The sequence below is a fragment of the Dryobates pubescens genome, chromosome 15, assembly GCF_014839835.1.
Source record: "Dryobates pubescens isolate bDryPub1 chromosome 15, bDryPub1.pri, whole genome shotgun sequence".
NCBI classification, from domain to species: domain Eukaryota; kingdom Metazoa; phylum Chordata; class Aves; order Piciformes; family Picidae; genus Dryobates; species Dryobates pubescens.
Genome location: NC_071626.1, coordinates 26,963,888 through 27,103,034, shown reverse-complemented (window position 1 = coordinate 27,103,034; position 139,147 = coordinate 26,963,888). Strand labels below are relative to the sequence as shown.

Below are 139,147 nucleotides of genomic sequence, written 5' to 3'. Positions count from 1 at the left end.
ATTAGAAGGGCTGTGGTCAGTAGGTCAAGAGGGGTTCTCCTGCCCCTCTACACTGCCCTGATGAGGCCACATCTGAAATATTGTGTCCAGTTCTGGGCCCCTCAGGTCAAGAGGACCTCAGGGAACTGCTTGAGAGAGTCCAGCACAGAGCCACAAAGATGCTGAAGGCAGTGGAACATCTTCCGTATGAGGAGAGCCTGAGGGAGCTGAGGGCTCTGTAGCCTGGAGAGGAGGAGCCTGAGGGTGACCTCATTCATGTTGATAAAGCTGTGCAGGGTGAGTGCCCAGAGGCTGGAGCCAGGCTCTGCTGGGGGATATCCAGTGACAGGACAAGGGGCAAGGGGTGCAAGCTGGAGCAGAGGTGGTCCCATGGGAACATAAGGAAGAGCTTTTTCCTTGTGAGGGTGTGGTGGGTTTAGAGGCAGACCCCTTCCCCACTACAACCATCCTCTGCTACCAAGAATGTGCTGGGTTGAGGCAGCCCCCTCTCTGCCCACCACGGGCAGGAATAAAACACTCAGACAAACGGATTGCAAAAGTGATGAAAGTTTAAATAGAAAGCAGTGAATGTTACAGAGAACCCAAAGCGCAGTGACAAAGATCCCAAAGCAAACCCAGAGGCATCCCATTCCCACCTGAGGGTACACCCGAGACCCTCAGGGCTCCTTCTTCCCCCTCCCTCTGCTGGGCTAGTCTCAGCTGGCCAGGCCTGAGACTGCCCATCCCCCCGTGGCCTTGGGCCTAGCCAGGCCCAACGCCAGCAGACATCTCCCCCAGTTACCGGCTGGCGGAGGAGGAAGAAAAGAGAAGGTGCCAGACCCGCACTGGATCTTATAGTGGTGCAAAGAATCATGGTAGGAAATACACACAATGTCCTGTGTCCATCCCTCTGGGCTGGACTGCTGGACACAGGAAGTGAACACACCAGGGGGCAGCCAGCTCAAACTGCAACAGGGTGACAGAACCCTGGACCAGGTTGGAGATAGTCAAACCCCACCTGGATGTGCTCCTGTGTGATCTGCTCTAGTTGCTCTTGCTCTGGCAGGGGGGTTGGATTGGATGAGCTTTTGAGGTCCCTTCCAGCCCCTAACAGTCTGTGACTCTGTTATGCCTTTCCACAAGTAGCCAAAGACAATCTGCAGTACCCTAGTTCCAGGACTCAACTTTCCAAGCATGCCATCCTTCAGAGCCCTGGCTTTCACCTGCCACTGGGGCTGGGTAAGTGGATTGGTCCTGCACCCCAAGAGATACCAGCTGATTCCTCCCTTGCAGGAGCTGGGCTCAGCATCAGAGGGGCCAGGCTCCATTTTCTGCTTTGGGGGTCTGTAAATGAATTCCTGAAAGACTGCAAGGTGAATGGCAGCTGCTAGCTGCCCAACACGGACACTGCTGCCTCCATCCCTGCCAGTGAGGAGCAGCTCCACGGCCCAGCCTGCCACAGAGAACTGCTGTGAGCCAGTGCAGGTGGGGAGAAGGTGCAACAGAGGCTATCCAGGCATGAAAAGGGGATTGAGATCTTCTTAGGTAAGCAGAGCTGACCTAAAAGCTTGATTTACACAGCGAGGTGTTTCACAGGAGCATGGCAGGGTTTGCAAACCCAGAGCTGGGAAGTGACCTCTGGCATTAAGGTAAAACTGGGAGACAGTCAGCATCAATTAAAACTCTAAATAGCACTGTGTGAAAATTATACTCCAGCAGGAAACAAGGCTGCTAACCAGGCTGCTGCTTCTGCTCTCCAGGCCAGAAGGTACAAGAAGCTACACTCAGGCTTCAGAATTTCCCAGCAGGCAATAATTCACCACGTTTTTAAGCCCTGCTGTGGGCACAGGGCACCTTTATCTTACCATGGCAGCCTGCACGTGAGGGACTGCACAAATCTGGTGGCCCAGACTGAAAGCCTCACAGGGTTCACCTGAGCTCTCTTCTCTAGCCTGTCTGGGTCCTTCTGGATGGCATGCCACCCTTCAGTTGCGTCAGCAGCACCAGTCAGCTTGGCATCATCAGCAGACTTGCTGAGGGTGCCTCAGTCTTGATGTCTGTATCATTGATGAAGATATTGAACAGCACTGGTCCCAACACAGCTTGTCACCTGTCTCCACCTCAGAGCTCCTTAACAACCTGCCAGCTCTGTTCTGCTCCCCTGTCCCTGAGGGACATACCCCAGAGGGTCCTACTGCCTAACTCCTTGAGCAGGAAGTTTGCTTCCCTAACATTCAGATCCTGACCTTACTCCTTGCCTGTCCCATATCCTGAGGTCCCTTCCAACCCTCAAAATTCTACATGATTCTATGATCACTGCAGCCCAGTCTTAATATCACTGATGAGCTCACTTGCACTCATGACCATCAAGTCCAGTACTGCATTCCCTGACCCTATGTCTATTACCTGGCTTAAAAAGTTATTATTGAGGCACTCCAGGAGCCTCCTGGATTGCCTGCAGCTCGCAGTGACACTTTTCCAGCAGGTGCTGGGGTGCTTGATATCCCCCAGCAGGATGAGACCTGGTGAGTGCAAAGCCTCCTGGAGCTGGTGTGAGAAGGCTTCATCAGCAGATTCCCCTTGATCAGATGGTCTGTAGTAGATGCCAACCACAAAGTTCCCTTGGCTGCACATAAGCTTCCAACCTGCTCATGGCTGTTCTTCAGGGACAGCTCTTCATACTCAATCCATTTCCTGACATAGAGGACACCACCTCCACCCCTCCTTCCTCACCAACAGCCTGCAGCCATCAACAGCCACACTCCACTCATGACATTCATCCCACCAAGCTTCAGTGACGGCAATCTAGCAGCAGAGTATCTTCCAGCTCCTCCTGTTTGTTGCCCATGCTGTGTGTGTGTGCAGAGGCTGCTGGCCGTGTCACTTTCCTCGTGGAGTGCGCCTTGATTCTCTTGAGCTATTTCCCAGGGGTGTCTGTCAGAAGCCTCCACTTGGTAAGCAGAGGCCAGGTGAGGAATGCCCTGTTTCACAGCACACCTGCTGGGGGAGAGGATGAGGGGAGGGCTGACGCTTCCGGAGCCCAGTTTTGGCAATCAAAAGTGGTCAGGAGGAAGGATAAGCAATGCTGGGGAGGCATCTCTGCTCCAGCAGCCTCGAGCAGCAATGCTTGCTGTTGATCAGAGACCAAGAAAGGCTGCAGAGCAAAGGCAGGCAGAGGGCAGATGGCTCCATTCCTGCTGGCTCCTGCATTGCTTTCCTGCTTTGCTCAGGGCAACCAAGCTGGTTGCTGTGGAGCCTGTGTTGTGACAGCAAACACCACCCGTGCCCCACACACCAGGATGCAAAGGGCAAGGTCAGGCTGCAGGCACAGAGACCTGCACGCTACTGCCCAAACCGGTGTGACGGAGCAGGGCAGGTGGAGAAGAGGGAGACTGTGGCACTGGTACCTTCTAAGAAGCAATGGCTGCTCAAATCTCTCTCTGGGCTCCCCCACATATCTTCCCCTTATCAGTGCCATGCAGATCCCCATGCTGCAGGCTGCTAACCACATTAGCAGGCAAGGGCTCAGCCAAACGCCCTGCTCCAAGGGATGTGCTCATTTGCACTGGCCTGCAGAACACACTAGGCAGATTATTTGGGGAGCTCTGCTTCACAGGATTATGTATTCCAAATGTCCTCTCCATTTATTCACCCTGGCCTGTCTTCTCCCCACACAGCCACCCTTCTTGTCACCTAAAAGTGCTACTTGAGTTACACTGCACAATTCTTCAACAGCCATGGAAGATCATTGCTAGTGGCAAAGGGATAAGGAGCACCTCGGGCTGCTACCCACAGGAACAGGTGCATCTGCTCCACAGGTCTGTCCCCGAGGTCTGAAGTCTCTCCCCTGCCCTGCATGGGCATCTCCATCCAAGGAGGAGGGCAGCAGCATCAAGAATATGTCTTTGCCTGATGAGGGGGCTGAGACTCTTCTGCAAGCACCACAGTGGCTAAATTGCAGAATTTGAATGCTGAAGGTTGAAAATTTCCCCCTGACACACATTTCCTGCCCCAAGGGATAGCAGGTGTTGGGTAGGGGTGAATTACACTGACTGCAAGAGCAGCAGCACAGGGCTGCTCGTCACTGCACTCAAAATCCCTGTCACTGTGTTCCAAAACCCCCATAATCCAAATATCACCAAAATGCCCTCTGACCACGGGGTCTTCAAAGGTGGTGTGAAAAAATGTCACATCTAGAAGGTTAAAAATCCATTCATTGCAGATATTCATTCATCAAGCCTCTCAACCCCTCCAGAACATGCTTCATTCCTGTGTCAACCCAGGTGTCACAGGTTCCAACAAACACAGCCCTCAAGTCCTGCCAAAAGTAAGACATTTATTTAACATTGCCTAGCAAAACCCTTTGGGGTTTTTGCATCTCTGAGATAACTCATCCAAAGCTTCCCAGCAATTGGGTCATGTAGCAACACAGGCTTGGGAGATTTGCTGGCTCATACATAACCAGATCAATAAATCACATGCCCAACTCACTGGACATCAGGCTATTTTGAAGCAGAGCAGGTCACAAGTGCCTGTCAGGTTCCCACTCTGCCTGCATGCAGCTGAACAGAATTCCTGCAGCAGAATTCCTGCAGCAGCCATGCTTTGCAGGGAGCTGTGGGCAGCTGCTAGTTTCTGTTAGGGTGAAAGCAGTGGGCCAAACCTCTTACAGGTTTGACTGAAAAATTAAGGCACAATTCTGTTTCAGGTCAGAGTTACATGAAGGTAAATACTTGTTGCTGGGCATTCTGATATGACTCATAGAAAAAGCCCACAGACAAAAGCCTTCTGTACTGAACTCCATGTATTCATTTCTCCCAGCCAGTACCATGTCCAAGTGGCATGGCAGTGCATGGCTCCATCCTCCATCACCCTGGGGGTCTCTTCCAAAAGGGGCTTTCCCTAGACTTCCAAGATCTTTCCTACCCTCAGCTCACACATGAGCACCATGAAGCACTGCAGTGTCTGGAGAATCTGGAGCTCTGAGACTTTAAGGCCATTCACAAATAAGGTGACAGCCAGTTCAGACTTCCCACTCCACCGGCTGTATGCCTTCAGCAGCAGCAGCACCCTCCAGAAGCAGGGAGGGAGGCACACAGAAACGTAGAGGCTCAGCTTTTGCCAGAGGAGGAACAGGGCTGCCCACGGAGGGGTCACCCATGGCCGCAGGTGCAGCCTAGAGAAGAAACCTGCCAGCTTTCATATCCTTATGGAAAATGGGCTGGGAAAAGAGGCTGGAAATGAGATGAGGTTTCCACAGCACTGTGGAATAGAGCCAGTGAAGCCCCAGAAGCCCACAGATCGGTGGGCTCTGCCTCCTGGAATTTATCTGCACTCTGAGCGACTCTCCCAGAGCAAATCCTTTCAGTGCTTGTGCTCAGCAGAGTTTCACAGCCTGAGTGAAAGCTCATCAGCTCTTTCTGTCATCAGCCTGTGTCCCGTCTCAGGTCACCAGGCTCCACAGCAAAACCCAGCCAAGGCACTCGCCCCTGCCTATGTCCCTCCACACCAAACCCAGCGTTTGTCACAGCCAGGGTCCCCACTCCTAGAGGACGTAGCAGCCTGCAGAGAAAACGTCAATGGGCAACAGCGGTGGGCAGGAAATGCCCAGGTCATTGTGAGCCAGGAGAAAATCCCTCCACAGCCAGCGGACAGGCTGCCTCCGACCTGAAGAGCACCCGGAGCTCCTGAAGCCGGGGAGGTGCGGAGCAGGAGCCCTGACCCGGCTGCGGGGCACCGCTGCCGCCGCCGCCTGCCCGCAGCACCGGGCTGCGCTAGGCAGTGCCTGAGGTCCTGGCGCCCTCTGGTGGCTAACGGCGCGCACTGCTCCGACCCGCAGCTTCCCTGCCGGCATCGCCACGGCATCGCCACGGCATCGCCACGGCATCGCCACGGCATCGCCACGGCATCGCCACGGCATCGCCACGGCATCGCCACGGCATCGCCACGGCATCGCCACGGCATCGCCACGGCATCGCCACGGCATCGCGTCGCCACAGCGTGATGCCTACTGCTGTCCCTGTGTCACTCAAGGAGCCCAATGCCTCTGGCCACCGGCTCAGTTCTGCCTGGGCCCAGCTCCTCAGGGTTTCCTGGGAGCCATCCAGCTCCCGGGAGTTGTGTGTCCCCTGGCTGGGGTGCTGGGGCTGCAGCACTGCAGACACAAGCTCGTACATTTCGTTATTTTTTCAAACCCAGGCAGCCCAAGGAGGGGCTCTGTTTGCTGACACTGAGGCAGAGCCCAGTTCAGCCACACAGCCCTAATTCCATGTGCAGGAAAAGCAAAATGACCAGCTCTAGAGCACGTGGAAGGGAGGCAGCACACACAGAGACACAGACCTGCAGAGACGAGGGAGAGTTTCCCAAGGTCCTCTGCTTGCACAAAGAAGACTCAAACTCCAAAGCAGACCCCGGGAACAGCCCAGTGACTCCTCAAGCAGATGATTCTTCTAGCTGGGAGCTGACAATGCCTCCAGCAGAAGGAGACACTGCGTTCCAGGTACGTGGGACCTACCACTCACAGAGGCTCTTGAACCAGCAGTCCCTGTTTCCTTCTTGATGTAACCAAGCTTCCCCTCCTCCAGCGACACTCCCATGCCAGTGTGTCAGTGCAGCAGAGCTCCAGACCTGGTTGCCCAGCACAGCTCCACTAACACACATCTCACCTGACACCCTGTGAGGAAGGGACACTGGGGAGACAAAACTGAGACAGAGCAGACCTAGAGGGCAAAACCAAGGATTTAATGGAATGAATGGAGAAGCTCCCAAAGTCCACACTGGAGACACTTCTGATTCTCTCTGCTCCAGGATCAGTCCTTTTCTGCCCGACAGAGGGCTGGGGATCCTCAGGAGTACTAGTGACCAATGGTCCCCTCCAGAGCCCTCTCCAGAGAGAGGATTAAGGTGCATCACTAACTCCATGCAGACCATCTCCACAGCAGCCTCTTCCTCAGCCCTTCAAGTCTTTCAGAGAGGGGGGCTCAGCCCAGAAATCCCTCTCCCCTTGGCAAGTGGAGAATCATGGTGTTATCCAACAGGCAGTAAAGGCTGTACAGAAACCATCCTGGGGGGAGGAAAGGAGAGCCACACTGGTCCTAGCAGTGAGATTCAAGCTCTGTCAGCATCAGGAGGCCAGCTCTGGTGGAGGGAAGGTTCTGCCCCGTGCCTGGCCTGCAAGGCAAGTCCTCAAGTGGGCAGGTGAGTTGGCGGAGCCTCTGGAAGGTAAAGGCAGGTAATGAACACAGCTGCAAGGACAACTGCTAGCCTGGGCCACCCTCTTCCACTCACAGGTATCATTCACACAGCCACACAGGGCTGCAGGCCTGGCCCTTGCCATGATCCTGAAGTTGTGCCCACTCCTGTCTGTGCTGGACACAAGGGCCAGGGGTCCATTGCTGTCACAGCCCCATCTTGAGGAACCAGAAAACGGTTGGGCTCCTGGGTGTCACTGCTTGTGAAACCCCCTGAACCTGAGAGCTGTGGCAGGGATAGGGTGTCCCCAGCACAGCCAGGGCAGCCAGCCATGGGCCTGGGAGCTGGGAAGCCCAAGGCACTGAGGCTGTGATGGAAACTCCAAGAGCTCAGGGAGCCCACTCCACTCCGTCCCTGCAGCCTCAGCACAGGCTGCGGCACTCAGCTGACCACAGCGCTCATGGAATATGGAACTTGCTCAGTGTCCTTAAATCTTAGTCAAGGGCAGCCTCCAAGATGTCTTGAGGCACTGGAGGTCATTGTTATCCTCTCCATCTAATGAACCTTTCTTTCATGGTGCCTACCAAGTGACATAAGCAATGAACAGGGCACCAAGAGGCAGCAGCCAGCTTGAAGCAACCCTCCAGCCAGGCAGCACTTCAAGAAACCCAAGTCTGTTCCAGCAAGGGACTCCTTCAACTGATCTGTTCTAGGCTGCCTGCTGCTCAGCCTGCAACACACCAACCAGCCCCCTGCAAGGCTGCACTTCAGCAAAGGAGCACAGCCCTGGTCCCAGAGCAGCAGCTTCACCTCTCTGAGGGAGCCTTTGATGGTGGAGAGTTTGTAGACGGTCCAGAGAGGGATGCACACCATGGAGGACAGGGCCAGCAGCCAGCCCAGGGTGTCACCCCACCAGGGGTACACATACTTCTTGTTGTAGGTGAGAGGGGTGTATTTGATCAGAGAAAACAGGAAGGTTGCCTGGCAAGGGGGAAGAGATGAAGAGAAAAAGAGCAAGAACCATTAGCCAGGAGAGCTTTCCCCAGCAAGCTCACACCCACAGCCTCACGGTCACAGAGAGCTTCCCAGGACAGCAACAGAAGAGACACCAGCCAAGCAAGCTGTGCTGGGACACCCCCATGTGCAGTGCTGGGCTCCCCCCACCAGCAGACACTTCTCTCACTGATTTGTTTAGCCCCACACCTGGCCCTCAAAGCCACCGACACACAGAGCAGGCTGCTGTGGTACAGGTCACACGACCCCACACACATTCCCTGGCTGAGGGACAGCCAGCCCTGCCCATCCTGCTGCCCACAGCTCCCCGTGGGCCCTCACCATGCAGACAGCTGGGGTGATGAAGAGCCAGCAGTACTTGATGATGGGCCACGGCCGGTAGCCAATCATGTCCTCGATGTTGTCGTAGAAGCGCTCAGCACCTGTGGGAGGAGGGGAGGATGCAGGGCCACCAGGAAAGGGGGGCAGCAGGGTCTGCATGGAAGGATGCCTCCCTGCCACCAGGAAAGGGGGGCAGCAGGGTCTGCATGGAAGGATGCCTCCCTGCCACCAGGAAAGGGGGGCAGCAGGGTCTGCATGGAAGGATGCCTCCCTGCCACCAGGAAAGGGGGGCAGCAGGGTCTGCATGGAAGGATGCCTCCCTGCCACCAGGAAAGGGGGGCAGCAGGGTCTGCATGGAAGGATGCCTCCCTGCCTCCAGGAAAGGAGGGCAGCAGGGTCTGCATGGAAGGATGCCTCCCTGCCACCAGGAAAGGGGGGCAGCAGGGTCTGCATGGAAGGATGCCTCCCTGCCACCAGGAAAGGAGGGCAGCAGGGTCTGCATGGAAGGATGCCTCCCTGCCACCAGGAAAGGGGGCAGCAGGGTCTGCATGGAAGGATGCCTCCCTGCCACCAGGAAAGGGGGGCAGCAGGGTCTGCATGGAAGGATGCCTCCCTGCCACCAGGAAAGGGGGGCAGCAGGGTCTGCATGGAAGGATGCCTCCCTGCCACCAGGAAAGGGGGGCAGCAGGGTCTGCATGGAAGGATGCCTCCCTGCCACCAGGAAAGGGGGGCAGCAGGGTCTGCATGGAAGGATGCCTCCCTGCCACCAGGAAAGGGGGGCAGCAGGGTCTGCATGGAAGGATGCCTCCCTGCCACCAGGAAAGGTGGGCAGCAGGGTCTGCACAGCTAGGGGCCAGCTTCACTGCTGCTGCTCACCAGAAGGCAACGCAGTAACCTCAGCACAGCCAACAGCCCTGTCAGGGGCCTTGCCAGCCTGTCCTGAGCTTGCCCCACAACAGCCCAATGGGTCAGCACCAGTGCCTCATCATCTCCCAGGCTAAGAGCTGAACTATCCCTTGTGAATGTCAGTGCCGAGAGAGGGCTTTCTAAAACCTCTGTGGCCTCCACAGCAGTGGCTCACAGGAACATGCAGGGGGTATCTGCCAAACAGATCCTCCAGGGCACTGCTGTGAGGAAGTCTGAGACCAGGGGCATCAAAGCAAGGGTTTAGAGCTCTGCTTTGAACGGCGAAGCAACCGGCAAGATGAGCTCCAGAGCAGCACTTGGACAGAGCCCGAGAGAGCAGAGCTGGCAGCCCCCCTGGGTGATACTCACCATAGACCCAGGCGATGCAGAGCGTCTCGAAGATGGCCACAAAGAGCAGGCACATGCCACTGGCAGCATAGTAGTCAAAGAGCTGGAAGACATACATCCCACCCTGGCAGGGGCCAGGCGGGCAGCGCCGCGAGGCAGGGAGAGAGGGGACAGCAGTCAGGCACAGCCAAAGAGCTCCAGCCAGAGCAGGAAACAAACCCAGCAGCATCCTCCTCAGAGCCAGAGGCATCTTCCTCTCTCTGGGGCAGGGTTTTAGCCAACAGCAAGGGCCATGTCCCTTGTGCCTAAGGCCTGATGGAGACATACAGCCACGCTGCTCTCAGGAGTTTCTGCAACCCTTTGTTCCAGGGCAGGGCAAGTGACAGCCAGAGACTGTGGGGGTATGTTAGAAGACAAACCCAACGTAACTCTTGTGGCACTCCACTTAAGAGACACCATGCATCTGATTCACATTAGCCTCCTCCTGTGGAGAGGGAAGTAGCTGTGCATGCAGTTTTCCAAGCACCTGCCAGAGGCTGACAGCCTGCACCTTTCAGTGCCCAGTTCTGAAAGGCTGCCTGCAAGGTGGGCTTGCAGGTAAGTGCAGGCTCAAAGCAGCAGCTGCAGCACCAAAGGCAGCCTTGCCAAGACTATGGCCAAATGAAGGCAGGAGATGCAAAGAGCATCATGGCAGTATCAATGCACACACACATACTGCTTTAAACCAGAGGAGTTGAACTCCCAGGCAATCAAGCACACTGAGAGGGATACCCAGGAAATCAGTGTGGTAGATATGGGGCACAGCCAGGCCCACCACGTTTCCTTGCACCAAGTGCTGGTGTAGCTCCATCCAGGAGGAAAGAGAAGAGGAAAGGCAGCGTGCAACAGGCTACAGCTGCAAAGGTTTCAGTGATGTAAAGGTAAATCAATAACCAAAATACAGGCTGTCCAGAGCTCAAATGATCAGCCTTGGCAGGAGGAGTGTCAGGACTGTGACTGGCACAGAGGGTGATGGCTGGAAGGGACAATGTGAATGCCATAAGAAGGGAAGAGTGGCCTCTCCCAGGCACTGTTCAGCAGCATGGGTCTCACCAGCAAGCTCTTGGCCCCAGCACAAGCACTACCACCCTCCAGACCTCCCTCTACCAGAGAGGAACTCAGACCCAGCAAAGACTGTGCAGATGGTCTGAGCCCAAAATACCTCTGTGAGCATCACCAACCCAACCAGATAGGAGAGGATGGAGACCAGCAGGATGAGCATCTCCCGGCGGTTCTTCCTGCGGAAGATGGTGGGGTACATGTCCACAAGAGCTGTGACAAGGCTCTCCACGCAGACAAACTGCAAAGAGCAGAGATCTCATCTCCATCAGCCGCTCCCGACTGGCTCCTCAGTCCTGCTGCCTGTCCCAAAGGGCAGTGGGTTTTGTCCGGCATCTGCACCTGTGCCATTACCTGGCTGTCCAGTCCCAGCAAAACAACCATCAGGAAGAAGAAGCATGCCCAGAGGGGGGAGAAGGGCAGCATGACCACAGCCCGAGGGTAGGCGATGAATGCCAGGCCAGGCCCTGCAGGGAGAAGGGCTTTCAGAGCGCGCGGTGGCTGGCCCGGCAGCGGCGTGGCACTGCAGGGGCGTGGCACTGCAGGGGCGTGGCCCGGCAGGGGCGGGGCACGGCTGGTGAACACCCACCGGAGGCACCCGACCCGCCCAGGCGCAGCCTGCAGCCTTGCAGCCTCCTGCTCCAGTTACCCCACAGCTGTGCACGGAACCCAGGCTCCAGAGGGGGTGAGGACCCCAGCAGGAAGGACAAGGGGACGCAGCGAGCTCTGGCTGCACTGCCATTGCGAGGGCCACGAACCAGGGCAAACCTCTGAGCTCGGCGGAGCGCACCGCAAGCTGAGCACACACAATGCAGGCACTCAACCCACCCCCAGACACAGCAATGGCCTCCCCCTTAAAGGCAGCTCAGACCAGCTCCAGCCACAGCTGCTGCATCTTAACATCTGGTGAGCATGCAGCCATTGCTCCAGGTGTTTGGAGGCAGACAGCAGAGCTGCCCACCAGGATGGCAACCCGCAGCTGCAGCATCCCTCCTCCCGAGGTGGGTGCTCTGCAAACTTGCAGCCCTTGCTGAGGGGAGCCCAACAGCAGCACTGCCATGGCCCCATCCCACCGCAGCCCCACTCACCTGACTCTGCCACCTCGGCGATAGGCACACCCTGCTCCTCTGCCATGAAGCCCAGGATGGAGAAGATGGCAAAGCCAGCCACAAAGCTGGTCCCACTGTTCAGGAAACAGAGGGCCACACAGTCCCTGGGAGAAGTAGGCACAGCATCAGCCAGATGGGGGGCCAGGTACGATCCACACCCCATGGCACCCCCCAAGCCAGAACCTGCTCTTCCACCCCAGCTGCTCTGCCCACAGCAGGGCCTCTCTTCCAGCGCCCCCGCGGCTCAGCTCAGCGCCAGCAGCTGCAGGATGCCCCAGCGTGGGCCACACAGCAGGATCTGCCCTAAGGAAAGCCTCAGGGAGCATTCCTCACCTAAGCTCCTCACTCATGACAGAGTCTTGCTACACATCTTAATGCCTGATTTATTTTTTCCCCTTTTTTCCTCTCTCTCCCCCCAGTTTCTCCTGTGGCAGAGAATGCCAGAGACTATTTTTGTCTGAAAAGGGGACATGTTTTTCAGCTTAATAGATTTCTCAGACCAGTTCCAATCTTCTTGGTTCTCAGCACTGCTGGATAGCTCCTGGTCCTTGCATTATAGGAAAAAGAGGAACACAGCCATCCAATTTATTGTCTGTGATCTATTCTCTTTTGTCTCTGTTTCATCTCATTCACATCCATCTACTCTTCAAACTAAGCCTCTCTTCTCTTATCCAATTCCTTTTCACGCTCCAGTCTCCCCAGTCCTCTTGTGACTGCAACCCTGGGGACAACAGTAACATTAACAGCATCTTTCTGAGCTATTCTGAACCACACTGAACACATCCCTCCTGGCATTTCATGGCCTGCTTTGCCTTTATTAAATGCTACTCCACGAATCTGGTTTGTTTTTCTGGTATTGGTCGTTAGGTATCTAGCATCTGGGGGGGCACATGCTCCTCCCTGCATGTTAACCAGATCTCTTCACGGTCTGCAGCCATTTCTAGAGAGGATTTCAGTTCAGGCAGAGCCCCTGTGCCATACAAAGTCAGATTACTCCTTCCAAAGGACAGCTTTCTGCATTGTCAAGGACTGCAGAGCACCTAATGCTGTGGCACTTGGTTTCTAAGACGAGAGAACCAAAGAAGGTGCATGCCCTTCCTCTGCCAGGTCACCAAAGGTTACAACTGTCCTGGGATAAATGAATGGAGCACCACACTGGTGCCCTGTTAGAGCTTGTCCCTGTCTTCCCATGGAAACCAAAGCTACAGTGCACAGCAGCAGCTCATTAAAACTAGGTCTGTGCCTGGGAACAGGCTGCTCCTGACACCAAAACTAAGAACCATTTCCCTGGCAAAGCTAAGCAGCATAAAGGTCTTGTGTGCAAACAGACGTCTCTCCCTTTCTATAGCATCTCCCAGCTGCAGCTCCAGAAGCTGCTAAGAAGTCCCTGTTATCATCAGATGTTACACACCCAGGCTGGAGATGCAGGGGGCTCTGGCTCAAGGGCATGCAGCAAGGCCAAAGCCAAACTGGTTATCTCTTCTTTTGCCAGACCTTCTTCTCTCAAAACTACATCTGGGGGAAGGGACACAAGATGAAGGAGTCCCAGCCCAGCTGCTGTTGGAGAGGCAGGAGTGAACTTCTAAGAGGAAGAGTGAGAAAGCTGCCAAGCAAGGACTGTGCAGCCAGTGGTCTGCTTGGACCTTTCACAGCAGCAGCCACAACTCTGAGTTTAAAAGGTGTGGAGGCAGAACTCAGTGCCAGGAGCAACACAGTCAGTAGGCAAAGGGTGGGAAGGGAGGTGGTAGTTTTACCTAGAGCTGGCTCCTCCTCACACTGGCTTTTTATGCCTACAGATGCAGCTCCAGATGCTGGATATATCTACAGCAAAATGAGCTTCTTTTCACCTGACCACTTGATGGCCTGACTCTACCTGGCAGCCATCTCTGGTCAGAGGCAGTCCAGCACTGGGGGCATATGCAGAGAAGCAGAAGTTGTACCTGCAGGCATTTATGTCGACCACAGATAGCATGTAGGAACCTAGAGCACTAACAGCTGTGCAAGACACTAGGTCCAGAAGAACATAGGAAGGATCATTCACAAGGTCTGCAGCCATTAGATCTCACAGCTATGCTTCCTCCATGGCTGTTCATGTAGCCATGCAACAGGGGAGGCTGCAGTTGCAAAGGTGGTGAAAAGGATCTGACTTTGCTGGATGCAGCTGGTGTGGAGCAGGGGATTTGTCATCAACGACACAGAAAGTTCCCTCAGGTAGAAAGCACAGAGAGAGAAAGTAGCTGCAAAGCTTTTTCTTATGCTTTGAGCAGAGACAGGAAAGATGAGCCTTCAGAAGGCCAGTAGCCTGCAGAAGGCCACCAGCCCATGCATGCTGCCCTGCAGGGAGGGAAAGGCTTTAGGCAAGCAGAGCCATGCTCCAGTTACCTGTAGCAGTCGTTATGGTATTTGTTATAGCTGCCCAGAGCTGTCAGGCATCCCAGACAAATTGCATAGGAAAAGAAGATCTGAGTGCCTGCATCCATCCAGACCTGCAAGGGAGAGGCAAACACAGGTGAGAAGCCAAGGCTGGCACAGAGCACAGCCACTGCACAGATGTGAAGTGGCAGGCCCCAGGGGGCTGCCAGAGCCGGCAGGAAGGGCAGTGCCCAGGACAGGGGCAGTGCCCAGCACTCAGGCAAGCCTTTCCTGTGGGCAGGTGTGCTGGCTTACACCCATCCGGGGTGGAGGGCTGAAGGAGCTCTGCCTCCCCCGGAGAACAAAAGAAACCTGATCCAGGTGGGCAGCGAAGGACTTGGCTTCCCCCTCGCAGAAGGAGAGGTCCTGCAGGTCAGAGGGGGCCTCTTGCACTGCCCCTTCCCGTCCAGCATGCCTATCCAGGGGACTCTGGCTGCTGCTGCTCTGCTCCTGCCTCGCCTGCTGGGCAGCGCGGCTGCTGCTGGCCCCTGCACCGGCTGCGCAGCCTGGCTCTCGCCGAAGGACCCCGGGAACACCAGGCCACCCAGGCTTGGGTTTGTGTATTGTCCTGTTTCTCCTTGTCCCTTACTCTTGTGAACCCTCCCTGGTATTGCTTTAGCTATCCTTTGTTAAAACATTTACTTCTCCTACTTCCAAACCGAGTCCAAACCATTTCTTTCACCGATTCACCTCCTTCCCTTTTTCCCTACACCATCCCCCACCCCCCCTTCTTTTCCCCTTCTTTTCTCCCTTTTCTTTCCCTTTCCTTGCTAGGGAAAGGAAGGGGGGAGTAAGGGAGGAGTTCTCAAGCTGTTATCATCTGAGCTCTTAAACTCCAGTTAAGGCTCAAACCAGCACAGCAGGTTACACAGCTGGAGGAATTAGAGAGCTCACTGAGGCACCCAGGGGGTGCTGAGGGTGCCAGAGGGAAGGGATGCACTGCAACCTTGCAAACCAGCAACACTACAGCTCCCCAGCAGCATCTCTTTCTGCCTCAGACAGATCTGCAAGGGCCTGTGACTCTCTAAAGCCTCCCAGCAGGAAGGGACCAGATAAACACTTTCCACCAGGGCTGAAGAGCCCTCTGCTAGCAGAGGAGAGGGCCCTGACTTGGGCAAGCCTGGTCTCCCACTGGATGGGATGGGTACATACAGCTTCTGCTGGGGGGCCTTCTCTTCAAGACTTGATGGAATGGCTTAAAAGCTTAAAATAGAAATGAACAGAGTTGTTTATAACAGATGGCTCCCCCCCCCCCCCCGAAAACAAATAACAAATAGAAGGAAGCTGTCAGTCCCCTGAGGAGCCTTTGAACTCTGCCTCTCTCACTGTCAGTGCTCTGAGGCTGACACTTGTCAATGCCAAAGCTGATGTGAAATCCTGTGTGCAAGCACTGCCCCTGCCTCCTGCAGGGAGCAGCAAAGGCAGGAACCAGCAGTGAGGTAGGAAGCAATGACAGGATAGTTACTTAAACCCTCTGCTTTCTAAGATCCTCCTTCTAATGAGTTTATGAAACAGAGGTAAGATGAGCATCCAACCAATGCTGATGGATAGTCTAGGTACAAAAGAAAAGGTAATCAGAAAATCAAAGCAGAAGAAAAGTGTTACTGGGACAACCTGGATGAGAAAAGGCCATCTGGCTGTACCCTCCATCCTCAGAGAAGCAGCAGTGGTGAGCTCTTGCACACGCAGCAGCTTTGCCTCAGAAGTCAGTGCAAAGCACCATGGTGGTGATGACTGAGTTGCAGCTGTAGCTGTCAGCCAACACCTCCTGTTCTGAGGCAATGGGCAGTTGGGCAGCCCCTGCCCGGCTGCCCCTGTTGCTCAGGCTACCCTCCCCAAGGCATGGTTCTGCCTTTCCTCCTCCAAACTGGCCAAAGATCACTCACATGGTGAGGGAATGTTTCACATGTACCTCTTCTCCACCCTAGGCTGGTGAACCTTACAAAAGGGTGTTCCACTCCCATTAAAGGGGATTCTTTTGAGGGAATTCTAGTTTCAGCCCAAGGGACAGCTGTACAGGATGAATCCTCCTCCTGCCCACTGCTGCTAGACCCAGCCCACAGGGGGAGAAAGCAAAGCACTGCCAGGGCTAGCCTTGGTGAAGCTGCTCTCCCTGACTGTCCTGCAAGCAACTCCGCTAATGTTCGGCACCATCACCACCTCCTCAGTCTGTGGAAGCCTCACTGACGTTTTCACAGAGTCAGAGCAAATCTCTGGTTGGTAGAATGGGAAGAGACAGGTGAGGAGGTACAAATGGGACAGCTGGTTGGAGGCACTGGAACATGACAGTGATGAGTGCAGTGCAGTTGACCCTTTTGGGAGGAGCTTTATGGGGAGGAGGGTTGAGAGCACTGTATGACTTCAGTTCTGCATTTCACAATGGTTAGAAAATAATCAAAGCCCTTCTTATAACTGTGTTCTAAATCAGCTCTGTGGGCTTGGGGCACAACCTTCGATTTTCAGCTATCTTTTAGGCACAAGTCACTGAGGCAAGCTGCACCACTAACAGTTTGAGCATCCTTGCACAGACAGGGGTGACACATCTGACCTGGCTGTGGCCCCTCCCAGCTTCTTGTGAAAATTAACCTTATCCTGGCCCAAAGCAGGGCAGTTAGCTTTTTATTTCACTGTTCATAGCTAGAGCTCTGCCTTTTCCTCAGCTTTGAGCTCAGAACACTCCCTTTCCATCAGTTTTGGGGCCCTTGCCATTCAGTTTGGCAAGATCACAAGACCTTTGCCATCAAATTGCCTACCCTGCACTTGCCACAACACTGGACCCAGCTGACAGGTTTCAACCAGACAACAGTTGGGAGAAAGCTCAAGGACATCAGCTACCTAGGATTTTCCCAACAGGCAGGGGACAGGAAGGTGGCAGGAAATCAGCATTCCTACTGCAAAGCTACAGGGAGGAAGTCATTCAGTGTGAAATGACAGCTAAATCACAGAAGCAAGAGGCATGAGCAATCCCTGGGGCAGGAAAGGAGCTGGTGCTTTGCTAGCCATGCTAGAAGCCAAGCATCAAGAACACCAAGCTTCATTAGCTCTCTGGCTTATGAAGTGGCTCGTTTCTAAAACCCAGTAATGCCCTTAGCTGGGTAGCAGAGATCAGGGTGGGGGCTGTGGACTCCCTGCTCTGCTTCCTGCTCTGTTCAACAGAGCAGCCCTGGGGTGCCTGCTGGGCTGTATGGGAGCCCAGCCTCAGAGGGCTGTGCCTTTAGGGAGTGCAGGACCTGCCTCAGCATAATGCTTCCATCGAAGCAAGGCAGCCTGTGGCTGAAGCTATAAATAAGTCTAAGCCTGGCTGGCAGAGCTGATGATCCCTACTTACTCAGCATGACTGTGAGCACCACTCAGGTGCCTGCTCTCAGTTTCCCATTTCCAAAGGTTGCTGCAGCTCTTGGGCCAAAGACCAAGCCACCTTTGCAGCCCTCCAGCCCCCTGGCAGCTCCCAAATGGCTTGAGGGTCAGTGAACTGCAGGAGGACTGACAGCATGGGTGCTCCTGACCCACCAGCGACAGAACCAAGCAGCAGCAGCGGTTCCCAAGCCTGCTGATCACCGAGGTTGGAAGGCATCGCAGCCCACCTGTCATCCAGCCTCCTGCTGAAGCCCCTCACAAGGAACACCACTGCCCTGTGGGCTCACAGGGGCTACACAGATCACCCCCTTCAGAAAACACCAACCCAAACCTTCCCAACCTGCTCCTTCTGCTTCTTTCTCTCCCTGCAGTTTGGGTTTTTCTCCTGTGGCCCTTTGCCTCCTGTGGCCCTTTGCCTCCTGTGGCCCTTTGCCTCCTGTGCTGCCGACCAACAGCTTCTCCCCATTTTAATAAGGGGCTGGCTGAGCTCAGGCAGGGCTCTTTTCCCTTGCAGATAACAGTGTGCTGCTGTTCTCTGGCCTCTGCTCCCCAAGAGACTGGTGAAGTTTGCTGTGTTCAGACTCTGCTGGCACATTGGCAGCATGAGTATTTTGAGTTGATTGCTGTCTGAAGCCCTCTAAGCCATCCAGTTAATTTAACTCATAATTCAGTTTCCTTGGACGTGTTGTTTACTTCTGTTTGCAATAACCTCCTACTCTCTGGTTTTAGCCAAAGCCTTCACACCTCAGCTGCAGTTATCCAAGGTACTCCAAGATGCCCTATAAGAGGACATATTCCTTTGCCCCTTCATTTTCTCAGCAATATCTGTTTTATTACATGTACTGGAATTGAATAGCCCCCTGCACTAAAGCAGATTCTTCCTTGGGAACACCTCAAAGCACTTGCAAATAACAGCCAAGGCCATTTCTGAGCAAAATCTTACTGAAGCCCAGCACATATCATACATCAAACACAGCTGCCATGCTGGGGAGCACCACACTGGCTCTGCCAGCAGGCAGAGATGGCACAGCATGAACTGCCACTGCTAGGTGGAAGGTCAGGCTTGGTGTAATGTAGAGCAGAGAGCAAAACTCACCCAAGCCTTAAGCTGCAGTGCAGTCAGCATTTCCTTCACTGCCAGCACCACAGCTCACAGGCAGCCTGGGTGCAGCCTGGGTGCTCCCCAGCAGCCACCTGTTGCACCATGCAAACACCACTTCAGCCCAGCCTCAAAGGCACAGATCTTGACTCCTAAGATTTCGCCTCAAGGCACTCAGGGCACTGCTTCCAGGTCATTGCCTTTCCCCTTCATTCAGCACTGGTCCACAGGCCTAAAGACCCAGACCCCACAGCACTGCAGCATGCAGGGCAGTGCAGCTCTGGAGCCCTGTGGCTGCAAAGAGCCCAGCACAGAGCTGCACAGCCCAGGGCAATGCTTCCCCTGCCCTCACTGGCTGCAGGAGAGAGGCTGCAGAGCCCAGTCCTTGTCCTCACTGGCTGCAGGAGAGAGGCTGCAGAGCCCAGTCCTTGTCCTCACTGGCTGCAGGAGAGAGGCTGCAGAGCCCAGTCCTTGTCCTCACTGGCTGCAGGAGAGAGGCTGCAGAGCCCAGTCCTTGTCCTCACTGGCTGCAGGAGAGAGGCTGCAGAGCCCAGTCCTTGTCCTCACTGGCTGCAGGAGAGAGCAGGCAGGGAATGAGTCACTGCCATTTCTGTAGAGCATTCCTGGACCTTCTGTCCACCCTATGCCCAGCCAAGCATCATGTCCCAGCCCAAGGCCCCACCTGCTCAGAACATAACATCCTTGGGCTCCCTGGGAGTGGGGAACTGGGACTTTGCTCCCCAGTCAGTCTCTGTGTCAGCACTGAAAGCTCTCCAGTGTAACCTCGTGTAACCCCTACACCTCAGGGCATCTTCCAAGCCAGAAGGAGGTTTCACAGCCAAGGCCCTCTCACTGCTGGGCTTTTTGTGTTAACACCACCAGAAAACAAAGAGGTTTCTGGTTCATCCGGAGTAGCACAGCTGCCTGCCCAGGGTGCTGCAGAGGGGTGGGAGGTGCTCTGGGGCATGCTCCTGGCTGCCTGGGAAGCTGGGTCTGACGGTCCCCCCTGCCCTGCGGCTCGCAGGTGCAGCCAGCCAGCGCCAGCCCTTGCTGCTCTGTCAGCACCGAGAGCAGCCTCCGCGGGGCTGCAGCCCGCCGGCCCCTTGGCTCCCGTGCCGGCGGAGCCGACACGAGGTGCGAGAGGAGGAAGAAGCCTTCCAGAGTAAATACAGCTGTGCTTCACCCCGTGGGGATGCATTGCTCCAGCCGGGTGGAGGAGAGGATGCCAGCCCCGAGAGCCTCCCACACGCTGCAGGAGCCGCAAGCTCTTCCTCCCCGCCGCCCCGGGCAGAGTGGGCAGTGATGCCGGGGCTTGCAGAGCCTCAGCCGGGCCGGGGGGGCACAGGGCCGCGGGCCGGGGTGCAGAAGTGAGCACAGGGAGCTGTTGGCAGCCTTGCAGCACACGCGGCAGCGCAGGCACAGCAGGTCACCCTTCGGCGTGAACACAAACGTGCCTGCCTTCGGAGCGGGAAGGGAGGGAGCAGCACAGCACAGGCTGAGTGCACAGGGTCACATTAAAGGCTTGCTGGGAATAAAATAAAAGAGGAACAAATAATATTTAGCAGGCTCACAGTTGCCCTCTCCTCTTGCTGGGAAGCAGCAGCTCTTGCTGGCCGTGGAGCAACAGGAGGAGCCTGAATGTGAAGGTGATGCATGGGCTCTGACCTCTTCCCCAGTGTGGCTATGGGGGTCCAGAAGCAGTCACAGCCCTCAAAGATGCATGCACCTCCTGCCCTTCCTGTGGTGGCCCAAGAGGCTTATCCTCAGTGCAGCCTCAGCAGAAAAAGCTACGGTGCAAACCACAAGCCTGATCCCAGCAGTCTCCCTCTCCAGGCACAGCATGCAGCCCCCAGAAAAGCTGGGAGCATGTTCCTGTCTTGCCTCCCCTTGCATACAGCCCCCAGAAAGGCTGGGAGCATGTTCCTGTCTTGCCTCCCCTTGCATACAGCCCCCAGAAAGGCTGGGAGCATGTTCCTGTCTTGCCTCCCCTTGCATACAGCCCCAGAAAGGCTGGGAGCATGTTCCTGTCTTGCCTCCCCTTGCATACAGCCCCTGGAAAGGCTGGGAGCATGTTCCTGTCTTGCCTCCCCTTGCATACAGCCCCTGGAAAGGCTGGGAGCATGTTCCTGTCTTGCCTCCCCTTGCATACAGCCCCCAGAAAGGCTGGGAGCATGTTCCTGTCTTGCCTCCCCTTGCATACAGCCCCAGAAAGGCTGGGAGCATGTTCCTGTCTTGCCTCCCCTTGCATACAGCCCCCAGAAAGGCTGGGAGCATGTTCCTGTCTTGCCTCCCCTTGCATACAGCCCCCAGAAAGGCTGGGAGCATGTTCCTGTCTTGCCTCCCCTTCCTGCTACATCCATCAGGAAGCAGGAGCCTGTGGGGACTCTGCAGGGGCAAAGCCTGCTCCAAAAAGCAGCTCAGAGAAATGGGTTAAAGCAAATGGGAAGGGACAGTAGGGAGGGCTATTTGGAAAGTACTGCAGATGGAATGGGAGAGACAATGAAAAGAAGCTGGAGGGAGGTAATGCTCTGAAGTTATCTGCACAGAGCAAGCCTAGGATTGGTTGATGGGTTGGACGTGATGATCTTGAAGGTCTCTTCCAACCTGGTTTATTCTGTGTATGTATGTGTGTATTCTATGTATGTAGGTGCTGTGCAGGGTTGGTTTTCTGGTGGGGAATGCTTCCAGGGTGCCTGCAGAGGTATGGATCTTCTGCTGGTCCTTGTGACCACTCCAGTGGTGTTTCCCTGCCCCCAGGAGCAGGGGCACAGCTCCTCCCAGAGCCTTTGGCATGTCTGGGCTAGGTGGAAAGCAGCAACTCCTTTCTGTATAGGCTGGTAAAGTACAAGCACACCCATCAAGGTGGAGGGGTTTATGGACATTTCAAGAGCAAAACAAGAATGGGAGTTTTGAGAGACATCTGCTGCTTTCCCAGAGAGGGATTTGCTCAGAGACTGTTGAGTTCAACAACTCCTGCATTCTCATCCCAACAAATTCAGCTCAAACTGTTTGAGCATTGATACCAGACTGAATCAGGACCATTCCATGTCTTCTCTTTAAAGCAAACCCAAACACATAGCCCACACTCTCTCCATCAAGCCCATCAGTCCTCTCTTTAAACCTCTTAAAGCAGTGCCTGGCCATGCTATGAGCCCATCAAGCCTTGCAAAGCCTGCCAGCAACTGAGAAAAGGTCTTCTGACAACAGGTTTCCCACCCTTCACCCTTATGTCTACTCTCAGTTCCTCTCATTTCAGCTTCCTGCTTGAGGATCCCACTGTGCATCCCTCTCTTTAGTCACATCCTGAGTCCCCACCACCACCCTCGGAAACAGACAGCTGAGAGAATTGGTCCAAAGATAGCTGCAAAGGATCAAGTGACCAAAAGTGGAAAGGGTGAGCAACCCTGAGCCCCCTGCTTCAGTTAGTACCCAACCAGTGCTGTGAAGTGACAGGAACCTGCTGGAGCATACAAAATGCACTCAAGAAGGGGGAGAGGAGGAATTCTGAGTCTGTAATGGCTAGCATGCTAACATCACATCACCAATATGAAACCAAAAACAAAATCAGGGCTTCCTTTTCATGATTCTCTCATTTGGGGGCACATGGTTTAAAGCAGATGCTCTCTCTGGTGGGTCTGCTGTTACTGCTCGTGCTTGAGTAGGACCCAGTCTCGTTAGTCAAACGTTTTGCTTGGCAGTTTCTCTGCACACTCCTCATCTGCATATCAAAGGCATCTGCATATCTGCATATACAAGGATGAGCAGAGGGCTGGAGCACCTCTGCTATGAGGACAGGTTGAGAGAGTTGGGGCTGTTCAGCCTGGAAAAGAGGAAGCTCTGAGGAGACCTCCTTGTGGCCTCCCAGTATCTGAAGGGGACTAGAAGAAAGCTGGGGAGGGATTTTTAGGGTGTGAGGGAGTGATGGGAATTGGGGAGGGGAGGGGCAGGGAATAGAGCAAAACTGGAAGTGGGTAGATTCAGATTGGATGTTAGGAAGAAGTTCTTCCCCATGAGGGTGGTGAGAGCCTGGCACAGGGTGCCCAGGGAGGTGGTGGAAGCCTCATCCCTGGAGGTTTTGAAGGCCAGGCTGGATGTGGCTGTGAGCAACCTGCTGTAGTGTGAGGTGTCCCTGGCCATGGCAGGAGAGTTGGAACTGGATGGTCCTTGAGGTCCCTTCCAACCCTGCCAGTTCTGTGACATTTACTATTTTAAGTATGTCACAGATTGAGAAAATGAAGGTGCAGGAAGATTTAGGGCATTGTAGGCTTCCTGGCCAGAAGACACCTCCATCCATCAGCCTGAGCTCTCACAGGCGGGATTTCCCAGTTCTCTCCAAGGTCAGCTGGCAAGTTAAAAGCAATGATTTCCACTCAGCAGTCTGATATTCTGACACTTCATCACATCTTGGCTGCTGCTTCTCCCCTGGTAGAATCTGCTCAATAATTCATCCCCTCTTTTCACCTAGTTTTTCATATACTCTGAAGGAGTTTTAATTTTATCCCCCTGAATATTGCTTGCTCTTTGTTTAAACCTCCTCTGGAGATGCCTTATCAGAAGGCTCAGGCTGGAGAGGGTGCTTTAACTGCCTGGGTTTGGTTTGGTTTTTCCCAGGATGCCTTCCCAGGCACTCAAGAATCTTTCCTTTTCCCAGGCAGTGCAGGCTTGTGGGTAAACAATTACAGCAAATCAGCCTGGCCCTGATGGGCTGGCAGGGCTCAGGCTGGCCCTACACAGAGGGGACATGCACATGTGAGGCTTGGGGCACTAACCCTTCCCTTCCCTTCCCTCTGTGATGGGGAAAAACAACAGAAACCTCAAGTCCTGCTACCCAGCTCAGCAGGAAGGCAACCACTGCTACCAGCTCTGCTTTTCTGCCACAGAAGTGACACCTTCATAGGGAATGATGGAGTCGGGGAGACAGGAGCAAGTTTTCCTCCCTCAGCCAAGGATAAGCCTTCTTTTTACTCTGAAGGGTTACTCTGCCTTTCTACCAGGGCACTGGCATTTTCCAGGCTGGGAGGAAGCTGTGCTCAGGCTGTAATTGGAGAAGTTTGCCAGGACAGACCTAATGAGGACACAGCCAGCACCAGCAAAATCACACCATGCCTGAGGTCGTCTGTTTCAGTCCCCTGGGCAATGCAGACACAGTAACAACAGAACTTTTCCCGAGTGAATGAGCACCATTCAATAATGTGATTTCATTTCAGAAGTCTCCTTCACCTTATCAGCACAAATGGAGCCACAAGCACTGCAAGCACAGACCTACCCTCACCCTCTTCCAAGCCCTGCTGCACCTTCACACCAAGGCAGCAGCTGTCTCATACACCTCTGTCCACAGTCAACCCAAAACATCAGCCAGAGCCATCAAATCAGGCTTTTCACTCCCTGCCCAGGCACAGCATTAACCAAAGAGTGACTTTCAGAAAGCTGATCAGGAGCTCTGAGTCCTGCCCATGACAGAAACCAGACCACCTGGAGCTGGAAACCAGGCGCTTGTGTTTAGCTCCCTGGATCGGAAGCTGTAAGTCAAAAGGAGTTGCACGGAGCCACACTGCACCAGTGGCACAGGCAGGACCAAAGGATGCCCTGCATGCTGCTGCCCACACAGAGCAAGGATCATCCTTCCTCCACCAGGGAGTAGATGATCAGCCAGAGCCATTCCTTCCCCAGCACTTAGGCCCTGTTCAGAAAATTAGTAACCAAGACAGCAGTGGGGCCAGAGCAGGAAGAGTTAATGAGGTTACCAAGGGTTTTGCTGACCTATTTTCCAGGCAGGCACCCTTTAATCTCCTTTAGAAACACCTTCACACAAAGGCTGGTACAGCAGCTCAGCTGGAGCCAGGATTTAACATGGAAGAACTTGTCCCAAAGAGATTAAAAGCAGCAGTTGGGCACCGACCCTCCTGTCAGGGAGAAACTTCTCACTGGGACAGGGAGGTGAGGAGAGCAGCCAGGTCCTGGGACTGCTGCTGCAGCGTGCCAGGGCTGCTGCCATGCATGCACCCAGCATGCTGCCCAGGGAAGCTGCAGCAAGCGTGCCAGAAGCAGGGCTGCTCCCTGCCAGCTGCCAGCACGGTGCAGAGTGGAGCCACACACACTGACTGCTTCTGCAGCACAGGAGTCTCCCCAGGAAAGGGGGCTGACAGCTGGTGCCACTCATGGGAACAGTCGAATCCCACTGCCCATAGCTGCACAGCTCAGACTCACCTTGGACCAGGAAACAGCAGCACAGGTGAAGGCTGAGGACGAGAGGGCATGAGGACCACACAGCAGCATCACAGCCCTGCCCTGTGCCCACAGAGGGGATAGAGAGGAAGCAGAAAGAAGAAACTGGAAGAAAGAGAGTGAGAAAAGGAGGGAGAGAGGACAGCCACAGGCTTCCACGGCAGCACAGCTCAGCCCTTTTGCCCACCTCCAGCTTACCTGGGGGTCCCCAAGGCGACTGAGGTCTGGATAAAGGTAAAACAGGATTCCCTGGGATGCCCCGGGCAGGGAGACTCCCCTGATCAGCAGAACCAACAGCATGAGGTACGGGAACGTGGCCGTGAAATACACCACCTGGGAGGAGCAGCAAGGGAGAAGGCTGAGTGAGCAGCAGGGGCCAGAGCACACAGCGCTGGCCAGCAGCACGGCACCCACCCCCAGCCCGGGGGAGACGGCCGAGGCAGGGGCCAGGCTGCCACATCGAGTACCTTGCTGTCACCTTGCTAGAAAGAAAGGCACTGTAAAAGGTGCCCAGGAGACCTGTGACGTGCCAGGGCATGTCTGGAGCCAGGGAAAACCTTTCCAGTCCTAAGAGCAATCCAGAGCCGAGGCCAGGCTGTCACCATGCTGGACCTAGAGCAGCCCTGCTGAAGGCAGTGGTGTTATGTCTGGGCACACTGGAGGAGGAGCTGCCCCCAGTACCCCTCTGCACATTCCTGCCCTAACCAGAGGTCTGAGGCACACAGAGAGAGGATATTCCCTGCAGCAGTTAGTGGCAAGGATGATGAGGTGTGCAGATAAGAGATACAGCCTGTAACATGATTGCTACTGAAGGGCCACCAGGGTCCCCCACTCAGGGCTGGCACTGCCACCTGTCTTGTGCCCACTGCTCCCCACTGCAGTGACTCACATCCACCACCCCTGGCTAACCCCTGTTCTAGTTCCCAGCTTCAGGCAGAGCAGGGAAGCATGTCTCAGACGTGCCACCAAGGACACAGACACAAAGAAGACCTTCAGCCTGTGTCCTCTTGCTTTTCATGCCCCCAGCCCCATCAGCAGTGCAGTGGTACTCAGGTTCCTGTAGCAGAGGAGCCACAGACCTTGGGGCAATGCTGCAGGGCAGAACCAACCAATGCTTCCAGGGGCTCCACAGCTGGTACATCTAACAGTCCACTCAGGGATTAGCAGGGTACCTCCAAGGGTGTCCAAGCTGATGTCTGTAGTGTGTCACTACAACAATGTGTCATAGTCTGTGTTTCCCACACAACCAAACTGATGTCAAGGGCTCATCCCCAGAAATGCCAGCAGCATCATTGATCCTTTGACATTGCTGCTCCCACACCTTCCAGGCTTACTGATCACTTCCCAAGGAGTTGTTCAGTCTGTGTCATGCTAGGCCAGAACAGAGATGCTGCTCCCTCAGGTTTGTCCTGTGTGGATGTGCTGTGTCACACAAGCACACTGCAGCTGAATGCTGTTGCTCAGCTTTGGCAGCTGCACACCAGAGAGCTAAAGCTCATCCCAGGAGGAGCCACAAAATGCAGGATCTGGTCTCACACCTTCCCATCCACCCAGAGCCAGTTGTTTCAAAATCCACCATTCCTGAGCCCTGCCACAGCTGTGGAATTTTTTGCACTAGAGGAGGTCCTGAGAAGTGTGAGCTTATGATTTCCCTGGGCACTTTCACCCTGTCTCTGGGTACTCCTTGTGATCAGAGCAGTGATTCACAAGTATTGTCTCTGAACCCATCCCAATGGAATCCATCTGACTCAAACACCCAAAGCACCTGCTGCTGCAGTGCCAGCCCTCTTCAAAGGCAAGATGCAGCCTCTGGTGGTTTGGTTTTGTCACACAGAAGGACAGAAGGATTTGAGATATCCCAGCATTCAAAAGCCACACTGCTTGGTTATCTTTGCCTGCAGCTCCAGGTTGTCCATGCATTTATGGAGCCACAGAACCACAGAATGCTCTGGGTTGGAAGTGACCTCCAAAGCTCATCCAGACCAAACCCCTCTGCAGCCAGCAGGGACATCCTCAACTAGACCAAGTTGCCCAGAGCCCTGTCCAGCCTCACCTGGAATATCTCCAGGGATGGAGCCCCAGCCAGCTCCCTGGGCAACCTGTGCCAGTGTTCCACCACCCTCATGGTGCAGAACTTGTTCCTAACATCCAGCCTCACTCTGCTCTAGTTTGAAGTCATTGCCCCTGGTCCTGTCCCTGCAGGCCTTTGTGAACAGTCTCTCTCCATCCTTCTAGTAGCCCCCTTCAGGTCCTGGCAGGCTGCTCTTAGGTCTCCCCAGAGCCTCCTCTTCTCCAGGCTGAACACCCCCAGCTCCCTCAGCCCATTTCACTTGCCCTATTCTGCATATCACAGCAGTCTTGGGTAATGGCACAACAGTCAGTGACAAACATCTTCTGCTGGGGCATGTGATTGCCTGAGATGTGTGTGTGTGACCAAACCCATTCCTAGCTTTCTGAACCTTCCTCCTGGCCACTGAAGGAAACAAGGGGCAGCATGCTCCAACACAGGCAAGCACCATACTTATGTCATTCCTAACAATCACCCCTGGGTTTACCACACCCCCAATTCTTCCTTTAGGAAGTGACAGGATGCAAGAGTCTCAGCTGATGAACTCAAGGTTCAAACCAGAGATCACAAGAACAGCACACTGCCTTTGGTGCCTGGTGCAGGTTCCTGCCTGGGTCTCTGGATAACCTGGGTTTGAGGAGCTCAGCACACAGACTGTTCAGTTGCCTGGCATATGATCTGGATTCACAGTCTGGTACCATCCTGTGTGCCTCACAGCCTGCTCAAACCAGTGTGGTAAGTTTTCACATCTGCACTGAGACCAGAGGCTGAGGTCGAGGAATGTTTTGCTGGGTTAAGAGAGCCAAACTTCTATCTAACAACAGGAACATCTGGATACAATGAGAACTGACTCAGGGCTTGGCTCAGACCCAAGCTGTTTATTTCTTGGTGGTTGTTAGCTCTAGCTACATCAGTAGGAACCTTGCCGGGATCAGTGGGATTGTTCTGCCTCATGCTGGTCAACAACATCCAGGGTTTGATTTGAACCTGGTCCACACGCCTCAGCCTCAAAGTGGTTCCATCTGTGAGGACCTCCTGCAGCTGCAACCACTCCCCAGGGACAGGCAGCCCCAGCAGCAGAGGATGTGAGCCATCTGAGCAGGGCACTGTGAGTTGATGGGGTTTGCCCCTCCACAAGCAGGTTACCTGAGCTCAGGCACTAGCTCCTGGCCAGTGGGGCTGTATTCCCACAGCCACCGTTTCAGGTGCATTATTGAGCATGCAGAGGGCTGATAAACCTATGCACACTGCTGCTTTACTGAGAGAAAGTTTCTGTTTCCCAGAGGATAAGATCTCAATGCTAGTCCTCCCTGCTTGAACAGCACTTGATGTACCCTAGAGCTTTTATCCAGAAGGGATTGAATTTGGTGTTTGCTGAAACTCAGGATCATCTTTGCTGTTAGTGGGCTGCCTCTGCTCTCTTTTGCCAGGCCACCCCAGCAAACAATTGCTCTTTTCTTCTAATTGTGCTCCATGGAAACCAGCAAACATCATCTAAGCAAGCTGCTCCATTTTCTCCACCCTGCAAGCAGGAGAGGCTGCTCCCAGCCATGCCATCCACTTGACAGAGATGCATGCAGCTAACGTTCCCAGCCCCTCTCACGTGGGGTCTCCTTCATAGCATGCTGAGAAGCCACCATTTAGATAACGTACTAAACCTTTTCACTTCCATCTGCTTTTGCTGCCAGCAGACAGGGCTGCCTGGGAATGGGTCAGGAGGTGGTAGCAGAAGCTAAGTGATGGGGTAAATGACAGTGGCACACAGGGAGGGGAGCTGGACAGTCACAGCAACCCTTCCCAGAAGCATAAAGAAAAAGCCCTCTGTCGTGGCTAGTGCTGGAGGGGGGGAGGGACCTTTATTCCTGAGGAATATGAGCAACTGCAGGAAGAGATGGGACATGGAAGAAAAGAAGATTCCTGTGGCTGTGGGGCAGAGAGGGCTTTGACACCATCAGAGTTGACTTCAGTACTATCTAATGCAGATTTTCCATCTGTGCTTGCCAGCAGAGGAAAAACATGCTGCTCGCTCACAGTGTGGTGGGAGGGAAGGAACATGCAACCTCCCTGCACACAGGAAGACTGCAGGGTATCCTTGGCCTGTGGCTAGGGAGTGATCAGATGGAGATACTCCTCTTGGGAGCTAATGCTCTGAGATATCTCATCACTCCCATTCCTTCCTACTCCAAACACAAAGCCTGGCTGGCACTCCTGCTGCCAGCTGAGTCTGTCAAGCTCCTGCTGCCTTATTCAGAGGGTGGTTTGCAGAGGATAGGACTTCTCTGTAGAAAAGGTGAATATCTTGAGTGCTCCAGCTATGATCAAGGGAAGAGGCTTGCTCTGAACCAAGGACTCACCTTGCCTGTGGACTTGACCCCTTTCCAAATGCAGAAGTAGCAGATGATCCAGGCCAGCAAGAGACACAGAGCCAGCTCCCAGCGCAGGCTGCCCAGGTGCTGAATGCCATCAGAGATCTTCAGCACTCTCCTCCTGCATGAGGAAGGAACACCCAAGTGTCACTGACCATGGCTACATCATGCTGCTTCTCACCACATCTCCAAAGCACCTGATGACTTTGGGGAACAGAGCTTACTAACAAGAGCCAGGGCTGAGCTGCAGGCTTCAGAGGAACCAAGCTCCCCTCTTAGAAGTGCCACCAGCCTGGCAGGTCATGCATGGACACTTGCTTCTGTGCTCACTCCAGTTCTGGCCAGCTGGGCCATGACATTTCTCCTGTCCTCCTCCCACCCTCCATCTGTCTTGCCCTCTAGGGTAAGAGTCCTCTCTCTGCAGGAACATGCAGCACTTGGCACTCAGAAGCTTTGTCTGGGCTTTTTTCCTGCACATTACAAAGTTCATCATGTCTGACATGCTTCAGACCTCAAAGTGAATGATGCCTTTCATTTACCATGCAGAATCCATCAAGACCATGCAAGAGGCAATGCTGTCCACCCCCTTCTCCACAACACACTTCTGTCTTCAGGAGCAGACAAATATTTCACCTCAGAACCCAGAGCAGCATAGCATCCCATACCATGACTCACACCCAACCAAGGCCACAGTAATCCCCACTGCACAGCTGAAAGACATCACCTTGAGCATCCTGTTTCAGCCAGTGTGAAGAGAGGATCCTGGGCTAGATGGGTCACCTAAGGTTGTATGGTCTTGCCCTAACCTAGACAGGCTGGAGAGCTGGATGGAGTGCAGCCTAATGAAGTTGAATGAGGGCAAGTGCAGAGTCCTGCAGTGGTGTAGAAATAATTCCCTGCACCAGGACAGGTTAGGAAACAGCTGGGAAGCAGCTCTGTGCTGAACTAGCTAAGCTGCTTTAGCAGGGAGGTTGGACTGGATGGGCTCTAGAGGTCCTGTCCAAGCCCTACTGTTCTGTGAGTCTGTGATACAGCAGCTTTCCATATGTGCCAGATCTTCCTCATCCCTCACAGAAGGACTCTGCCCCTCCATCTCCCACACCACACAACCAGACCTGAGCATAGAACACCACAGCACAGTGCCAACAGCCCAGGCAGAGAGAAGCATGCACAACCCAGCAGCTCAGCAGCTATGGCAGCCCTGCTGCAACAGAGATGAGCCCAGACTAAAGGTCATGGTCCTGGAGAACTGCATTTAAGACACACTGCCTCCTTCCCTGCCCCACAGTATTGTGGGAGATTGAGACAATGAGAGAAGGGCTGGCAAAACCACTCTGCTCTTGGCCTGCTTCTAAGGGCATGGACTCTGTAACCAGTGGGTAAGCGATGCCCATGGACCGTAACTAACTGGGCACTGTCCTGCAGCCAGAGGCAGCCTCAGAAGCCCACTCAAGGAAGCTGGGGCCTCCTGTGTGCCCACCCAGGGAGGGCAGCAACAGAGGCCCCATTGGAAGCAATGGGCAGTGGAAATTTCCAGTGCCATGGTGGGTGCTGTGGTGGGTTAAGGAACTGCTGTCTAACCAGAGAGAGGTCCTCCTGGGGGACTGGGCAGTGCCAAGGGGGACAGCACCAGAAATTGTGTTATTCCATCCCATAATATAGCATCTTTATTTTCTAAATGAACTGGCTGCAGAGTCAGTTTCTGCCCTTTTCTCCCTCTCTCTGCTCCCAGCTGGACCTTGTCTCTTGTGGGGGAGGTTTGTAGCCTGACTTCAGCCTTGGCAGAGCTAATTTGTACTACATCATTCGGGCCTGGGTAGGGAGCTACTGGGGGGGGTTTGAGGCCTGGGGTATTGACCTGGTTGGGGGAAAGGTTTGGAAGGCCTAGTGAGGTTGTGGAGAAGCCCAGGCTGGAGAGCTGGGCTGAGGCTGAGTATGAACTGTTGTGTATTTTGGGGTATTTTGTATGGTTTTGTCCTGTTGTACATAGCTGTGAACAGCACTTCCATTGAAACTTCCAACCCTTGCAAGCCTGAGTGCAGCATTTTCTGTTACTCCTTTGGGGAGGGGTGAAGAGCATCAGTCTGCTCTCTAAAACTACAGTATGTGCTTACTCCCCAGTGACACAAGGAGAGCCACAGCAGGGGTGGGAACAGCAACTTTTCCAGCACCCAGCCCCAGGACAAGCAGCCTACAGCAGGTCACCATGGATCACAAGTGAGCAGCAGGCCCAGGGAGAGTGCAGGCTCAGAGAGCACACAGCAGACAGGGTCTTTAAAACATTAAACCTTTAAAACCAGCATCCCTGCATCCCTGTGCTGAGCTGAGGGGGTCCTGGAGGTGCTGTGTGCCCCATGTGCTCAAAGAAGCATCAAAGAAGGACAAAGTCAGATGGCTCTAAGGCAGTGCCAGCACTGCTCCAGACAAACACTAGAAGCCCATCCTCGACTGGGGATGCTGCCCCTGAGAGCCTTCACTCCGACCTGACCAAGCTCCTCTTGTGTCCACTTCTGGCAAGGATGGGCTAATAGCATGTGGCACTGGAAGGTGTGCTCCTTGGCCAAGGAGGGTGTGTTCCAGAGAAGAGGGAGCACAGGCTGTTGTTACTTACTCCCAGAACTCGATGACAGGGGAGGTGGCATTTTCACTGGTCACATTGAGTGTTGAGTTGGCCTTCTGCAGCTCCATGCAGGTCTCTGTGGGGGAGGCCCAGGGAGAGAGGGAGTGTAAGCAACAGCTGTTGGAGCACCTGAGCTCTGCAAAATTCCCTTCCTTCCCATCCACAATGTCAACACTCATTGACATTGACTCAGAGACAAACTTTGTGTAGTCCCCAAGAAGCACAAAAGGAGCCCCCCAGAATAAGGCTGGCAACAAATAGAGATAAGAATCCACTGAGGTGGCAGCAGTTATTTTGTCCCTCCACTGGGCACAGTAAGCAGTGCCAATCAGCACCGAGGCTGTGGCTAACACACAGCACAGGATAACTTGAAGATGCCAAGCTGGCAGGTACCCAGGGTGGCTGGAGCCCAGGGCAGGAGTCACTGGAGCCTGCCCGGTACTGGCCGAGTGCTGGGAGCGGTTGGATAGTGCCAGCACCAGTGCCCTCTGGCAAAGAACTGCATCAGCCAAGCCTCTTCCCCTAAAGTGCCAGCAGCACTGCAGGGCCCTGGCACTCCCAGCCCCGTGGCCAGCAGTCCCTGCCATGCAGGGACAAGCCACTCTCCTCAGGCTTGCCATGGGGCAGCAGCACATTCTCCTCAGCCAGGATCCAGTGGAGGCTTAGGGGAGTTCCACACCCACCTGTGTTCCACTCGTGGTCACAGCTGCCCCAGGGGAGATGGATGGTGAATGAACTGAAGAGATAAAACAAGGCCCAAGCCAGGACAATGATGTAGTAGAAGTTCAGCAGTATGACGATGACCTGTGAGGCGTAGCCAATGCCTGCAGAAAGCGAGCCCCAAAGGCAGGTGACTCCCAGGCCCGCAGAGCGGACAGGGCTGCCCTGGGCACATGCTCACCTAACCTTCTCACCTGCTGCTCTGCATTCTCACCATGCTGCTGCCTGGGGCTCTCTGCCAACCTGCCAGAGCCACCACCCCCTCCCCCACAGCCCCCTGTGCCACATCAGTGGGGGTCCAAGCAGGGGCCCCAGGGACCCGCTCTTTGTACCACCCCACTGCAGCCTTCTCTGGTGAACGGGTGGCAGTGAGAGGGAGTCTGGGCAGGTGACAGCAGGCTGTGGCTGGAAAGTCACCAAAAGGGACAGAAAAATGTGATGCTGTCTCACCTGCTGGCTGAGCTCCTCTCCTGCAACGTGCCCTGGCTGTGTTTGTTCCCTCATACCCCTGCATTACCTCCACAGACCTTCTCTGGGAGCTGCTGGAAGAGCATCTGAAGGTTTTGGTTTGTAAAGAGGAGGCAACTGGGATAAGACAGAGGCTTGAGGCTGGGTGACTGTGCTGAGCCAGTGTTAGAAGTGGATCTGATTGCTACCACTCTGTTGGGGCAGCTGATACCTCTCACCACTAAGGTTTTAAGTCCTCTGCCACATCAGGAAAATGACACAGCATTGCCTGAAAGCAACAGTGGTGTGCTTTAGGGTCCTCCTAGCTGTCAGAGGCATTTCCATCATTCAGCTTTTGGATGGCAACCTTGACTGAACACAAAGGTCCCGGCCAGAGCCACAGCCATGAAGGAAGTCAGGATGCAGCCCAGCGAGAGGAACTGTTTGGTGAGGAGGGTGATCCATTTGTCCAGCCCGACCCGGGGCTGGGGTGCCCAGCGCCGGGCAGCAGATATGTGCAGGTATGGAATGAGGCAGGCTGTGGGGGGAGGCATCACTTCCCAGCCCCAGCAGGACCCCTCCCCTCTGCACACCCTGCCGGGCTCAGGCTGCTCACCTTCAAAGAGAGGGCAGATCCGGCGCCAGGCTGTCACCCCGCCCTGGCTGGTGTACTGCCCCAGCGCCGTCTCCAGCAGGAAGACAGGGATCCCACAGGTGAAGAGGAAGATGAGGTAGGGGATGAAGAAGGCACCTGACAGATTCAAGAAACAGATAGGAGAAATAAGTCCTGCAGGGTGACTGCAGTCAGACCATCTCCTGCCTGGCACTGGGCAGGACCCTTCCAGGGGGAGGGAAGACCACAAATGGGGTACCAGGAAAAGGATCTTCATATTCCATAGCTGCATGAGAAAGTCAACATTTGGAGAAGATGGAGAGGGAAGGAAAGTTTCTAGGCCTGATTTTTGTGCAAAGAAGACTGACACAAGCTCTCAATAGCAGTGCAGAAACACAGGAGAGCTCCCTGCTGTAGAACGTTGGTGACTCCTTTCACCCGGGGTATTCTGCCTGGATAAGCTGAGAAGCCCATGGATAGCAACACCAAGGCACCCAGGAGCAAATCCAGACCAACAGCTTCAGGCTGTTGATTTGCTCAGTCGTTGGCTGGTGGATAAGCAGCAGACATGCAAAGGAACAGCAATTAGTGCAGTAAAGTATGTGCATGTACTTCACACCGGTGCCAGGGCTGCCCTCCTGGGCAAGCCCGGTTGTGAAACCAGGCAGGGAGGAGTAGAACACATCAGGCTTCTGATTACCTCAGGCTAATGTTAAATGCAATACTGGCTTTTCTCCTGGAGGGCACAGGAGACAGCCCTACAGGATGATCCCTGCTTCCTGCTGCGCTCAAGCACCACCAAAGCTGCCCAAGCCCTGCTGCAAGGGCAGAGACATGGAGCAGAGGCGGGAGCTGGCATGGAAAGGGGTAGCCCCAGGAAGAGAGGGGCAGACCCCCTGCAAGTGGGCTCTGAGGGGGCAGCCCAGCCAGGCACCAAGCACATCTCCCCTGCATTCTCCTTGTCTGTGCCAGTGCTCTGGGCTCAGGGCAGCAGGGGTGTGTGGGGAACAACAATCACGGTGCAAAAGTAAACTCAAACCCCAGGAGACTTCGTTAATAAGATTTACTAGCATGCAGGGGTGGGGGTGGGGGGTGGGGGGAGTGCAGTTTGGAGACTGGCCAGAAGTCCCACCCCACCCCCAGCTGGGTACCAAGCCACAGGCTCCCTGCAAAAAGCAAGCAGTCAAGGAAAGAGACAGCAGCTCCCTGTGAGCAGAGCAGCTGAGAGGATGGCAACACCTGGCAGTCCCAGGGCCATGACAAGTGCCTGCCCACATGCGCTCCACTCTCTGCCTGTAAAGAGAAGCTGCTGAGGGCAGGGGAAGTGTTTGTGACAACACTGTTGCCTCAACTCCCAGCTCGTGTGCAACCCTACCAGGGAAGTGGTGCCTTTCCCAGGGGAGATCATTCCTGCACAACAGGCTGTATTCAACTCAGCTCTGGCCGGGGACCCCAGGGAGGTCTCCGAGGTGGCAGGCTAAGCTTCCAGCCCAGGCTTCCCTTATTGCCAGCCTGCAATCTGACATTTACAAAGGTCTGCAGGGACAGGACCAGGGGCAATGGCTTCAAACGAGAGCAGGGCAGATTGAGATTGGATGTGAGGAACAAGTTCTGCACCATGAGGGTGGTGGAACACTGGAACAGGTTGCCCAGGGAGGTGCTTGAGGCTCCTTCCCTGGAGATATTCCAGGTGAGGCTGGACAGGGCTCTGGGCAACCTGATCTAGTTGGGGATGTCCCTGCTGAGTGCAGAGGGGGTTGGACTGGAGGAGCTTTGGGGGTCCCTCTCAGCCCAGGCCCTTCTGTGATCCTCAGGTTTAGTAGCAGGCTCCATGCTTTCAGAGCCTAATTAGAGGGTCCCAACATGCAAGCTATGAAATGGTGCAAGATTATGGTAGGGTGAAGATGGGATTTGCAGAGACATGTTTGAGCCAGGAGCTGTGATCTGCCTTGCTCCCCTCCTCCCCCAGGCTGGGGAGACAGGCAGGGTGAGACCACCATGACACCAGCCCCCCAACACACACTCATCTCCTTGCAGCTGGCAGAAGGCAGCTTCTCACCTGCACAGGCAGGGGAGGACAGTAGGCAAGATGGCCTTCAGGCCCTCGAGCTGAGAAGAGCTGCCCAGCAGAGCTGCCTTGCACAGCCACTCTGGATGGAGGGGCAGCAGGAAGGGCAGTCCACAACAGGGGCTGTGATGTGGGCACCTGAGCAGCCTCTCAGCACCGGCCGGTGTCCTGCCAGCCCAACTTCATCCACCCTGCCTGCAGGTGAACCCCACCACCCTGCTGAAGGGGAAGGGAGAGGTCCCCTCCATTATCATAGAACCACAGAAGTGTTTTGGATGGAAGAGACCTTTAAGATCACCAAGCCCAACCATTGACCCAGCACTGCCAAGTCACTACTAAACCATTTTCTAAGCACCACACCTGCAGGTCTTTTAAATCCCTCCAGGGTTGGTGGCTCCCCACTTCCCCAGGCAGCCTGCTCCAGAGCTTTACAGCCCTGTCTGGGAAGACAATTTTCCTAATAGCTAACCTAAACTTCTGTTGGCACAGCTTGAGGCTGTCTCCTCTCCTACTTGGGAGAAGAGACCAACACCCACCTACCTACAACCTTTTTTCAAGTAGTAGTAGAGAGCAATGAGTTCTCCCTCAGCCTTCTTCCTTCCAGCCTAAACAACCCCAGCTCGCTCAGCCACTCCTCCTGAGACCTGTTCTCTGGATCCTTCCCAGCTTCACTGCCCTTCTTTGGACGTGCTGCAGGACCTCAGTGTCCCTCTGTCAGCACACAACAGCACACATGGTCCCTTCTCCACCATGAGCTGTGGCAGCAGGGGGGCCCTGGAGCCGAGCAGTCTGAGGAGCAGCGGTGGGGAGCTGCGTGTGGCCCCAGCAGCATCCCAGCAGCCAGGCTCTGCGGGGGGCTCCCAGTGCCATCAGGGCCAGGCTGCCAGGGAGGGCCTCACCCTGCCACAGGAGGTGAAAGCAAGAGTGAGCAAGAAGAAAAAGAACATTATTTTCTCTTCATCCCCTCCTTCCCCCTTCACTGTGTGGTTTCAGACACTGAGCACTAAGCACACTGAGTACTCAAGGGACTTCTCTTCCTTTGGTATGTGGGAATGTCCCAAAAGAAAGGAAGAACAACTGTCTGCCCCTCTTTCACAGCTTGGATTTTGCAGATACCTTTGTTTGTGAAGGGCCTCAGTTATTTAGGGCAGCAAAGCAGTTATATGCACTGGCATCACTCAGTGGGGCAGAAAAAGTCTGCCAGTGGGGCAGAGCTCTTGCTGGCACAAATGGTTGTAGGCTGACCATGACTGGCCTGAAGCTGGAAATTGAATAAAGGTACCTCACCTTCATTGAAGGACCAGAGAAGCAAAAGCCTAGACCAGCCTTCCCAAAGGAGTAAAGGGCAAAACCTCTGGCAGCTTTCCAAACTGAGGTGTTACCAGGGATATGGTACAGCATCTGCCAGGGCAGGCGAGACTCCACAGAGCAGGAGGGAGTCGCAGGATCACAGGAAACACTCAGTTGGAAGAGACCTCCAAGCTCATCCAGTCCAACCCTTGACCCAGCACTGCAGGGTCAGCACTAAGCCATGTCCCTAAGCACCAGCTCCACACACTGCTTGAACACCTCCAGGGATGGTGACTCCAGCACTGCCCTGGGCAGACCATTCCAGTGTCTGAGAACCCTCTCTGGGAAGAAATATTTCCTAGCATCCAGCCTGAACCTCCCCTGGCAAAGCTTGCAACCATTTCCTCTGCTCCTGTCTCTTGCCACCAAGGAGCAGAGGCTGCCCCCTCCTCACTCCAACCTCCCTTCAGGGAGCTGTAGAGTCTTGCCCACCCTCACCACACTGCCCTGCCACAGAAATCATATGGGAAATGATTTTGTTCCTGCCCCGTCCTGGCTCTAATCTCATGGGAAGGCAGACAGAGATGAAGCATTTGCCTGAGACTTCAAACTCCTTCCAGTCTCTGCCATTTCACAGACCTTTGCTCCAGGCCCACTTCCTGGGTGAAAATAAGACCTTTGCATTTGGCTTCTGCTGTTCAGCTACACAGCATGGCTCTCCTTCACCAGAATCCTCCATCAGCTCTTCCCCAGCCCCACTCTAGGGGAACCCAGTGGGGGAAGCAGCAGAGAAAGGGGTGCCAGGACAGGGTGCCTGGGAAAGGTGCAGCAGTGGGAGCAGACAGGGCTCAGCAGGCAGCCAAGAAACACTTGCTGTGGAAAAGGAGACCACTATAAAATCCTCCTTTTTCAACAGGGAAGGAAACTGCCCAACCACCTGGTGAAAAGCAGCAAGTGCTGAGCAAAGCATGGCTGAAAGTAGCTCAACAGCAGCTAATCCTCTTGTATGCCCTGGGATGAAAGCAGTTTAGTGAGGCCCATGAGACTACCCCAAGCTCAAGCCAGGACATTTCAGTCCCGGGTCCCCAGCACTTAGTCCCTGCCAGCTCCAGCCAAATGCCCTTTCACCTCTCCCCTTCCCTTCCAGAGAGCCCAATTAGTGACTAATCACCAGACAGGGAGAGCAACTCCCTCTCCCCACATGCCACTGAGCCAAACCTCTGAAGAGGTCCAGGCTTTCACTTTTAAAAACAGTCTTCTCCTTTAAAAGGCAGCCAGAAGCTAAAATCAGGGGGAAACACCTGTAAAAAAGCCAGACCAAGTCTCCAACTGCAAAAGAAAGCCCAAATCCACTGCCAAGCCATGGGACAACTTGGCCTTGTGGGGGACTGGCCACTAGTCACCACCAAGGACAGCCTGAGCAGCACCAACCTGCTGGCGTCTTGCTGGTAACAGCAGTGCCCCACTCCCTGGAGCACATTCAGCTGCTCACCCCACAGACCTGCTGCATGGGTCAGAGCCAGGGGTCCCCTGCCCCACACACTTGCAGCTCCAGTGCATGCTGGAGAGGCACCATGAGGCACATGAGGCATCCTGTACTTCTTCACTGAGCTGAGAAAAATACCTTCACCCTGTCCCTACCGTCGGGCTCCAGCACCAAGGGAACATCCCTCCATGGTCCGGCACCAGACCAGGACTTGTGGCCAAGAGGCCCTTGAAAGCCTCCTGAGCCTCCAGGCGATGCTGCAGCTCCTCAAAGGGGCTGCAAAGCTGTTGGTGCCCTGTGGTGTGCAGTATGACTGTGCTGCACTGCTGGGAGCTACCTGGCACGAAGCTCTCTGGGCTCCTCAAACAGGAGCTGCCCAGAGCAAGTCACCCTGCTCCTCCTGCCTGCCCCGGCACATGGTCGCCCTCCTCACCACCACAGTCAAGGCTCTACATGGCTGCAGCTGCTCTGGGACGCTGCTGCTGTCACCCACACCACACCAGGCCAGAACAGGCCCTACTTGCAGCCCAGGTTGCTCTAGGCTGGCAGCCTGGCAGCCTCTCTTCAGACCCGGGAGCTGCTGAGATGCTGTTGAGGGCAGTGAGCAGGGCCAGAGGCAGCTGCAGCCGCAGCAGGGGGGACAGTGGTGAGCAGGTGCCCCCAGGGCTGGCCGTGGCAGGGCTGCCCGTGGCAGGGCTGCCTGTGGCAGGGCTGCACTCACCTCCACCGTTCTTGTAGCAGAGGTAGGGGAAGCGCCAGACGTTGCCCAGGCCGATGATCTCCCCGGCCACGGACAGGACGTACTCCAGCTTGTTGTTCCACTGCCCTCGCTCCAGCGTCTGCTCCTCCTCCTTCTGCTTCTCCACGCTGGGCTGTGTGGGCACCAGTTCCCCATTGCTGATGGCACCAGGGACTCTGCAATCCATCTCACCTGCAGAAGAGTTTGCTTCTTTAGGTCCTGCACCAGCCATGCAACAAGGCACAGCTCTGGGCTGTGGGAGGCAAGAGAGGGGAGAGCAGGCGTGCAGTGCTCACACAGCCCACTGCTCCTCTCCTGCTTCTCACAGCCATCCCTGCTGGCAGTAAGCTGCTTCCCATTGCTTAGTCCACAACCAGCCCTCAGAAGCCACTACCAGTTTCGTTGTTTTAACTGACTCACTTCAAAACACTCCTGCTTCTTGAAGCAGACCATCTGAGCACAACACAACACACAACACCCAGCAGCTCTGCCAGGCTCCCACCACCATCAGCAGAGCACAACACAACACCCAGCAGCTCTGCCAGGCTCCCACCACCATCACCAGAGCACAACACAACACACAACACCCAGCAGCTCAGTCAGGCTCCCACCACCATCACCAGAGCACAACACAACACCCAGCAGCTCTGCCAGGCTCCCACCACCATCACCAGAGCACAACACAACACCCAGCAGCTCAGTCAGGCTCCCACCACCATCACCAGAGCACAACACAACACCCAGCAGCTCTGCCAGGCTCCCACCACCATCACCAGAGCACAACACAACACCCAGCAGCTCTGCCAGGCTCCCACCACCATCACCAGAGCACAACACAACACCCAGCAGCTCTGCCAGGCTCCCACCACCATCACCAGAGCACAACACAACACACAACACCCAGCAGCTCAGTCAGGCTCCCACCACCATCACCAGAGCACAACACAACACCCAGCAGCTCAGTCAGGCTCCCACCACCATCACCAGAGCACAACACAACACCCAGCAGCTCTGCCAGGCTCCCACCACCATCACCAGAGCACAACACAACACAACACCCAGCAGCTCTGCCAGGCTCCCACCACCATCACCAGAGCACAACACAACACCCAGCAGCTCTGCCAGGCTCCCACCACCATCACCAGAGCACAACACAACACACAACACCCAGCAGCTCTGCCAGGCTCCCACCACCATCACCAGAGCACAACACAACACCCAGCAGCTCTGCCAGGCTGAAGCTCCCACCACAGCAGGAACAGGGGGGACAGACCTAGGGCTCTAGAAGGATCAAATACTTGACAAGATATTTGATAAGGGTTTCTCTTCTCCTCTGGGGCTGCTTACCAAGGTCTCTTTGTGCAGACCATGCAATGAAAGCCACAAAACACAAACATTTTGGGTGATGGCAACTGTTGCTGGCAATCTTCAAGGCTGAGAGAAAATGGTGCTAGTACAGTAACAGCAGGAAAGGAATACCCTTGGCCATGGCCATCTGAGATCTCCCCACTCCTACTCTAGTCCCTGTAGGGATTCCCCACACCACTGCTCTCAGGAAGTTTGGCATTGCAAGAACTTCTCCCAGCTCTAAACAGATCTCTGCTAACAGTAGTGGAAGATTGGCACAGAGTAGGTAGGCATCTTTCTTGTTGCTCCATCTTCCCCCACAAACCCCTGAGGGATCACCTCTCCTCCCAGGAAAGTCAGGGTGTGGTGTAAGGGACTGCTGGTGCACAGCTGATGCTTCAGAGCACAGCAAGGAGATAGATAAGGGCAGGATGGGGGGCACCAGCTCTGCACTGAAGCATTTAAGAGGCTCAGCAGGTGTCAAAGCCTCACGGGCAGGATGCTGAGCCTCACAGGGCAAAGGGTGAGGACTGTGGTTCCCACCAGTGCCCAGTGCAAAAGCCAGGATGGCTGAGGACCTCGTGTCAAGAAGGGCACCTTCCCTTGCAGAGTGCCAGCCCTTGTGCCTGCTGGTGCCCTGCAGAGGCAGCTCTCCCAGCCGCAGCCTAATGCCGCCTTTGATTCCCGCCTGCAGCTCCCTCACCAGGACAGCAGGAAGAGGCAGTGCCAGCAAATGACAGTCTGCCCCAGCCGGGGAGAGCAAGAAGCCGGGCAAAGCAGCACTTCTCCCCTCCGCCTCCATAGCTCCCTGTGAAACTCTGGGATGTGCAGAAGCGCAAGGAGCGCTGGCAGGCGTTTGACAGCGGCCGCGGGGAAGGGCTGTGAGGACCCCTCCGGGCTAGAGAATGATTAAACAGGCAGAAAGGGCGCCGTGGCCTCTCGTACGGAGCAGAGGCAGGCGGGTGTGGGGCACAGGGGGAGCAGGGCAGGAGAAAGCAGGAGCAGAGGTGATCCAGAGGTGTTACCTTGCGGGTGGCACTGCCGGGGCAGGGCGTGAGCCGCCGGGAGACGCGAAGGCAGGAGCGGAGGGTGCCGGCTATGGAACGGGTGAAAGGGAAAATTCAGAGGCTGGTGTAATCCTAGACTTCGCCCAACCCACATTCCTTCCCCCACCCCCCAGGGCTGGACAAAAATCTACACATGACTGATTTCATGGCCGGTGCGAAGGGGCTCATTCCCCTGCCTGCGCTCAGGGCTCACGCTGCTCTCCCCGCTGGGCCGGGAGCCGCGCAGCTCAGGCTCTCCTTCCTCTCTCTGCCCAACGCTCTTTCTGGAGGGATGGGGGAAAGGGGAGACCCACACAAAAATGCCTTCACAGGCTTGCCTGAGGGAGCCAAAGTCCTTAGACCTGCTGGGAATAGGTAAGAGATGAAATAAGAATTCATGGTGAATACCCAGGACAAGGTCTTTCCTTGGCCAGGGCAAGGTCCTGCATCACAACCCAACCAGCAGTGCCCAGGGGGCAGCCAGGCTGCGCCTTGGCCAGGAGCTGTGGCCCTCAGCAGAGCTCTGAGCTGAAAAGAACCAAACCCTCGATAGACTAGACGAGAAGAGAAGAGAAGAGAAGAGAAGAGAAGAGAAGAGAAGAGAAGAGAAGAGAAGAGAAGAGAAGAGAAGAGAAGAGAAGAGAAGAGAAGAGAAGAGAAGAGAAGAGAGAAGAGAAGAGAAGAGAAGAGAAGAGAAGAGAAGAGAAGAGAAGAGAAGAGAAGAGAAGAGAAGAGAAGAGAAGAGAAGAGAAGAGAAGAGAAGAGAAGAGAAGAGAAGAGAAGAGAAGAGAATAGACCAGGTTGGAAGAGACCTTCAGGATCATTGTGTCCAACCTATCATCCAACACCACCTCATCAACTAACCCATGGCACCAAGCACCCTATCAAGTCTCCTCCTGAACACCTCCAATGATGGTGACTCCACCACCTCCCCAGGCAGCCCATTCCAATGGGCAATCACTCTCTCAGTGTAGAACTTCCTCCTAACCTCCAGCCTAAACCTCCCCTGGCGCAGCCTGAGACTGTGTCCTCTTGTTCTGGTACTGCTTGCCTGGGAGAAGAGACCAACCTCTACCTGTCTACAACCTCCCTTAAGGTAGCTGTAGAGAGCAATAAGGTCTCCCCTGAGTCTCCTCTTCTCCAGGCTAAGCAACCCCAGCTCCCTCAGCCTCTCCTCACAGGGCTGTGCTCCAAGCCCCTCACCAACTTTGTTGCCCTTCTCTGGACACCTTCCAGCAAGTCAACCTCCTTCCTAAACTGAGGGGCCCAGAACTGGACACAGGACTCAAGGTGTGGCCTAACCAGTGCAGTGTACAGGGGCAGAATGACCTCCCTGCTCCTGCTGGCCACACTGTTCCTGAGGCAGGCCAGGATGCTATTGGCCCTCCTGGCTGCCTGGGCACAATGCAGGCTCATGTTCAGCCTACCATCGACCAGCACCCCCAGGTCCCTCTCTGCCTGGCTGCTCTCAGCCACTCTGACCCCAGCCTGTAGCTCTGCCTGGGGTTGCTGTGGCCAATGTACAGAACCTGGCACTTGGATGTGTTCAATCTCCTGCCCTTGGCCTCTGCCCATCTGCCCAGCCTGTCCAGGTCCCTCTGCAGAGCCACTCTACCCTCCAGCAGATCAACTCCTGCCCCCAGCTTGGTGTCATCAGCAAATTTACTGCTGATGGACTCAGTGCCCTCATCCAGATCATCAATAAAGATGTTAAAGAGGATGGGGCCCAGCACTGATCCCTGGGGCACTCCACTAGTGCCTGGCTGCCAGCTGGCTGTGGCACCATTCACCACCACTCTCTGGGCTCAGCCTCCAGCCAGTTCCTAACCCAGCTCAGAGCTGCTGCCCAAGCCAGGGGCTGATAGTTTGGCCAGGAGGTTGCTGTGGGGGACAGTGTCAAAGGCCTTGCTGAAGTCCAGGCAGACTACATCCACAGCCTGCCCCACATCCACCAGGCAGTCACCTGATCATAGGAGATCAGGTTGGTCAGGCAGGACCTGCCCTTCCTAAATCCATGCTGGCTGGGCCTGATCCCTTGGCCATCCTCTAAGTGCTGTGTGACTGCACTCAGGATGACTGTTCCATAACCTTGCCTGGCACTGAGGTCAGGCTGACAGGCCTGGAATTCCCTGGCTCATCCAGCCGGCCCTTCTTGTGGCTGGGCACCATGTTGGCAGCTTCCAGTCCTCTGGGACCTCTCCAGTGAGCCAGGACTGCTGAAAAATGATGGAGAGTGGCTTGGCAGCTCATCTGCCAGCTCTCTCAGCACCCTAGGATGGATCCCATCTGCTCCCATGGACTTGTGGGGCTCCAAGAGGCTGAGGAGATCTCTAACTACCTCCTTCTGGAACAGAGGGAAACTATGCAGCTCCCTGGCTCCTTCTGCCAGCTCTGCAGGCCAGCTGTCTGGAAGACATTCTGTCCTGCTAGTAAAAATTGAGGCAAAGAAGGTGTTAAGTACCTCTGCCTTTTCCTCATCTTTAGTTACAACATTCCCCTCTGTGTCCACCAAGGAGTGGAGGTTGTCCTTGCCCTCCTCTTGCTGTTAATATATTTACAGTATCACAGTATCACCAAGGTTGGAAGAGACCCCAAGGATCATCAAGTCCAACCTGTCTCCACAGACCTCATGACTAGACCATGGCACCAAGTGCCACATCCAATCCCCTCTTGAACACCTCCAGGGACGGTGACTCCACCACCTCCCTGGGCAGCACATTCCAATGACGAATGACTCGCTCGGTGAAGAACTTTCTCCTCACCTCCAGCCTAAACTTCCCCTGGCACAGCTTGAGACTGTGTCCTCTTGTTCTGGTGCTGGTTGCCTGGGAGAAGAGACCAACCCCTTCCTGGCCACAACCACCTTTCAGGTAGTTGTAGAGGGCAATGAGGTCACTCCTGAGCCTCCTCTTCTCCAGGCTAAGCAACCCCAGCTCCCTCAGCCTCTCCTCACAGGGCTGTGCTCAAGGCCTCTCCCCAGCCTTGTTGCCCTTCTCTGGACACCTTCAAGTCTCTCAATGTCCTTCTTAAACTGAGGGGCCCAGAACTGGACACAGGACTCAAGGTGTGGCCTAACCAATGCAGAGTACAGGGGCACAATGACCTCCCTGCTCCTGCTGGCCACACTATTCCTAATGCAGGCCAGGATGCCATTGGCCTTCTTGGCCTCCTGGGCACACTGCTGGCTCATGTTTAGGTGGCTGTCAATCAGCACCCCCAGGTCCCTCTCTGTTTGGCAGCTCTCAGCCACTCTGACCCCAGCCTGTAGCTCTGCATGGGGTTGTTGTAGCCAAAGTGCAGCCCCTGGCACTTGGATTTGTTGAATGCCATCCTGTTGGCCTCTGCCCATCTGTCCAGTTGGTCTAGGTCCCTTATAGAAGGATTTTTGTTGTCCTTCACAGCAGAGGCCAGTCTAAGCTCCAAATGTGCTTTTGCCTCCCTAATTTTATTCCTACAAGACCTAGCAACATCCTTAACCATTCCATGGGTTGCCTCCCCTTCCTTCCAAAGATGATACACCCTCTTTTTGCCCCTTAGTTCCTTCAGAAGCTCATCACCCATCCAGGCTGTCTGCCCCGGGGCTCATCCTCCGGCGCATTGGCACAGCCTGTTCTGAGCCTTCAAGAGTTCTTCCTTGAAGCAGGTCCAGCTCTCCTGGACCCCTTTGTTTTTAAGGGCTGTTTCCCAAGGAACCTTCTGAGTTAGTTCCTTGAGCAACCTGCAGTCTGTTCTCCAGCAGTCCAGAGTGGAGGTCTTCTTGCTGCCCCTCTTAGCTTGGCTGAGTACTGACAATTCAATTCTCTCCTGGTCCTTGCCCCCTAAACAGCCTCCAACCACCACATCCCCACCAGCCCTTCTCTGCTTGTATAAAGAAGGTCAAGCAGAGCCTTGCCCCTGGTAGGCTCATGCAGCACCTGGGATAAGAAGCTGTCCTCCATGCACTCTAAGAAGCTCCTGGACTGCCTCCTCTCTGCTGTGTTGAGATCCCAGCAGATGTCAGGCAGGTTGAAGTTGCCCATGAGGACAAGGTCAGATGATGCTGAGACAGCCTTAAGCTGCCTATAGAATGACTCATCAACATCTTCCTCCTGGTTGGGTGGTCTATAACAGACTCCAAGCAGGATGCCTGCCCTGCTGGTCTTCCCTCTAATTCTCACCCACAAATCCTCTGCTGCTTCTCACTAAGGGCCCCAAACAGCCTCATTCAGAAATCTGGCAGGTTGTAGACTTTCTTCCCTCACATGCAGAGAGTTTTGCCACTCGTCTTTCCCAGGAGCAGCACTGTGCCCTCCCAGGACATCCCAGCAGCTGCAGTGGGAGCAGTCCCTCAAGCAGCAGGTGGAGAAAAAACCAAAAAAGGTAAATAAAAGCAGAGAGCATGGATAAAAGCAGCCCCAGTGATGCCTACTGAACACTGAGCTGCAGAAGCAGCTGGAGCTGCTAGGGGAGGTCTTGGGATTACAGAAGGCAGTGACCTGATGACATCAGCTCTGGGCTTTGAGACCATAAGAGGCAAACAGAACAGGATGCTGAATGTGGTAGAGGCATTATAGTTGCAGTGGTCCAAAGATGTGAGGCAAGGTTTTAAAGTACTTTTATTATATCTGTGGTTTAATATCTGGAGTGAGAGAGAACAAATTAAAAATCTCACCTTTGAGTTCAGTGTCCTTCAACCAGAGCTGCAGAGCAGCAGCAGAACCCAAGCTGCGAACAGGTGGTTTGAGACCAACAAGAATGACACAGCAAACACTGCAGTGCCCCCACAGGCATCTGTGGTGTGCCCCCACAGCACCAGACTCCCCACAGGAGAAATGGGGAGGGGGAAGACCAACATGCAGAGGTAAGCAACAGGTTCAACCAAGGAGTGGTCATGAAAACAACCACAGTAGGATTCACCTCTGCTATGAGGACAGGCTGGGGGAGCTGGGGGTGTTCAGCCTGCAGAAGAGAAGGCTCCAAGGAGACCTAATAGCAACCTGCCAGTACCTGAAGGGGATACAGGAAGGATGGAGAGAGACTGTTTGCAAAGGCCTGCAGGGACAGGACCAGGGGCAATGGCTTCAAAATAGGGCAGAGCAGATTGAGATTGGATGTTAGGAACAAGTTCTGCACCATGAGGGTGGTGGAACACTGGAACAGGTTGCCCAGGGAGGTGGTTGGGACCCCTTCCATGGAGATATTCCAGGTGAGGCTGGACAGGGCTCTGGGCAGCCTGATCTAGTGGAGGACATTCCTGCTGAGTGCAGAGGAGGTTGAACAGGATGAGCTGTGGAGGTCCCTTCCAACCCAGCCCATTCTACAATTCTGTGAAATACAGGACAACTCCTTGTGTCAGGAAGAGATGCCTAGGATAAAAACAGGGTGAAAACAGAGGTCTGGGAAACAAGGGAAAGAGAGAGAAAATGAATATATTGTTCACTGCACCTCCTAGTCCAACAGCTAATGGCATCCAAGGTCACATTCAGATTCAAACCAAAAGGAAATCCTTTTCCCTCCCACTGTGCATAATTACTTAAACACAGTACCTGTGGCCATGGCCACAGGGTGCCAGTTACAAAGGAAAAAGACACAACCACAAAGGGCTGCTTCTCCTCCTCCTCCACAGCTAAGCATGATGGTCCAAATACAAGTAATCTCCAGCCCTCAGATTAAGTGGAAGCCAGGGGAGATGTTCCAGAGCAGTAATTATGCTTGAGAGTGAGAAATGCAGTGGGTCTCACCATGAAGAGTGCAGTTATTCAGCAGCTGGGGCAAGGATATAGGGACGAAGACAGCAACAAAGTTGAATCATGCCTCACCTTGCGCAACAAATGGGTGTGAGGAGAAGGGAGCTGGGAAGGGACTTTTGGAAAGGGCTGTAGTGATGAGAGGAAATTCATTGAAGCCTGAGAAGGGCAGATTTAGACTGGAGATTGGAAAGAATTTCTTGACAGGGAGGGTGGGGAGACATGGGAACAGGTTACCTGGGGAGGTTGTGGATGTCCCCTCCCTGGAAGATTCAAGACCAGGTTGGATGAGTGACCTGGACTAGTGGAAGGTGTCCCTAGCCAGGGTGGGCTGGCTGGAGTTAGATGATCTTTAAGGTCCCTTCCATCCCAACCCACTCTATGAATGCATTCTAGAGATTCTCAAAAGGATTGTGTGCATTAGGATCACCCCTTGATTAACCCTACAAAGCCACAGTCACTCCAGCCTGCTGATAGCAATAATCTTATCCACAAGACAATAAGCTAATTGGCAGGAAGCAATAGCCTGCGCCAGGAAACCGTGGGATCGATAACCAACCATTCAAACTCCTGCCCAGCAAGATAAGGCTGCGCTGAACACAACAGCAAGCTGGAAACTGAAACAAATGCCCAGTGCAAACATCAGCACCAAGGGGAAACATCAAATCTGCCAGTGCCAGAGCAAGCTGGAAAATCCTGAACAGAGAATGCTGAAAGTAAAACCACCCTCGAGCCATCGTCTGGGGTGAAGCAAGACAAAGGAGGGGCTGGGAGATGTGAGGAGAGGCGAGGAGAGGCTGAGGGAGCTGGGATTGTTTAGCCTGGAGAAGAGAAGGATCAGGGGTTCACCTCATTGCCCTTTACAACTACCTGGAAGGTAGTTGTAGACAGGAGGGGGTTGGTCTCTTCTCCCAGGCAACCAGCACCAGAACAAGAGGACACAGTCTCAAGCTGTGCCAGGGGAGGTTTAGACTCGAGGTGAGGAGAAAGTTCTTCACCGAGCGAGTCGTTCGTCATTGGGATGTGCTGCCCAGGGAGGTGGTGGAGTCACCGTCCCTGGAGGTGTTCAAGGGGAGATTGGATGTGGCACTTGGTGCCATGGTCTAGTCATGAGGTCTGTCGGGACAGGTTGGACTTGATGATCCTTGGGGTCTCTTCCAACCTTAGTTATACTGTGATGCTGTGATACTGTGAAGAGAGAGGGAAGAACAAGAAATAAAAATCCTTTTACTGAAGGTTAGAAAAGAACCAACAAATACCAGAAAGGATCAGTTAAGACTACAAAAATGAATGCTTTCAACATACATTTTTGCAAGTGCAGAAGGCAAGGCAATTGGGAGGGACTTCGAGTGGCCTGTCAGAGGCAGTGGAAGTCCAAGGGCTGAAACACACAGGAGGAAAACTCCCTGTCTAAGATTGAGTCTGCAACTGCAGCTCAGCCAAGTAGGAGAATGGAGACAGTCAGAAACAAAAGCTTAGAGTCAGGTTTGCAAGAAGCAAGTAAGAGAGATGGAAGAATGTAAATTGGAGTTTGAAAACAAACATGAGCCATCCCCCCCCCAACAGAACACACTGCGACAACATGTGCTGCAGCAACAGGAAAACAACTTCATCCTAAGATCTACTGAGCTGATGCCATTTAAAGCCATTTGGACACACACACAGATATAGGTATGTGCATTAGGAGGACAGCAGGGGAGGGCTTCTGCAGCAGCATGTGCCACCCAGAGCTGTGCAAGCTGGATCTCACTGGGCAGCTGCAGAGTATCTCCCTCCTAATGCTGTAAGCGTCAGCAAGCAGCAACACTGATGCTGGCACCCATGCCACGTGCATTGCTCCTTGCCACCCCTGGGATGGCACAAGGTCTTCCCCTGCTGCAGGTATGAAATGGGAGCCTGCCTCCTTAGTGAGCCCCAGGGCACAGTGCTGCAGTCAGACTCCTGCCAGCCCCACCACAGGCAGCCAGGCTGTGAGCTGCATTCACTGGGACAGCCTACACTGGAGCCAAGCCTCAATCAGCTGGTCCCAAAGCAGCTCCTAGGTCTGGCCAAGCTGCCAAGCTGCCATTGCTGGCACAGAGCAGCACAGCACTGGTGCAAGGGGCATGAGTGGTGCACGGCTGGCATTGGCACTTCTCTCCAGCACCCACTTTGAAGAGCAGCAAGAGTGCTGGACCAGAGTGGGTCTGTGTCAGTGCACCTCACACCTTGGCCAGGATGAGGGCTGCAAAATGCTGATCCTAAAGGATATTGATTCCTCTGATAGGTATGGTTCATTTTGCTCATTTTTCTCTTTACCTTACTGTTACAGGTTTAAGACTAACATCTTGACTGTACATAAGTCCTTCCAGAGAATTTGAGAGAGTCCAGGGGATGGACAGTCTTAAGAGGCTGAGGAGACCATAAGGGAGATGTTTATCCCATTGCATTGGTCTGCAGACTTTCTATATAGTCTGAAGCAGAGCTTGGTTTTGCTCTCTCGCTTGCTTCTTTGCCCTTTCTCTGCTTCTGACCTTGCTTGCTTGGCCTGCTTGTTTCTGTTTTGGTTATGGTAAGAAGCAGTGGCAGGGACGAGAGAGAGAACGTGTTAGCTGGGCTTTGCCCAGGGGGGAGCTGGGCTGGTGCCTAGCTGTATATGTATGTATGTATTTGGATGTGTTTATTACCTACTTTTGTAAATAAGAGTTTAATTTAGTCTCCAGATCCTGTGCAGCATGGTAACTTGCTCCTTGGGGTGAATTCCAAGTTGTGACGTGGTGCCAAACCAAACCACCACACTTACAACAGTTACCAAAGATTCTGTACTCACTTTGTCCCCTTCTCCCAAGAGCAGCTGAGGTGGTTCTCTTGAGGAAGCCTTCACAGCCCAGCAAAACAAGCCTGGGACAAGCCTCCTCTGGAGATAAGGCCCTTCAACACACACAGACCTACACGGGAACTAGTCCCAGCCCGTCACGTCCTGCCTGGCCTGCACGCAGGAGCGCTGGCCCCGCACGCCCTAGCACCCACCACAGGACCAGCTGCGAGATCTGAGCTTCATGTCCAGTCTAGCTGAGCAGAAAATGAGTGCTCCTTTCTCCCTTCCAAAGCACCCAGCCACCAGGAGAGGCAGTTAAGGCCTAAAAGGAGGAGGGACTGACAGGAACCCATCTGGAGGAACCACAAGGAGGGAAGAGAACAGGAGAATGGTTATTAGGACACACGTGCAGCCTCTTACTGCTCTGCAGGCACCAGCCACTTCTAAAGTGACATAGGGACCTAGCCCACCTGAGTGCCTCCAGGAGAGTGGCCAGGGTAAAACTCTGCTGCTTTGGTGTTGCCACCTTGAAGAAGCCATCAGATGACCTGTGCTGAGCCCCAAGAGAAGCTGTGCCTGTCACACCTGACAAACTGCCCCCGTGCGTTCGGGGCTGCCTAATCTTGCAAGCCAGCTCCCAGCTTCCAGGAAGCCAGTTTGCCGTTGTGCTATCTGGGAAGCCAAGGAGAGCAAACACCAGGCTTCATCTCTATCTGAGAGCCACCCTGCTGCTGGCCTTTGCAGCCAGAAAACGTTAGCCAGCACAAAGGGCTGCGGCTGTAACAAGCAAAAACCTGCACAGAAAGGCAGAGGCTGATACTGGCTGGCAGGTTACTGGAACCTGGAGACTGCTGAGCAGAGAAAGAAGTCAGAGGGAGCACAAAGGATTGACTCCTACTTGAACCGCTGAGCTCCCTCCCAGGAAGGCACATCTGGTTTGAAACTACAATTGCAGAAGCCAAAAGCCACTGCAAGAGCCTGCAGCTCCCACAGGGCAGCCCTGTGCACAGCCTCATTCAGACATAGTTTGCCCAGCAAATGCTTGCTGCCAGCAATGGCTCCAGTGACCACCATCCCCAGGCAAGGAAAACCCTGTCCCCACTGGCTGCACCAGTGCCAGAGGAGGCTGCACTGTTGTGCCCAGGCTGCTTGTGGGGCAAGACATGACTGCCTGTGGACACCATGATCTGCAAACAGGAAAGAAATGGATATCTTCCTGCCCAGGCAGAGCTCAAGGAGCAGCCTGAATGCAGGATGAGAAGCTCACAGCAAACACAGTGCTGGAGAGCCTTCACCTGCAGGTATTGCTCCTCTGGCTGCAGAGGCAAAGGGTGATGCTGGCACTGTACTCAGTGTGCAAGCTGACAGCAGGCTGCAGATCCCCTCCCTGCACATTTAATCAAGGCCACAAGTGGTGGAGCACAGGGGCACATAAGCTGGGGTCAAAATGAGAGTGCCCCTGCACCCACTTCAGCTGAACTATGAATTCCCAGCTGTGCAAGGGAGGGGCAGCGAGAGAGCTGCCAGTCCTCACTGCCACTGTGGTTGTTTCCCACCAGACCACGATGGGAACAGCAGCGCCTGGCAGGTGTGCCCTGCCTGTGGGGCACAGCATGAACAGGCACCACACACCCCCACAGACACAGGAAGAGCCAAATCCAAGTTATGATTCAGAAAAAACCTGCTCTAGGGTAAGGAGGAACCTGCACCTTTTTTGTGTTTTGTTTCATTCTGTTCCAGGATAAGCCTTACAGCTGCAGGCCCTGAGCTGTGCCACAGACTGGGCTGGGCTGCAAGGGACATCCAAAGCTCACCCAGTCCAACCCCTCTGCACTCAGCAGGGACAGTCCCAACTAGGTCAGGCTGCCCAGAGCCCTGTCCAGCCTCACCTTGAGTATCTCCAGGGATGGAGCCTCAAGCACCTTCCTGGGCAGCCTGTTCCAGTGTTCCACCACCCTCATGGTGCAGAACTTGTTCCTCACATCCAATCTCAATCTGCTCTGCTCTAGTTTGAAGCCATTGCCCCTGGTCCTGTCCCTGCAGGCCTTTGCAAAGTCTCTCTGCAGCCTTTTGTAACCCCTTTCAGGTACTGGCAGGCTGCTGTTAGGTCTCCCCAGAGCCTCCTCGTCTCCAGGCTGAACACCCCCAGCTCCCTCAGCCTGTCCTCATGGCAGAGCTGCTCCAACACCCTGATCATTTTTGTGGCCCTCCTCTGGACCTGCTCCCTCAGGTCCATGTCCTTCCTGTGTTGAAAGCTCCAGACCTGTACACAGTACTGCAGGTGAGGTCTCAGCAGAGCAAAGTGTCAGAATCACCTCTGTGGATCTGCTGGCAGCACTTGATGCAGCCCAGGCTGCCACTGGCCTTCTTTGTCACTTTTGAATACCAGACTCCAAGCTCTTGCCACCATGAGCTCAAATAGTGATGTCTACCTGAACTAAAACTTAAGGAAGCTGACCCAACCAAGAGCTCAGAACTTAAAACACCCCCAAAGTATTTCCATCACAAACATTAATTACTTCCCTTCAGCCAGACAGGCTCAGAGCATCACTGCTCTTTCTGGACAGCAAACACTTCCTTTCTGGCCACTGCAAGCTAAGGCAGAGGGGTTGGAACTGTTTGCCAATCATCAGACAAGTGCTGGAAATGTGGATTCATTAAGCCAGGCACAGCCCAGATATGAAGTTTTCACAGTGATAAGAGAGAAAAAACAGAGGCCAGCCCCTATGGTGACGTGTCCAGATGAGAGAGAGGAAAATACGGAGCCAACTCAATCTGGATGCTGCAGTGGAACTAGGATCTAGGGGGGAAATGAGGCTGGGTTTTCACAGAATCAGACAGGTTGGAAGAGACCTCCAAGATCATCAAGTCCAACCAATCACCCAGCCCTAACCCATCAACCAGCCCATGGCACTGAGTGCCTCATCCAGGCTTTGCTAAACACCTCCAGGGACATGGACCCCACCCCCTCCCTGGGCAGCACATCCCAGGGGCCAATCTCTCTGTGAAGAACTTCTTCCTAACACCCAGCCAAAACCTCCCCTGGCACAGCTTGAGACTGTGTCCTCTTGTTCTGGTGCTGCTTGCCTGGGAGAAGAGACCAACCCCCACCTGGCTACAACCTCCCTTCAGGGAGTGGTAGAGAGCAATAAGGTCTCCCCTGAGCCTCCTCTTCTCCAGGCTAAGCAACCCCAGCTCCCTCAGCCTCTCCTCACAGGGCTGTGCTCCAGACCCCTCCCCAGCTTGGTTGCCATTCTCTGGACACCTTCCAGCAGCTCAGCATCTTTCCTAACCTGAGGAGCCCAGAACTGGACACAGGACTCAAGGTGTGGCCTGAGCAGTGCTGAGCACAGGGCACAAGGACCTCCCTGCTCCTGCTGGCCACACTGTTCCTGATGCAGGCCAGGATGCCCTTGGCCATCTTTGCTGCCTGGGCACACTGCTGGCTCATGTTCAGCTGCTGTCAATTAGTCCCCCCAGGTCCCTCTCTGCCTGGCTGCTCTCAGCCACTCGGACCCCAGCCTGTAGCACTGCCTGGGGTTGCTGTGGGCCAAGGGTAGAACATGGCACTTAGATGAGAAATTGCAAACTGACTACAGCAATGCTTGGCCTGCAGAGCAGCCCCAGCACAGACACTGCTGCTGGAGCAGAAGCTGGGCATTCACACAACAACACAGCCCTAACCATGGACCTAACCATGGCAATGGGCAGGGACACAGCACTCAGCTTCCCACGGAGGGAAGAAGGACATTTCAAGAGGGAGAAGTCTAGGAGAGAGAAAATCAGGCTTTGTAAATGCATCTGCAGCAAGGAACTCAAGCAATGCCCCACAGAGTGCAGGAGCACAGCCCATGGCCATCAGCCACTGCCCAAAGCAGCCTGATGGTACAGCACAGCCCATGGCTCCCAGCCACTGCCCAAAGCAGCCTGATGGTACAGCACAGCCCATGGCTCCCAGCCACTGCCCAAAGCAGCCTGATGGTACAGCACAGCCCATGGCCATCAGCCACTGCCCAAAGCAGTCTGATGGTACAGCACAGCCCATGGCTCCCAGCCACTGCCCAAAGCAGCCTGATGGTACAGCACAGCCCATGGCCATCAGCCACTGCCCAAAGCAGCCTGATGGTACAGCACAGCCCATGGCTCCCAGCCACTGCCCAAAGCAGTCTGATGGTACAGCACAGCCCATGGCTCCCAGCCACTGCCCAAAGCAGCCTGATGGTACAGCACAGCCCATGGCTCCCAGCCACTGCCCAAAGCAGTCTGATGGTACAGCACAGCCCATGGCCATCAGCCACTGCCCAAAGCAGCCTGATGGTACAGCACAGCCCATGGCCATCAGCCACTGCCCAAAGCAGCCTGATGGTACAGCACAGCCCATGGCCATCAGCCACTGCCCAAAGCAGTCTGATGGTACAGCACAGCCCATGGCCATCAGCCACTGCCCAAAGCAGCCTAATGGTACAGCACAGCCCATGGCCATCAGCCACTGCCCAAAGCAGCCTGATGGTACAGCACAGCCCATGGCTCCCAGCCACTGCCCAAAGCAGCCTGATGGTACAGCACAGCCCATGGCTCCCAGCCACTGCCCAAAGCAGTCTGATGGTACAGCACAGCCCATGGCCATCAGCCACTGCCCAAAGCAGCCTGATGGTACAGCACAGCCCATGGCTCCCAGCCACTGCCCAAAGCAGCCTGATGGTACAGCACAGCCCATGGCTCCCAGCCACTGCCCAAAGCAGCCTGATGGTACAGCACAGCCCATGGCCATCAGCCACTGCCCAAAGCAGTCTGATGGTACAGCACAGCCCATGGCCATCAGCCACTGCCCAAAGCATCCTGATGGTACAGCACAGCCCATGGCCATCAGCCACTGCCCAAAGCAGCCTGATGGTACAGCACAGCCCATGGCCATCAGCCACTGCCCAAAGCAGTCTGATGGTACAGCACAGCCCATGGCTCCCAGCCACTGCCCAAAGCAGCCTGATGGTACAGCACAGCCCATGGCCATCAGCCACTGCCCAAAGCAGCCTGATGGTACAGCACAGCCCATGGCTCCCAGCCACTGCCCAAAGCAGCCTGATGGTACAGCACAGCCCATGGCCATCAGCCACTGCCCAAAGCAGCCTGATGGTACAGCACAGCCCATGGCCATCAGCCACTGCCCAAAGCAGCCTGATGGTACAGCACAGCCCATGGCCATCAGCCACTGCCCAAAGCAGCCTGATGGTACAGCACAGCCCATGGCTCCCAGCCACTGCCCAAAGCAGCCTGATGGTACAGCACAGCCCATGGCCATCAGCCACTGCCCAAAGCAGCCTGATGGTACAGCACAGCCCATGGCCATCAGCCACTGCCCAAAGCAGTCTGATGGTACAGCACAGCCCATGGCCATCAGCCACTGCCCAAAGCAGCCTGATGGTACAGCACAGCCCATGGCTCCCAGCCACTGCCCAAAGCAGCCTGATGGTACAGCACAGCCCATGGCTCCCAGCCACTGCCCAAAGCAGCCTGATGGTACAGCACAGCCCATGGCCATCAGCCACTGCCCAAAGCAGTCTGATGGTACAGCACAGTCATGGCCATCAGCCACTGCCCAAAGCAGTCTGTTGCACAAGGCCTTACCTGTTTCTATGCTCAGCCTGGGGCTGCCTGGATGATTGAGCTGCAGAGCTTCTCTGCTTCCAGAGAGCTGCTGGAGGGGAAGCTGGGAGCTTAACCAGGGCTGACCAGAGAACTGCATGTGCTAACCTGCACAGAGGGTGCTCCATCTTGGAGATGGGGAATGGCAGCTCTGCCCTCCCTGTGCTGGGGGCAGGGAAATGCTGAACTGCAGGCTGCAAAATGATCTAGAGGCAGGTGGTGTGATCCCTGGCAGCTTCTCTGGAAGAAGGCAGGCAGCCCTGGAAGGGTGCTGAGGAGAAGAAAAAAGAGCATGCAAAAAGAGCATGGATTTGCCCTGACTTCCTTTGGCTGCACTTCTCTTGGAGAAGGGATTTCCCAAGGTGTAATGGGAAAACTGAGGGACAGGCACATGGTCACTGCAGCCAAGCTTATCCCTGAGCCTCACATTGGTCACCAGTCCTTCCCTATTGGTGAGAACAAGGTCCAGCATGGCCTTTTCTCCTTGGTTTCTCTACCATTTGGAGGAGGAAGTTGTCATCTATGCACTCCAGGAACATCCTGGATTGCTGGTGCCTTGCTGTATTGTCCCTCCAGGAGCTGTCACAACATCAACAGACAAGGGGAGAGCAACTGACATAATTCACCTGGACCTGAGCAAAGGCTTTGACACTGTCCTGCACCACATCCTGGTCTCCAAGCTGGTGCAGGATGGGTTTGCTGGAAGAACCTTTCAGTGCCTACAGAACTGGCTTGAGGGCTGCACCCAAAGGTTGGCTGTCAATAGTCCATGGCCAAGTGGAGGCCAGGGACAAGTGGAGTCCCTCAGGGATCAGTCCTGGGACCAGTCTGGTTTAACATCTTTGTTGGTGCCATGGACAGTGGCACTGAGTGCAGCCTCAGCAGGGTTGCTGATGGCACCAAGCTGTGTGGTGCAGCAGATGGCTGGAGGGAAGGATCCATCCAGAGGGACCTGGACAGGCTGCAGAGCTGGGCCCATGACAGCCTCAGGAGGTTCAACAAGACCAAGTGCAAGGTCCTGCAGCTGGCTCAGGGCAATCCCAGGCACTGATATGGGCTGGGCAAGGATTGGCTTGAGAGCAGCCCTGAACAAAAGGCCTTGGGGATGCTGAGGGAGGAGAAGCTCAACGGGAGCCAGCAGTGAGCACTTGCAGCCCAGAGAGCCAAGCAGAGCCTGGGCTGCAGCAGCAGAAGTGTGGCCAGCAGGGCCAGGGAGGGGATTCTGCCCCTCTGCTCCACTCTGCTGAGACCACAGCTGGAGCTCTGGGGCCAGTGCTGGAGCCTCTGTGCCAGGAAGGATCTGGAGATGCTGGAACATGAGAGAAGGGTCATGAGGATGAGCACAAAGCTGGAGCTGCTCTGCTATGGGGGCAGTTTGGATGTTTTTCAGGCCAGGCTGGAGGTGGCTGTGAGCAACTTGCTGTAGTGTGAGGGGTCCCAGCCCATGGCAGGGGGTTGGAACTGGCTGATCCTTGAGGTCCCTTCCAGCCTTGACCATTCCGTGGTTCAGTGTGAGGGTGGTTAAAATCCTCCCCAAGGACCAGGGCTTGTGAAGGCAAAGCTGCTTCTATTTGCCTGTGGAGTGCCTCATCTGCTTGGTTCTGCTGGTCAGGTGGCCTGTGGCAGACCCCTACAGTAACATCACCTTCCCCTGGCTTCCCCTTAATCTTCACCCATGTGCTCTCAACCAGCTCATCGTACAGCTCCCTGAAGGGAGGTTGTAGCCAGGAGGGGGTTGGTCTGTTCTCCCAGGCACCCAGCACCAGAACAAGAGGACACAGTCTCAAGCTGTGCCAGGGGAAGTTTATGGTTGAGGTGCGGAGAAAGTTCTTCACCGAGCGAGTCGTTCGTCATTGGGATGTGCTGCCCAGGGAGGTGGTGGAGTCCCCATCCCTGGAGGGGTTCAAGAGGGGATTGGATGTGGCACTTGGTGCCATGGTCTGGCAGTCAGGAGGTGCTGGGTGAGAGGTTGGACTTGATGATCCTTGAGGTCTTTTCCAACCTTATTGATTCTATGATCCCTCCCCAGGTGGAGCTCCACTGATCACCAGAGCTGGGAGAGAAACAGGGCCTGGAGCAGCTGCTTTTTAGGCCAAAGCAACACAGGTGTGGTGGGTTTCGGCCATGCCTTTAAAATCAGCTGCAGATCTTGAGCAGAAAAGGAGAAAAAATAAACAAATCACTACTGGGTGTGAAAAGGAAAAGGAAAGATTATTCCAAAGTCATTGGATAAATGTCTGGGATCAGAGGAGCTGTACCACAGCAATTCTTCACATTTCACTTCCCTTCCCATTCCTCTTCTTTTCTCTTCTCTTCTGGTTTGCCTTGCTCAGGAGGAGATAACCTGCTTTGGCTGGCCTTGGATAAGACTAACCCCCTGCTTTCCCTCTCAACTCTTCTCCCTCTCTGGGACAAGGGGGTTTGGGGAGGCAGTGGAACAGCTTCCCTGGCCTCTGGCCAGGGGGGTTTCCTGTTGTTTGCTCGTTGTGAATATCTGTAAGTATTGTAACTCCTGGATATTTCCTACCTGTCCATTGCATGCCATCCTAGAGTGTAGTCTTGCTTGTAAGCACAGCTTCATTTGCTTCTGACTGAGTTGGTCTGGCAAAGTTAATGCTGGGGGGGGGGGGGGAACTTCAACCCAGCACAGCAGGGCTGTGGGGGTTGTGGATTTTGGTGGGGTGAGGCTTATCTTGGGGTTGGATTTTGGTTGCTTGGGGTTCTCTGTTGATGGTGGTTGGTTTTTCAGAAGGATCAGGGGCTTCCTGTGCAGTCTGCACATGCTGCAAACAGGAGCTGCAACACAAATCACATTCCCAGCAGGAACCTGACTCATCAGCTCCCCAGCAGTGCCCTGCTCAGCAAAGAGGCAAACCAGCCCCCACCTCCGAAACTGTGAACAGCTTCTGTGCTCTCTGCTATTATTTGCTGTGTGTTCAGTTCTGTGTATTCTCCAGCACCCTCAGATCCTGGGGTGTGAGCACTCTGTGTATGCTCCTAGCAGAAGCCAGGGGCACTGCTCTCGAAGCCCTGTGCATGCAGGCACCAGGGCAGGATGCTTTCAGAGCACTGCACCACATCTTTACTATCCGCTTTACGACCTGTTATCCATTGCCTTCCAACAAATGCAGCCTGCAAAGAGACTGCAAGTATGAAAAGCCTTTAAAGCATCATAAACACCATGGGGAGCACTGCTCTAAATTCCTTGATTCACAGAACCACAGAATCATCCAGGCAGGAAATGCCCTCCGAGATCATCCCTCGCAGCCAGTTCACCACTCCAAGGCTGTCACTGCACCATGTCCCCAGGCATCACATCCAGATGCCTTTTAGACACATCCAGGGGGGTAACTCCAGCTCCTCCCTGGGCAGCTGTGCCAGTGCCTTACAATGCTTCCTGTGAAAAAATTCTCCTAATGTCCAGCCTAACCCTTCCCTGGCACAGCTTGGGGCCATTCCCTCTCCTTCTGTCATTAGTTACTTGTGAGAAGAGCTCAGAGCCTACCGCTCTGCAGCCTCCTTTCAGGTAGCTGTAGAGAGTAATGAGGTCTCCCTTCAGCCTCCTTTTCTGCAGACTAAAGAGCCCCAGCTCCCTCAGCTGCTCCTCTCAGGCCTTGCTCTCCAGCCCCAGCTCAGTGCCCTTCTCTGTCCCGGCTCCAGCCCCTCGATGTCCTTCCTGTGCTGCGGTGCCCAGAGCTGAGCAGAGCGCAGGAGGTGCAGCCTCACCAGTGCTGAGTGCCGGGGGACAATCCCCTCCCTGCTCCTGCTGGACAGAATACTGCTGGCACAGCCCAGGATGCTGTTTTCCTCTGAAAGCTACTTACAATCTACTTTCTTCAGCACCTACGTTCCCTGCAGACACAGGAAGGGAGCAGCTCAGGTCCTAGGGCAGCAGTGTTGGACTACAGCATCTTCTTCACTCCTTGGAGAGCAGCACTGCAGAAACAGGCTGATGAGCAGGGGAGTCTGTCCACCGTCTGCAATGGACTCTGGTTTCCCTCTGGCAAGCTGCTCCACTGCAGCAGTGACTGGGAAAGAGAGCAGCCAGGACTGACAATTGCCAGTCTTGGTTAAAAACGACATAAGAAGCCAGGGTGTGAGGCAACATCCAAAGCAAACCACCCAGCTGTCCTTAAACATTGCCACTATGGAGACAGGCCTGGATAATGGTTTGCAGCTGCATTGGTAGACTGCCACCTTCCAGCAACAACTGCAGAACAGGAAGGCTCCAGACTCACCGAGGGATTCACCAGCAGCAGGCAGAGCTGGCTCCTCTCCTTCACCAGGAACTCTCACACACCCTGGGCATCGATTGGCTCTCCCAGGAACATTTCCAGGCAAAGCCAGAGCATCTGTCTCCTGCCTTCCACCTGCATAAGAGCAGCAGAACAGCTGGCAAGGGAGTCATAGGATGCACCCCAACAAATACACTGACGGCATTCAGCTTGCCTGCTGCTGCTGCCACTGCAGACACACAGGAGACCTGCCCGAGCCAGCCTCCAGCTGCAGAAAGGGGAGAGTTAAACCACAAACAGAATGTGGTACTCAGCTCATACCCCACTAAAATCCAAGCTGTTTCTCCAGCTCTGAAGTTGGATGTGTGTGAGCTCCACTACTGTTATCAGAGGAGCAGCAGCAACCAGCTCACTGCTCTGGAGAGCCAGGCGTGCAGTGCCTGGGCTGCGGCAGCCGGGAACGGAGACAGAGGCAGCGCTTCCATCTGCTGGCACATGCTCCAGCCAGCACAAGCAGATGCCAGGCCGGCTGCTGACAGCAACCCTCTCAGCACCTGGCTGTTCAGAGGTGGTTGCTCTCCTCCAGAGTTAACCCCCACAGCAGCCACCTCTGGCACTTGCCTTTAAATGACTTTTTCAGGGGTGATACAGGGAGCGCTAAAAATCGGCCTCTGAAAACTCTCCAGTCAAGACACAAAGTCCCATCAGGGATGAAAACTGCTCACTGCAGCAGGGCTTTTGTGCAGAGGGCACTCAGAGCCTGTCTCCTTGCAAACACTGCTGGGGAAATCCCTGTACTTTCACTGCCTTTACCCTGCCACTTAGCCTTCACTGGCAGCGAGAGCTCTCCTCACAGGAAGCTCAGTGCTCTCTGCCTTGCTCTGTGTTTGCAGCTGTCCTGTGCATTTCTCACCCCCCCAAAGCCAGTGTGACTGCAGTTTTGATAAGGGCTGCATTGATGACATCTCCTCACTGCCTTGGCTCTCCAAGCAGAGCTCCTCCTTGGTTCAGGCTGGCTGACCAGACACATTCCTAAGGACTGCAGCTGCAAAGGAACTGAAGTAGTTCCCTGCCTTTCATCTAACTGGAGGAAGCCTCAGACCTTGCTTTTACCAGACCACAGTTCCGAGCTTCTTAGAGGGGCACTGAGGGTGACTTCAGGAATGACTTTGAGAAACTTCTCCCACCCTTTAAATGCTTTTCATTTCTGACATGCAAAATGACTGCTGATGTACAGCAGCTCCCTCAGCCACTCACTGGTTAGAAGTATGCCACACATACCTAGAGCAGACAGCAAAGGCAGGTCTGACAAGCAGGGGATGAGCAGCTGAATGCTTTTGCCTTTACTGTGCTACAACTGTGTTGTGTTTCTTCTAATAACTGCTATTAAAGCAAGACAAGATGAAGGTGGCAGCTCTCCTTGGGCAGCTGCCTAGCACACAGCCTAGTGTGGAATGGCAAAGCTCTTTTGTTTCTCCTAATCAGATGCCCCTCTTGATGCTCCTTTGTGCTGTGCCTCTCTTGTAGCACAAAGTACTGTGTACAGAAGCATCATGCAGCACAGGCCCACAGGATGTTAGGGGCTGGAAGGGACCTCTGGAGAACAAGTCCAAGCCCCCTGCCAGAGCAGGACCAGAGAATCCAGCTCAGGTCACATAGAATAGAATAGAATAGAATAGAATAGAATAGAATAGAATAGAATAGAATAGAATAGAATAGAATAGAATAGACCAGGTTGGAAGAGACCTTCAAGATCATCGTGTCCACCCTATCATCCAACACCACCTAATCAACTAAACCATGGAACCAAGCATCCTGTCAAGCCTCGCCCTGAACACCCCCAGTGACGGCGACCCCACCACCTCCCCAGGCAGCCCATTCCAGTGGGCAATCACTCTCTCTGTGTAAAACTTCCTCCTAACCTCCAGCCTAAACCACCCCTGACACAGCCTGAGACTGTGTCCTCTTGTTCTGGTGCTGGTTGCCTGGGAGAAGAGACCAACCTCCGCCTCACTACAACCTCCCTTCAGGTAGTTGTAGAGAGCAATAAGGTCACCCCTGAGCCTCCTCTTCTCCAGGCTAAGCAACCCCAGCTCCCTCAGCCTCTCCTCACAGGGCTGTGTTCCAAACCCCTCACCAACTTTGTTGCCCTTCTCTGGACACCTTCCAGCAAGTCAACCTCCTTCCTAAACTGAGGGGCCCAGAACTGGACACAGGACTCAAGGTGTGGCCTAACCAGTGCAGTGTACAGGGGCAGAATGACCTCCCTGCTCCTGCTGGCCACACTGTTCCTGATGCAGGCCAGGATGCCATTGGCCCTCCTGGCTGCCTGGGCACACTGCAGGCTCATGTTCAGCCTACCATCAACCAGCACCCCCAGGTCCCTTTCTGCCTGGCTGCTCTCAGCCACTCTGACCCCAGCCTGTAGCACTGCCTGGGGTTGCTGTGGCCAATGTGCAGCACCTGGCACTTGGATGTGTTCAATCTCCTGCCCTTGGCCTCTGCCCATCTGCCCAGCCTGTCCAGGTCCCTCTGCAGAGCCTCTCCACCCTCCAGCAGATCAACTCCTGCCCCCAGCTTGGTGTCATCAGCAAATTTACTGCTGATGGACTCAATGCCCTCATCCAGATCATCAATGAAGATGTTAAAGAGCACAGGGCCCAGCACTGATCCCTGGGGCACACCACTGGTGCCTGGCTGCCAGCTGGCTGTGGCACCATTCACCACCACTCTCTGGGCTCAGCCTCCAGCCAGTTCCTAACCCATCGCAGTGTGCTCCCATCCAAGCCATGGGCTGACAGCTTGGCCAGGAGGTTGCTGTGGGGGACAGTGTCAAAGGCCTTGCTGAAGTCCAGGCAGACTCCATCCACAGCCTGCCCCACATCCACCAGGCAGTCACCTGGGCATGGAAGGACATCAGGTTGGTCAGGCAGGACCTGCCCTTCCTGAATCCATGCTGGCTGGGCCTGATCCCTTGGCCATCCTCTAAGTGCTGTGTGACTGCACTCAGGATGACTGTTCCATAACCTTGCCTGGCACTGAGGTCAGGCTGACAGGCCTGGAATTCCCTGGCTCATCCAACCAGCCCCTCTTGTGGCTGGGCACCACGTTGGCAGCTTCCAGTCCTCTGGGACCTCTCCAGTGAGCCAGGACTGCTGGAAAATGATGGAGAACAGCTTGGCAGCTCATCTGCCAGCTCTCTCAGCACCCTAGGATGGATCCCATCTGCTCCCATGGACCTGTGGGGATCCAAGCGGCTGAGGAGAGCTCCAATCTCCTGCTCATGGAACACAGTGAAACTATGCAGCTCCCTGGCTCCTTCTGCCAGCTCTGCAGCCCAGCTGTCTGGAAGACATTCTGTCCTGCTAGTAAAAATTGAGGCAAAGAAGGTGTTAAGTACCTCTGCCTTTTCCTCATCCTTTGTTACAACGTTCCCCTCCGTGTCCACCAAGGAGTGGAGGTTGTCCCTGCCCTCCTCTTGCTATTAATGTATTTATAGAAGGATTTTTGTTGTCCTTCACAGCAGAGGCCAGTCTAAGCTCCAAATGTGCTTTTGCCTCCCTAATTTTCTTCCTACAAGACCTAGCTACATCCTTAAACATTCCGTGGGTTGCCTCCCCTTCCTTCCAAAGATGATACACCCTCTTTTTGCCCCTTAGTTCCTTCAGAAGCTCATCACCCATCCAGGCTGTCTGCCCCGGGGCTCATCTTCCGGCACATTGGCACAGCCTGTTCTGAGCCTTCAAGAGTTCTTCCTTGAAGCAGGTCCAGCTCTCCTGGACCCCTTTGTTTCTAAGGGCTGTTTCCCAAGGAACCTTCTGAGTTAGTTCCTTGAGCAACCTGCAGTCTGCCCTCCGGCAGTCCAGAGTGGAGGTCTTCTTGCTGCCCCTCTTAGCTTGGCTGAGTACTGACAATTCAATTCTCTCCTGGTCCTTGCCCCCTAAACAGCCTCCAACCACCACATCCCCACCAGCCCTTCTCTGCTTGTATAAAGAAGGTCAAGCAGAGCCTTGCCCCTGGTAGGCTCACTCAGCACCTGGGATAAGAAGCTGTCCTCCATGCACTCTAAGAAGCTCCTGGACTGCCTCCTCTCTGCTGTGTTGAGATCCCAGCAGATGTCAGGCAGGTTGAAGTCACCCATGAGGACAAGGTCAGGTGATGCTGAGACAGCCTTAAGTTGCCTAAAAAATGCTTCATCCACTTTTTCTTCCTGGTTGGGTGGTCTATAACAGACTCCAAGCAGGATGCCTGCCCTGCTGGTCTTCCCTCTAATTCTCACCCATAGGCACTCAACCTGATGGTCCCTGATCTCCAGCTCAATGGCATCTAGTGCCTCCCTGATGGACAGGGCCACCCCTCCACCCCTTCTTCCCTGCCTGTCTTTTCTGAAGAGCCTGTAGCCATCAATTGCAGCACTCCAGCCATGTGAGTCATCCCACCACATCTCTGTGATGGCAACTGCATCATGACTTTCCTGCTGCAGCAAGGCTTCCAGCTCCTCTTGTTTGTTACCCATGCTTCGTGCACAGGAACACATCCAGACAGGGATGGAAAGGCTCCAGAGGAGACTCCACAACCTCTCTGGGCAGCCTGCTCCAGGGCTCTGGGACCCTCACAGTCAAGTTCTTCCTCATGCTGAGGTGGAACCTCCTGTGCTGGAGTTTCCATACATTGCCCCTTGTCCTATCACAGGGCACAGTAAGCAGAGCCTGTCCCTGTCCCTTCCTTCCTGACACCCAGCCCTCAGCTATTGATAGACATTGATCAGATCCCCTCTCAGTCTTCTCTCCAGACTAAACAGCCCCAGGGCTCTCAGCCTCTCCTCCCCAGGCAGTGCTGCAATCCCTTCAGCATCCTTGTAGCCCTCCTTTGGACTCTCTACAGCAGATCCCTGTCCCTCTGGAACTGGGGAGCCCAGAACTGGATGCAATACTCCAGGAGAGGTCTCAGCAGAGTAGAGGGGGAGGAGAACCTCCCTGGATCTGCTGGACACACTCTTCTCAATGCACCCCAGGATCCCATTGGCCCTCTTGGCCACAGGGCACATTGCTGTCCCATGCAGAACTTGTTGCCCACCAGCACTCCCAGGTCCTTCTCTTTCAACCAGAGCAGTGTGGAACTGGATCTTGCTGTGTGGGACTGCCACAGCTGCTCTACAGCCCATGTGGAGTTCAGGTGTGAGCAGCACTTGGAGCAGCTTGGTTCTGCCATTTATTTTTCCATGCACCTTGCAAACAGCAATTGCAGGAGGTTGGGTTTGTGGGGGTTGTTGGTTTTGCTTGCTTTGACTCTTGCAGACCACAAGGAGAGGCAAAGCCTAGGAAATGTCTGTGTGGAAGAGGATTTTCTCGATGGATCGTGACGAGCCCTTCTGCATGCCATGGGGTTCAATGACAGGAAGGAAACGAGGACATGAGCAAGGACAGGGCAGGCAGCCTCACTGTGGTCCCTGGGAAGATCACAAAACAAACCCTCCTCAAAGACACATCCAAGTCCCTGAGGGATAAGGTGACCACTACCATCTTAGCCCAGTCTGGTTGCCTTCTGCCATGAGCTATGGGCAAGGGGAGCACAGCAGAAACACTCTGACAGTGTGGATGGACAGCCTGCACTGGGGGTGGAAGCCAGGGGGGACTGCTGTGCTCAGACTTCAGTAGTTAACAGCTTGAGATCCAGCTGGGCAGCTGCAAGTGGAGTACCTCAGGGGCTCGGGCTGGTTTACCCACCTGGGTTGTGTGGATGGAGCTTGCTCAGGTTTGCGACCAAACTGCCAGGGAAAGTGATGGAGCAGATTATCCTGGGGGCAATAACTGCACCTGAAGGATGGCCAAGGGCTCAGGTCCAGCCAGCATGGATTTAGGAAGGGCAGGTCCTGCCTCTCCAACCTGATCTCCTTCCATGATCAGGTGACCCGTCTGGTGGATGTGGGGCAGGCTGTGGATGTGGTCTATCTGGACTTCAGCAAGGCCTTTGACACCATCCCCCACAGCAAACTCCTGGCTAAGCTGTCAGCCCCTGGCTTGGACAGCAACACTCTGTGCTGGGTTAGGAACTGGCTGGAGGCTGAGCCCAGAGAGTGGTGGTGAATGGTGCCACAGCCAGCTGGCAGCCAGGCACCAGTGGTGTGCCCCAGGGATCAGTGCTGGGCCCCATCCTCTTTAACATCTTCATTGATGATCTGGATGAGGGGGTTGAGTCAGTCATCAGCAAGTTTGCAGATGACACCAAGCTGGGAGCAGATGTTGGTCAGTTAGAGGGTAGAAAGGCTCTGCAGAGGGACCTTGACCGACTGGACAGATGGGCAGAGTCCAATGGGATGGCATTTAATAAGTCCAAGTGCCGGGTGCTGCACTTTGGCCACGGCAACCCCATGCAGAGCTACAGGCTGGGGTCAGAGTGGCTGAGAGCTGCCAGGCAGAGAGGGACCTGGGGGTGCGGATTGACAGCTGCCTAAACATGAGCCAGCAGTGTGCCCAGGTGGCCAAGAAGGCCAATGGCATCCTGGCCTGTATTAGGAATAGTGTGGCCAGCAGGAGCAGGGAGGTCATTGTGCCCCTGGACTCTGCATTGGTTAGGCCACACCTTGAGTCCTGTGTCCAGTTCTGGGCCCCTCAGTTTAGGAAGGACATCGAGACACTTGAACATGTCCAGAGAAGGGCAACAAGGCTGGGGAGAGGCCTTGAGCACAGCCCTGTGAGGAGAGGCTGAGGGAGCTGGGGTTGTTTAGCCTGGAGAAGAGGAGGCTCAGGGGCGACCTCATTGCCCTCTACAACTACCTGAAAGGTGGTTGTAGCCAGGAAGGGGTTGGTCTCTTCTCCCAGGCAACCAGCACCAGAACAAGGGGACACAGTCTCAAGCTGTGCCAGGGGAGGTTTAGACTCGAGGTGAGGAGAAAGTTCTTCACTGAGCGAGTCGTTCGTCATTGGGATGTGCTGCCCAGGGAGGTGGTGGAGTCGCCGTCCCTGGAGGTGTTCAAGGGGAGATTGGACGTGGCACTTGGTGCCATGGTCTAGTTGTGAGGTCTGTTGGAACAGGTTGGACTTGATGATCCTTGGGGTCTCTTCCAACCTTAGTTACTGTGATACTGTGATACTGTGAATGCTGGTGGAGGACAGGCGTGGGGCTACCCAAAGCATGGGAGGAGGTCTCCCATTCACAGCTGGGTCTTGACTGACTGTAGTGATGTTCTGATGGAAATTTTAAGTTCATCTGTCCTGCATCTGAGAAAAAATTAAACCAAGGGGCCTGTGGCTAACAGTTAAAGGCCAACTCTGTACCGGGCTGCACAGTACCAACGTGGTCAGCAGGCTAAGTTACTACTCTTACCCTGTGTTCAGCACTTGCAAGCTGCATCTGGAGGAACATATCCAGTTCTGGGTGCCTCAGTACAAAAACAAGCACTGGCAAACCTGCAATAAGTCCAGCTGAGAGCCACCAAGATTGTTAGGCGGCTGCAGCTCATGACATGGCTCAAAGGAGGCTAAGCTGGGTTAGTTCACCTCAAAAATGAAGGCTGTAGAACCTGCAGTTTTCAACTCCATTGGATAGCTGCAGAAAATACAGAGCCAGAGCAGCAGGCAAGCCACAGCAAGTGAATGTCTGACTCTACATGAGACAAAAGCTTGCACTGAGGATGCCACAAATCCAGAACAGGAAACCAGATGTCAAATGCCAGTGCCTGGCAATGCTCAAAGTTCATTTGGACACCACCCTGCATAACTCAGCCTGCTTTCAGAGTTAGCCCAGGTGATCCAGAGGACTTTCAGAAGTCTACCAAACCTAAATTACTCTGCAAACTGAAAACCAACCAAAAAATCCAACCCCAAAAAGCAATGCAAACTTCATCGTGTGGCTAACAAAACACACAGCATCTGCTCCTTGTGCTCTGTGGCTGCACTCCAAGCCTTCCAGGTGAGTTCCAGAGTATCATCCTCATTCCCAAGGAGTCCAGGCTGCACAGGCATTCAGCTCCAGATCAGCTGTTAAAAGCACAAACACTACAAACAATGGTTCTGGAGGTCAGGAGTGACCTTTATATCTCTGTGCAAGTAAAGCTGCCCAGGTCCAGGCCCTGTTTCGTACAAGGCATGGGTTGGGCAAGAGGCACAACTCACCTCCTGGCCACTTTTAGTTTCTCACAAGACCTCCAGGAATTTCTTTGACCTTTTTGCCAGACATAAGAAAAAAAGCAACCAGCAGGCAGGGTCCTTTGTCAAACACGGCATGAAGGCAGGCAGGCAGCTCTCTACAGACACAAATACCATCCTGCAGATTGGGAGATGGTGCTCCCAAAGCTGGAGAGCTGCTTCCTACAGCTGCAGCAGACCTTACAGGATTTCCTTAGCTGCATTTTGCTTTGCCTCCTTGTGTGAGGTTATATAAAGTGAAACCCCCAAAGATCTGGAGACAACAGCGCAGGTGCAGCTCGAGCTTTTTCAACCACTACTTACAGACTTTGCCAAAAGTTAACATTTATTCATAAGTTCATACTCTCAGCAATCCTTCAACAGGAGTTATGCTCTTAAAAAGTAAGCTTAAACAATAAGATGTAAAGCTAATAATGGTCTTCAGTTCAGGAACACCTGACCCGAGAGCAGGCGAGACTTCTGCAACTGGGAAAGGTGTGGCAGTGCCTTTCCACAGCCTCACAACATCACACAACCACTGAATGGGAGGGGCTGGAAGGAACCCCAAAGGCTTGTCCAGTCCAACCCCCTGCCAGAGCAGAAGCACCTGGAACAGATCACACAGGAACACATCCAGGAGGGTCTTGAATATCTCCAGAGAGGGAGACTCCACAACCCCCCTGGGCAGCCTGTGCCAGGGCTCTGTCACCCTCACAGGGAAAAAAATTCTTCCTCCTGTTTCCATGGAACTTCCTCTGCCTCATCTTCCACCACTGCCTCTTGTGCTGTCCTTGGGCATCCCCCAGCAGAGCCTGGCTCCAGCCTCTGGGCACTCACCCTGCACAGCTTTATCAACAGCAATGAGGTCACCCTCAGGCTCCTCCTCTCCAGGCTAAAGGAACAGCTACTATAAAGGGGACCTTCTACACACCCTTTGCCCGTTTCTTCCCGCTGATGACTCTTCTCTGTGCTTGTTCCAAGCAAATGATTGACCATGGCATCATACAGCTGGTTTGTCTCCTTCTTCTTGTAGTGCTGTTAAGGTTCTTCATCACTCCCTGCACTCACCCGGGGATGCTTGGTGCCAGTTTACTGACAGCTTTCTTTCCCAGCTGATGGCAATGACACATCATAATGACTCGATGGAGGAACGCTCAAGAGGTTCTCTCAGCGGCTGAGGCCATGCTAATGATGTTTTCCCTGCTGTCATGGGTTCTAGGAGTCAGGAAGGAACACAGCACACTGGGGTTCTTTAAGAAACCTTGTACTAGTCTACTTCCAGCAGGATGAGAACACCCGCAGTAGGCAGGGTCTACCCACGCCGCACAGGGGAACATTATGCAGTACCATCGGGTTACAGCTGGCGGGAAAGGAACATGTGTTTAAACCAGTTTGCCAGAAGTAAGCATACATCTGAGGAGGGAAATGTAGGTGGAGGCACAAGGAGGGTAGGTCCAGCTCGAGCACAGACACCTTCATAAATAAGGAAACAAATAATACTCTGAAGTTTGCTCCGGTGCCCCTTCAGCAACACGCTTAACCACAGCTTGCTTTTGACACCACACCAGTCTTCTGGGAGCAGAAACTAAAGTCTGTGCCCAATCTGCATTCAAAGCTCCCAAGACCCTTCTTCTGCCCTCCATCTCAGTTCTTTTTCTTTTGCCCCTCTTCCTCTTCCCAGGTAGCAGGCACAAACAAAGCAGATGAAGTTCAGCTACCCGAGCCGAGCGGTTTTTGGGTGGCTAATCCTGCCAGATGAATGCGCTTCCACATACTAGAGCACGAGAGAAGGGACACAGAACAGTCAAGACAGAACACTTTTGTTTTTGTCAATATTTCTTTTAAATCCCAAACCAGCTCCTAGTAAGACTGGACACTACTTACAACACTCCTAGGACTGCAGAAGAATGGAAACACAATAGGGAGCGAGTGGAGAGGGGGACGAGACAGCCCAGGGGCTGGCTTCAGACATCCACATACACAAAGCCAGCAGCCACGGGAGTCCTTAAGGCCCAGATGCCCCACTAACAGGAACAAACCTAAACACAAAGGTAGCACATGAAATGTATTTACCTATTGAAACACAGGCAGCTGGTCAAGCTAGAATGGGGAAGGTAACTGCTAATTCCTTGTACTACAAGGAAGGAATGGAGTAAAAAAACCCAAGCCCAGGGGCAGGTTTTTGCTTTGTGAACCTCTGTCTGTGCTGCTGGTTAACAGTGGTAAGTATAAAAAACTCAAAGAAAAATAATCTATTTATAGAACAAGTCAGTAGTCTGAGACATTTAGAAAAAAGTAAAAACAAGTCCTTCTTTAAAAACGGATTTACTAAAACAACTGTCACCCAGGCTGACCCCAGGCCCTCCGGGTGCCCCCGCAGAGCCGGGGGCACCCCCAGACCAGACCTGCTGCCGCGCGTGCGCAGGCACGGCTGCGGCGGAGGCGGCGGGGAGGGCGCTCGCACTGCCAACAGCAGCTCCAGACCGTCTGCCTGGTGGTATTGGGAATAGTTGTGAGTGAAGCTTTTCACAGAAGCACATGTCAGTGTAACCTCTGAGGTAAGTAGGCTGTCTTCTTTCCCTCCCATCCCCACGTACAGATCACAGAATCTGCTGCCCTGGGCGCTGTACCTCCTCGCCGGCTCCATTCTACCTGTGGGAGTGCAGAACCCTAAGCAAAGCCTAGAAGAGGAGAGAGCAGCCCTGTGGAAAGGGAAGCACTCTGCTCTTCCCCGGCTCTGGGTTAGCTGGATGTTACCAGCGTGTTCTGGCCCTCCACCTGAGGACAGGAGACCAGCTGTTCCCCACTAAGGAAAGCATTTTGCTGAGTGGAGCCGAGTGGGGTTTGTGTTTTGGTAACCGGAGCCTCTGCTGGTTGGAGACCGTGAGCTCCTCTGCCCTCTAGCTAAGAAAGAGAAATGAAAGAGAATTCATCCACTTGCTCCCATCCTTGTAAGCATAGTGTTAGCTGCCTGGACGTGGAGGCAACTTCGCTCTCCGAAGACGCCGCCCTGCTCCCTGGGCTGGCTCGGGGAGGCAGAAGAGAACTTCCCAAGTCACCTCCTCAGGTGAGCTGGCAGGCCAAGAGGCTGCAGCCTCTGCTTACCAAGCACAGGCCAGCCCGCTGCCAGCACGCACTCCTAACACCCTCAAGTGTCTAATCTAACAGTCCCCAGGAGCAGCAGCCACACTCAGGGAAGGGTGGGAAACGCCGGCTGGAGCTCCTGGCCAGGTGGTGTCTGCATAGATGAGTCGGTAACGCTGCGCCCTGGCATCTCCACCGGGTGAAGGCAGCCAGCTGCTTGGAAGGGACCAACTCTGCTGCAGGTCTGTATGTCCTTGGAAGTGAAGCTCAGTGGCTACATTAGCTTCAAACCCTCTCCTTCCATAGGGTTTCAGTGGTCCATTTCCCAACAAGTTCCAGGCACCAGCAGCTGCTAACTTGTCTCCTTCAGATCTTCCATGGGTAGTTTGTAGCTCAGTAAGAAAGGAGGGGGCGGTGCATGAGCAGGGCTGCTCTGTCCCTGCAGGGGCTTCTTTGCACAGTTTATACAGATGTAATCCTCATTCTCTGCCATTTCTGGAGAGACCCCCACACAGACCTGATGGAACCACTCATCACAGCCACCGTCACACTGCACCCAGTCCACCTGCAAGAGATGAGATGAGCAGCACAGAGCACGTTACGAGCACAGACAGGCAAAGCTTCTGGGAGAAACCCCCTAGCAAAGCCACTTGGCACCACTCACAACCAAGAGCTTGGGGTCACAGACTGATGCCCTGCAGTGCTGGTTTTAACAAGCTGCTTCAGTTTGATAAGAACCCACCACTCTTCAAACAGACCTTGCCTCTCTTGCATCCTTGGACTACAACAGTGCAAACACACACTGCTGCTGCTGAGCTCTCCTCAGATGAGGCACAGCTATGCCAGGAAGCATTTAAAACAGCAGCATGGCCAGGGACACTCCCTCAGCATAGATCAAAGTGCACTGGAACAACTTCACACACCCATAAATGAGTTAACCTGCCTCACAGAAGGGAGGGCAAAGTAATAGAGAAGAACCCTGGGGGTAGATAAAGAGAGTTGAGATAAAAAGTTTTAGTGAGCAAAATCAATGATAATACAAAGCACAACTACCTCAACTAACAATAAAATGCACAAGCACAGAGTCACAGAATGGTCTGCATTGAAAGAGACCTCCAAAGCTCCTCCAGTTCAACCCCCCCTGCAGTCAGCAGGGGCATCCTCAATTAGATCAGGCTGCCCAGAGCCCTGTCCAGCCTCCCTTTGAATGGTTCCAATCACCTCAGCTTCTCCTATTTGCAGGGAAAAAGTGCAGCACAAGGCAGAAAAGCAGTGGCATCAAGCAGAAAAAGCAGGGAACTAGCCAACCCCAACCTGTCTCACCACCCCTGCCACAGGAAAGAGCCAACACCCAAAACCTGGAAGCCAAATCCAGCAACCAGAACAGGAAGCCTCCCATGCCAACACTCTGAAACCAGGCTCCAGCCAGAACCTTCATTTTTAATCTGGCATGAGGCAGGAGAGGCTTGAAAACAGCAGCAAATTACAGTTCAAGCCAAGACATTTCAGAACCACAGAACTGTCAGGGTTGGAAGGGACCTCAAGGATCAGCCAGTTCCAACCCCCCTGCCATGGCCAGGGACACCTCACACTACAGCAGGTTGCTCACAGCCACCTCCAGCCTGGCTGCAAACACCTCCAGGGATGAGGCTTCCACCACCTCCCTGGGCAGCTTGTGCCAGGCTCTCACCACCCTCCTGGGGAACAACTTCTTCCTAACAGCCAATCTGAATCTCCCCATTTCTAGTTTTGCTCCATCCCCCCAAGTCCTATCACTCCCTGACACCTTCAAAAGTCCCTCCCCAGCTTTCTTGGAGCCCCCTTCAGATCCTGGAAGGCCACAAGGTCTGAGAGCTTTCTCTTTTCCAGACTGCACAACCCCAACTCTCTCAGTCTGTCTCCAGAGCAGCTCCAGCCCTCTCCTCATCCTTGTGGCCCTTCTCTGGATACCTTCCAGCACCTCCAGATCCTTCCTGGCACAGAGGCTTCTGAACTGGACACAAAGCTCCAGCTGTGGTCTCAGCAGAGTGGAGCAGAGGGGCAGAATCCCCTCCCTGGCCCTGCTGGCCACACTTCTGCTGCTGCAGCCCAGGCTCCGCTTGGCTCTCTGGGCTGCAAGTGCTCCCTGCTGGCTCCTGCTGAGCTTCTCCTCCCCCAGCACCCCCAAGGCCTTTTCTCCAGGGCTGCCCTCCAGCCAGTCCCTGCCCAGCCTGTACTGGTGCTGGTACAAATACACATCCTCCTTTATACACATCCCTTGGGACTGCAGTGTCCATGGGAGCTTTTGCAACTTCAGAATCACAGTGGGGAAAAGCAAGTACTTGTACTGCTTTGGGCAGGAACAGTTTTCTAACAGGTACTAAGCTGGCCACCAAATGCCAAAAAACCCCAAAAAACTCTAACCAAAACCAAAGGCAAACCACCACATGAAACTGACCCTAGACTGACAAAACATTCAAGATAAAATATTTCAAAGATATGAGTCAGTGGGCAGAACCTGAAACCTGTAGGCCAAGGAACACAGATTCTATACTGGTACAGCTATCACATTGTTACTGCTCTACTTTGCCTCTTGCATGGCAACTGGACAGGGCTCTGGGCAACCTGATCTAGTTGAGGATGTTCCTACTGACTGCAGAGGGGGTTGGACTGGAGGAGCTTTGGAGGTCACCTCCAACCCAGCCCATTCTGTGATGCCATGATTCTTTAAAACAGGAACTTAAATACACTCTCTGAAGATGAACTTCAAGGCCCTCTCCTCCTCTTGCAATTTCATCTTCCATAAGGTGGTACTAATAAAGGCTAATTGTAATCTGAGAAGTAAAGAGACTGGTGGTATAAAGACTGTCATCATTTGAGCCCCTGAGGGCAACTTCTAACCTTTGCCTAAGGCTTCAAAACTACTCTTCTGAAGTGTTCAAGCCAGCACTTGAATTGCATGTTCCTATGTGGCAGCTGCTCCTGCTCCCTCTGCAGCGAGTCAGTGCAGTACAGTGTCCATCCCACAGTACTATGCTGAGTGGTTTTATTCTTCTTTCTAAAAAGCAGGAAAAACTAAACATTCCCCACCCCCCCTTTTTGGGGATTGTCAGCAGGGCTGTGTTAAAAGCTGACAGGCAAGGCAGGCAGCACCGTGGAGTCTGTTGTGGGCTGAGTTGAACCTGCTGCTGTTATCCAACCATACTGCAGTCATGCCTGCTTCAAAAATGGAGTGCTGGCTGGAGCAAAGTGTGATGGGGCTTGAAGTTCAGATTGCAATGTGGAAGGCTTCCTGTTTTGCCTGCTGCTTCTGGGTTCTGGGGTGTGAGGTGCTGGCTCTTTTCCGCAGGCATGGTGGCAGAACGTGTGGGAGCTGGGTAGCTCTGGCTTTGGGTTTCTGTTCTGTGCTCTTTGGTTTTTCCCTGTATTTCACTGTGCTGCTTCTGCAAACAGGCTGAGGTACAGTAATCAGACATTGCATTATTAGATGAGTCGGGTTATTAGCTAGGGTAACTGTGCATTGTGCTTATGATATCCTCTCTTCTATTAAACTCTTATCTCCACATCTCACCCTTGGGCTGTGTCACTCTTCCCCTCACTTCTGTGTTGGGGGAGCAGGCAGCTTAGCCCTGGTGCTAAACCATAACAGAAGGAGGAAGTTCTGTAGTTCTATCTGCTACCTCTCTGCACCTACCCAAGTGCCACTGAGTCCTCTCATATCTAATCACACCACTTCTGTAGCTCCTGCTGCTCAACCCCGTACTGGAGGTTTTGCCCCTGCCAGAAGCAAGCAAACACTCACCTTATCCTTGCAGGGCCTCTGGCAGTTCTGCGCAGCACAGACGGCGTTCTCATCATCTGACTCCTCTGCTCCTGACCAGTCATACTTGGAGGGAATATCTAGAACCTTCTTCTCTCTTTTTTTCTCTGTGCTCTCTTTCGCTAGCTCCACCTTCGTGACGACTGCCTTCTCCCGCTTCTTCTTCCGCTCCTCCTCCTTCGCCAGTTTCTTTGCCAGCTTGTTCATCTCCTTTGTCTTATCTATGCTGAGTTTTAGCTTCTTCTTCTTGGGTTTTTCCAGTTTTTTCAGCTCCTTAGATTTTTGCTTCATGTCTCCAAAGAACTGCTCTGCTCTCTCCAGCTTTCGTTTCTTCTTCCTCTCAGAAGAGTCTCTCCCTCTCATTTTGAGTGGCTTCTCATCCATGCTGTCATCCTTCAGAGGCAAGGTGAAAAGAGATTTAGATTTTAAATGCAACCCTGTGGCTCCAGAGAGGTACTCACCTCCACCATCACCCTGACAGGGCAGGAAGAAACCTGTGCAAGTTTTCACCACACTAGACCAAAAGAAATAATCCCTAAGTGGTATCAATGTGATGAATTTCCAAGAGCCGGTGGAGAAAGTACCTCATCAGGAACCGTAAGGAGGCTGAGTAAGCAATAACTACAGCTCCTCTCTCACATTGATTTGTAATAGAAGTTGAGAAGATTAATCCTTTGTCAGATGCTGTTGCTTATTTTTCATCTCAGGTCAGTCTTGCTTGTAATTATTTCTGAGAGAAAGCAATTGCTGCTCTGGAGGTTGCCAAGGAGCAATCGGTGAGTTCTTACAATGCATCATCACCTCCAGACAGAGGAGAAAGTAACAGATCATTATCTGAACAGCTCCCCAGCTGACACATGCTGCAAGTATCTTGGCCTCATTAGTGACTCTTAAATAGCAGACTCAGATCAGAAGTGTGGCTTAACATTGGCAAACTGGCAGTGCAGGTAGCATTCACAGTAACAAGTCCCCTTCCTACAAACAGGGCTGACTCCATTCCAGTTCTCTAGCTATATACTTTAACATTAAGAATTATTAACAGATTAAGGCTCTAGTTGAGGATGCCCCTGCTTACTGAAGAGGGGGTTGGACTGGGTGACCTTTGGAGGTCCCTTCCAACCCAGCCCATTCTATGATACTATAAGCCAGCAAAGAAAGGCTCTGCTTGCTGTCCATTACCTCACATAGCTACTGCACCCAAACCAACATCCTCTCAAGAGCATTTTACAGAAGCCTACCTATTCTGCATGTAAAATACCCAGACCTAGAAAGGTGTTCAGCTGGGAATGAGTAGCTCTGGTCAAACAGGTGTCCATAGGGATTAACCAGAAAACATTCTCACACACATTCCCCACCCCCCACCTCCTTCCCCACTCCTCCAAAATACAAAGCTGTGCTCAACTATTCGTACAGCAAGCTGGCACACAGGTTAGAAACTGCTGTTTGATGGCATTGAAGCCTGCTCTTCCAGCAGTTCCATGCCAAAATCATTCACTAAAAAACCATGAAGCTTCTGAAGTGAAGTACTTGGGTCAAAACATGGTAAAGCAGTACTGCTTTGGAGGCAGGCTCTGTCCTGACTGATAGCTCTTTGGCAGCAGTTTGACTTAGCCCTTGCAAAGGTCTGGCACTCAGAAAATGAGACAGGCAAATACTTAATATGCTCATCTACCCTCAAGGTCTGCAGCATGTCACCTGCCACCTTACATTACTGTACACCACCAAAAAGAAGTCAGGAAAGAAGGCTCTTCAGGAGATGCCCTGTGCAGTTCAGCCACCCAAAAAGCAATCACGTAGTCTGTAACTACATGTGGCTGAACTGACCCCTAACTGCAGCTGACAGCTAAGAAAGGATGGGCTCCAGCACAGCTCTTCAATGCAGGAGTTCATCTGCTCTCCCAGCTGTTATGGAGCTGTGTGGTAGCTTAGCTTAGTCTCTCAGTTATAAGCAATAACAGGAACATTCTGGACATCACCCCAACCACCTCCCTGGACAACCCATTCCAGGGCTTCACCACTCTCATGGGGAAGAACTTCCTCCTCACATCCAGCCTGAATCTCTCCACCTCCAGCTTCATTCTATTCCTCCTAGTCCTATCACTACCTGATATCCTGAGAAGTCCCTCCCCAGCCTTCTTGTAGGCCCCCTTCAGATACTCGAAGGCCACAATTGGAACTAGATGATCCTTGTGGTCCCTTCCAACCTTGACTGATACTATGATCTTTGAGTAACAAGTAAATAAAGTAGGACACTGGATACAACACAATAATATAGATAGGTCTCCATCATTCCATTTGTTTGCTGACTAGGATAAAGTTTGCTGCATAACCTATTCTCTCCTCTCTTCTCTCACTGCTTCTCTCTCCAGTTCTGCTTTGCATTGCTCCCTTACCTCTTTCCTGACCTACTGGCTGAACTGACTTGTGTTCTGTCTCTGAAGGTACCATGGAAAGGAGCAGGGAGGAGGCTGCAAGCAGCACTCTGGACCATCCAAGGGGTGATTCTGTACAAGGGGATCCTTGCCTTTGTGCCTTTAGGAATTGTAAATAGATTTTGTACATATCCATTGCATTTTATACTTCTAGATTTTAGTTTGCCTTTTGTAAATCCAACTTGCATTTTGCTTTCAAAGTTCTGAGTTGTTTCCTGGGGAGGGGGGTGGGGGGTGTTTACCCTGGGGGTAAATTCCAACTAGTTGGAGGGTAATTTCAAGCCACCACAGCAGCACACTCTCCTCATTCACATGCACCACTCACCCGCTGCATGAGCGAGGCTAAGTTATTTAGTCAGCAGAGGTCATTCACTGCCTCACTGTCAGCTGTGCCATGATCAGCACACAGCATAGCAATGATAAAAAAAAGTAAAAATCAATGTCTATATAATTCTGAGGAAGAATGGGGATTTTATTACCTGCATTACCAACCCAGGTTTTGTTTGAAAAAGCCCCAAGTGTTCCTTCCCCAGCAACAACACAAGTTCTGCCGTGGAGTGAGCAACTTCTACAAGCAGAATTTTCCCCCTTGGAAATGTTTCCCCTAATTCTCTTGCAGATCACTTTTGATCCCAAGCACAATCAGGTACAGTGTTTCCTTTCCTAGTTTGTAAAATAAAGTTTGCACACAGAACTGCCCAAGAGAACTGCCCTGAACATGGTTCATTGTGGAGGACTGTCCCAGGCCAAGAACGATCTGAATTTCTCTCTCTCTCTCATTCTGTCATTTTCCTGAATCTGCTACTCCCCAGCTGACATCTAAGCACATCAAGGAACTCAGCACTCAACTACCCAAGTGTGTAACTTTTAAAAATGGTGTGGGTTTGGTTTTCCTGCCTGTGTGTTGGGCTTTTGGTGTGGTTGGTTTTATTTTGGGGGTTTCTTTTATATCAGAGTATTTCTTCAAGTTCCATACCTCCATGACATGAAGGAACCTGTCCTCAGAGGGTGGGTGAGTAGCCTGTAAAATCCTCCAGATATGCTGAGTCTCATCCAGTGACACCTCTAGCAGATCTCCTACCATCATTAGATCTTCTAGCTGAGCTTTGGCTCCAGGTGACAGCTCCAGCACAGGGGGCTCCAAACTGCGAGGTACCAGGGGACTCTTGCGAGGCTGCTTCCTTGGCGTGCCAGAGCCTTTCAGACAGGAGACAAGGTGTGGAAGGGTAAAAGGAAGGGACCAAAACCAACAGACATTACCTTCTTTTTACAACAACAATCTAAGCAGGAAGAAAACCCCAAGCAAAAGCCATTGGGAGAGGTTTATACATCAGACATGAGGACACTAGCCGCAGTGCAGCTCTACCATAGCTGCTTACAAAGCACACATTCCCTACAGCCGGCACAGGGAGCAGCGCAGCACTTCCCCTCCTTACTGACTGCTCCCCCCAGCCATCTGCTCAAGCTTATCCCCATGTATACAAAGGCAAGTACCTTGAGAGCAGCTTTTAGAAGCAGATGAATATGCATGTTCAGCACAGAATGAGGGAGCAGTCCACATGTGTGTCACCACTTCCTCTGATTTAATAGGGATCTCCTCATCACAGAACAGATTGGGCTCCAAGCTGCTCGAAGATTTCACACTGGCATTGTCCTGAAAAAGACCCAGAGAAAACATGCAACATCTGCAGGCAGAGAATACATCACACTAAATTCTGCTAAGATTGGCCACTCTGCTGATCCTGGAACCCTGCTTTGAAGCACCCTGCCACAAACACCAAGACCATATGCAAGATGTACAAGCTAGATCCCTTCTTAAAGAGCAAGTAATAGAGACAGGTCAACACATTCATAGGCAGTGCATGAGAGACACTGGACAGTTTCCTTCATTCAGAAGTTCCTCAGGTACAGGCTTCAGAAGTCAACACAATGAAAGAGGCTTACTGACCAACCTGATCTCCTTCCACGCCCAGGTGACTGTCTGGTGGATGTGGGGCAGGCTGTGGATGTAGTCTGCCTGGATTTCAGCAAGGCCTTTGACACTGTCCCCCACAGCAAACTCCTGGCCAAGCTGTCAGCCCCTGGCTTGGACAGCAGCTCTGAGCTGGGTTAGGAACTGGCTGGAGGCTGAGTCACAGCAACCCCAGGCAGTGCTACAGGCTGGGGTCAGAGCGGCTGGAGAGCAGCTAGGCAGAGAGGGACCTGGGGGTGCTGGTTGATAGTAGGCTGAACATGAGCCTGCAGTGTGCCCAGGTGGCCAAGAAGGCCAAGGGCATCCTGGCCTGGATCAGGAACAGTGTGGCCAGCAGGAGCAGGGAGGTCATTGTGCCCTGTACTTAGCACTGATTAGGCCACACCTTGAGTCCTGTGTCCAGTTCTGGGCTCCTCAATTGAAGATGTTGAGCTGCTCCAATGCATCCAGAGAAGGGCAACAAAGCTGGGGAGGGGTCTGGAGCACAGCCCTGTGAGGAGAGGCTGAGGGAGCTGGGGTTGCTTAGCCTGGAGAAGAGGAGGCTCAGGGGAGACCTTCTTGCTCTCTGCAACTCCCTGAAGGGAGGTTGTAGCCAGGTCTCTTCTCCCAGGCAAGCAGCACCAGAACAAGAGGACACAGTCTCAAGCTGTGCCTGGGGAGGTTTAGACTGGATGTTAGGAAGGAGTTATTCTCAGACAGAGAGATTGGCCATTGGAATGTGCTGCCCAGGGAGGTGGTGGAGTCACCATCTCTGGAGGTGTTTAAGAAGAGCCTGGATGAGGCACTTAGTGCCATGGTTTAGTTGATCAGATGGTGTTGGGTGATAGGTTGAACTGGCTGATCTCAAAGGTCTTTTCCAACCTGGTTAATTCTATTCTATTCAGTATATAAATCATTAAGCTCTGACCACCTGTGCTATTTCTTTTGAACTTCACAGGTTCTAGTTGAGACCTGAAGAATGTTGTTGGAAATTTGTCTGCTATTCCAATCATGTTAGTTGGCCTAACAAACACCACTTCTGCTGCCTTATCAGCCTTGGATGGATTTTTACTCTCAGGTTTTTACAAGTACATGTCATGACATACACCCAAAAGAGTGTAACTGACTGATTTGGAAACCATGACAAAGATTCATTCAACAAATGAAATTAACTCTCCTGCAAAGCCTTCACATCTTGACAAGCATATGCCCACTTTCGTGACATCTACTTTATCACAGCCACAAGAAAATGCTACATCTTTTAGAAATGTCTTATTATGACCCCTGATGCAAACAACAGTTTGGAATCACTTTAACATATATACACACACACATGCACACACACACATGCACACACACTGTGATGGGTTAGGAACTGGCTGGAGGCTGAGCCCAGAGAGTGGTGGTGAATGGTGCCACAGCCAGCTGGCAGCCAGGCACTAGTGGAGTCCCCCAGGGATCAGTGCAGGGCCCCATGCTCTTCAACATCTTTATTGATGATCTGGATGAGGACATTGAGTCCATCAGCAGTAAATTTGCTGATGACACCAAGCTGGGGGCAGGAGTTGATCTGCTGGAGGGTAGAGAGGCTCTGCAGAGGGACCTGGACAGGCTGGGCAGATGGGCAGAGTCCAAGGGCAGGAGATTGAACACATCCAAGTGCCAGGTGCTGCACTTTGGCCACAGCAACCCCAGGCAGTGCTACAGGCTGGGGTCAGAGTGGCTGAGAGCAGCCAGGCAGAGAGGGACCTGGGGGTGCTGGTCGATGGTAGGCTGAACATGAGCCTGCAGTGTGCCCAGGCAGCCAGGAGGGCCAATAGCATCCTGGCCTGCCTCAGGAACAGTGTGGCCAGCAGGAGCAGGGAGGTCATTCTGCCCCTGTACACTGCACTGGTTAGGCCACACCTTGAGTCCTGTGTCCAGTTCTGGGCCCCTCAGTTTAGGAAGGAGGTTGACTTGCTGGAACGAGTCCAGAGAAGGGCAACAAAGTTGGTGAGGGGCTTGGAGCACAGCCCTGTGAGGAGAGGCTGAGGGAGCTGGGGTTGCTTAGCCTGGAGAAGAGGAGGCTCAGGGGTGACCTTATTGCTCTCTACAACTACCTGAAGGGAGGTTGTAGCCAGGAAGGGGTTGGTCTCTTCTCCCAGGCACCCAGCCCCAGAACAAGAGGACACAGTCTCAGGCTGCGCCAGGGGAGGTTTAGGTTGGATGTGAGGAAGAAGTTCTACCCAGAGAGAGTGATTGCCCATTGGAATGGGCTGCCCAGGGAGGTGGTGGAGTCACCATCATTGGAGGTGTTCAGGAGGAGACTTGATGGGGTGCTTGGTGCCATGGGTTAGTTGTTTAGGTGGTGTTGGATTGGTTGATGGGTTGGACCCAATGATCTTGAGGGTCTCTTCCAACCTGCTTTATTCTATGTATTCTATGTATTCTATACACACACACACAGAGAAAAAAAACCCAGTTTGATGAAAAGCTGCAACATCCAACTCAAATTTGCTCTTGCTGGCATTTCACATGGGACTGTAAGATAAATGGATCTGCATGAAGTTGCTTAGAAACAATACTACAAATACGAGCCTGAGGCAAATCATACCTGGAAAATTTGTTGTTCCTTTATAAACCAGAACATCTGCTCAGAAAAAAATTACATAGAACCACAGAATGGTCTCTGTTGGAAGTGACCTCCAAAGGCCATCCAGTCCAACCCCCCGCACTCAGCAGGAATATCCTCAACTAGATCAGGATGCCCAGAGCCCTGTCCAGCCTCACCTTGAGTATCTCCAGGGATAGGGCCTCAACCACCTCCCTGGGCAACCGCTTCCAGTGCTTCACCACCCTCATGCCGCAGAGCATCCAATCTCAATCTGCTCTGCTCTAGTTTGAAGCCACTGCCCCTGGTCCTGTCCCTGCAGGCCTTTGCAAACAGTCTCTCTGCAGCCTTTTGTAGCCCCCTTCAGGTACTGGCAGGCTGCTATTAGGTCTCCCCACACTGTCTTTTAAGTTAGCCTCCTTTAGAGCAAATAGAACACAGTGGCTAAAAAGAATGCACTGCACATGAAGCAAGAGGGGCAGTGCTTTTTCCTCTACTTCTATCCAAAGGACATTTCAGAAGCTTCCAGGTGAAACATGAGATGGGAAACACTCAGCTACCTCGATGATTGCCTTTTCTCATGACAGCTCCTCTCTCATTAAAGTGCTCTAACTGCAGTCACAGTTGAGGAACTGAATGCACACAGTACTTTTACAACACAATCCAGGTATCCAGATCTGAGCATTTCCACACCCCTGAAGCTGAACAGATGTACCTACTTCCCTTGAGGTTTGAACAAAGAGAAAGGCTTGGAAACATGAAAGCAGCTCTGCTAACTTCTCACAGGGCATGCAGTTACCAGGGAAAAAGAAACTGCTGTAACAACTCTCCAAGTAGACACTTCATTGTATTTATGATTCATTAGATCTCTGAATGGGGCAGAAGGACAACATTTATCCTCCATGGCAGCATAAATACGAATACCAGCAGGGTATCATTTTCCATAGCACTAAAAAGCACCTTGTGAAAACCTGGTCACAGGACATGGGGAAGTTTTGAATATAAACACCACAAAACTGAGCTGAGATGCCAAGATAAAACCACAAGGTACTACTGCAACAGGAGCCCAAGCAGAATGCACAGAGATAGCTTGAGATATGAAAAATACTCTGAAGCAAACTGCTTAATCAAGAGGTGCTCTGGATTAATTGCACGGGCAGGAGCCACACAGACTCCTTACCTTGATGTCGTAGCCATAGGTCTCCCTGATGTCTTCGTCAGAGTCTGTCTCTTCATCATCATAATCCAAGGTCTGCTGAGGGGATGAGGACACACTGCCTATCACTCTGTTAAAGGCTGACTGCTGGAAACTCGTTAAGTGTCCCTAAAAGAAAAGTGGAATGTGGGGAAAGAAATAACAACACTTTCAGACCATTTGACTTCAAAAGCTGAGTCAGTGGCAAAGCAAAGAGGGAGGGTTTGGAAATACAGAGACCATGGACCCTTAGAGAGCCAGGGATTCAGTTACACAGTTCACAAGAAGAGCAGAACAAATTCATACAGAATCACAGAAACATTCAGGTTGGAAAAGCCCCTCAGGATCACCAAGTCCAACCCAGAACCCTACTCTATAAGGCTCACCCCTAAACCATAGCTCCAAGCACCACAGCCAAAACACCTTGAAACACAGCCAGGCTTGGGGACTCCACCACCTCCCTGGGCAGCACATTCCAAGGACTGACCACTCTTGCTGGGAACAAATTCTTCCTACTGCCCAGTCTAACCCTGCCCTGCTGCAGCTTGAGGCTGTTCCCTCTTGTTCTATCACTAATTACCTGGGAGAAGTGACCAGCACCAACCTCTCCACAACCTCCTTTCAGGCAGCTGTAGAGAGCCAGGAGGTCTCCCCTCAGCCTCCTCTGTTTCACATTAACCATCCCCAGCTCCTTCAGTCACTCTCCATCAGATTTATTCTTCACAGCTTCCTTGCCCTGCTCTGCACTCATGGTGCACACATGATGTACCATCTTTTATACCCTTGTTTCCTGAAGGCATCACTGGAAAATGCTCAGAGATTATCAGTATTCTTGGCCTGAGGACAGCTGAGTAGTGGCAGAAAAGCCTTGCTGCAGTAAGCTGTGCAGAAAAGCAGGGCAATACCCAAGTAAAAGGTTACATTTTATTTCCCTGTTTATGAATAATAGTGACTAGAAAGATCTAGATGCTGCTCTTCAGTGCTACCAAATGACAGCCTGTGGTTCTACAAACCTCTTCACTACATCCCATTACTGACCTAAATCTCAAGAGGAAGAGGTCAGCCACCACAACACCAGTGTCTGCCTGTTATCCTCACTGAAATTTACCAACCAGGAACCAAGCCACTGAGAATGACAACCCACGAGAAATATTGAGCCCTTTAAGTATGTCAAGAGGGCAATGGCATTCAGACCCCAGAGCAGCTACTGCTTCACACATCTTCAGGCCCTTAGCCGGCTGTTACACCTCTGAAGGATGGTTCTCACCAGCACCCTCAACAGTTGCTACTGACAGTGAGCACAAAGGAACAGGCCTGTTGCTGGAACAGACTGCTAATGGACTGAAGGCAACCACAGCCTGACAAGCACTGAACTAGCTCCTCTTGGAATGCCCGATGCTCAGCACTGAACCGCCCTCCCCTCTGCCCCGCAGGTCTCCAGGAAGGGTGAGGCATTCCGACCCACTGCAGGACAAGGAGCGAGGTATCCCCAGGCCGTGCCCACCTGCAGGTCTGGGTTTGCTGCTGCTTTCTGCAGCTCTGCACTGATGATCTTCTCCGTCTTCTCGCGCGCCGCCTGCTCCACCATGCGCTGGCTGAGCACGGAGAGCTTGGCCAGAGCCGAGGAGAGCTCCTCGGTGGCCAGCGCCTGCCGCGCGCGGTCCTGCCAGCTCATGGCGCGCTCGGTCAGGCACTGCAGCGCCTCCCCCTCGGGCAGCCGCACCGGCAGCTTCTGCAGGGACACCAGCAGGGACAGGATGGTCTCCAGCCGCGGCCTCCGGGACCGCATGCAAAGCGGGCACAGGAACTTCACCTCCTTGGCCTGCCAGCTGGAGCCTTTCTTCTGGGCAGTGGTCTTGGGCAGGGGCACGCAGCCGCTGTGGAACCAGTCCTTGCACAGCTCGCACTGCAGCATGAACCCGCTGGCCGTTTTGCGGCAGATACAGAACTTGACCTCCTCGATCCGATCCACCATGGTCATCTTGGCCAGGTTAGCTGCCCTGAGCGCGTGCATGGCTTCAATCTCCTTCTGTTCCCGCTCCTTGAACACAGCCACCTGCCCAGCAAAGACAAAACACGCCATGACCGTGACAAAACACTAAGAGAAACAGCATTTTATTAGCAAAACAGGAAAAGGAAAACAAGCCACCTCTACCAAGCACCTTCCCAGTTAAAGTACCCCAAAGTTTAGGAATTGTGTGAGCTAAGTAAAGCTTTAGCTAAGATACCTTGCCCACAATTACTTATTACTTATATAGTCACAGAATTGCTGAGGCTGGAACAGACCTCTGAGCTCATCAAGCCCAGCTTATGACCTAACCCCCCCACACCAACCAGACCATGGCACTGAGTGCAACATCCAGTCTTGCTTTAAACACCTCCAGGGACAGCAACTCCACCACCACTGGCAGTCCATTCCAGTCTCTAATTCCCCTTGCCATCAGGAAGTGCTTTCTAACATCCAACCTAAACCTCCCCTTGCACAGCTTGTCACAAGTTGCCTGGGAACAGAGCCTGACCCCTACCTGACCACAGCTTCCCTTCAGGTAGTTGTACTCCCCTGAGTCTTTCCAACAGAAATTCTATGTAAAGTTCTCCATGTCCACAAAGTTTCTGAAGTTCCTAAGTAAACCTGTCCTAAGGGGTTCTGATTCCAGGAAAGAAGTCAGAACTGGTTCCATCCATTTAACTACCCAGACAGCACAGCTGAGCGCTGCCTGAAAGCAGACTCAGCACAAGGAGCATCCGAGTGACCACATATCTGCTGAAGCAGCTAGCGCTGCTCAGTGCCCCACTCCATGAGCTGTAACAAGGCACACTCAAGTACAACACACTATGTATGTGCCACCTTTATGAGGATGCATTTATTTCCTGTGTCCTGGAGAAAGGGCAATCAGATGACAGCAACTGCTGATAGGCTGCATCAGTGTCCTCCCAACAACAAACATTGCCTCCAGCCCAGTTTCCATGACCAAGTACTTACAGCAGTGCCCAGAACTGATCTAACCAAACAGGTGCTGTTTAAGGTGGAGCTGCACCTCACCCCACATTATTTTGATGGGATTTCAGTAAATGTTACTAATATTAGATAAGCAGACAAAGATATTAACCCAAAACCAGTTACATCTTATACAGGGCTAAATACAAACTAAATACAGGCACTTAGACTCTACCTTCCCTGCCTTTAAAGCTGAACTATATTCCTGTGTCAAACACCCTATGATGAGACATTTGTTTCAGGGAGATGCATTTAGGAATTCTTCCATAAGATTTCTATTAGAGACAAGTTAAAGACAAGCTAAACCCACATATCACAAGACACTACCTTTCATGGGTCCTTACCACAGCTGCAGTGTCCCTGGCCTCCTCCAGCCCATCCTCCAGTTCACTTAGGGATTCCAGGTCAAGATCTTTCTCCTTTTCCTTCTCCATCAACTCCTTCACCCTCTTCCGCCTGTTCTTGCTGCTCCCATAAACACCAATGTCAGTCCGAGGGCTCAGGACCTGTAAACACCAAGAAAACACAGACAGCCAGAGCCAAGGAGAGAAAAAAGAGCTGATTGGTAACATTACACTATCAGGGACATACATGAGAGCATCTGATAAAGGAATTACAACAGAGCAACAAATAGTCAGCAATCTAGCACCTTTGACAGCTGTCAGTCACTGGAGGAAGAGGGTCAAAGAGAAAACCATGTAAGTATTTCAAGCCTGGGGGGGTTGCATGTAACCAGCACCACAGGGGTGAGAAAAGGTCAGCTTGAAAGCCAGTATTTTTCAGTATTAAATTTCAAAACCTATCCAGATGAAGCTCTCCTCCATCTACCTAACTGGAATAGTGTACAGTCCAGTGTCTGTAATTTGAGGATTCACTTCAAGTGCCTTCACCAACTGTAAGCCTGAATGATCTGCCATCATTTCCTATCTACAACAGCAATTTCACAGCATCACCCCAGCTCCCTCAGCCTCTCCTCACAGGGCTGTGCTCAAGGCCTCTCCCCAGCCTTGTTGCCCTTCTCTGGACACCTTCAAGTGTCTCAATGTCCTTCTTAAACTGAGGGGCCCAGAACTGGACACAGGACTCAAGGTGTGGCCTAACCAGTGCAGAGTACAGGGGCACAATGGCACAATGACTTCCCTGCTCCTGCTGGCCACACTGTTCCTAATGCAGGCCAGGATGCCATTGGCCTTCTTGGCCACCTGGGCACATTGCTGGCTCATGTTTAGGTGGCTGTCAATCAGCACCCCCAGGTCCCTCTCTGCCTGGCTGCTCTCCAGCCACTCTGACCCCAGCCTGTAGCTCTGCATGGGGTTGCTGTGGCCAAAGTGCAGCCCCTGGCACTTGGATTTGTTAAATGCCATCCTGTTGGCCTCTGCCCATCTGTCCAGTTGGTCTAGGTCCCTCTGCAGAGCCCTTCTGCCCTCTAACTGACCAACATCTGCTCCGAGCTTGGTGTCATCTGCAAATTTGCTGATGACTGACTCAATCCCCTCATCCAGATCATCAATGAAGATGTTAAAGAGGATGGGGCCCAGCACTGATCCCTGGGGGACACCACTGGTGCCTGGCCTCCAGCTGGATGTGGCACCATTCACCACCACTCTCTGGGCTTGGCCTCCAGCCAGTTCCTAACCCAGCTCAGAGAGCTGCTGTCCAAGCCATGAGCTGACAGCTTAGACAGCAGTTTGCTGTGGGGGACGGTGTCAAAGGTCTTGCTGAAGTCCAGGCAGACCACATCCACAGGCCTCCCCATGGCCAGCAGACAGTCACCTGATCATGGAAGGAGATCAGGTTGGAGAGGCAGGACCTGCCCTTCCTAAATCCATGTTGGCTGGACCTGAGCCCTTGGCCATCCTTCAGGGGCACAGTTATTGCCCCCAGGATAATCTGCTCCATCACTTTCCCTGGCACTGAGGTCAGGCTGCCAGGCCTGGAGTTTCCAGGTTCCTCCATCCAACCCTTCTTGTGGATGGGGACCACATTGGCCAGTTTCAGTCATCTGGGACCTCTCCAGTGAGCCAGGGCTGGAGGAAAATGATGGAGAGCGGCTTGGCAGCTCATCTGCCAGCTCTCTCAGCACCCTAGGATGGATCCCATCCGGTCCCATGGACTTGTGAGTGTCCAAGTGGCTCAGCAGGTCCCCAACTAATTCCTCATGGATTTCTGGGGCATCACACTGCTCCCTGACCCCATCACCCAGCTCAGGAGGCCACTTGTCCTGAACTCCTCCTGCCTTGCTGTTAAACATTGAGGCAAAGAAGGTTTCGGGACCTCAGCCTTTGCCTCATCTTTAGTCACAGTGTTCCCCTCCAGGTCCAATAAGGAGTTTCTTAAAGAGGCTGCAGTTTGCCCTCCTGCAGTCCAAGGTGAAGGTTCTGTTGGTGCTCCTCCCTATCTCCCTACATATTGAAAACTTCACTATCTCGTGGTCACTGCACCCTGGGCAGCCTCCCACGGTCACCTCTCCCCCCAGCCCTTCCCTATTGGAGAGCAGCAGGTCAAGCAGAGCCTGGCCCCTGCTAGGCTCACTTAACAGCTGCAGCAGGAAGCTGTCCTCTATTCGCTCCAGGAACCTCCTGGACTGCCTCCTCTCTGCTGAATTAAGTTCCCAGCAGATATCTGGCAGGTTGAAGTCACCCACAAGGACAAGATCTGATGATCTTGAGACAGCCTCCAATTGCTTATAGAATATTTTGTCAGCCTCCTCATCCTGGTTGGGTGGTCTGTAACAGACTCCAACCAGGATGTCAGATTCGTTAGGCCTCCCTCTGATTTGCTGGCTGAAACACAACTAAAGAAAATATGCTCTGAGTCTTTTAATATGGGAGGCTGCAAAGCACTTTCCAGCACAAAAAATAAGTTCTAAGCAAAGTTGAAAGCCATTCTTCAGTTTAAAAAATTAATCTATTCCTCTTCTGAATTTAATTGTAAACTCAAACTGACTGCTGCCCTGAAGGTATCAAATGCAAAACCAGAACAGCAAGTTCTGCATGGGACAGCAATGTGCCCTTGCAGCCAAGAGAGCCAATGGGATCCTGGGGGGCAGCAAGAAAAGTGTGGCCAGCAGGGCTGGGGAGGTTCTTCTCCCCCTCTACTCTGCCCTGCTGACACCACACCTGCAATACTGAGTTCAGTTTGGGGCTCCCCAGTTCAAGAGACAGAGACCTGCTGGAGAGAGTCCAACAGAGAGCCAGGAGGATGCTTAGGGGTCTTGAGCATCTCCCCTGTGAAGAGAGACTGAGAGCCCTGGGGCTGTTTAGGCTGGAGAAGAGAAGGCTGAGAGGGGATCTGATCAATGCCTATCAATAGCTGAGGGGTGGGTGTCAAGTGGAGGGGGCCAAGCTCTTTTGGGTGGTGCACAGCAATGAGACAAGGACCAATGGATACAAACTTGAACAGAGAAGGTTTCAGCTCAACATGAGGAGAAATCTCTTTGGTGTGAGGGTGCCAGAGCCCTGGAACAGGCTGCCCAGAGAGGTTGTGGAGTCTCTTCTGGAGACTTTCCAACCCCACCTGGATGCATTCCTGTGCAGGCTACCCTGGGTGATGCTGCTTTTGGCAGGGGGGTTGCACTGGATGATCTCTGGAGGTCCTTTCCAACCTCTAACATTCTGTGATTAATGACTAGTTGGGAGTGAAAATACAATGACAAATATTTGGAGATGCTGTGCATCATAAACTGAACAGACACCAGTGCAATGCTGCTGCAATAGGGGCACATCCCATTGGGAAACATTAAACAACAGCATCCCCTGGGAGAGACAGATACAGTGATTGCACTTCACAAGGCACTGGGGAAGCCACAGGGAGAGGATTCTGCCTGGCTTTGGGGGTCACACTAAAAGCAAAGATGAGCCACAAAGAATAGCAATGAGACTATGGAAAAGGCAGCCTGGGGAGAGCTGGCATTGCTTGCCCTACAAAAGCAAAGCTTGGCAAGTACTGTGGGGATCCTGTCCTGAACATGAAAACCACCTTGTGAACCTGAGGGTTACATAAGGAATGTGAGAAGCGTCCCAACAAAGATAAGATCCTCCTGAAGGACTGTCCTCATGTGCCAGCTCTGCCACCACTGCCCAGGGGGTGTGGGGTGCTGGACAGCCAAGAGAGGCAGAGGTCACTCGCTGCTGAGCCCTGGAAGCCCACTGGGAGGCACCTGGAAGTCACACATGCATTGTAATGTGACACAGGTGTGGGCTGGGTGGAGCTACACTGAATGAACCAGGAATAGTACAAAAGCCCTGAGCTATGCCAGTGAGGGGGAATGTCACCTGGGACATCACAAGCTGGAAGAATGGAAGAAATTCTTCCCCATAAGGGTGGTGGTGAAACACTGGCACAGGTTGCCCAGGGAGGTGGTAGAAGCCTCATCCCTGGAGGTTTTTAAGGCCAGGCTGGATGTGGCTCTGAGCAACCTGATCCAGTGAGGTGTCCCTGGCCCTGTAATGCCATCCAGGAAGGACATCACAAGCTGGAGGAACATCAGCCAGAGTGACAGCAGAACACTATCTTCAGCAGCTCAGGAACATGTTCCCCTAGCCCTGATGCCAAAGAAGGACCTTGGGGTGGTAATTATCTCTCCATCTTTCCCACTCTGTCTTTTCCTCCACTCTCTCTCTCTCCCCCCTCTCTCTCCCTCCCCTTTTTCTTTTCCTTCTTCCTCTATTTTATTTGTAAGTAATAAATATTCCCATTTTGATACCTGGCTTTGCTCACAGGACTGTTCCAAAGCACCACATCTCCCTCCTGCCTTCCAGACAGAAACAGGGAGCTATGATAAATCTTCACACAAATTGGTTTTGTGATGCCAATGACTATATCCATCCAAGTGAAATAAGCAGCAGCTGACGTAGAAGCTGTTCAACTACAAGCAAAATCATCTCTTTTCTTACAATTTAAGAAGTGGAACAAGGTGAACATCCATCAGTTGAAGCCAGCATCTACTCAGGCCTACAGTTCTACACTTACACACACAAAAATATCTTTTTTCTTTCCCAAAAAGGAGAGTTTCCATCTGCTTCTTCAACAGTAACAGCTGAAGTTAGTCTCTCCCTAAGCCAAGACTAACCAAACTGACTGGAGGGAAAGTCCCATGAGGAGAGGCTGAGGGAGCTGGGGGTGTTTAGCCTGAAGAGACTCAGGGGGGACCTTATCACACTCTACAACTACCTGAAGGGAAGGTTTAGTAAGGTGGGAGTCAGGCTCTTCTCCCAGGCACCTTGTGACAAGAGGAGAGGGCACGGCCTGAAGCTGTGCCAGGGGAGGTTTAGGTTAGATGTTAGGAAGAACTTCCTCATGGCAAGGGGAATTAGAGACTGGAATGGAGGTGGTGGAGTCACCATCCCTGGAGGTGTTTAAGGCAAGATTGGATGTGGCACTCAGTGCCATGGTCTGGTTGATGTGGTGGTGTCAGATTATAGGCTGGGCTTGATGAGCTCAGAGGTCTGTTCCAGCTGAAGTGCTGTGGGATTTTTCCTGACATTCTCTTATCAAAAGGAGCTGTAATCTGCCAGACTGCAGAGGGCCATCGAGAGCCACAGGAGTCCTGGCTGCTCACCTGCAGCAGACTGTAACTGGAGTTCTTCTTCAGGAAGGTCCTTCCTGTGCGCTCCCTCCAGGCACGTGCAGCAGCCACCTGGGACTCCAGCTGGGGCAGGGCGTCCAGGCGCACCGGGATGGGCCGGCCCTTGGCAGACAAGCTCTCCAGCTGCTCCAGGTAGGCATAGTTGTTCCCATTCTGGGGAAAGAAATTTCAACAAGGCACTGATTTCACCCTGCTGTCAGTGGCCACCTCTATTTTAAGCTATACACAATTCTGTCACTGACTGAACCAGAGGTGCACAGGAAATGGCAGGAGAGCGATGCTTCAGTCTTAACAGTTTTATGATGTACCTCATGCAGTGTTTGTTGTAACAATCATTCTGGCAGGGCCAGCTGGCTCAGGTAACATGACAACATCCCATTTCTAGTCAGTTGTCTAAAGTCCTGTCTGCTTGAACAGCAAGCTACTGTATCTGAGAGCTGTACAAGGGCTGATGTGAAACCAGCTGGGATTCTCACTTCAATTCCCAGCAAATGCCTGATATAAGAACACCAGCTGCAGCACAGGTGATGACTGAACCAATGTTCTAACTTCAGCTACTTCAGACAGACAACTCTGGCCATCAGTGCCATTAAATATTACACCACTTGGGGGAAAACCAAACCAAACCCAAACCAGCAAACAAAACCCAAACACCCAAAAAGAATCATTTCCATAGCCAGTTCCAAAACTGAAATCCCGTGAGCAAAACATCCTCTGCTGCAGCTAAGTATTTCCACTGACAGTGGAATACAGCAGAACAGTCTCAATACCAAAACCCCTCTGAGATGTATCATGATGAATCTGTCAGATCTTACATTCCCCATGAAATGCCTAAGGAGGAAGGGAAATGGAAATCGAATAGCCAACAGGGAAACAGCAGCACAAGAGGAACATGGAACTGAAGCAGGTGAGCTTTGGTAAGCACACCTAACAGCTACAGCACAGCTTCCCTTCAGGTCACCTCTGGAAGCAGAGGAGCTAGGAATGAAGAACATGTCTGAATAAAATGATGCAAGCAGAAGACTCCAGCCCCTGCTACATCCCCTACCTGGATGGCCTCCACTTTGGCAGTCCAGTCTCTAGCCCGCTGCAGGGCTTCTTTCAGCGCCAGCACATTGGGCAGGTAAGCAGGGATGTTCTTGGCTTCACTGACGATGCCCTCCAGAGCCATCATACTTTGGCGAGGTCTAGAGTAAGAAAAACCCAGTTCCAGCCTCCTCTCAAAATGGCACTCAGCTGAAGGCATACATTTGACAGCCTGCTGATGCACCTTTATCACTACACCGCAGTGCAGCGTACCAGGGCTCCATTCGTGGAGGGTGCTACTGGCTACCCGAGGTAACAAATCTGAAGGACTTTGCACAACCAAGTTCAAAAGGGCACAGCTTCTGAACCCCTCAATATCAAAGGAGCTGTCTTGTGTAAGACATTTGGTGGTTTTTGTGGAGGGGGAAGAACAGCAAAGGCAGCAGCAACACTCACAGCCTGCTGCCACTGTGCAGCATTAGAAGGAATCAACTCTTCTGCATCAATAAGCTCAAACCCAGCTCTCAAGCAGTCAGACTGCTGGGAGGTAAAACACAACCAAACCAGAATGCACTACAGCCTCCAATTCCCTACTTTTTCACCATGGTCCTCAAAAGAAGCCAAGGATCCCAGAAGGTTGACCTAGAAGAACAGTTTGGAAAGGAACACTCACCTGGCCTGCAGGCAGACCTTGGCCTTCTCCTCCCACCTCTCCGAGACTGTTAGCAGCTCCTGCAGCTCAGCCATGGCTTTCTCTACAGCGTGGTGTGGTGCCAAGCCCACACCAGAGTCAATCAGCTTCTTCATCACATCCAGGGTGACCCTCTGGGGATCCAAGAGGGTAGACCTCACCTCATCCAGCCACCTTGCCTGCTGCAGTTCCTGCTTCAGCCTTGGCAGTTCAGGAAGCTCTACATAAAGGCCAGAGCCCATGTCTATCAGCTCCTGCAGCTTGGAGGAGTCTGGGATCTCGTCCATCATCGCTTCTTGAGCACGCTCATGAAATTCTTCCACGTCATCAAGCAGATTCTGCAGCAACATACAGCACAAAGCAATTAAGAAAAATCCTTCAGACCATCCAAAGGGAAAAGTGACTGAGGGCTCAGCTAGCTGTGAATTTTTATGTGATCATCAAATAATCAGTCAGAGCCTCCACAGGTGATGCCAGCCAACTGGCACACGCCATCAAGTCTGACACAGAGTATCTAAACTCAACTGGTGGCCTAATGTTTCATAGACTGGGCACATTACTTACATCAGACTCTACACTTGAAATATTACAGCTGAAACTGACTCCAACAAAACAGAGTATTAAGCACTTCCCAGTCAACATTAATTATAAGATAGCATGGGGAGACTTCTGCAAAGAGATGATCCTTTCAATCCAGTGTCAGAGGCATTAGAGCAGTGCTGGTAAAACCCAGCACAACATGCTGAGAAGAAAGAAGGAGCCAGAGTTGTATGAGGACACAGAGTACAAAAGACCACCACAATAATGATGCTGGAGCAGGCCCATTGCTGAGACACAAAAGGGTTTTGCTGCACAAAGGGAAGAAATGGAAATGCCAAACCCTCTAATGAAAGAAGGCAATGTCAGAGAAATCCAACTGCACTGCTGCAGTTGTCCTTACCCTCATGTTTTGGCTCTGTAAGGACAAATAAAAATCCAAGACAGCAAACAGTCAGGAAGGAATCTCTGCAGGAGATCCATTCAAGGACATTCAACCAGAATACTTCACTGATTCACTCATGAGCCTCTTACAAGGATTTGTGCTAGCTAGACCATGACACAAGGAGGAGCAAAACACGCACTTCCTAACCCTCAGCTGACTGCTCTGTTTGTCTGATGCTGCTTGCCCTGACGGATGGGAAACCAGCAGCATTTACAAAGAAGAACAGATCCACATCATAAATAATTTGATTTAGGGAACATGCAGCATGCTGCAGACAGGCAGCAGGGATATATTACAGTTTATTAACAACAACAACAACAAATCATGCCTTTTGTGTTGGAAAGCACTCATCACCCCACCTGACAACTATTGCGCTGCTCATGATGATGGATAACTGCATTCAAACCCTGGGCGTGCTTAGGCATGAATGACCATTAGCTAACTGCATTCACAAACTGGACCACTGCAGTCTGCAACCAGCCCAATGATAACGTTCACTTCCTTGGCTAGTGATTAGGGTCAAGCTGCAAGAACATGCACAGCTTAACAAAACCATTCTCCTAAGCCTGGGAGCTGAGGGAAGGAGAGTTGGGCTAGGCGAGAGACAGCACCCGTGCGCCCAGCTAGGCGAGACAGAGTGCCTGGCTAGGCCAGAGACAGCACCCGTGCGCCCAGCTAGGCGAGACAGAGTGCCTGGCTAGGCCAGAGACAGCACCTGTGCGCCCAGCTAGGCGAGAGAGAGCGCCCCTGCGCCCGGCTAGGCGAGAGAGAGCGCCCCTGCGCCGGGCTAGGCGAGACAGAGCGCCCCTGCACTGGGCTAGGGGAGAGAGCGCCGGGCTAGGCGAGAGAGAGCGCCCCTGCGCCGGGCTAGGCGAGAGAGAGCGCCCCTGCGCCGGGCTAGGCGAGACAGAGCGCCCCTGCGCCCGGCTAGGCGAGACAGAGCGCCCCTGCGCCGGGCTAGGCGAGACAGAGCGCCGGGCTAGGCGAGACAGAGCGCCCCTGCGCCCGGCTAGGTGAGACAGAGCGCCCCTGCGCCGGGCTAGGCGAGACAGAGCGCCCCTGCGCCGGGCTAGGCGAGACAGAGCGCCGGGCTAGGCGAGACAGAGCGCCCCTGCGCCCGGCTAGGTGAGACAGAGCGCCCCTGCGCCGGGCTAGGCGAGACAGAGCGCCGGGCTAGGCGAGACAGTGCCCGTGTGCCGGGCTAGGCGAGACAGAGCGCCCGGCTAGGCGAGACAGAGCGCCCCTGCGCCGGGCTAGGCGAGACAGAGCGCCCCTGCGCCCGGCTAGGCGAGACAGAGCGCCTGGCTAGGCGAGACAGAGCGCCCCTGCACCCAGCTAGGCGAGACAGAGCGCCCCTGCACCCAGCTAGGCGAGACAGAGCGCCCCTGCGCCCAGCTAGGCGAGACAGAGCGCCCCTGCGCCCGGCTAGGCGAGACAGAGAGGCGCTGCGCCCGGCTAGGCGAGACAGAGCGCCCCTGCGCCGGGCTAGGCGAGACAGAGCGCCGGGCTAGGCGAGACAGAGCGCCCCTGCGCCCGGCTAGGCGAGACAGAGCGCCCCTGCGCCCGGCTAGGCGAGACAGAGCGCCCGGCTAGGCGAGACAGAGCGCCCGGCTAGGCGAGACAGAGCGCCCCTGCGCCCAGCTAGGCAAGACAGAGCGCCCAGCTAGGCGAGACAGAGCGCCCCTGCGCCCGGCTAGGCAAGACAGAGCGCCCAGCTAGGAGATACAGAGCGCCCCTGCGCCCAGCTAGGCGAGACAGAGCGCCCCTGCGCCCAGCTAGGCGAGACAGAGTGCCCGGCTAGGCGAGACAGAGCGCCCCTGCGCCCGGCTAGGCAAGACAGAGTGCCCGTGTGCTGGGCTAGGCGAGAGACAGCGCCCAGCTAGGCGATACTATTTAGTTGAAAATACCACTGCAGACTTCTCGGAGTTTCTTGTCTGCCTGCAGTTCTGTCATTTACAAATTATGTCTTAATTAGAGTCACGTTTAAATAAACAGAAACAAAAACTCCCTTGAGAACACTCCTACAGGCCTATCAACAGACAGAAACAGAGAAGGATCGAGCACCATGAATCAGTAAATGTTCAGTTTGCATGTGAGCAAAATGAAGGAAATCCCCCTGCCATCCAAGGCCAGTAGCACATTTTTCAGTATTAGCTGCTGGGAAACACAAGGAAGGAGAACTGTGAAGGATAAAGGTTAGCATCAACAGATCTGGAAAAATCTGCATTATGGAGTCTTACTCTAGTTCTCTGAAGGTTCTTTTCTCCAGCCAAAATATGCCAGTATCATAAAGGCAAGAAGGAAGTGCAATGCGAAGTCTCTGTGCTACCAATGCTGAAGCACCACAGTAGAGTTAATACAGAATTGATGATGGCAGAAGGACTTAACTGAGACTAGTAAACACTGAGGGAAAAGAGGCCTTCTCAAACCAAACTATGTTTGGTTATCACAGTATTGCCAAGGTTGGAAGAGACCTCAAAGATCATTGAGTCCAACCTGGCACCACAGACCTCATGACTAGACCATGGCACCAAGTGCCACATCCAATCCCCTCTTGAACACCTCCAGGGACGGCGACTCCACCACCTCCCTGGGCAGCACATTCCAATGACGAACGACTCGCTCGGTGAAGAACTTTCTCCTCACCTCCAGCCTAAACTTCCCTTGGCACAGCTGGAGACTGTGTCTCCTTGTTCTGATGCTGGTTGCCTGGGAGAAGAGACCAACCCCTTCCTGGCTACAACCACCTTTCAGGTAGTTGTAGAGTTCGATGAGGTCACCCCTGAGCCTCTTCTTCTCCAGGCTAAGCAACCCCAGCTCCCTCAGCCTCTCCTCACAGGGCTGTGCTCAAGGCCTCTCCCCAGCCTTGTTGCCCTTCTCTGGACACCTTCAAGTCTCTCAATGTCCTTCCTAAACTGAGAGGCCCAGAACTGGACACAGGACTCAAGGTGTGGCCTAACCAATGCAGAGTACAGGGCACAATGACCTCCCTGCTCCTGCTGGCCACACTGTTCCTGATGCAGGCCAGGATACCACTGGCCTTCTTGGCCACCTGGGCACACTGCTGGCTCATGTTTAGGTGGCTGTCAATCAGCACCCCCAGGTCCCTCTCTGTTTGGCAGCTCTCAGCCACTCTGACCCCAGCCTGTAGCTCTGCATGGGGTTGCTGTGGCCAAAGTGCAGCACTTGGACTTGTTAAATGCCATGCCATTAGACTCTGCCCATCTGTCCAGTTGGTCAAGGTCCCTCTGCAGAGCCTTTCTACCCTCTAACTGACCAACATCTGCTCCGAGCTTGGTGTCATCTGCAAACTTGCTGATGACTGACTCAATCCCCTCATCCAGATCATCAATGAAGCTATTAAAGAGGATGGGGCCCAGCACTGATCCCTGGGGGACGCCACTGGTGACTGGCCGCCAGCTGGATGTGGTTATGTAGCCAAAGATGTACCCAAGGGAGCATTTAGAACTTTGGGTCCTCAGTCTAGCACTCCAGAACATTCTGTACCAACAGAGAACACCTGTGTTAAGAAATGGTTAACATACACCTCAAGAACCATTTCTCCAGGTGAAAAATCCTTATTAAGGATGCTTCTTGAATGAGTTTTCCAGAAGCTGATTAATAGGCAAAGCAGTCTTTAACATTTCATCACCAGTGACAGAGAAAGAAATTGAAGATTGCTGCTCAGAACCCTTGCTGTGAGACAGGCTGCCAGAGTGACAAATGGTAACAGCAGCCAGGGCAATCACTATCATCTTCATTACTGCTTAGTCTAGATTTATTCAAAGACAGGTGCAAAGAACTCTATAAAGGACAAGATACGCTGGCCAGGAATACAGATGAAGAGGGCTGGACCCTAGAAAGCAGGGCTGAGAAGTATTCACAGCACAAGTGCCAATGTGGCACTGCTTTCCTTCTCCTCTACAGAAGCACACCAATATACCCTTCAGAAGTTCCTGTGAAAACACCTAAAGGCTAGGATTTAACCAGAAATTCCACCACTATAGACAGCATTAATCATGCTGGAGTAACAGTAATGAGCCAGCAGTGTGCCCAGGTGGCCAAGAAGGCCAATGGCATCCTGGCCTGCATCAGGAATAGTGTGGCCAGCAGGAGCAGGGAGGTCATTCTGCCCTACACTCAGCACTGCTTAGGCCACACCTTGAGTCCTGTGTCCAGTTCTGGGATCCTCAGTTTAAGAAAGATGTTGAGATGATGGAATGTGTCCAGAGAAGGGCAACAAGGCTGGCGGAGCTGGGGTTGCTTAGCCTGGAGAAGAGGAGGCTCAGGGGTGACCTTCTTGCTCTCTACTACTCCCTGAAAGGTGGTTGTAGCCAGGTGGGGGTTGGTCTCTTCTCCCAGGCAACCAGCACCAGAACAAGAGGACAGTCTTGAGCTGCACCATTTAGTTGATTAGATGGTGCTGGGTGATAGGTTGGCCTTGATAATCTCTGAGATCTTTTCCAACCTGGCTGATTCTGTGATTGGCTCAGAGAGGTAAAACTTGGCCAGCTGGACAGTGATGGTGAGTAGGATCTTGTTTTAGCTACAGTGAGAGCAGCACATCTGACAATGCCCATTACATCAAGCACCTGAAGAAGTGTACACATAACCATGTGGAGTGCTCTCCTCATTCGCCTAAATGCAGCCTGCCACTGCCTGACTGCTGCACAAGGGCTACCAAATCCTCTTGACATGGAGACATGCCAGAGGGAACACTACAGAACATCTGGGAAAGCAGCAGATATCCATAATGAAGCTCTACACGTTCAGCACAGGAGCACAAAGACCACTGTTTCCCACCCCAGAGATGTACTTGCAAAGGAGCAGGGATTATATGCAACCATTCCATCATGGCCAGAGAGCAACACAGCATCAGCAAAACTTTCATAGCAGCAACATTATCCAGTGGGATGGATCAGGGGGACACTGAGCTGGATCCATCCAAAGTCCTCTATTTCCTTTCTTGAGGCCACAGACACCATTGCAAACCAGCCCTACGCTGCATACTGGAAGCTCCAAACGAAGCATCCCCTTCAATCCATCTCAGCCAGTGCAGGACTGATTCTTAAAGGAAAACGCCTTTCATCCTTTACACCAGCTAACTTTATCTGCTAAAAACACCCACACAAACAAAACCCAACCAACCCTATGTAAGGAGAATGGCAATAGCCAAAGAGCTGATGCAAACTTACCTTTACTTGTCGGGCCTGGCTGATAATGCAGGGCAAGCTGAACAGCTGCTGCACAAAGGCTTTAAGCTCCTCCATTGTCAGCTTGGTGCGTGTCCTTCCGCTATCTTGGCTCTGTCTGCTGTGGGAATGGACATAATTACCAGTATTAGCTGAGATGATGGTCCCTAGACTTACTCTCAGTGACAGAAAGCTATCAAGGTGTATGAGAAGTTACCAACAAAAATAACAATTTATCACTTGAGCAATCAAAAATCCCTCAACCTCTCCAACAATTCCAAAACCTTGAACACTAAATTTGGTGTCATTCCTCCAGGCATCTTCAAGAGAATTTACCCCACTCCTCAAAAGTGGGAGTGTCTGGATGACTTTCATGTAGTTTCTTCCAAAAGAACACAGCCCCAAAAAGCCTGCTTTAGGCAGCTCAAGAACTTGATGGCTGTGACAGGCACTGGCCAGGAGTCTGAGATACATAACAGCAACAAGCTCTAAAAAGAAGTCTTTTTTAGAGCACCCTCTCTTGTAGCCAGAGATCTTCCAAAACCAGCCTTCTAACAGAGGACTGATAGTGAGTAAGGCCCATTCTGCAAAGGCACTTCCATTAAATATCACTCAAACCCAGTCACACATGCCTACTGAATGCAGTAAAGCACTTCAGTGACACACTGCACAGGCTCAAAGAGGGGTTGGAAGTGACCTCTGGAGATCTTCGAGTCCAGCCCCCTGCCAGAGCAGGACCAGCACAGGTGGCACTTGAACACATCCAGGCAGGGCTGGAACATCTCCAGAGAAGGAGATTCCACAACCTTTCTGGGCAGCCTGCTCCAGTACTCTGGAACACTTACAGTAAAGAAGTTCTTGCTCATGCTGAGTTGGAACCTCCTGTGCTGTAGTTTCTATCCACTGCCCCTTGTCCTATCAGAGGGTGCAGGCCGTGACTTGCCACGCAGAGAGGAGCAGCGGCTGGGCCTGCTGTGCCTCCAGTGCTGCTGAGCAGAGTGCTGGTGTTCCAAAGGATACCACTGCTGAAGGGCTCACTGAAACATCTCACTGCAGCTCTGTCCCTCATCCAACAGCAGAAGATGCTGCACAAAAATGACAGAACTATCCCTGCCCTATGGAAACTCACACTATTCAACAGTGGGGAACAGCAGCAGACTGGAACAGCTACATTATGCCTATTTTTCTGGTCTACCTATAATCAGATGCATAAGGAATAGAGACTCTTTTGCTTCATTTGACCAGGAGTTTACTGCTGCTTTAATCTCTCACACTTTGTTCTGTTTGAGCACCCATTTTTAATTTGCCTTTTTAATAACCTTTTCCCCTGTGTAAATGTGATCCTTCTCAATGTATTCACTGTGAAATGGGAAAGCAGCAGCTCAGCATGACCTCTCTCTTTACATTTCCTAAGCTTGTTCACCAAAGAGGTTTCAAAAAACCCAAAACCCTTCTCAAAGCTCAGTTTTGTAACCCTGCTCTTCAGCACACAACAGCTCTCAGATGTATACACAGGTCACGGGTTTCACCCCAGGGAATTCTCTCAGCTTTAGATCAGATGCACCACTGAAAGCCATCAAATGTTTCTACCCTTTCTGCTGCTGGGGCTAATGCTGGAAACCCACCAAATAATTAACTGAAGGCAAGTCTGTTTTGAGAAGGTTGACACTCCAACAGCAGGAGAAGGAAGCTGCAACAGACCACAAATGTCTGGGAGCTACTAATAAAACTAAGCTTCACTAGGAATAAGGCAATGCAACCCCTGTAGCACTGCTTCCTCCAGACCAGTTTGAAGTGACCATGCCTCTGGCAGTGGGATGCTATGAGCAATGAAAATCAAACAGGAGAGCCTTCTTTTCCCTTCAAATACAGTCAAAATGCTCCTCTATTTTATAATAGCTTCTCAATTCCACCAGGCATTACACATGCAGCTGTGGTGTAATTCTAACATTTTAGTGCTCAAATTAAGCAGCTATGAGCTGTGTTATGCTCTGGATACCCAAGCAGCAGATTACAATTAACAAGGTATTTACTTCTACCCCCTGAAGGTTACACACAAAAAACTACACCTGGGGGGAGAACAACCAAACAAAAGACCCAAACCACACAACTCAAAAACCAACAAAGCACCACCACACCAACTACAAAACCAAATCACAGCAGAAATGCAAGCTATGAAGTTTGAAGTTTGCCGTACAACCATTGGCAGATGAATTATGGTCAAATTAGCACAGAATCACAGAATGTTTTCAGCTGGAAAAGACTTCCCAGCTCAGAGTCCAACCATCAACACCGCTGTGACCATTAAACCGTATCCAAAGTGCCGTGTCTACGCATTTCCTGAACACCTCCAGGGACGGTGACTCCACCTGGGCAGCCTGTTCCAATCCCTGACCACTCTTTTGGTAAAGACTTTTATCCTAACACCAATCTGAGCTCTCTCTCATTTCCTCTCATTCTGTCACTTGATACTAGAGAGAAGCGACCACTGCAACCTCATTTCCAGTAGTTGTGGAGAGCAGCAAGGCCTACCCTCCTCAGCCTCCTCTTTTCCAGACTCTTTCAGACTTTCCCTCAGCCCCTCCTCAGAAGACTTACTCTGCAGCTCCTTCACCAACTTCATTGCCCTTATTTCCTATGGAACTTTTGTCCAGTTCCCAGAATGCACAGGCAAGAAGGAAGCACACGTTGCTGAAGGCTCCTAACAGCAAACCAGGGGACACCAGCAGCAGACTGCTGGCAACACAGAGAACCATGGCAGGCTGAGCTGCCAGAAACCTCTGAGGCAGGCCACTACTTTTCAACCACACATCACTGCCTCCCATGGACCTTTCTCAAGAAGTGAAAGACTGCCTCAAACTATGCTCTGATCCCCAAGATCCTTTTGTCCCAGTCAAGGATGGCAACATGCATTTCCTCTGCATGTCCCACTAACTCCACCAGCACCACAACACATTCTGCAGCTTGAGAACAGCTGGCAAAAGTATTTCTGAGAAATGCTGTACCAGAAGATAAAACTGCACTTGCCTCACCAGCCTTAAATAGGAATTTCCTATTTTTCAAGCAACTTGCTTTGCAATCCAATCTTGTCAGAGATTTTCTCTCCATAGCTTTAAGCCATGTTATGTAAAATAACAAACATTTATATTAAGGCTTACTTTTACTACATTTTTTCCTACAGCTGTCTTTCTTGAACAGCAACCAAAAACTTCTCCAAAGGATTTCACACTGAATTACATAAGAGTCAGCTGACAATAGCATGCTTAACACATTTCACCCAAGCCTTCGTGCCACTGTGACCCCCTCATCTCTCAGTGAGTCCCAGCACTAAGGACAGGGAACACTGGAAACGTTAGCAGACATGGAGACTTCAGCATTCTAACGTCATGGCCCAATCAAATAACAAAACAGACCAGGAGCAGCTGTGGGAAAAATGCCTGTCCTACCTGTGCTTCTGCTTCTTGCTCAGAAGCAGCTGTGCTACCGAAGCGCAGGTCTCTGCTTCTTTCACAGCATCCCTGAGCCTGCGGAACAGATCATTCTCCGGATACTTCCTGTCTTCAGCATCCTCCAACATCACTCTCAGCTCAATCACATCTGTAATAACAGTACAAAAATCATTTGTATGCAAAACCAAAAAAGATTTTAGACTGCTTCAAAAGCATTCAATCTAGCTTCCAACAACCTAGTTCCATTTGAAAATCACAAGGATGAGTTGCATTATATTCTCAGATCAGCTAACTTCTTTTTCCCTCCATGCAGCCCAGGGTGTCTCTCCAGCTAACTTCTTTTTCCCTCCATGCAGCCCATGGTGTCTCTCCAGCTAACTTCTTTTTCCCTCCATGCAGCCCATGGTGTCTCTCCAGCTAACTTCTTTTTCCCTCCATGCAGCCCATGGTGTCTCTCCAGCTAACTTCTTTTTCCCTCCATGCAGCCCATGGTGTCTCTCCAGCTAACTTCTTTTTCCCTCCATGCAGCCCATGGTGTCTCTCCAGCTAACTTCTTTTTCCCTCCATGCAGCCCATGGTGTTTCTCTAATGAACTGAGAACACAGAACACATGCAGGTGTTTCAGAACATCCTACTATGAAGTGATAGAAGTCTGACCTTTCTTGTGGTTGAGGTTGGCAGACAGAGCCTCTGTAACCCTACTGACCCAAGTGTCGTAAGACTGTGCTCTAACTTTCACTCCATACAGCAAAGAAGGAAGATCTTCCAGTGGATAGCGGTACCTGGAGACAGGGAAAGAAAACACAAAGGGTATTAAAGCCCAGACAAAAGCCAGAATATTGCTTAGACTGGTTTTTTCTAGCTCCAACCAAAGACAGACAGAACATGTGTAATACCTGCTGCCTTGGAAGCAAAAAACAAGCAAAGAGGATGAAAAGACTCCTTAAGAGTGAACTGTGGCCAAATGCTGCATTTGGTCACTGGTTTTCAGCAAACTATTGGATACAGAAGAAAAGTGAGAGGGAGGGGTTAAAATTCTGTGTACCTTAGACACTTCTTCTGCATGGGACATGGACATAAATCAGATGGATGGTACAAGCATACCAGACGCTCAGGATTACAGGAGCATGTAAGAGCTGACAAGAAGCACGTGGTTCTGCACGCTGTGCACTGCCGCTCATCGTCTGGGACCAGCTCAAACACCTCTTCTTCAGACATCAACACTCCCTAACAACAACAACAAACAATCAGGCTTGCTAAGTAACTCTAGTTCAGGTGAGGGCAGGGTGAGGCAAAAGCTCTTTGGAGAGCCAAGTAAGAGTTGTCTCACCATCTGTACCACAGACTCCCTCAGCCGTGTTTCTTCCTCTATCATTAGAGTCATCTCCTTGCAGACCATGGCAGCCAGCCCAACATCCAGGCACTCTGGATCTGCAGCCATCTTGAAGATCAGCTCTTCATGGGAGAACACACAGTGACGGCCCAGCCTTCGGTAGTGACTCACACACTGACGTCCAATGGGGAGCTACAAAACACACACAGCTTTCACTCTGGGAAGGGTTCATACCTCCCTTCCTGTGACAAGGCTGGGAAAAGACCAAGAGTAAGAGAGTTGCATCTTAGGGGACAGTGCCAATTATAACAACCTTCAGTCATAAGCTTAAGTTTGGTCCGAAGCTCTTTTTAATTCAAGTGGAAAGAAGCTGACACCGGAAAGAAGTGATCTGGTCTATGCTAAGGTGAATGCATTGTCCTCTGGATATTAGCATCACAGAATCACAGAAACACTCAGGTTGGAAAAGACTCTCAAGTTAGAGAACCCTGCTCTGCAAGGTTCACCCCTAAACCATAGACCCAAGCACCACAGCCAAACCACCTTTAAAAGCATCCAGGCTTGGGCACTCCACCACCTCCCTGGGCAGTACATTCCAATCCCTGACCACTCTTGCTGGGAATAAATTCTTCCTACTGCCCAGTCTAACCCTGCCCTGCTGCAGCTTGAGGCTGTTCCCTCTTGTTCTATCACTAATTACCTGTGAGAAGAGACCTTGCAGGCAGCTGTAGAGAGCCAGGGGGTCTCTCCTCAGCCTCCTCTTTTTGAAACTAACCATCCCCAGCTCCTTCAGTCACTCTCCATCAGATTTATTCTCTAGGCCCTTCCCCAGCTTCTTTGCCCTGCACTGTACTGGCTCCAGCACCTCCACATCTCTCTTGCATTGAGGTGCTGCAGTGCTCACAGAAAGCCATTTGCCTCAGTTTAGTTCCATGGCAATTTGTGGACTACTTTGAGTTTCTGGTAGCTTCTTCCTGGCTCACAAACCCAGGAGGAGTTCTCCCCACTCACAGCAGCATTTCTGTGTGTAGGTTCAGCTCTTTCGGCCTTACTTGCCTGAGCTGCCTGGGACTCAGCTGGCCATGTGTAAGTGAGGAAAAGCTGTCATGTGGGCTTATCCTTCCCAGTTTTTCTGCATGTGCTAGATTAAGCTCAGCCCAGGAGGAATGCACTGGGCAAAAAACCCTAGCCCCACGTGGGCAAAGAAACCTGCCCGCTCTGGGAGGGGTCCCTGGGTCAAATTTTATTCCACTCCTACTTCCTGTCCACAACCCTATTTAAGGGGAGCCATTTCCTGCCTCTCTCTCTCCTGCCCTGGGCTCTCCAACCCCCTGCTGCTGCTGCTGGGAGCTGTTAACCACATGGTCATGCCTGTTCCATGCAGTCCCAGACACTTAAGGAGACTGCATCCAAAAAGAATCCATCCTACATCCAGAGAATCCTTTGCCAGCTATGTCTGGTTTTGGATACATCTTTATTCATCCCTTTCCCTCATACCTTTGTAACCTTCCTTTTTACTTAAATACCTTTTACTTTTTGTTAAACTCGTCTTTTCACTTCCAAAACAATGCAGGACTGTTCTTTTGTCATTTTCCCTCTCTCTTCTCCTGCTAATATTTTTTCCCCCCTCCCAGGAAAAGAGGAGAGGAGAGGCAACCTAAATCTGTTTCATTGGGCTTTTGGGCTCCAGGATGAGCTTAACCCACCACACTGCAGTTTCTGAATTGTTTGTAGTTGTTAATAATCCCTTATTGTGATAGCATCTCCCTACTGAACATCCCCACCCGTAGCAGGGAGAATTAATTGGAGTTTGATTAGCAATAGCCAGCTGCCATGGGCTGCCTGGTGTTTGTGCCCAGCTGCCCAGGGGTGTCTGGGAATGCTTAGTGGGAGCCCAGAAGCTCCCAGATGTGCATGGTAAGGGCAAGGCTAACATGTGTCTGTAGGCCTCTTTGTTTAGGAATCTGAGGGGGGACAGGAATGTGTTCATATCCTGGGATGACTGTGAAAGACCTTCAAGCTCTCGCTTGACCGCTAACAGACCTGAGGGAGATGAAGATGAGGAAGGCTATTGCTGGGCAGGGGGCATGCAACCCCCCGAGCGGGCTGTGCGCATGAGCAGTAGGGCGAGGAGTTACATAACACGATTGGGAAATACAGTGGGGCTTTTGCTCCAAGCCCCAGCCTGCTGCAACGGCCTGGCCTCACAGGACCCTTACAGAACCTGACAATGGCTACCGGGGGCTGCTGCTTCTCCCACCCCACAGGACCGGGCTCGGACTGGCAGGCGGGCAGCTCCGCCGCTGCACACCTTCCGTACTGCCGCGCTGCTTAGGGCAAGGCAGCTGCGCTGTGCTGGGACCGGGCCCTGCTTTCCGGTTGGCTGGGTAGCCTGTGGGGTTGTGCCACACTTTACTCTGCTTTTGGGTTTCATGGGTAACTCCTGGGGTTGTGCCAGGCTCTGAGGTTCCTGGGCAGCTCCTGGGGTTGCGCCTTGCGGCACTCTGGCACAGCCTTTTCATAGAATCAATAAGGTTGGAAATGACCTCAAGGATCAAGTCCAACCTGTCACCCAGGGCCTCATGACTACTAAACCATGGCTTCAAGTGCCACATCCAGCCCCCTCTTGAACACCTCCAGGGATGGTGAGTCCACCACCTCCCTGGGCAGCACATTCCAATGGCTAACAACTCTCTCTGGGAAGAACTTTCTCCTCACCTCCAGCCTAAACTTCCCCTGGCACAGCTTGAGACTCTGTCCTCTTGTTCTGGTGCTGGGTGCCTGGGAGAAGAGACCAGCCCCCTCCTGGCTACAACCTCCCTTCAGGGAGTTTTAGAGAGCAATGAGGTCACCCCTGAGCCTCCTCTTCTCCAGGCTAAGCAACCCCAGCTCCCTCAGCCTCTCCTCACAGGGCTGTGCTCAAGGCCTCTCCCCAGCCTCGTTGCCCTTCTCTGGACACCTTCAAGTGTCTCAGTGTCCTTCTTAAATTGAGGGGCCCAGACCTGGAGACTACTCAAGGTGTGGCCTAACCAGTGCTGAATGCAGGGGCACAATGACTTCCCTGCTCCTTTGTATCAAATAAAGCTGTACCCATGAGCACCTGTGGTAGGTGTGATTGAGTCATTCCTCATCGAAACGGGCTCACTGGAACACAACCTGTAAATAAACCTCTAAATTTGGTATCTATTTTGGGTGAGATCTTTCCCTGCCTAATCAATAATTATATTTTTATAATCCCATCTCAGATATTGATCACTAATAACCACAACACAGCCTTGCACTGTGGTGCCAACGTGAAACACGCCGTGTACCTGACGAGACTGTCCTTCAGCTTAAGTTACTAAGGCCCTCCTTTACAAAGGCCACCTAGCAGCTGTAGCAAACATGCAAAGGAACAGACCCAGTCGGCAGTGCAGAAGTTCACAGCTTCAGCAAAGTTGTATCCCTGGTTAAATCCTGAGTGATAGGCACGAGGGAAGGTCACAACGAACTCGCCGGCACACTGATTGGTCCTGTACACCTAATGCAAGCAAGGACACAGGGGGGCAGGGAAAACAAGGTGGGGGAAAGAAAAAAGAGAGCTCAAGACACACAATTACCAGATGTTTGAACACCATTTTCTCTACCTATAGAACACCACAGGCAACGCAGCTACCCCAAAAGTGGTAGGCGTCGGTTCTAAGCGAAGCCTGTTGATAGCCTCACTCAAAAAAGCTGAATATATGTAATCCAACAGTTTACAAATCCCCAAAGGGATGTTTCTCTATCATCATTTAATCCATAGCACCACAAAGTGCAAAAGCTTCTGGAAACAGTTTGTTGTTTGCTTTGCTGGGCTGCTTGCCAAGGAAGCAATTTATCCTAAGACAAAAGCAAACGACAGCCAGCTGCTTAAAGGTCTGCAGTCAATTATGCTTGGTCAAAAAAGCATTTTGTAATGCTGAGATTTCTACTGAATGTCAGACAAGTATTTTACTGTGAAAAGATATTAAAGGCATTTTACGGACAAGCTTGCTGCCCTGGCAGGGTGGTTTGTTTATTTTGAATCAGAAATGCAATGTAACACAGAATGTGAACTTGTACTATACAATCCTTTCGGTAAGAAGCCTGGCACCTTCGCTTCTGACAGAAGGTAAATGTCATGGCCAGTCTGGGGAAGAGTCTAGAAAGCAGCTTTTAAAAACTGCCCCCAAACCAAGAGAGTGTCTATCTAAATGTCCACTGCAGAAATTCTTCAGAGCTCTGCCCAGGCAATGTTACACAATCCGGCGCAGAGCGAAGCAAGGGACCATAGAAGTCACTCTCCAAAGAACGCTGATGGGCTACTCACTGGGACACCGTGTTCCATCAGCACGTTGGGGTTCATAATAGTGACCAGCTGATGCAGGAGATCAGGCTGGGATTCAAACAGCTCAGGAGCCAACTCCTTCATCACGTCTTCCAGCTGCTCCGCGGCATGGGACGGCACGCCGTACCACGTCTTTGGCTCTCCCCTGCCAAAACACAGCCACAACACACAATTGGAGAACCACAGCATTGCCTCAGGTGGAAAAGACCTCTCAGACCATAGAGTCCAGCTGGGAACCTAACACCACCATGGCCATTAAACCATATCCCAAAGCATCGTGTCTACATGTGTTCTGAACACCTCCAGGGATGGCGACTCCACCACCTCCCTGCGCAGCCTGTTCCAATCCCTGACCACCCTTTCAGTAAAGGATTTTTCCCTAATATCCAATCTAAACCTCCCCTGGCACAACTTGAGGCCATTTCCTCTTGTTCTCTCAGTTGATACTAGGGAGAAGAGACCAACACCCACCTCAGTGCAACCTTTCAGGTAGTTGTAGACTAGACTTTTCCAGACCAAGCCATCCCAGTTCCCTCAGCCACTCCTCACAAGACATTTTCCTCTAGACATGTTGTTCTTGTAGTGAAGAGCCCAGAAGCAACAGACACAACACTTAAAGGAAACTAATAGCACCACTCATCTGCAAAATACCCCTCTTATCTAGCACCACTGTCCACAACAGCTGACTGCTTTGAATACAGACACAATAAATGTCTTCCAGCAACAACTGCCATCTTCAGGATCTGTAATGCTCACCTGAAAAATTAATTACACTGTGACACAATGCTCCACACACCTGGCAGCTGATTTGCCATCACAAGCCTAACGTGGAGACAGCTGTCATCTACCATGCTCTACAGGGATAAAATGGGCAATCATTTGCCTTTAGGAAAAACAAAGTAAGTTTAACAAAAGAAACCCTGGCTGCCACAGCTAATACTTAACAGTTCACAATGGTACTCCACTCAGGCTTGGAGCAGTCATAGTCCTGAAGCACATCAGCTAAACAGAAGGGGAAAGAATAAAACAGTACAACATAATGTGTGTAATCCTGATGCACAGAATGACAGAATGTTAGGGGCTGGAAGGGACCTTGAGAGACCATCCAGTCCAATGCCTCTGCCAGAGCAGATCACACAGGAACACATCCAGGTAAGTTTTGAATATCTCCAGAAAGAGAGACTCTACAACCCCCCTGGGCAGCCTGCTCCAGGCTTCTGTCACCCTCACAGGGAGAAAAAAAATTCCTGATGTTTCCATGGAACTACTTCTGCCTCAGCTTCCACCACTGCCTCTTGTGCTGGCATTGGGCATCCCCCAGCAGAGCCTGGCTCCAGCCTCTGGGCACTCACCCTGCACAGCTTTATCAACGTGAATGAGGTCACCCTCAGGCTCCTCCTCTCCAAGCTACACAGCCCTCAGCTCCCTCAGGCTCTCTTCATAAGATGTTCCACTCCCTGAATCATTTTCCTGGCTCTGTGCTGGGCTCTCTCAAGCAGTTCCCTGAGGTCCTTCTTGAACTGAGGGGCCCAGAGCTGGACACAATATTCTAGGTGTGGCCTCACCAGGGCAGAGTAGGGGGAGAGGAGAACCTCTCTCAAGCTACTAACCACAGCCCTTCTAATCCACCCCAGGATGCCATTGGCCTCTTGGCCACAAGGGCACATTGCTGGCTCATGGTCCTCCTTCCAATCCACTAGGACCTGCAGTTCGCCTTCCCCCTCACTGCCCTCCAACAGGTCAGTCCCCAAGCTGCACTGCTCTGTGGGGTTGTTCTCTCCCTACACTTGCCCTTATTGCATTGCATTCAATTTCTCAATTTACTAAAATCCACTCAACTCTTCATATTTAAAAAAAAAAAAAGCATGAACTATTTAAGCATGAGAGGAAAACCCCAAATTAAAGAGAAAATGACTTGGGAACACATTATTCCAGTCCTTCCTGAAGCAAACCCAACTGTGATTATCCAGCAGCTATAGTGCTGGGGTGTGAGTTTTCATTTCATTTTATCAATAAGCACAAGCAGAAGTCTGCTGAAATATCTGAAAGAGTTTTCATAGCAGTATTTAAGAGGATCATTAATCTTGTCACCAACCACTCCAGGCAGTGGAGGAGGCACAATGCAGCATGCTCTGCAGCTCCTGAAGGGCTCCCGTGACATCTGCTGGTAGGACACAACCGGCAAACCCCAGCCAGTAACTGCTGCTACTCTGCATCGAGGCTGCTCAATGTCACCAGCTGACACAACCTCCTCAACACACTGATCTAGTTCATAGCATGCTAAGGGCAGTAGCTGCACACAAAACTACTTCCCCTCCTGAGCCTGTGGGTCAGATCTTCCCAGCAAACACATTTCTCCAGAAGCGTTTAATCACAGCCTGAAGGTTATCAACTCACCCTCCACAGATGTACAATAAACCTCCTGCTCTAAAAGGGAGCTTCCCACAGCTTCCCCACCCTTCACAGAATCACAGAATGCTCTGGGTTGGAAGGGACCTCCAAAGGTCATCCAGTCAGCAGGAATATCCTCAACCAAATCAGAGCCCTGTCCAGCCTCACCTGGAATATCTCCAGGGATGGGGCCTCAACCACCTCCCTGGGCAACCTGTACCAGTGTTCCACCACCCTCATAGTAAAGAACTTGTTCCTAACATCCAATCTCAATCTGCTCTGCTCTAGTTTTAATCCATTGCCTCTCATCCTGTCCCTGCAGGCCTTTGCAAACACTCTCTCTGCAGCCTTCTTGTAGCCCCTTCAGGTACTGGAAAGTTGCTATTAGGTCTCCCCAGAGCCTCCTCTTCTTCAGGCTGAACACCCCCAGCTCCCTCAGCCTGTCCTCATAGCAGCTCCAACTCTCTGATCATTTTCATGGCCCTCCTGTGGACCCTCTTCTTCAGGTCCATGTCCTTTCTGTATGGAGAGCTCCAGAGCTGGACACAGAACTGCAGGTGAGGTCTCCCCCATGCTCCATGGACTGTGACTGAGCCTGATGAACTGGGAAGACTATACTGACTTAACCTTTCGTGACTTTTTTTTCCCCCCAAACAGAACAGCTGAACACCAGAACACTCCTAGGATTGTTCTAGAAGTTGGAATTGCATCCATATTTCTCTTCTCTTTACTAGGAGTATTTCCCTGCATACATAGATCTGCTACTACCTGTCAGCTCTGATGCCTATATAAGCCCTGCTGCAGCAGCCTCCACTTCCAGCATGGGGCACACCCAGCTCATACCATCAAGCAGTGAATTGTATCCCTCTTCAAAATCAAAAGCTTTCTAAGAAAAGATGTGGGCCTGCAAAGTAGGATTTTACAGTGACACTGGATTTGGGGCAAAACAGGACTATTTAATGGGTTAATGAAAAATACCCAAGCATGTAAAACAGTCTCTGAAGTTGCTTTTAACCTGCCTCAGCTGAGAATGTGGAACATTCATCCCTGGAGATATTCAAGGTGAGGTTCTGGGCAACCTGATCAAGCTGAGGATGCCCCTTGCTGACTGCAGGCAGGGTTGGACTGGATGACCTTTGGAGGTCCCTTCCAACCCAAACCATTCTATAATTTAGCTGCTTGGTGAATAACCTGATCAGTGTGAGGAGGCATTTTCAAGTGAACTACAAACTTACAACAAAAAGAGGGGTGTGAGGTATACTGACAGAGAGGAGCCCATACCAGTGCAGGTAGTTGATGGAATAGCTCCAGTGATCTTCAATGTGCCAGCAAAACGAGGAGAAGCACATCCCCACGTACAGCCAAGGCACCTTCATGCCAGAGATATCTGCATTGATGTGAGCAAGCACTGATTGCTCTAGAATTGGCATGTTGTTCAAGTTCCAGCCAGAAAGTGCATAATCCTGCCAAAGAAAAAATGAGAATTCTGAACAGCTCAGAAGAATGCAAGGACACCAGCTCCAGAAAATGAATGTAGAGAGGAAGAGATCAGCCTGTCCCTTCCTACAGCAGACAGAGGGCAACATTCCTCAACCACCAAGCATCAAAACTAGGAAAAAATTCCTTCAATACCTTACTCATCAATTAAACTGAGATTTAAGGCCAGGCTAGTGTTTCAATATACACAGCCCACCATCTTTGGCTCAAGGTTGTGTTTCCCCCCTCCCAGGTTGATAGGTTTCATGCTTTTCTGGTGGAACAGGATACGAGCAACACTAGGAGAAGAACAAAACATCTGATGTTGGTGTTTTACCTTTCAGACCTACTTTACTGCACTGCAGTTTATCTTGACCTTCTTTAGGCATCAGTTCAGAAAGTTTTCTCAAGAGGAGAAATTCCTACCCACTTGTTTCTGAGAAGTCAGCAGCAGTAGCTCAGCCATTCTACCTTCACTTTCAAATACACACAGTTTGTACAGAAACGGAGGATCCAAACAGACTGCCTGAGCAGTTCACTGCTGTGCTTTAATATCAGTCTACTTTCCACCTTAAAACCCCTGTGAGCACAGATTCACAGTCATCCCAGAGCTGGTGGAGGGACTGGTCACACCCTCAGCTCAGCCACTTATTCCTGCTGTTTCCTTTGTTCTGATAACATCAAGACAATGCAGTGAGTCAGATGATTTCAGTAATCTGGCTAGAAATCTCTTTTTTTAATTACTACTTTTGTACACAGAGATCAACAAGCACTTCTGACTCACTAAGCAGCTGCACACCCACTGCGTGGCCAGGTAGGAAGATGCAGGCACAGACGGAAGACAATAGCGAGCAGGATTTACCTCTTCCAGTGAGCAGTGCAAACTGATTTGGGACTGTGTAATTACAAACCCACACCTTTATTCTCATTCTGGCTGAATTGAAACACATAAGTAGCCAGAAAATTGCTGTGAGGGAAAATAGGTACTAGACTTCCTAGATGTTCTTTCTCATGTTTTCTACAACAGGGTGCTGCACCTACTTCTTTTCAATTCTTGTAGCCTGCACAGCCAGAGAAACAAGCTGGATCAAATTCATTTGTTTCACCTATTATGAAGCTCCCCAGGAGGTCAGAACTGTTTTGTCAGCTAACTCTATAAGGAAAGGTTTGGAGCAATGGAAAAGGAAAAAAAAAAGCAACCTCAAGTCTCCCCATAGCTGGGACAGGCTGTAACGATCAGCACATCTCTGCCTGCGAGGATTCAGGGATACAAACCAGGTGCCACTAAATAATGAAAAGCAGCTTAGCTGTCAGTAATCAGATCTGGGAAAGCAGCTCAAGTATCAGATGAATGCCCTGCTCAAATAGACTCAGTGCATGCAAAAGCCCTCAGCAATTTCTTTGTGAAAAAAATCCACCCCCATTTCTGACCTAAATTCTTAATGTGAAATCTTATGCAGAGCAAAGAATGGGGTCAGGGCCCATATCCTGTTTCTCACCTCCTCCTCTGGCATCAGCTTTCGTCGGCCATCCTTCACTGGGAAGCCACTTCCGAAGTCCTTGGAGGAGATGTCGGCTCCGTACTCCACGATGACATCTTCCTCTATGCTGCTCACCAAGCGCCAGAACTCCTTCTCCACAAGCTCGGTGGGAACCATCTGAAAGGGGAAAGGATGTTGAGAGGGTGTGCAGAGAAAACACAAAGGTTAGCACTTAAGCAATGAACCCTGATGGATCCCCTGTGAATTTTCAAACACCTCTCCTCTATCTCTTCAAAGCCACACAGCTGGATCTGTATTCCTCAGCTGGGGCTGCAATGGAACAGAAACAGGATGCCACATCATAAGGGATGGAAGGAACGAAAGCCAAGATGAGGTTACCAGAAGCACAGCTAAAAAGAAGGGGAGGAGGAGACAGCCAGCAGCAGCCAAGCAGAATGAACAGCATGCAAACTCCAAACTATTTCAGAGGACAACAACCAGAACTTCTGAGTAACAGCAGGGAAACTCACATCAAGAATAGTGTTTGAGACTGCAGGCTTCCCATAGCTCACTACAACTCTGACTTACACACATTCCTTGATGAAACTTATTTGTAAGATAAGCTTTATTCCTTGCTTTGCTCAGTATCCCAATCCTGGATCACAAAGTGGAGTACTTCAGTGGCAGAAGCTTTAGCAAAAATGCCCATAAATCCCTAAAGAAGCAGGAGAGGAGCTTGGTGCTGCCTGCAGTCTACAGAGCAGTGGAATGATGGAAGTGTGCCAAAGCAGAAATGCTAGCTTGAAAAATGCTCCTGAGGTGCATAACACACACAAAACCAAACCAAACACCACCACCAAACAAACAAACAAACAAAAAACCAGCCACCACCACCCAGGCACCACATGATTATCAGACAGATTCAGACGATTGACTCTTCTCCAGGAAAAGCTTTTAAGAGGGAGGAAAACAATGATTTATCCTCTGAATGCACTAAACAAAGGCAAATGCCATAGCAAGGGCAGGAGAAGGGCCCCTGTGCCAAGCAAGAACGAGATACTTAGCTCAATTCATCAGAAAGTGCAAGAACTTTATCAAGTACAGCAAACAGGGTATCCCCTAACGAGCCATGAAGCTGTTTATCCATCAGAGGAAAAGGTTGGAATGAAGTTGAAGTGAGCCCAGATGTCTGAAAGCTCAGTGATTTGTCTGCATGTTTGAAGCCTATGGTACTTCTTCAAACAAAGCTAGAATGCTTCAGTCAAAATCCAGGATCAGCTGAAGCCTCTTCTCCCCTACAAGGAATCACAACAGAAGATGGAACTCACATGGACTGGCATGTTGAAATAGTCAGACTTGAAGTTATCAGCCATTTCACCAAAGCTCTGGAGAGTGTATTCCCTGACAGCTTGTTCAAATCCAAAGGCCTCCCGGGGTTTGTTGCACTCCTAGGAGACAGAACATAAAAATACTGTTCCCAGCAGCAGACAATTGTTACATTTTTAGCAGAAAAATCCCCAGCGTCCATCTGAGTCCTTACCAAGCACAAAAAGCTAGCAGTTTGGGGTGCTCTTCCTGCTCAGGAAGTCCTGCCACAACGGAAACTGAACAGTTGTTGCACAGAAGCTAATCTAACATGGTGAACCCCAGTGCTCCACACTTCTGCTTTCTCGTGCAAAGCTAAGTTTCGTCATCAACCTCTGCCAGCCACAGCACAAGATGTTCAGCCAGCCTAAGGCACGCTGGGTTCACACTCCTGCAGAGCTGCTGCACAAGAACAAACCCTGCAACTCCATCCATCTTATCAAGTCAGTAAGCTACCAACAGATTTGGTGCTGATAAAACATAGAGGAGGAACAAAAGAGAAGGAAATTTAAACATGCAAGGCAGCTAACAGCAGACATGGCCCACCTGACAGAAAACCTCCCACTGTTCTACCCCCATTCAACCTAAACCTCAAACAGTACTAGTTCACACTTCAGCTGCTGTCCCCCCCCACTAAAACAGTGTCCTTCTCTGCCCCTTTGTATCTGACCAAAGTTTGTTTATATATATACATGACATATTTGAACACAAACACGACAGAACTATCTGATGGTTTTTTTCATAAAGAAACAGGACTGGAGCTCCAGGTCTGGAGCCCTCCATACAGGAAGGACATGGACCTGAAGTGCTACAAAAATGATCAGGGGGCTGGAGCAGCTCTGCTGTGAGGACAGGCTGAGGGAGCTGGGGGTGTTCAGCCTGCAGAAGAGAAGGCTCCATGGGGACCTAACAGCAGTCTTCCAGTACTTGAAGGGGCTACAGGAAGGATAGAGAGAGACTGTTTGCAAAGGCCTGCAGGGACAGGACCAGGGGCAATGGCTTCAGACTAGAGCAGAGCAGATTGACATTGGATGTTAGGAACAAGTTCTGCACCATGAGGGTGGCGGTATACTAGAACAGGTGGCCCAGGGAGGTGCTTCAGGCTCCTTCCCTGGAGATACTCAAGGTGAGCCTGGACAGGGCTCTGGGCAACCTGATCTAGTGGAGGATGTCCCTGCTGACTGCAGAGGGGGTTGGACTGGATGACCTTTGGAGGTCCCTTCCAATCCAGACCATTCTGTGACTGGAAGGTAATTCAAAGGATCAGTAGTTTCTGCTTCTTCAAGAGGAACTCTCCTCAGACTGTGCCCATCATTTACCAAAGCACTTCTTAAAAGGAGCCTGCAACAGGAGAGTCTGTCAGCACTGTCACACAATGCTGACCTGAATACATGTAAAGAGCCCTTTAGCCTTCTTAGCTTCTGTTCCAGCTCCCTGCTGATAACAGCACATGAAGCTTCTGTGCACAACTAACATGAGGCAAAAAGCACTACTAAGCATTTCAAGTATCTTTCTGCTGCTATTTGTTTACTGTCCATTACATAACACAGTTATATTTTTTCCATACTTCCTTTTACTTTCAAACTATTTCCAGAGGTTTTCCAAGTACTTTCTGTATTACTTGCTAGTACCAACTTATTTGGCATCTTAACTTCCCTGATTTTGTCCCTACGTGCATGGTTTTTTTGCCTTGGGAATAACACCATACCCCTGTTTTCACTAGCAGTAGGAGTGAAAGCTCTTCTGCCCCTCAGCAGGACCTGGACAGGCTGAGAGCTGGGAGGGCAGAAGTTCAGTGAAATGCTACAAGGGCAAGTGCAGTCTTGCATCGAGAAAGAACCACCCCATGGACCAGGAGAGCAGCTCTGGGGAACAGCACCTGGGGGTCCTCATGGACAACAGGTTGACCATGAGCCAACAACATGCCCTTGTGGTCAAGAAGGCCAATGGCATTCTGGGATGTATGAGAAGGGATGCAGCTAGCAGGTCAAGAGTGCATCTCCCCCCCCTTCTATTCTGCCCTGGTGAGGCTGCATCTGGAATAGTGTCCAGTTCTGGGCCCCTCAGCTCAAGAAAGACCTCAGGGAACTGCTTGAGAGTGCAGTGCAGAGACACAAAGGTGATGGAGAACAGCTGGGGCTCTGGCTTGGAGGAGACCTCATTAATTTCTATAAACATGTGAAGAGTGAGAGTTGGGAGGACTGAGCCAGGCTCTGCTCAGTGATGCCCAATGGCAGGACCAGGGGCAAGGGGTGCAAGATGGAGCACAGGAGGTTTCATGTAAACATAAGGAAAATCTTTTTCACTGCGGGGGGCACAGAGCACTGCAAAACGCTGCCCAGAGAGGTTGGGGAGTGTCCTTCCTGGGAGACATTCAAACCCCTCCTGGCTGCATGCCTGTGTGATCTGCTCTAGGTGATCCTGCTCTGGCAGGGGGGTGGACTGGATGAGCTTCTGAGGTCCCTTCCAATCCTAACATTCTCTGATTCTGTGTGAAATTTCTTCTGAATCAAACCCCTTCAGTCACTCCAGCTACAACCATGTTCTCTAAACTGCCCCCACACTGGATTCTTGTAGCCTGCTGTGACCGTTTGAGGCTGTGCCTTTAAGACAAAACAGTGCTGGGACACTGGCTGAATGTTTTCGGTACTAGAACCAAAACAGTCTGATATTCTAAACGAATTCCATTGGTGGATGGATAAAATGCAACTTTAGATTGTGGAGCAGTTGGAATTTTTTTTTTCCTCAGTTCAGTTTGGTTTGGGAGTTGGGGGAGTTTGGGTTTCAGCCTGTTCTCCCTGCCTGCTTCTTTGCAAACTGCTGGAGTTGGCCTTCAGATAAGCAAAAACTAATCCTGCATGGGCTTTTGAAGCTTGCTAACAATTCTTTCCCTTAATAACTTGCCTTTCTTTCTCTCTAACCCCTTTTTGGGAAAAAAAGGGAGGTAGGGGGGGAGAGAGGGGGTTACAGGGAGGGGATCCCTCCTGGGGGAGGGATTTTTGTTGTATTATTTCTCTCTGCTGTATATTTCTGTGTATATATTGTAAATACCTGTATAGATTGTGTTATATATAACCTGCTTTCCATATATGCTTGTAAATATATAGCTTTGCTCCTCTGACTGGGTTTAGCTGTGGTTTCTTACTCTGTGGAGGAGGGAGAGCTAGGCCCTCTCTCAACCTACCACACTTGCTAAACACTCCTTTATTGATCTCTTTCAAGGGAACAATAAACAAAGCAGCTGAACCCACTCTGTGAGCAGCAGCCTCAAGGGTTAGTTGGTTTTGCCTTGCCTGTAACTATGATTTCCACCTCTCTCAACAGCACTTCCCTGAGTTCATCTGACAACCTAAGCTCTCTTGCTGAGGGGCTGCACAACTATTCATATACAGCACCATGAAGCCCACAGCCAGGAAGGGTGTGGGCAATGTGGCAGGAAAGGGGCACACGCAGCTGGGGGGCTGTGCAGCTGCCCCTCTGGCAGGGGGGCATGGGCTCAAAAAGTTAAAGCCAGTTCCAAAATTACAGATTTAAAAGCTGCAAGCTTTTCCCCTCTGAATCCTGCATTTGTTTGCTCAAGACATCAGCAAACCAACCAAGTGATGGTCGATGCCTTCAGGGTGTTGATCAGTCATCTGGAACCTTCTTTTTGCAACACTGACATTCAGCCAGCTTCCACTTTCAGAGCCTCATCAGCTCCTTTTAGTCCAAAACAAATACAAAATAGATACATTTTTCTAGGTTTCTTTCACTTTCTGCTACAAGCTCTTCTCAACAATGCCAGAATGATTTCCCAATAACCAAAGCCCTGTTAGGCCCACAGTGCATACTTTAGTCACTTCATTTGACCACGCTGAATCACCTACCACAACCCTACTGCTCACCCTCATTGCCCTCAGCAGCTTATCAAATCCAGTTTCAGCTCTTAGCACACAAATGCCAAAGTTTTAGCTGTGGCAAGTCTGAAAGGAACATGTCCTTCTCCTCATGGCTCATCAAGCAAGAGTAGTGGAGATTGACAGCTCATCGTGACAACATTCCAAACAGAGCTGTGCCTTCTACCCATAAGGAACAGCATCAAGCTGAACTGCTCTTCTGCTCTTCCCAGGAACACAAGCACATGTGGAAAGCGCAAGCTGATAGTGAACTGTACCTCAGCAACGCACTTGGGACACCTCCAGTCCCCCTTGGGTACGTCAGGTAAAGGAGGAATCAAGCAGAAAGTGTGGTAGCTGTCATCACATCCATCACAGAGCAGCAGTTTGTCCTCGTTATTTCCTCTGCCACAGAATAAGCAAACATACAGATCGACCTGGGGAGAGAACAGGAGAAACAAAAGTTGTTGCCAACTCCTTCATTCAGAATCTGCCTTCCCTGAACTCAAAGGATATAATCCCAGGCCAACACATCACCATCATCAGTAAATTTGCTGATGACACCAAGCTGGGGGCAGGAGTTGATCTGCTGGAGGGTAGAGAGGCTCTGCAGAGGGACCTCGACAGGCTGGACAGATGGGCAGAGTCCAAGGGCATGAGATTGAACACATCCAAGTGCCAGGTTCTGCACATTGGCCACAGCAACCCCATGCAGAGCTACAGGCTGGGGTCAGAGTGGCTGAGAGCTGCCAAACAGAGAGGGACCTGGGGGTGCTGGTCGATGGTAGGCTGAACATGAGCCTGCAGTGTGCCCAGGCAGCCAGGAGGGCCAATGGCATCCTGGCCTGCATCAGGAACAGTGTGGCCAGCAGGAGCAGGGAGGTCATTCTGCCCCTGTAAACTGCACTGGTTAGGCCACACCTTGAGTCCTGTGTCCAGTTCTGGGCCCCTCAGTTTAGGAAGGAGGTTGACTTGCTGGAAGGTGTCCAGAGAAGGGCAACAAAGCTGGGGAGGGGTTTGGAGCACAGCCCTGAGAGAAGAGGCTGAGGGAGCTGGGGTTGCTTAGCCTGGAGAAGAGGAGGCTCAGGGGTGACCTTATCGCTCTCTACAACTACTTGAAGGGAGGTTGTAGCCAGGCAGAGGTTGATCTCTTCTCCCAGGCAGCCAGCACCAGAACAAGAGGACACAGTCTCAGGCTGCACCAGGGGAGGTTTAGGCTGGAGGTTAGGAAGAAGTTCTACACAGAGAGAGTGATTGCCCATTGGAATGGGCTGCCCAGGGAGGTAGTGGAGTCACCATCATTGGAGGTCTTCAGGAGGAGACTTGATGGGGTGCTTGGTGCCATGGGTTAGTTGTTTAGGTGGTGTTGGATTGGTTGATAGGTTGGACTCGATGATCTTGAAGGTCTCTTCCGACCTGGTCTGTTCTATTCTATTCTATTCTACAGTTTCCTCTGGGTTTTGAGAAGCACTGGTAATGAACAATTATTCCTCAATTTCCCAAAGCAGTCCTGTGTGGGAGGCAGCTGGACTTTGGGTACTGATTCAGTTCAGTTAGAGAATCATTTTCCATGCAGATCAAAGCAGAACCTCACTGGAGTTATTCCAAGGCAAAAGTGGTTTATAGTTTTCAGAATGTTGTGCCCTGCCTCTCTTTAAGCCTCTATCATGGAAGACAATTCAAACTAAACCCCCACAAAGGGCAGATGGCTGAGGAATATCTCCAACAACTATTCCAGAACCACAGATACCTTCATTTTGCAACAGCACAGTGACTATCTGTAATGGAAAGAGCACCCAGCAAGCCCCATAAACCTACAGCTTTCAATCTAAAACTCCAAGGGGAAAGGAACTGCCTGTAAAAGTACCAACTTTTCCAAAGCTTCTCTACAACAAAGGATAAAAAAATCCAAGTTATAAGAGAGCAGCATTAATCCAAAGACAACAGCAAATGAATTTTGCAGGGGTCTGTCCACGATATTCTCTCAGCAAGACCACTCAGTGGGAGATATTCTCAGGGACAAAGGGGCAAAAAAGTTCTCAAAAAGCATCAATATTTTTTTCTTTGCTGTTGCTTCCTGTCCAGAGGACTTTTAACTTCATATAAACACTGAATACAGCACTGAAGCTCTAAATGATGAAATGGTGTTGCTACTTTGGCACACTTGAAGAAATATCTGCTGTATGAATGTTTAATAACAGGGACTTGATGAGTAACTTGCTCCAAATCCCACTACAACTCCAGGCAGTCACTGGGAAACCTTGGGTAATGCAGTACTTGCTTGACACAGCTCAAAAGACCAGAAGTGGTGGGATTGGTTTTTGGAGGTCTGTTTTTTTCTCATCAAGATGTCACCTAAAACATTCTGATGAGAGCTTCACAGTTGTGTTAAATACTTGATGCCAGCCCCATCTCAATTACAGCAGCCTAGGGGAGTATGCAGCTTCCTAGCTCTGCAGTAATATGCTTCTGGAGAAGATTGCTTAGGGGGAAGGGAATAAAAAGGAAAAGATGTACCTCATTTCACAGATAATGAATGAGGGAGAAGTAGAAACAGAAGGGCAGCACAGTATTTTTCAGACAGAAGTTCCATCAGGCTGATCTATCCCCTGTGCCCTTCAAAGACTGCTTTCCTTGAAGATCTCTCATCAAAGTATACAATAAGGTGTGGAACCAAGCAGCACTAAGTCACAGAACTTCACAAGATCACAGTTACAGCAGTGAAGTTCCAAAGCAGTAGTTCTGCTACTACAGGCTTTTCATTTTTTTACAAGGAAGAGTAAATGGAAGGAGCAAACAAAAACATTTCTGAGTAAAGGAAGAGGAAATGGAAAGAGTAAACAAATGCAGTTTTGAATAAAGGAAGAAACTAGAGAAAATCCTTTTAAATTAAAGCACACTTACACCAGTCACAAAACTTACCAAGCTTAGGAACATCTTAGACTCAGAAGTAACAGTACAGCTGTCTAATAAAACTGAAATCACACAGTTTGTCACAGTGATCTCATTTTTCCATATTCAACTTCTCCTACATATTTTTTCCCAGAAGTTATTTCCACATATAAAAATATAGTTACTATGGAAGGTGACCAGAGAAGGGCCACAAGGATGAGGGCTGGAGCTCCTCTCCTGTGAGGACAGAGAGTTGGGGTTGCTGGAGAGGAGAAGGCTCCAAGGAGACCCTCTTGTGGCCTTCCAGTATCTGAAGGGGGCTACAAGAAAACTGGGGAGGGACTTTTGAGGGTGTCAGGGAGTGATAGGACTGGGGGGAATGGGGCAGAAATAGAAGTGGGTAGATTCAGATTGGATGTTAGGAAGAAGTTCTTCCTCGTGAGGGTGGTGAGACACTGGCACAGGTTGCCCAGGGAGGTGGTGGAAGCCTCATCCCTGGAGGTATCACAGTATCACTAAGGTTGGAAGAGACTTCAAAGATCATCAAGTCCAACCTGTCACCTCAGACCTCACAACTAGACCATGGCATCAACTGCCACATCCAATCCCCTCTTGAACACCTCCAGGGACGGTGACTCCACCACCTCCCTGGGCAGCACATTCCAATGACGAACGACTCTCTGGGAAGAACTTTCTCCTCACCTTGAGCCTAAACCTCCCCTGGCACAGCTTGAGACTGTGTCCTCTTGTTCTGGTGCTGGTTGCCTGGGAGAAGAGACCAACCCCTTCCTGGCTACAACCACCTTTCAGGTAGTTGTAGAGAGCAATGAGGTCACCCCTGATCCTTCTCTTCTCCAGGCTAAACAACCCCAGCTCCCTCAGCCTCTCCTCACAGGGCTGTGCTCAAGGCTTCTCCCCAGCCTTGTGGCCCTTCTCTGGACACCTTCAAGTGTCTCAATGTCCTTCTGAAACTGAGGGGCCCAGAACTGGACACAGGACTCAAGGTGTGGCCTAACCAGTACAGAGTACAGGGGCACAATGATTTCCCTGCTCCTGCTGGCCACACTGTTCCTGATGCAGGCCAGGATGCCATTGGCCTTCTTGGCCACCTGGGCACACTGCTGGCTCATGTTTAGGTGGCTGTCAATCAGCACCCCCAGGTCCCTCTCTGTTTGGCAGCTCTCCAGCCACTCTGACCCCAGCCTATAGCTCTCCATGGGGTTGCTGTGGCCAAAGTGCAGCACCTGGCACCTGGATATGTTGAATGCCATCCTGTTGGACTCTGCCCATCTGTCCAGTCGGTTGAGGCCCCTCTGCAGAGCCCTTCTGCTCTCTAACTGACCAACATCTGCTCCTCAGGTTTTGCAGGCCAGGCTGGATGTGGCTCTGAGCAACCTGATCCAATGTGAGGTGTCCCTGTCCATGGCAGGGGGGTTAGAATAGGATGAGCTCTGAGGTCCCTTCCAATCCTGACAATTCTGTGTCTTTCAGTTGCCTTGGCCTTCTATGGGTAACATTTAAAATAAGCTCTTCTAGGTGCTCTCAGGCTAAGAAACAAAGAATGGCTGAGTTAGTAGGATGAAAGACACACCATCTTCATTCATGGTGACACACACAGGCTAAATTTTGATGCTTAAAAAGTTAAAATTCTTATGTTATGAAAGACATTAAGAAATACCATCCACATCTTTTCTATGGTCAAACATCAGCGTGCTAGAAACACTTCATTTTCCCTCTCAGGGGTTTTTCTTGCATGAATCTCAATAATGACTAGCTTAAACTCAAGCCAGAAAAGACATGAAAGCTGGAACTGCTAAAAAAAAACCCCAACCCAAAAATAGAGCCTCCTGAAGGCCCAGAGCACCTCAAAATAGCTTTTAAGGAAGTAGTACTGTAACTGTTCTACAAAGGGGAGCGCCAATAGAAAGTGAGCTACTGAAGGCATGCAAGAAGTGTGTGGCAAAATAAAGCCCTGAAACCCATCACAAGCAAGAAACTTCAGGTTGCAACACTCTTCCTACCCCAGAGATTCAAACAGAAACCTACAGTGTAGGTTTTTCAAGCCACTGTTAATTCTTCCCATAATAGTATCATCTCCCACCCATTCATCTGTTTCTGGGGCAGGGTTGGGGGAGTGTTTTAGAAGAGAAAGAGTTTAGGGCATCGATTTCTGACTGTCAGAAATCAGAGCAGAAGAGCCCAACTTACGAAGTTGACGGCAAGGGTCCCCTTGCGCTGCCTCATCTGCATCCCGAACGCTTCCGACCTGCTGCCCTTGCGCCTCCTCGTCACCTCATCTTCAAGGAAAATGCAGTTCAGTGTTATTCACATAGATCTAGATACATGGAACTTGCAGAAACAAAACAGATGCTCAGCCTGGTCTCCTGCCTCACAGAAGCAACCTGGTGGCCTAAAGCAAGCAGCAGTGCCTCGTTATAGCTGGCCAGTTGAAAATGCACAGGGTGTGGTGTGCTTATCCTGATGACGTCCAGCACCTTGCAGAACAGACCGAATGGCACTCAGAATTTGGGCACAGTTTCAGCACTGCCAAACCCTGTTTGCCCTTCCAGTCCCTCAGTCCATGCAACAGGTGCTTAACTGTTATTGTTACTATGTAATGCACAAAGAGCTGAAACCGCGGGGAGCTGCAGGAAGCACGCAGTAACTCTCCCCTGCGGGAAACCCTAGAGTCCTCAGCTGCTTTCTTTCTCCAGTCAGAATGATTTGCTTACTTCTTAGGGCTGTCTCTTAGAGACATGCAGAAAGACATAACAGCCTTGTTAATTGCTAAAGCAACGAGCCCAAGATTTCATTACCCTCTTTATCCTTTGCTCCCAACGCCAGCCCCATCATCTTGGGTCCAGCTCCAAAGATCTGCAGCTTCTTCAGTTCAGTATTCCTACTCATTTCTCCAGCCTCCGCCTGAAAACAAGACCACACCAGCACAAGCCATCAGTATTTTCCTTCCAGATCTCTTCATCATTTATTTATACCCTACTCTTACACAAAATCAGCTCATCAAGAGAAAGAAAACAGCAGCACGAGAAGACAAACGAACAAAGACAAATGGAACAAGAGACAGCATTTTTGTCCCGTTTGGGTTGCAGATAAACCAGAGAGTCTGCACAGCAGGAAAGAGAACAAGGTTTGACATTCAGAAGAGAAAAAACACTGCCAGAGTTGTATATTCCACAAGCACCACGTTTCAGTTAAGTCCTTGGACTTCAACACTTGCCCTGTTTGGAGGTTTTTGTCCTTGAGCAGACACATTCACTGACACTCTGAGTTCCAAGCTACTTCCTTAAGCTCTGCTGCTCCCGAGTTTGTGATGAACACAACTCCTGCAATCACAGTTACTCATGGTGCCCCTGCAACCTCAAAATCAGAGGTGGAAAGATCCATTAGGAGACAACTCCATGCCCTACCACTGTTGTTTCCTGGAGTGTTCTGTTCAACTGAACTTCTTCCTGTTTCCCATTCATCACCTACCTTCATTTTTCCAGACTGTTGCCACAAGCCTGACAGCAGTAAGATCCTTCATGTTCTGTTTTCATCTGCAGTGCTATTTTCATGTTGAACCTTGCTGGTTTTGTTGCCTCCTCATACTCTGAAAATGCTTTCTAAGCTACTAGAGAAGGCCACTAAACTCCTCATTTGCAGTCTTCCTCCTGAAATTCACTCCTCTTAAAAGATCTCAGTAAATCTACTTCCAACAAGGTTATCTTCAAGTAAATTGCTGGTAATACTTCCCCTGTTCTTTTCCACAGAATTATGGTCTGATGCATGAAAAGTATGGACTTGAGGGGTGGGCCACAGGCTGGATATGGAATTAGCTGGATGGTCACACTCAGAGAGTTGTGGTCAATGGCTCAGTGTCCAAATGGAGATCAGTGACAAGTGGCATCCCTCAGGGGTAGGTGCTATGACCAGTGCTGTTGAACAGCTTTGTGAGAGGCATGGGTAGTGGCATTGAGTGCATGAGCAGCAAGTCTGCAGATGCTGCCAAGCTGTGTGGCCTGGCTGACAGGCTGGAGGGAAGGGATGGTATCTAGAGGGACCTGGTCAAGCTTAAAGGTAGGCCCAAGCCAACCTCATGAAGTTCAACAAGGCCAAGTGCAAAGTCTTAAACCTGGGTCAGGGCAACCCCAAACACAAACATAGGCTGGGTGAGGAATGCCTCAAGAGCAGTCTCAAGGAGAAGGACTTAGGGGTGTCAGCTGATGAAAAATTGAACATCAGGGAAGGGACTTTTTACAAGGGCTTGTAAAAAGCATCCCTACAGACCTCTGTGGGACTCTCTCCAGCAGATCCCTGTCCCTCTTCAACTGGGGAGCCCAGAACTGGATGCAACATTCCAGGTGAGGCCTCACTAGGGCAGAGTAGAGGGGGAGGAGAACCTCCCTGGATCTGCTGGACACACTCCTCTGAATGTACCCCAGGACCCCATTGGCCTTCTTGGCCACCAGGGCATTTCTTGCCATTTTCTCACTGCTGACAACACAAAGCTGAGTCACACTTCCACACTGTATTCTCCAGAAGTTAACTTTGTCAAACTGCAATTCCATTCTCAGCTCTTCTCTCTCCTACAGGATGCACACAATTTTTGTTTCCTTCACCTTCTCAACCAGAATTACACCCCAAAGGCTTTTCTTGTACGTGGGTGAATGCTCAGGACGTGCTGCAGGCACACTGGGTTCACACACCATCTTCTCTGTGTTGTTAAGGGTTGGACAACTTCAAAACATTTGCATCCTCACCACCCCACCCCCAATGCACGAGACCAGAAGAGTTGCAAGCAAGAATCCATGTATTTACAAACTGGGAGAAGCTGTCAGCACAACCCAGAGCTCTTTTGTTCCACATCACTGCTCTCAGGGAATGGAACCTTTCACAGCTTATTCAACTAACTTTGCTGTTTTGCAATAAACCACATCTTTAAAAGACCCCTGAAAGCAGATATACTACTCAACATTTGGGTTAGTTTTTCAGCTAATTCCCTGGCTACCAATAGCCCCTGAAGAGGGTATCAATTCTTCACATTTTTTTCCCAGTGGTGGATTTCTTGAGCAAAGATAACCCCACCCATGGGTTTGCCTTTCCCTGTGGGAGGAGCTACCCACACTGCCTTTCCCAGCCACTTTCCCATGGGCACTACAGGGACCTTTTCTCCCCTCCAGAATGTTAGGGTTCTGTTTGGGCAGAACCAGGAGAGTTAGCAGTTCCTTTGGAATTAACCAGCCAAGTGGCTTCTGCTTAACTTGCATGCCCAGTCATGCTGTAACCTTCTTAGACAGTTCCCACACAAACTCAGATCCACCCCAACAGGTTATCTAGGAAGATCCACTACCCTTTTTTTTTCCTCTCCTCCTAAATTTCAACTTTCCTTAAGGACATTTTCTTTTCCTAGCTTGAACTGATTCTACTTTTTTGTTGTCCTCTTCCATTCAGAAGCAATGCATTCAACTGACAGCTGACTGCAGGATCCAAAGAGTCTCAACCCATCTTCCAGGACAGAGATTCCTCCTTGTGTTTTCTTTCATTTTTCACTTTCTCTAGCAGTTCAGTAGTTTGGGGGTTTCTGAAGGCCTGCCACCTCCCTTTGTTACTGAGGAGCTTTGTTTATTGCTGATTATGCTATTCATGCTTTCTTATTCATCACCCATTCTTAGAGGAGCTATCTGCAAGCTGCAGAGCATTCTTGGAAAGTACTTGCAGAACTTTACCGAGACGCAGGGGTCAGTGCAGTCAGCCATCTCACTACCCAGGCCCTGGGCTACTCAGCACACCACACAAAGCCTTCAGGCGTTTCAGCTAGGGCAGCAGGACATTGAGCTAGCAGCTTTTCACATGATTTGCATATTGCCTGCTCTCTGAAGACTACTGGAATTCTGTGATTGAGACAATCAGTGGTACAATTCCAGGTAAGCACTTCAAACAGTAAGCAGAGTCCTGCCTGCCATAAGGAGGGGCACTGAAAACTGGAACCATGTCTCAGCATTCCCCAGACAGTTACACTTCCACCATTTGGGGCTACTGAGAACAGGTCTTGGTTTCTAAGTACAGTTTCACAGTTGACTTCACAGAGTTACACATAGCTTCCAACAGAGCCAAAAAAATACTTCTTTTGGCTAAGCAAGTAGGTTGAGCTTTATCTGCACTGAGAGACTAACTTCAGCCACTTTAGTAACTCTAATGTTTAAAAAGGAGGATGGCTACAGGCTTCATGAAAAACAGGTAATTAAATCTACACACAGACATATTGAAAATGGACTTCTGGCAGATGATCCAATTCAGATCAACTCTCATTTCTGAAATGCCTTTCCACTGAAATGCAGCAGATATACTGTGCTGCCATCACCACAGAATCATTTTGTTCCAAGGCAAAAAACCAAGACCCATTATTCTACTGAAAGGAGAAGAGGACAAGATCCCACAGGATCCTAGTAACATGGTGACACTTGAATCATGAGAAAGGCCACACCAGCATTATTCCACATGCTTTGTTCAAATTCCACTGAATTCCACAGAACAAATGACTGGTTCAGTTCCTGCAGCATTCACAGCTTTTCTGGATAGCTTGCTAACAATACAGGGCTGGAGAGATCTGGTAAGATCACAGCCCGGGACTGCTTGTCTGATGCATTGTTGTGTGGCTACAGTAACATCAAGTCAGTCTCAGGAAGCTGAGAAAACAGACTTTTAAAGGCAGTTTAGTGTAAATCACTCACATCACCAGAGGAAAAGATGAATGTTTATGAAGATACTCAAAATATCTTGGTGATAAGAAAGATGCATTTGAAAGAAGCAATTTAAGAGCATTGGAAAAAAACTTTGTGGTGCTTTAGTAAGCCTGGAGTAGCATCAAGCAAGTACTAAGTTTGTTGCTTATAAATCCAGCTTTGCCCATGTTTTGCTGACAGGCCTGCAGGGAGCTACTAGCCATTCTGTGAAGAGCCACAGGATGCTGCCAGCAACAGATAGCTTTGCCAAAAGGTGAAGGCCTGCTTTGAATAATGGAATCACAGAATGTTAGGGGTTGGAAAGGACCTCGAAAGATCATCCAGTCCAACCCCCTGCCAGAGCAGGATCACCCAGAGCAGATCACACAGGAACACACCCAGGCAGGTTTGGAACATCTCCAGAGAGGGAGACTCTGCAATCCCTTTAACAGAAGCAAAGGAGCCAGCAGGACAAGCCTTCAAGATTATTTCTAATGACATAGTAGTTAAAATGGTGGTGATTCAGTCTGAGAGTCCCTGGAGGGTATTCCCAGGATTTAACATCCCCTAGTAGAACAGCAGAATTTCTTACAGCACCACCAATCCAGAAGAAAAGAAACTGCCTTTTAGCAGAACCCTTGTGGAAATCCTGCTTTGTTCCTTCAGCAAAGCAGTCTGCCCAGCTGGAGGGAATCAGGCTAGAGTGCAATTGCCACAATGAACAAGGCCTTACCTAACCCTATTTGCATAACTAATGGGTACTTCTGAAAGAGCTCTATGAAATGTTGAATGCTGCATGAGCAGAAGTTTCATCATCATTTCACAAACAGCTTTCTAGCTGTTTAGTTTTCACAGCTAGATGAAGTACAAAGGTAGCCAGGCCAGCTGTCAATAAACAAAAAGCAGCCTTTAAACATTTCCACTTAAACAGTGCAGCTATGGTAAGCAAACCAGGCCTCGAAGAGGCATCCTTCTCTGGATTTTATTTAAACAAAGACTGCTTCCTGGTAGTGCTTTGGAGCAGGCTCCCACAGCCAAACAAAGGCCACAGCACTGCCAGCGCTGCCGTGCTGGTGGAGTCAATGTTCCCTCTGTAAAAGGCACTGAGCAGGGAGGGGTACCTGGGATTTGACGCGCCTGGTTCTCTTCAGCACAACGTTCATTCTTGAAGCCTGCTTTGGGGACACCTGGGCATCTGAGCTGAGCTCCTCAACCTCCACTTTTTCCTTAAGGTCCAAGTTTGGCTTTTGGATGCCCTGCAGGATCAGAACACAGAACACCAGGTTGATCGCTCAGGCACTGCCGATCATTCCATGGGCTGTGAATCGCTCTGCTGAGAAACAGGAGGAGTGGAATCCCACAGCGTGACACAGGCCGTTTGGAATAGAGAGCCGTTCATCTGCACGCCCTGTACACAAGGAAGCAATCTCAAGCTCACAGAGACAGACAGACATCCTCCCAAATAATCCTACCATCTTTTGCCCTGTTTTCCTCCCCAGGGAGGCTGGCCTCAGTCCTAAACAAAAGGGCTACCAGAAAACAAGGACACGGCGTCACGCTCCGGCTGCTGGCGCTGCTCTGCCACAGGTGAGCAGGAGGGTGGCTGCAGGATTCTTTACACAGCTAAAGCTTCTAAAAAGGCACAGACCTACAGTGCAGTTGCACATGCAGTAATGAATAGCACGCTACATGCAGTTTGGGTCCCCTCTTCATATCATGAGGCAGCAGCATCATACCATAAGGCTGACCCCAGACTGGAAGAGCTCATAGGGGTAGAGGATTCGTTCATAGTGAGACTTGAGCAGCGACCCCGTGCCTTTTCCTGGCAGGTAGCCAAGTCGACTCGCCACTTTAGACCATTTCTTCTCCTTAGTAACTACTTCAAAGCCTCCTTTGCTGGCAACAATCTGAAACATAAATAAAGAAGTGAAAGGGTTTGAGCTGCTCTTGCATATACCAAGAATCAACTGCACCAATCAGACGTTAAAAGATTCTATTAAAAATGACAAACCTCCCAATTTAGTCTCTGATTTCTGAAGGACTGCTACTTGAACAATAAACACTTACCTTCATTACTCAATACATTCAAGATGACAACTTTCCTAGCAAATGTAAATGGCACACTGTCCTAGACATGAGGAGCTGGACAGTTAAGGTTTACCATGTGTTGGAGAGAATTCAAACCCCACCATCAGAACAAACTGAAAAGTTAATTCCCACCAGACTTGCACTCTGATGCAAAACACAAGTCTGGCTAGAAGTGAAGCCCATTCTGACCAACCCCAGACAGAAGGGAATGTAGGAGTTCACAACTACAGAGTTACAGAAACTCTCACAAGGCTCTGAAAAGAAAGCACAGACTGCTGTAAAAAGAGATGGAGCCTTCCAAATTAACTCGGTCCAGTTTTTACACCTGACTTCAACTGGTTTGAGTCTAGTAGTTCACATACAGAACTACCACTGCTTACATTGACTAATATGGACACAGAACAAAACCCAGACCCTTTGCCTCTAAGCAATGATCATAACAGCACAAGCTGGTTCCTTAGAAACTCTGGCCCCATTTCCATTAGGTCCACTCCCTCTACAGATTCACTGTCCAATAGCTTAAAACCCAAACAGGTTTTAATTTTGCTGATGTTATTGTTTTGTATGATTATTGCATCTCCACAACAGTGTAGAGTCTTGCATGATGCTTCTTTGCACATGCTTCCTGTTTCACAGACTGTTAGAAACCTCAGTGGAGAAAAGTTTTGTTGCTGCAGTGAAATTTACAGCCGACGTAAATTCAAGTTGAATTGGTCGAATCATCAAGTTGAATCCATCAACTGTCTAATTCTGGTTGCTCCCATAATCAGAGACAGCTACAGTTAGATCAAGCAGCAGCATTACTGGCCATTTCTTTTAAATCCTATATACAGCAAACTGCTAGAAAGGCCATTTTATATCATAGAAGCAGATCATTGAATTAATAAGGTTGGAAAAGACCTCAGAGATCATCAAGTCCAACCTGTCACCCAACACCTCCTGACTAAACCATGGCACCAAGTGCCACACCCAATCCCCTCTTGAACACCTCCAGGGATGGTGACTCCACCACCTCCCTGGGCAGCACATTCCAATGGCTAACAACTCTCTCTGGGAAGAACTTTCTTCTCACCTCAGGCCTAAACTTCCCCTGGCACAGCTTGAGACTATTCCTAAATTTCAACTTAACTTCAAAAGCTCCATGAAAAATATTGATTTCTGAAATTAGCTATGGAAGAGCAAAGACTGGAGGAGCCACTGAGGAAGTAACCTTACACCTGAGGATCTGCAGGCAACTCAAATGTTCTGTTAACAGCAACCTGACCTTTCTCAGTAAGCCTAAGATAGTCTGCATGTACCAGCAAACCACCAGAGACGTGAAAAGAAAACCAAACAAAAGCAAACTGAAAGACATTTTATCAGCTTTGCTCTAGATTTTACCATCACTTCCAGCCTGTCACTCCTTGACTTAAGAAGATACTCAATTCATAGCTTTGAATTTTAACTTTCCCCCCAAAAAAAAACACCCTCATGCTAAGGAATGAGAAGTGATGCTCTGACCGAGAGGCACCAGAATGACCTTTTCTTAATTCCTTACCTTGCAAAAGGACTCTCCCCACTTACATGAACAACTCATCCTTAGCAGGCAGCTTCTGCCAGTGCAAGGATTTTGCCAGTGCAAAGGCAAATTCCAAAAGAAAAGAATGTATCTGTGTGCAAACTTGGAAAAAAACATATCACACAACTATAGTAGAATAGAGTAGAAGAGAATAGAAGAGAATAGACCAGACCAGGTTGGAAGAGACCTTCAAGATCAATCCAACACCACCTAATCAACTAACCCATAGCACCCAGCACCCCATCAAGTCTCCTCCTGAACACCTCCAATGATGGTGACTCCACCACCTCCCCAGGCAGCCCATTCCAATGGGCAATCACTCTCTCTGTGTAGAACTTCTTCCAAACCTCCAGCCTAAACCTCCCCTGGCGCAGCCTGAGACTGTGTCCTCTTGTTCTGGTGCTGGTTGCCTGGGAGAAGAGACCAACCTCTGCCTGGCTACAACCTCCTTTCCAGTAGTTGTGGAGAGTGATAAGGTCACCCCTGAGTCTCCTTCTCTCCAGGCTAAGCAACCCCAGCTCCCTCAGCCTCTCCTCACAGGGCTGTGTTCCAAGCCCCTCACCAACTTTGTTGCCCTTCTCTGGACACCTTCCAGCAAGTCAACCTCCTTCCTAAACTGAGGAGCCCAGAACTGGACACAGGACTCAGGGTGTGGCCTAACCAGTGCAGTGTACAGGGGCACAATGACCTCCCTGCTCCTGCTGGCCACACTGTTCCTGATGCAGGCCAGGATGCCATTGGCCCTCCTGGCTGCCTGGGCACACTGCAGGCTCATGTTCAGCCTACCATCAACCAGCACCCCCAGGTCCCTTTCTGCCTGGCTGCTCTCAGCCACTCTGACCCCAGCTTGTAGCTCTGCCTGGGGTTGCTGTGGCCAATGTGCAGAACCTGGCACTTGGATGTGTTCAATCTCCTGCCCTTGGCCTCTGCCCATCTGTCCAGCCTGTCAAGGTCCCTCTGCAGAGCCTCTCTACCCTCCAGCAGATCAACTCCTGCCCCCAGCTTGGTGTTGTCAGCAAATTTACTGCTGATGGACTCAATGCCCTCATCCAGATCATCAATGAAGATGTTAAAGAGGATGGGGCCCAGCACTGATCTCTGGGGCACACCACTGGTGCCTGGCTGCCAGCTGGCTGTAGCACCATTCACCACCACTCTCTGGGCTCAGCCTCCAGCCAGCTCCCAACCCAATGCAGTGTGCTCCCATCCAAGCCACTGGCTGATAAAGCAGTATAAAGTGTCAGCAACCCTTAAGCCTAGCTTGGTTTGGTCTTTAAGTAGAACAATTACTCCAGAAGCTGACATGATAAACCCTCACAGGTGAGTGTTCATGTCATGTAAAGCACACCCTGGGAGAGAGAAGGGAGTAATTACAACATGGCAGAACTGCTATGTCAGGAGCTGGACTGACTCAGGTGCACCTCTGCTTTCTCAAAACCCACCTCAAACTCCTGTAGCTCAACCATATGTGAAAAATGAGAACTAAAAAGCACGTGGCCAGCTGCCATCGGGATGTTCAAGCTGAGTGCAACCAACACATGCTGTATGGAAACCAACCCAAGGCAACTGATGTAACTGTGCTCCATGTCTGACATATCCATTCCATTAAAAAAACAAAACATACCACACTCTGTTACTGTATTCTTCCACTCTCCCATTTCATCTCTGTATTAATGAGATCAATGCTGTAAAATAAACCTTCCCTGTTGCTTGGCTTCCTGGTCTTGAATGAAAAACAAGGTCTCTGCCTGACCAACTGCTTACTCACCTTGCTCAGCCCATACAGATCCAGTATTTTTCTCTCCACCACAGGGATTTTTAAATTGGATCCTTGGAGTTCCCAAAATTTTGCTAACTGATCCAAGAAGTCCAGCTTCACTCTTGTCATTGCCTGCAATCAATGAAGGAAGACAAATGTATACAGCCCAAAACCTGAGTAAAAACACCTCACAGTCCTGAGGAAAAAGGCATGCCATGGGTTTGTAGTGTTTGTATGTCTGAAGTGCAACTTGGCAAAGGAGCTCTTTCTTAGTCATGTAACAAACCCCAGAAATAGAAATACTGACATAAAGAAAGATCTTTACAAACAGAAAATTGGAGATGCTTTTTCTCTCAGCATTCAAAAGCCTATAAACCAAACTCCTACCCAGGAGCTTCTGGGTTTGAAACCGAAATGCCACCCTTGTGAAAAATCAGCATTGCAGGGAGAAACACAAGAGCCATTATTAAAAGGTGCTTTGGAGGGGGAGAGTCACAAACAGTTTCTGTATCTGCCTCAACCATGCAGAAGGGCCTCCTCCCTTGAGTATTTCTGGAGTACTCAAACCCCTTTCCATTTACAAGCCAAGTGACAGATGACATTCTGGTGTAGGAGCACGACAAGGCTTTAAGAAAGACTACTGAGCAAACAAAAACCCAAGGCAGAATGGGACTCCTACTACCTTCAAGAAAGCTCCCATGGATTTTTGAATCATGAAATGAACCAACTGCAAGAAGACCACAAATGACTCAGTTCATTTTCAGGTTTAAAAGGCATTATCAAGCCAGCATAACATAACCAGGGGCTTCAGAACACTCCATATTTTAACAAAGGAAAAATTCCTTTGCCTGTGAAGCCCTGAAGGCTAGACACTGGCTCTTCTTACTAAACAACATGGTCCTTGGCATTCCTTTTAGATGTTTCCAGTTGAATGTGGAAAAAAAACAACCTCTTGTGGTTATTTTGGGTAATAAAATACAAACCAGACTTTTCTCAACGCTGTGGAGAGTTATTTTATACGAACTGTGCCGGTGCCAAGCGCAAACATTGCTGTGGCCTACGGGTTGCTGAAGTCTCCCCCATCCAGAAAGCTGCCAAAATGCCTTCAGTGCAAACACAAAGGTGTCTGAAGAGCGGAGCAGCTCACCTCCAGTTCATTCAGGCGCTGGATTCGCGGAGTGAAGCGAAAGCTCTGTACTTCACAGGCAAATGGAGGCTGCCAGTCCTACACAGAGACACAAAAACACACTTTACTGCTTCAAGAAATTTCCCCCCCCAAAGACCCTAACAACGTCTGAGCAAACAAGCTCTCCAGTGAATTAGCTTCTCGGTGTAACTGCTTACATCATTTTCCCATTTTATGCCATTCTTCTGCTTTGAAAATAATGTTCTTCCCACAGCATTGCAGTTTGGACACCCTCACAGAATTAAAAATATCAAAGGACATGAAAGAAAATCAGGTTCAAAGAGCCTCAGCACTCCTCACCTCACAGTGAGTTTAAACACAAGGGACACTCTGCAGCTTGCTGGTTATTTACTTTGAAAATTTCAAGTCCCATGCACACAGCACATTGCAAAATTCTCACAGCCCACAGTGACAAAGCCTAAACAAAGGAAGTTATTAGGCATCTGACTTGTTTCATGTTTGTCTACAGTCATTTCAATACAGATAAGATCACCAGTTGGGAGTCCTATTTTTCAACAGAAAGGGAGCCTTGAGCAATGACTTTCTCCATACAACCACACGTGCCTCCCAGCCCCAGCTCTCAAAACTGCGTGAAGACATCAAAACAAGCATCACTCAGCTTGCTAAGAGCTCTGAAGTTACAGCAGCTTATCTGTCCATAAATACAATAGTTAGGACGGGCCATTCCAGGTGGGCAAGCCCCACAAAGTATTCACTATTTACTCTGCTGCAGCACATAAAGGCCTCAAGCACAGCTGTAAAATACTTACAGCTCCTAATAATGGAAAAGAATAGCAACAGCAGAAAAGGTTAGGATAAAGCAATCCTTATTGCAGGTTGCAAATCAACCTGACACATGCACCCTGCAAACAGCTAAGCAATCATGCAGAAACGTGTTCCAACAGCCAGGGAAGTTCTGCTCATTCTCGATGAACAGGATCTGGATCCATTTCTTGTGGCCTCTCAACCTAAGCCATTCTGCTTATTTTAGAAAGGGCAGCCCCTTGGAGGTCAAGTTTTCACCACATCACTAAACCAACCAACCAGATTCCAGCAACCCAGACAGGTCAGGAGAAGAGAAAGGATCATGAAATCTAACCAGCAATCCCCATATCGAAGCTGTTCTCAGTTACATACCTTTCCCCTCCCCCAGTTTTCCTTCATCCCCTCTCTATTTTCATCTTTCTTACTTTAGGGCTGTATTAAAAGTTTGTGTATACTTTAATTACGAACTGATCTAACCACCTTTTGCTAAATTGGCTTATATTCTCGGCTAAATAGTTTACCAGATCATAGATCAAGTCATCGTCAAATGATCATGAGAGAGATTTAAGCGTCTCCTCCTCGACTGCTATGCATAAACATAATTCTCCTGCACCAACAAGCTGGCCGCACTTGTATTACAAATAAGGATTACGTTGATAAACAACGACCCATTAAAAAGAAATGCTCCTCCTCCTCCCTCTCCCCGCTCCCGGAGCAAACGTTTAATCTCACCTACGAAGCCCTGGCAGTTTTCAGAAGTACATTGTTGGTTTGGGGTTCTCTTGAAAGTAAAAACAGGGTGAAGTCGCTGGCATCGCCGTGCACTGCTAGCTTCTTACCTGATCCAAAGCAACCTCAACAAAACCTAACTCTGGTATCAAAGACTATGTAGGTTCCTCGGTGTCCCTGGCACAGGCACCGAGGCCTATGGAAGGCCACATACGTAAGCCCAGGCAAGCACTAGGAGTGGGGGAAGCGGCTTCCCAGGTTCCTACGTCCACAGTCCTGCCACCGAGACTGGCCCTCCGCCCTGCCCCCAACCCAGAGTCCGGACGGGCGGTACCTTGGGGGGCCGGATCTTGCAGATGCCCGTTTTCTCGGCCAAGCCGCGGATGCGGCCGATGAAGCCGAGCGGGTCGCTGAACTCCTCCCAGCTGGGCTCAAACACAGGGCACTCAGGCGGGGGCACGAACTCGGCCGCATAGCGCGACCCACCACCCCCCGACATGACGTCAGGGGGACAGCACCGGCGATGAGGGAGCGCACCGAGCGGCGCGGCGGGGCAGGGCGCAGAGGGGCGGCGGGAGTGGGCCCCTAGAGGAGGTCGGCGGGGCTGGACCGGTGGCCGAGACGCATCCTCCGGCAGCGGCTGCCGGGCAGGACGGTCGCCGGGGGGAGCAAGGGGAGAGGACCGGGCGCGGAGGGGCGGTTGTGCGGGGCGGCGGGGCCGGCTCCCACCGAGTGTTGTTGTCCCGTCCCCCGGGGCTGTCTCCCCCCGCACCGAACCCCTCTCGCTCGCGTTCCAGCTCGCCGGAAGTTACGCGGATGGCTTTGAGCCCTCCCCCGGAAGCAGATGGCGACGTTGCCTTCCGAGCCACAAAGTAGTCCCTTTGCCACTCTTACGGCAAACAGGATCCTAACACGGAGGAGCCGGCCGTCTCCCGGGCCCGCCGCTTTCTCCGACAGACCAGAGAATGAAACTGTTTCGCTTCCCCACCCCTCAGGACACTCCACGGCGCGACTGGGAGACTAAGGAAGCAGGGGGACTGAGAAGGGCGGGTTCGCCGCCACTTCCGCCGCGGAGGAATGTGCGAGGAAACTCGAGCCATTCACTTCCGGTGCTGAGGGGCCCATTGTCTGCGCCGGACGTCAGGAAGGGGGCCGGGAGCTCCGCCCCTCGCCGCTGACCCCGCCCCCGGGCGCTGGTTGATGGCGGGGCGGCGGCAGCGGCCTCAGCGCCCGCGGGGCTGCCGGGGTGTGCGCTGCCCAGCCCCCGCCCCGCGTCTCCCGGCAGCTGGTGCCCAGCGTCCTGCACGCATTCCCATCCTCTGGCTTTCAACTTTAGCAGAAAATAAGCCGGCAGCGCCGGAGGTGTTGGCTGGGTGCCCCTGGGCTGCGCTTGCGGCCCCCCGCGGCAGCTGCTCTGGCCCTTCCCGAGGCTGATCTCAATTCACTGGTGCTAACGCCAGTAACGCGCGATTCTCTTGGCAGCCTCGCCATCTCTGGCCCAGAGTGTCCTCGCTGCTTCCCTGTCAAGATCTCTTGAGTCTAGTTAGTAATTCACAGCCTTAGAGGAGGCTTTGTGTTGGAGGTACAAAGTCATCTCGTCCAGCCCCCTTGCAGTGAGCAGGGACATCTTCAACTAGATCAGGCTGCTGAGGGCCCTGTTTCCAAGGCCAGAGATCTACCAGCTCTCTGGGTAACTTGTGCCAGTGTTTCACCACTATGGAAAAAAAATTATTCTTACCTAATCTGAATCTAATCTCATAGTTTAAAATGATTACTTGTCCTGCTACTACAACCCCCGATGAAAAGCCAC

The 139,147-nt window shown here is 51.7% G+C and overlaps 2 protein-coding genes across 2 annotated transcripts; both read right to left on the bottom strand.

Annotated features, from left to right (window-relative positions):
- Positions 1–6,739: 6,739 nt before the first annotated feature.
- Positions 6,740–41,952, bottom strand: LOC104310213 (sodium- and chloride-dependent GABA transporter 2). The gene is made up of 15 exons (XM_009911624.2): positions 41,849–41,952; positions 39,459–39,668; positions 33,897–34,031; positions 32,797–32,937; positions 32,105–32,189; positions 29,482–29,614; positions 25,258–25,392; positions 14,349–14,452; positions 11,946–12,070; positions 11,212–11,324; positions 10,961–11,098; positions 9,781–9,883; positions 8,506–8,606; positions 7,981–8,151; positions 6,740–7,193 (listed from the first exon to the last, which is right to left on the bottom strand). Exons 2-15 carry the CDS (start codon positions 39,661–39,663, stop codon positions 7,074–7,076), a joined length of 1,809 nt encoding a protein of 602 aa, XP_009909926.1. The 5' UTR covers positions 39,664–39,668; positions 41,849–41,952; the 3' UTR covers positions 6,740–7,073.
- A 28,890-nt stretch (positions 41,953–70,842) lies between these two features.
- KDM5A (lysine demethylase 5A) lies at positions 70,843–138,008 on the bottom strand. The gene is made up of 28 exons (XM_054167933.1): positions 137,672–138,008; positions 135,805–135,882; positions 134,667–134,789; positions 130,989–131,159; positions 130,374–130,508; positions 125,350–125,455; positions 124,742–124,830; positions 119,920–120,078; positions 115,730–115,849; positions 114,420–114,578; positions 112,726–112,907; positions 109,036–109,198; positions 108,106–108,225; positions 104,703–104,897; positions 104,418–104,599; positions 104,030–104,154; positions 103,370–103,520; positions 99,927–100,041; positions 93,732–94,087; positions 93,081–93,219; positions 92,006–92,185; positions 86,790–86,951; positions 84,952–85,503; positions 83,433–83,576; positions 79,206–79,365; positions 78,688–78,908; positions 75,262–75,672; positions 70,843–72,045 (listed from the first exon to the last, which is right to left on the bottom strand). Exons 1-28 carry the CDS (start codon positions 137,834–137,836, stop codon positions 71,833–71,835), a joined length of 5,076 nt encoding a protein of 1,691 aa, XP_054023908.1. The 5' UTR covers positions 137,837–138,008; the 3' UTR covers positions 70,843–71,832.
- Between the last annotated feature and the right edge of the window lie 1,139 nt (positions 138,009–139,147).

Coding starts and splice junctions, on each gene's coding strand:
- LOC104310213 (XM_009911624.2), bottom strand. CDS start 39,663: ATGGATTGCAGAGTCCCTGGTGCCATCAGCAATGGGGAACTGGTGCCC. Junction 32,190..32,796: donor TGACCACGAGTGGAACACAG/GTGGGTGTGGAA, acceptor CCTCCCCCACAG/AGACCTGCATGGAGCTGCAG. Junction 8,607..9,780: donor CTGCATCGCCTGGGTCTATG/GTGAGTATCACC, acceptor CTCCTCCCACAG/GTGCTGAGCGCTTCTACGAC.
- KDM5A (XM_054167933.1), bottom strand. CDS start 137,836: ATGTCGGGGGGTGGTGGGTCGCGCTATGCGGCCGAGTTCGTGCCCCCG. Junction 109,199..112,725: donor TCCATCAACTACCTGCACTG/GTATGGGCTCCT, acceptor GTGTTTTGGCAG/GGGAGAGCCAAAGACGTGGT. Junction 85,504..86,789: donor CCAGGGACACTGCAGCTGTG/GTAAGGACCCAT, acceptor TTTGCTGGGCAG/GTGGCTGTGTTCAAGGAGCG.